Below are 130,943 nucleotides of genomic sequence, written 5' to 3'. Positions count from 1 at the left end.
ACTTACCTGAGGCTGAAGCGGCGAAGTTAATGAAGATTGATTATTGAACTGGTATTGATTGAATACCAGTAGGACACTTTCTCCCAGGAAGAAATAGTTCACGCAAGTGAAATATTTATTATATAAAACTGAAACAATACAATAACACCTCCACCGCCGCCATGACGAACAATGACCGAGTTGACAGCAGTCAGGAGTCTCGGCAAACAAGGGGTTAAAGTAATGACGTATATGCTTGGTTTAAGCATTCACGCAGAAAAATGGCGTCTGTTTAAAACAATAAAACGCATGGTTGATTTTCAAACTGAGAATTTACTTATTCCAAAGTTATATTTCTTTGTTTTCATTTAGAGTTTATCGATAAAAACAACCGATTACCATCATTTCATACAACGTCAATAATTTCATTTGTTTCAACAAAATAAAAACCATAAACATGGTCCGAAAGCACTCACACATCTTTAAAATGCTTACCCCGACATCGCCACAACGAAGAAGGTGTAGCAAATCCATCACGCCAACTTCCAAGTGCAGCTTTGGCCGTGATGAATAACGCGCAGGTACTCACGACAGCATCCACAAAAAGTTGCCCGGTTTCGCATTTTTTGTCTTTTTTTAGTCGATCTCCTCCCCATCCGCTTACCGACGGTCTAAAAATAGATATCCGAGCTGCCGCTGCAGCTGCCGTCACCAACACAATCACATTCCGGGTTTGTTAATTGCAAAAGTGCAGTCGTTTGAATCAATCCATTATTGCATGTTGAAAATACCATATCTCTGTTTGTTTCAACAAACTGTCAAAAATTTCGACAAATGAAAATATTTGTATAATCAAACCAATAGAACAGTTCAGTTTAAACTAGAAATCAGTTTGTCGCTATAGTAAACTGAAAAATTGGTTGATTTGAACTAGAACTTAATTGTGTTTACAATTTAGTTTTCTGCGTGTTCGATGGTTGATGTTCAATCATGTTTACTTAAACGAAATATATGCTTGATGCAGACTTAAAATCATTGTGAATCAACCTTTTGAAGCGATTATGCCAAGAATATCTCCGAAGCTTGAGAGAACTATGTAAAAGGTTATATGAATCAGACGACATTTCTGTCCGTGTATCCGGATTAAGATTGAAAGAAGTGACACGCAACACGCACTGTACACGATGGTGGGCCGAGAAAGACTAAAGACTTCTGCAAGTGAGTTGGCATGGTGAACCCCCTCAAGGTTCACGCACACCAACATAGACGAGCTGTACTTACATTATCACATCCCCTTTTCCTTCAAGTAGATATATTTTATTTTATTATCAGTAACTTTATGTTAGGTTAAATCATAAATACAGCAAATACTTAGATTTATGGACTGTAGATTTCCTTGGGCTTCGGCATTCGTTTCGATCGTCGTAGTTGTACCGAAGGCAGCGACAACTCCATGGATTCCGATCCTGGAGTTGGAGCGTCGATTGGTATATCAGAACTCTGCAGTGTTTCCGTACTGATACCTGGTTCACCAGATGCAGCCGGCGATGTATGGCTATCCAAATTCGCGTCCAGGTCCCTGATTTCCTCACTGACATCACTCGGTAAAGGATCAGAGACCGTTTTCAAATGGGATGTGTTACGATCGTATGTTTTCCCAGTTTCCTTAGATTGAACGGTTACGTTCGAGCCGTGTCTGTTCACTACCACGAATTTCTCCTTATGGAAATTGGTCGACAGCTTGTTGGTCGGGCAAAGATTCCTCATGAGGACTGTGTCGCCAACCGAGATGTTACTCGGTTTTGCTCTACGCTTCACATCCTCTCCCTGTTTTCCCAGCATCTTTTTCACGTGGTCCTGATCTCTGAAATCGGTACTGGGTGGGATTGTTTGAAGATCGTCAATGCAAGGAAGCTTCGTACCAGGGGGGACGACACTAGTTTTTAGGCCGACTTTTTGAATAATATCCGCAACAATGTTGAACCAACCCAATTAATTTGATGTTGGCCAATTTATCCCTGAACATCCCTATTTATCCGCGTCTATCCTCATCCAACCAGAAAAAAGCCGAAAAAGTCGCTCTGGTTGCCAAAATCTTTTTGCGACTTTTTCGATTTTTGTTTTGTTTTGTTTTTCGTTCTTCCAGCCTCTTCCAGCAAAATTTTCCAATTTTCGGAATGGCAGCGAGAATGATCGCTGCTTTGCTGCCGTCGTGCTTACGAAATACGAATTTTGGGCCTCTCTCCGGTAAGTAATGTTGGAGAAAAAAAAACGATTATCAATCAGATAGATTTGCTAAGACGAAAATTAGCATTAATCTCTCAATTTTCAGGTAACTCAAGATACGGCAGAGGCAGGATCTGATCGCCGGATTGCTAGAGGTGGTGAATGGAACACATCCGACGTTGCACAGAGATCCGTATTCTCTGTGAGCAGTTATCCGGGCGTTGAAGGCCTTCGGGTGGGATGTTCTTCCGGAAGAACACGACACACAAGAGCTGCTGCACGTTCCTTGAAGGAGGAAGCAACGAAACCGAAGAAGATCGGCTGTCTGTCGGATGCCCTGGGGGAAGTGGAAATGAGGTCTATGACATGACACGGTACGTCCGCTCTGAGGCACACTTCGGATTCATCGCATTCGACTTGCACGGAAACCAGGACGGAAACGGAGGATTCAATGGCGGTCCTGGAGGACTGCGCCGGATCACCGCCATCGACCATTTCCACGTTCTTCGGACGACCGAAGTTGATTCTGGCCACGGAAATAAGCCGAAATGGGGCACTCGACAAGCGATCGTCAGGGTCGTGCCGAATCTAATATGAATAGGATCTTTCCTGATTGACGTGTGAGGTGGTTTGAGCAGTCAGCTGTGCTGCTCCGGTTGCGGATACAAATCTATAAATCCGTGGTCCGATACGACAGTATGACGCTGCTGCTTCCGGAAGTTAATCATTACGGAATTGTTAAGTACTCTACTTCACTGAAATAAAGGCTACTGTGTCCAAAATATAAACTACTCAGGTCGTCAATATACTACGTGGAAGAATTCTGATTCCTCTCCACTCCTTGTCAAGTAAACAAGCGTGAGCTTTAGTTTTGCAGTAGCATGAAACATTTATTCCATGACTATTGTGCTCATTCTGCGAATGGAGTGACGTGAGAAAAGTCGGAGTCGTATATCGAGGTGAGAAATCTCGACTCGAATGAGGTGACTCTCCATTTGATTTACACGGCGAGTCACTTCATTCGAGAGTGGATTCCTCATCTCGATATACGACTCCGACTTTTCTCACGTCACTCCATTCGCAGAATGAGCACATATAATTGGTGATGGAAATTGCCCGTTAACACCTTGACCTGTGGCACGGGAGTGAATCTTCGTGAAAAAATAAGTGCTGCTCGTTTGATCACCGAACCTGGTACACAACCTGCGAATTTGGAACAATACTAGAAGTTTTTGAAGATCTGTCCAGAAGAATGATTTCTTGCATCACCATGCAAATTGGGAAGTTTGAGCGTCACGAAACAACTTCACAGGACTTAGTGAGCAATCTGTACGGCAATATGAGTTCAATAGAAAGTTTTTGTAGTTGTATATTTGTGCTCATTCTGCGAATGGAGTGACGTGAGAAAAGTCGGAGTCGTATATCGAGGTGAGAAATCTCGACTCGAATGAGGTGACTCTCCATTTGATTTACACGGCGAGTCACTTCATTCGAGAGTGGATTCCTCATCTCGATATACGACTCCGACTTTTCTCACGTCACTCCATTCGCAGAATGAGCACATATAATTGGTGATGGAAATTGCCCGTTAACACCTTGACCTGTGGCACGGGAGTGAATCTTCGTGAAAAAATAAGTGCTGCTCGTTTGATCACCGAACCTGGTACACAACCTGCGAATTTGGAACAATACTAGAAGTTTTTGAAGATCTGTCCAGAAGAATGATTTCTTGCATCACCATGCAAATTGGGAAGTTTGAGCGTCACGAAACAACTTCACAGGACTTAGTGAGCAATCTGTACGGCAATATGAGTTCAATAGAAAGTTTTTGTAGTTGTATATTTGTGCTCATTCTGCGAATGGAGTGACGTGAGAAAAGTCGGAGTCGTATATCGAGGTGAGAAATCTCGACTCGAATGAGGTGACTCTCCATTTGATTTACACGGCGAGTCACTTCATTCGAGAGTGGATTCCTCATCTCGATATACGACTCCGACTTTTCTCACGTCACTCCATTCGCAGAATGAGCACAATTGATTTATGTATGTATGTGGTGCGTCACCAAACGACTTCAGAGGACTTGGTGAACCTTCTAATCGGCAAGATCTGTTCAATAGGAACTATTTATAACTATTTAAAACCAGATGTATTGTGCGTCACCAAACGACTTAGAGGACTTGGTGAACCTTCTATTCGACAAGATTTGTTCAATAGGAACTATTTATAACTATTTAAAACCAGATGTATTGTGCGTCACCAAACGACTTCAGAGGATTTGGTGAACCTTCTATTCGGCAAGATCTGATCAATAGGAACTATTTAAAACTATTAAAATCCAGATGTATTGTGCGTCACCAAACGACTTCAGAGGACTTGGTGAACCTTCTATTCGACAATATCTGTTCAATAGGAACTATTTAAATCCAGATGAATTGTGCGTCGCCAAACGACTTCAGAGGACTTGGTGAACCTTCTATTCGGCAAGATCTGTTCAATAGGAACTATTTAAATTCAGATGTATTGTGCGTCACCAAACGACTTCAGAGGACTTGGTGAACCTTCTATTCGACAAGATCTGTTCAATAGGAACTATTTAAATCCAGATGAATTGTGCGTCACCAAACGACTTCAGAGGACTTGGTGAACCTTCTATTCGACAAGATTTGTTCAATAGGAACTATTTATAACTATCTAAAACCAGATGTATTGTGCGTCACCAAACGACTTAGAGGACTTGGTGAACCTTCTATTCGACAAGATCTGTTCAATAGGAACTATTTAAATTCAGATGTATTGTGCGTCACCAAACGACTTCAGAGGACTTGGTGAACCTTCTATTCGGCAAGATCTGTTCAATAGGAACTATTTAAATCCAGATGAATTGTGCGTCACCAAACGACTTCAGAGGACTTGGTGAACCTTCTATTCGGCAAGATCTGTTCAATAGGAACTATTTAAATCCAGATGAATTGTGCGTCACCAAACGACTTCAGAGGACTTGGTGAACCTTCTTGTAGTGTCTACCTAATAATTGTGTGCATAGGATATCTACCTACATGGAATACTATTCATTACAGTACCTAAATGTCTAGGTATGATTCATTATGTCTACCTAAGGTAGTATAAATACGTGTGGTCATTGGACCACACTGCAGAGACTGCACAAGCCTTGGACTTGTCAACATCTTTAATATTCTTCTTTTGAAGAATATAAAAGTGGCGACGAGGATCAAGGAACGTGTAATTTCATTTGAGTTATTCCGAAATTATTTCCTTTTGGTTTTCAGGTTGTTGTAATAACAAATTGTTATTTTTGCGGAGAACGGAATTGTTCTTTTATGGTTTGCCATTACGTTGTGAACAGAATGTTCTTTTTGGCCGATGTTGCATGGACGAAATTGTCTTTTTGTTTTGGTAATAACGAAATGTTATTTTTTTTGTGGTGAACGAAATTGTTCTTTTGTGGCGGAATTGTCATATGTTTGGTGAATGGATTTGTGTTATTTGTACTTTTTGGTAAAGTTGCCGATATTGGGATGACGAAATCGTCTTTTTGTTTTTGTAGTTTTGTTAGCGAACAGATATATTCTTTGAAAGTGACGGACTCGTCAGTTTATTTGTGCTATTATTATTTTGGTGATGACTTTCTGAGTTTTCTAAAGGGGAAAGGACTGTATTGTCTACCTAATAATTGTGTGCATAGGATATCTACCTACATGGAATACTATTCATTACAGTACCTAAATGTCTAGGTATGATTCATTATGTCTACCTAAGGTAGTATAAATACGTGTGGTCATTGGACCACACTGCAGAGACTGCACAAGCCTTGGACTTGTCAACATCTTTAATATTCTTCTTTTGAAGAATATAAAACTTCTATTCGGCAAGATCTGTTCAATAGGAACTATTTAAATCCAGATGAATTGTGCGTCACCAAACGACTTCAGAGGACTTGGTGAACCTTCTATTCGACAATATCTGTTCAATAGGAACTATTTATAACTATTTAAAACCAGATGTATTGTGCGTCACCAAACGACTTCAGAGGACTTGGTGAACCTTCTATTCGACAAGATCTGTTCAATAGGAACTATTTATAACTATTTAAAACCAGATGTATTGTGCGTCACCAAACGACTTCAGAGGACTTGGTGAACCTTCTATTCGGCAAGATCTGTTCAATAGGAACTATTTATAACTATTTAAAACCAGATGTATTGTGCGTCACCAAACGACTTCAGAGGACTTGGTGAACCTTCTATTCGACAAGATCTGTTCAATAGGAACTATTTATAACTATTTAAAACCAGATGTATTGTGCGTCACCAAACGACTTCAGAGGACTTGGTGAACCTTCTATTCGGCAAGATCTGTTCAATAGGAACTATTTATAACTATCTAAAACCAGATGTATTGTGCGTCACCAAACGACTTAGAGGACTTGGTGAACCTTCTATTCGACAAGATCTGTTCAATAGGAACTATTTAAATTCAGATGTATTGTGCGTCACCAAACGACTTCAGAGGACTTGGTGAACCTTCTATTCGGCAAGATCTGTTCAATAGGAACTATTTAAATCCAGATGAATTGTGCGTCACCAAACGACTTCAGAGGACTTGGTGAACCTTCTATTCGACAATATCTGTTCAATAGGAACTATTTATAACTATTTAAAACCAGATGTATTGTGCGTCACCAAACGACTTCAGAGGACTTGGTGAACCTTCTATTCGACAAGATCTGTTCAATAGGAACTATTTATAACTATTTAAAACCAGATGTATTGTGCGTCACCAAACGACTTCAGAGGACTTGGTGAACCTTCTATTCGGCAAGATCTGTTCAATAGGAACTATTTATAACTATTTAAAACCAGATGTATTGTGCGTCACCAAACGACTTCAGAGGACTTGGCGAACCTTCTATACGACAAAAGATTTGTTAAATAGGAAGTATATCTGCAAATAGAAATAAAGTACCTACATATTGTTACATAACGAAGTTTACCTATTAGATTGGGTACCTTTTTATATGTCTATATATATACTTACCCGCATGCACGAACTTTTTACAAATACTGATGTATGATGTCCTCTGTATGGATTAGGATCAAAGAATTTGGACTTTCGCTATGATAAGATACACCGGGCAACTTGAAACGGGTGGGGCAAGTTGAAACCCGAATGTTTGGAAAAAGATATCAATACAATTTGGAAATTTATCGTTTACCAAATGATTGTTTTATCCAAGTAGGATTATTATTATAATGATTAGATTACATCATGTTAATCCACTGTTTAATCTTAGCCTATCCGTTTCAACTTGTCTCGGTGTACCTACTTTAATTTGTTTTTTTTACCATTTCAAATGTCCAAATAACTGCCCATAACTGTATATTTGTAACATTCGCATTTTTTTACTAGTATTGAGTTATTGCCGGAGATTATAAACAAATACAAGTGCCTAATCAAATTTAAATGTCTGTTCAATGAGTTATGAAATAATTTCTGAGTCCTTTTTGGCTCAATGTTTAATGCAATCGCATAACAGTCACACTGGAAAAATAGCCTGGTTTTAAAGCTTGCAGTCAAATAATAATATTGAGTTTTAACATATTTCCTGTCTGTTTAGCATACAAGAAGTGCTATAGAAGATTTCATTGTTAAACGAATGATTTGAATTCATATTCTCATTCGTTGTTCCTTTTCTCATTTTTGAAATTTAGGTCTATTCTCATTCGTTGTTCCTTTACTCCAATACCTAGGTTTGTCGAATGTTACTGATATGCGATTATGAGCAGATGTAGTTATTCACACCAAGAGTTGCCCTACCCGATGCAATTTCGGATGACTTAAACCCCAACGAAACACCCCACCCACTGCAGTTTTTTTTATTAATATTTCACAAAAACAAATATTACAAAGCATATGATAAATGAGAAGGAGCTGCTCAATGGTAGACAGAAGTGCCTGAAATGGATTTTTAAAACTTAGAAAAGAACTTTTCGAAAATACCAATAGGGGTAGCCGGGGGAATTTGGCCAATTGAACAAATTTAAGCACCACCAGTGCTTGAAATTCAGTGAATATGAATGGTACGATCAGTCATCAGCGCCAACCACCCCTACGAACGAACACGCACAGGGAGCAAACCCAGCACGGAGGAAGTTAGGCGTTCGACACTGTTAGGCATTTGTTAGTTATGTTGCTCATCGAAAATTTCTGGAGAGCATAAATCATAACCCCGAATTTATGCTGAATGTTCGATTTTTTCGCGCATCATTGTCAGTTGAGCAAATGGCAGTGGAAAAAAACTTTGTTAGTTGCGGCAGCTTGAAAATCGCGTTCGTCGGTCGAGAAAATGAAATAAAAAATTCGCGTCTCAATTAGTTTAAACCCGTAGGAACCATTTCAGTCGTTCCGTCGTCCAACCCGTTAGTGCCTCGTCGCTGCTGCTGGCCAATAAGTCTGGTTCGTTCGTCGTATTGTCGCCGGAACCAGTGTCCGATTCCGTTAAGTTTGGCCTCATCGTGTCGGTGAGTCACTTTAATTTTAATTCAATTACAAAGCCAAGGGCTGAAAGTCTTTTACATAAAGACAAATCAATCAATCAATTTTAATTGAATTTAAATTTAATTTCAATTAAATTTAAATTAAATTTTAATTGAATTTTCATTAAATTTTTATCAAATATTATTTAAATTTTAATTATATTTTAATTAAATTTTAATGAAATTTTAATTTAATTTTAATTAAATTTTAATTAAATTTCAATTAAATTTTAATTAAATTTTAATTAAATTTTAATTAAATTTTATTTAAATTTTAATTAAATCTATATATATAAAAATGCAGTGGCATACGTGGGACCGCGCATAACTTGCGAACGAAAGGTCCGATTTTGGTTGTCTTAGTTTTGTTCTGTTAGTTTTTACCCAAGGAAGGTTTATGAAGCAAAAAACATGGGAAAATTGAGAGTTTTGAAAAACGATATTCCATCAATATTCCACACATTTTGTAACCGGGGGAGGGCTTGGTCTTGGATAGAAACTTGAAACGTCAAAAAACGCAGTAGGCAAGACAAAGTTTGCCGGGTACAGCTAGTTTTAATTAAATTTTAATTAAATTTTATTTAAATTTTAATTAAATTTTAATTAAATTTTAATTAAATTTTAATTTACTTTTAATTTAATTTTAATTCAATTTCAAAGCCAAGGGCTGAAAGTCTCTTACATAAAGACAAATCAATCAATTAATTTCAATCAATTTTAATTTGAATTTAATTTAATTTCAATTAAATTTAAATTAAATTTTAATTAAAAATTTAATTAAAATTAAATTGAAATCAAATTAAAATTAAATTGAAATTTAATTAAAATTAAAATTAAAATTAAAATTAAAATTAAAATTAAAATTAAAATTAAAATTAAAATTAAAATTAAAATTAAAATTAAAATTAAAATTAAAATTAAAATTAAAATTAAAATTAAAATTAAAATTAAAATTAAAATTAAAATTAAAATTAAAATTAAAATTAAAATTAAAATTAAAATTAAAATTAAAATTAAAATTAAAATTAAAATTAAAATTAAAATTAAAATTAAAATTAAAATTAAAATTAAAATTAAAATTAAAATTAAAATTAAAATTAAAATTAAAATTAAAATTAAAATCAAAATTAAAATTAAAATTAAAATTAAAATTAAAATTAAAATTAAAATTAAAATTAAAATTAAAATTAAAATTAAAATTAAAATTAAAATTAAAATTAAAATTAAAATTAAAATTAAAATTAAAATTAAAATTAAAATTAAAATTAAAATTAAAATTAAAATTAAAATTAAAATTAAAATTAAAATTAAAATTAAAATTAAAATTAAAATTAAAATTAAAATTAAAATTAAAATTAAAATTAAAATTAAAATTAAAATTAAAATTAAAATTAAAATTAAAATTAAAATTAAAATTAAAATTAAAATTAAAATTAAAATTAAAATTAAAATTAAAATTAAAATTAAAATTAAAATTAAAATTAAAATTAAAATTAAAATTAAAATTAAAATTAAAATTAAAATTAAAATTAAAATTAAAATTAAAATTAAAATTAAAATTAAAATTAAAATTAAAATTAAAATTAAAATTAAAATTAAAATTAAAATTAAAATTAAAATTAAAATTAAAATTAAAATTAAAATTAAAATTAAAATTAAAATTAAAATTAAAATTAAAATTAAAATTAAAATTAAAATTAAAATTAAAATTAAAATTAAAATTAAAATTAAAATTAAAATTAAAATTAAAATTAAAATTAAAATTAAAATTAAAATTAAAATTAAAATTAAAATTAAAATTAAAATTAAAATTAAAATTAAAATTAAAATTAAAATTAAAATTAAAATTAAAATTAAAATTAAAATTAAAATTAAAATTAAAATTAAAATTAAAATTAAAATTAAAATTAAAATTGAAATTAAAATTAAAATTAAAATTAAAATTAAAATTAAAATTAAAATGGAAAATAAATTTTAAATTAAAACGGGCTCCGAGTTTTTTATTAGATATGTTTCGTCCTGCTTTCATTCGAGGCAAGAGTGCGGTTGTAGTAGTGAACGTCGACAAAAGTTCATTACTACAATCACAGTTCTTGCTCGGATGACAGCTGGAATGAAAACAAGCAGCATAAAATCTATGCCTAACATTTGTCTAACAGCCCATAGTAAAACATGTCTAACGTTAGTCTAATGTTAGACTAACAACATGTTTCGAATTTGCAACATGTCTAACAAAAGTGTGTCATATCTGTCTAATTTTAGACTAACATTAGCCAAAAGTGAGACAAAAAGTTAGCCTAACATGCTGGCCAGTTAGTCTCACATTAGGCTAATGTTAGGCTAACCCTCCGTACTGGGAAGAGAAACCGAACCAATCGCGACCACTATTCCTCATCGGTCGGTTGGCTGGTGAAGCATATCGACTGGTAACGATTATTTCTCACTTGCTGTGGTGAGGCTGAAGATGCGTAAATGATTCAGTGGGTTTATGTTTTGCTCAAAATTTGTAAAAACAATCAATTTGTCCATAAGAGAATGATGGACGTGACTATTATAATCGATTTAATTCGAGTTTATGTCATTTGCACTGTAATAACGAGATAAAAATCAAGTATATTCATTGCCGTATACACCGGCGAAGAGAGAGATTCAGAGAGCCGCACGGCGCTGAATCGTCGTCTCTCACTCATATTTTTTATTGCTCCCGCTCCCACTTGCTTCTGAAGCATGTTAGCCAATGAAGGCATATTGCTACCGCTTTGGGTTGAAAAGCGCCAGTCAAAGAAGAGCAAATTTTGATTCGTCTGCGGTAAAACGCTTCAATTTTCAAGCGCTGAGCACCACTAGAAAATCACCTTAAATCTTGTAATTTTTGCTAATTAACTTTATAGCTTTGATACTGGCCTAAGACTGGAGCAATGGAAACATCAAAACCAAGAAAAATAATCTCATAGTAATTTAGAAAAAATAAAATTTGAAATTGTTGGCCAAATTACCTCGACGACAGCTAAATAAAAACACCACATATATGACTTCTCTTGTTTATATATCTTAGCAGTACCCAGAATAGAAGCTCTGCTGAGATGGTTCCACTTTCCTATATGATTAAATATCAATTGAGGCATACTTGTTGTTATTATTATCATTATTATAATATCATTATTAACATTACATTCACTCGACGGTTCAAAAGTGAAGTGAAGTCAACCGTGAAACGAGTCTAGTCTAGTCTAGTCTAGTGAAGTCAACCGTGAAACGAGTGTACCTATTCTGCAAAACCATGCTCAATGTTTCTGGGTTCGATTTAAGATTGATACATGAAGCTTTCGTACTCCTTGTACTCTTTGGGAAAGGAGACAGCGAAACCCGGATAAAAACTAACCATAGAGTGTATGGTGAAAACCATTCCTGCACCATACAGTGTACCAGCTACAATAAAGTGTATTGTAATGAAATGGTTCGCTATACTATACATTTACATTGGATTTTTATGTAACAATATATTATACCGTTTTTCTTACGTTTGAACCATTCACTTTTCTGAAACATTATTTTTCCGTGAATTTTTAATTATTTATTCAGTTTAAGATTTTTTCCGTACTTTGTTTTGTTGATGTTTGTGACTTTTTTGGTGCAAAGGAAAGGAAAGAGAAAAAAGTGAATAAGTTGAAACATCAATTTAAAGTCAATAACATGTTTAAATCAGTGGTAAACCAGATGTCCTAAGAACTGCAGGTCCAAGCAGGGGTCCGAGAGATATGGCTGGCTAGGTGTGTAGAGTGCGATGAGAGAAATACGAATGTAGGCCAACCCGGAAAGATGTAGGTCAGATTACCGTAAATCATCAGTGGATGAGTTCAAAACTATTCTTTCTGTATTTGCATTTAGGGGAGTTTTATCAACAGTTTTATCCTCTTCTCTCATGTGAACTTGCGTTCGACCACAATCGAATCAAATGCGATTGAACTTTATTTAACTTTATCTTTGACGTAGAGCCATCTTGAACATATGGACGGGACTGAACACTGAAATGACTTCTAATATAGGTTCGTCTGCGGTTTCGCTTTTTAACCTAACTTTATTTGAATCAAACTTGACAGTTTTCTAATGAGTTGTTATGTTTTTCAAACTTTAGTCAAACTGGTGCCTCAATATTGCAATAACGGTTAAGCACGCTGTAATGATACTTATGTACCTCGTCACCCACTTCATGTAACTACATTAGTGGTCTAATAACACTTAGCGCGCTCGGCATAGTTCCATCATGCCGCTCAAAGTGTTGCCACAAATAATGCTTAGTTTGCAAAACCCGGTTATCTGGCTGGTGGGGCATGGGAGCCTAAGCTTCAAATGTTAATGCAATCAGAGACTACTCAGACTTAGACGTGGGCGATCCTATTAATGAAGGGTTACGTTGTCGTCGAAAGCCCGACGGATTGCGTCAGATTGCAGAGTTTGCTAGACATATTTGCTAAATGGTGTGAGGAAAACCGCATGACACTTAGCATTAGCAAATGTCAAGTAATAACATTCCATCGCTCCGTGGCTCCTGTCCACATGGATTATAAAATCGGCGACACTAGTATTCAGCGCGTCAATCAAGTGAAAGACTTGGGTATACTGCTTGACACCAAACTAACATTCAACGACCACCGCGCAGAGATCATCGATCGCGCCAATCGACAGTTAGGCTTCATTATGAGGACGACCAAAGATTTCACCGATATCCACTGCCTCAAATCGCTGTACTGCTCGCTGGTTCGTTCAATCATAGAAACGTCTTCAGTTGTCTGGAGTCCATACCAAGCAAACTGGATCGATAGGTTCGAACGGATTCAGAAACGTTTTGTACGTTACGCCCTACGATTACTACCTTGGCGGGACCGCGCTAATCTCCCGCCCTACGTTGAGCGCTGCGGCTTGGTAGGCTTCGACACTCTGGAGCGTCGTCGGACTATCCAACAAGCCGTGACTGTTGCAAAAATCCTGAACTGCGATATAGATTGTCCAAACCTTCTGGCACAGTTGCCGTTAATCGCTCCTACACGTATTCAACGCTGGACACTTGACCGGATGCTTGCGACGCCGTTTCACCGTTCACAATTTGGCTTTTATGAACCGATTTCCGCCATGGTGAGAGCTTTCAACGACGTGGCTAACTTATTCGAATTTGGAGTTTCTTCAGCAGAGTTTCGGAGAAGAATTATTGCTTCAGCACGTCCGGCAGTCGCTAGTTAGATTAGTACACATTCATTAAGACGTAAGTCAGATGGATTAAAATAAAATAATAAATAATAATAATAATAATAATAAAAACGCTCTGGAGAATTCCCAAAACGCATTCTAATAAATCTAAAAAGCCCAAGATGCCACAACAGGAGGAAAATGACAAGATAATATACCGCATTTAGTTCACCACTGGACTGCGCACTGAGTCTTCATAAGTGCGAAAACGTAAATAAAACTGCGCAATTGCCTCAAATCAAATTGATGTCTTCGGCGCACTATTTCTTCGATGTATGCTGAATAAGTGCTCTGAAGACACCAAGTTGATCGGATGCAATCGCGCACTTTTGTTTGCGTTTTCGCACTTGTGGGAACTAGTGCGATAGTCCAGTGGGGAACTAAATGCGCTATATAACAATATAAGGTTTATGTAATGTAAAACAATACAACATAACAAAAGAGAACCATTCCAAAACCATTTGATTAAATGCATAACCAGTAGTAGAATTACAATTAAAAACAATTTATTTACGGTACGTTGTATTGTTTGAAACCATTCATGTACCATACAATATACGGTATATTTAAACCCACGTATCAGTATTTAGAACAATTCATTAACAATAAAATGTATGGTTTTGCAAAAAAATATATATGGAGAAAAATATTTTTTTATATTGTTACGATACTTAACAACCCGTATAGTATATTGTAAAAATTTTATTTACAATTCACGGTATGGTGTCTACATATACATCTTATTGTTTTTGTATTTTTATTTTGACAGTGGTGTCTATTGTAAAAATATGGTTCTAAATAGTACTGTTACAATATAACGTTCTGTTTTTCTACTGTATTTTTTATTCGGGAAGCTTTTACTTAACAATACATAACTGGGAAAGTGCTCATAAAACACTAAAGTTGAAAATGAGTGTAGAATTAGCATTTAAGTTAAAATACAGTGATATTATTCTTGTTTGACTGAATTCCCAAAACAATTTTGTTAGACTTACCTTTCTCGGTACAAACCACGGCTACTTGGTCTACATTTAACGACATTCCTTTGCACACAAAACACACACACACCCACGGATGAATTGGCAGGAAGATCCGGCTTTTTACAGATCCTCGTCTTCGTCGGGCAGTACGGTGGCTTGCGCTTCCTGCAAATCCTTCTCGACCTTGTGTCAGTACTTGTCCATCTTGACCTCGGGTCAGGGAGCAGGGCGGGCATGGCGACGAATTCCAGATTCGGGTCACCGATCAGCTTGCGGGCCAACCACAGGAACGGCTTCTCAAAGCTGTAGTTGGACTGTCGTGATGTCGTAGTACTGGAGGTTCTTCTCCCGGTGGAATACAATGGCCTTGGCTTTCATTTAGCGGTCCTTGATGTCGACTTTGTTGCCGCACAGCACGATCGGGATGTTTTCGCACACCCGCACCAAATCCCTGTGCCTGCTGTAGACGTTCTTCTTGGTGACTCGGGACGTGACGTCGAACATGTTGATGGCGCACTGGTCCTGAATGTAGTACCCGTCTCGCTGTCTGCCGAAATTTTCCTGGCCGTCCATGTCCCAGACGTTGAAGTGAATGGCACCTGGGCTCGTGTGGAAAGAAATCCATTGGAACACACACGAGCACTGCGACTGAGCAAACCGTCGAAATGCGAAAAGCGGACACCAACCTGGGGGCTGTCCATAAACCACGTGGTCATTTTTTTGGGACTTCTCCACCCCCCCCCCCCCCCGCGTGGTCATTAGTCCATACAAAAATTTTTATTCGTCCATACAAAATGCTCATTGACCGGAACCCCCCCCCCCCACCCTCATGACCACGTGGTTTATGGACAGACCCCTGTAGGTATAGAACAATAATTAAAAGGTTATTAAATAATTTTCACATTACCTTACTTCTGAATCGTCTCCGTCGGATCCACCGGGCGCAGAAAATTCTGCAGAAAATGCAACCCGAGCCTTTTTCACGAAACAACAACATTGTTGACGCCGCTGACAAACTATATCGCGAGCAGCTTTAGAAAAGTACCTATACATATAACAACGAACATAATCAAGAATTATTAATATTTTTATTTTTTTCTATTATTGCAATATTTAACGACATTTCAAGTGTTGCTTGTCATCGCACGTGTCAAATAAAATGTTTTTGTCACTTTGTTGTTCTATTTTATCATACAATCATCGTGAACTATATATCTTTGATTGAAACAATTAAAGTTGAAAGTTGAAAGTATGATTAAATAAATTGACCCCTTTAGAAATGCTATGGTGGACGTCAAAAGGAAAAAAGCTTTTTTCCACAAAATATCCGCTGAAAAGTTGCACCACCACGACGCAACCCTTCAAATTTTTCATAACGAGGGATAAGTCTCTGCAAGTTGAAAAAGCTAACGAAAGCTACACTACACTAAAATAACCGGATAAAACCAATGAGAAGAATCATGACTTAGCCAGTGTCGTCCCCTCTGCTTCGTACGCAACTTTCGGTTCTGTAGAAGTTCGCTAGGAGCTTTTCCGGTGACTGTATGCGGAGTATTATTGTACAGATCTAGATAGCTGTTGAGCTCTGCTTTCCAGTCGTCATATAATGCGTTCGCAATTTTCATCCTTTTCAAAAGTGACCTGTTCTGGCGCTCGACCTCCCCATTTGCCTGAGGCCAGTAGGGTGACGTATGGTTGAGGTGAATACCGTTTGTTTGGCAAAATTCTTCGAATTCACAAGATACAAATTGCTTAGCATTGTCCAGCGTGATCGTTCGTGGAGGTCCTCATGTACGAAAAATACGTTTTAGACGTTTAATCGTCTCCTGCGCAGTTATTTTGCTCATCACCTCCAACTCCATATATCGACTATAGTAGTCGATCACCACTAGTATATACTCCGCGGATGGCATGGGCCCCAGGAAGTCTATCGCGATATCGACCCACGGACGGTCGGGTAGTTTTCGTCGCATCATTGGCTCGGGTGGATCCGGAAGCTGAACCAAACGACATCCTTCGCAGGCCACACAGGTATCTACCGCAGATTCATCTAGGCCAGGCCACCAGCATCTCTCCCGTAAACGGCGTTTCATGACGGACTGTCCAGGATGTCCTTCATGTGCTATCTGAAGCATCCTTGGGCGCAGGCTTTTTGGAATGATGAGTTTGGATCCTCGCAAGATAAGCGAGTTCACGTATGTTAGCTCATTGCGAAACGGAGTATACTGCTTCAGACTCTCATCGTTCCAAGAATCGTTGATGATGCATACTTTCAACTTCTGCATCTCCTGATCCGAAGCGGTAGCCTGGATTACTTCTTCAATATCGATTGCAGCAGCTTCCTGGATGGTTCGGATGAGAATGTCTGCTTCGGGATCAAAGTCGCCTTGTTCTAAGCCACTTACCAAAGTAGACAACGACTCCGCTAAAACACGTCGAATGAAAACCTCACATTCATCCGTCCACTGAGCATCAGGGACGTGTGCCCCAAGTCTTGATAAGGTATCAGCTAAGTTAGCTGAACCTTTTCGATACACAACCTGTAAAAATCAAAAATTAAATTCATCCTTTCCATTCTGGACAAAAAAAAAACCTACCCGAATAAAAAATACAGTAGAAAAACCGAATGTTGTATTGTAACAGTACTATTTAGAACCATATTGTTACAATAAACACCACTGTAAAAATAAAAAATACAAAAACAATAAGATGTAATGTTAGACACCATACAGTGAATTGTAAATGAGATTTTTACAATATACTATACGGGTTGTTAAGTATCGTAACAATATAAAAAAATATTTTTCTCCATATATATTTTTTTACAAAACCATACATTTTATTGTTAATGAATTGTTCGAAATACTGATACGTGGGCTTTAATATACCGTACATTGTATGGTACACGTATGGTTTCAAACAATAAAATGTACCGTAAATATATTGTTTTCAATTGTAATTTCACTACTGGTTATAAATTTAATCATGGTTTTGGAATGGTTCTCTTTTGTTATGTTGTATTGTTTTACATTAGATAAACCATATAATGTTATTGCGCAGTTCCCACCCAACTGGACCCCTTTCGCAGTTAGTATAAGTGCGGGATCGTGAATAAAACTGCGATTTTGCATCGAATCGTTTCGGTGTCTTCTGCGCACTTATTCAACACTTTGTAATGCATAAGTGCGTAGAAGACACCGACACGATTCGATGCAAAATCGCAGTTTTATTCACGATCCCGCACTTATACTAACTGCGAAAGAGGTCCAGTGGGGTGGGAAATGCGCAATATATTATCTCGTCATGTTCCTTCGATAATGGCAGTTCTAGCCAAACTAACCTAAACTCGTCTAAGTCTGAGTAGCCTCTGATTGCATTAACAGTTGAAGCTTAAGCTCCCATGTCCCACCAGCCAGATAACCGGGTTTTGCAAACTAAGCATTATTTGTGGCAACACTTTGAGCGGCATGATGGAACTATGCCTAGCGCGCTAAGTGTTATTAGACCACTAATGTAGTTGCATGAAGTGGGTGACGAGGTACATAAGTATCATTACAGCGTGCTTAACCATTATTGCAATATTGAGGCTCCAATTTGACTGAACTATGAAATGTGTACATAACAACTCATGAGAAAACTGTCAAGTTCGATTCAACTATAAGTTAGGTTAAAAAGCGAAGACGAACTTATTTCAGAAGTCGTTTCAGTGTCCAGTCCAGTCCTTATGTTAAAAATGTCAAAGATAAATCGCATTTAATTCGGTTGTTGTACAAGGCAATTTCACATGAGAGAAGAAGGGAAAGAATAGTGTTGAACTCATCCACTGATTTACGGTAATCTGGCCTGCGTCTTTCCGGGTTGACCTACATTCGTATTCCTCTCATCGCACTCTACATACCTAGCCCACCATATCTCTTGGATATGCAGTCCTTAGGACACCTGGTTTACCACTTTATTTAAACATTTTATTGACTTTAAATAGATGTTTCAACTTATTCACTTTTTTCTCTTTCATTTCCTTTGCTACAAAAATGTCACGGACATCAACAAAACAAAGCACGGAAAAAATCATAAACTGAATAAAAAATTAAAAATGCACGGAAAAAGATTGTTTAGGAATAGTGAATGGTTCAAACGTAAGAAAAACAGTATAATATATTGTTACATAAAGATCGGATGTAAATCTGGAGCTCGATTTGAATAGGTCGTATGTGCTTTCGTCGATTAAAAATTCGATCAGTTGGATTCGCTTATTATAGCGAAAACCGTTGAAATTGAGCGAAGTTGATAAATACAGCAGAATCCTCACAAAACAGGCTTTCTGTTCCATCATTAAAAGTTTGCAAAATATCTGCCATATTGCTACAATGACTAAAATAAACTGATCGAATTTTATATCGACAAAAGCACATACGACCTATTCAAATCGAGCACCAGAAATGTATAATAGCTACCAATGTGCAAAGCTTTTAGCGAACCATTCCATTACAATACACTATATTGTAGCTGGTACACTGTATGGTACAGGAATGGTTTTCACCAAATACCCTATGGTTAGTTTTTATCCGGGTACTTTGAACTTGAAAGCTTGGATCCTCAGCATCCAACGCTCGATTCTTGCGGTAGGTCGCGATGTCGCAGTGAAAAGGGCTTCCAGCGGCCTGTGGTCCGTCTCCAACTCAAAATGTATTCCAAGAAGATAGATCTTGAAGCGCTCTACTCCCCATACGATTCCAAGAGCTTCCTTTTCGATCGGCGGGTACTTTTTCTCAGTTTCCGAAAGACTTTTTGAAGCGTATCCGATGACCCTTGGTTGATTGTTTTTGAACTGCAATAACACAGCGCCTAGGCCAACTCCCGATGCATCCGTGATAAGTAATGTCCGGTCTTTGGGGTCATAATACCCGAGGTGATGAAGAGATCCAATCATACGCTTCAGCTGATCAAATGATTCCTGATGTTCTCGCTTCCAATCGAACCCTGCCTCTCGTTTGAGTAACTCTCTCAGGGGATAGTTCACCGTTGCCAAATTCGGAATAAAACGTGACACGTAGGTCACTAAGCCAAGAAAGCTTCGTAGCTCTTCTTTCGATTGAGGTGGTCTGAACTGCAGTATTGACTGGACTTTTTCATCGGCTGGGGCGACACCTTCTGGAGAGAGTATGTGACCCAAAAACGAAATCTCCGTTTGTTTAAATTTGCATTTGTGAATGTTTAACATAATGCCGTAGCGGTTCAAAACACTTAAGGTGTGCTTCACCGCCAAGTCGTGTTCTTCTTCAGTGGATCCAAAAATCATAATGTCGTCAATGAAAACTACTGTGTTTTCACACTCCGCGAGAATACTTTCCATCAGATTTTGGAACAGCTCGGGGGCGCAATTCACCCCAAAGAGAAGCCGTTTATAGCGGAACAATCCCCAATTTGTTACAAACGTAGTCACATCGCGGCAGTCCTCCGAAAGTTCTACCTGATGGAATGCTTGTTTTATGTCCAGAGTCGTGAACAATTTAGCGTTTCTAAATTTAGGAAGCATATCGTCGAATATCGGCAGAGGGTGATTTAGTCTCTGAATGGCCTGGTTCGCTCTTCGCATGTCTACGCAGAGTCGTAGTTCGCCGTTGTCCTTCAGAATTGGAACCAATGGGGAGACCCATGACGTAGGTTGGGTTACTTTCTCTATTATGTCCAACTGCAACAGTTCATTCAATTTAACCTCGACTTGTTGTAGTAGAGGGATCGGGCAGCGACGAAGAGGTTGGATTACGGGCGAAACAGATCTATCAATGGGCAGACTGAGAGTTATACCTTTCATTTTGGGAAACGGCTCTTTTACTGAGTCGACTCTTCGCACCAACGCATTTTGTGAACTAGGCAAACCAATCTGTAGTACTCCAATTTTCTGCGCAGTTATCTTGCCAAGCAATGGCTGTTGCCCTTTCTCGATGACGTAGAAAGAGGCGCTTGTTTTCAACAACTTCCCAGCATCGTTGATTTCCAGATCTGCGTCGAAGACTGTAACTAGTTTCAACGGAACACGCCCATACGCCAAGAACCGTTTATCATGATCAAATCTCTCATTTCGAATATGTATGCCCTGCAGTTTCATCATTTCCCACGTCGTGTCATCGATCAGGTTATGCTTCGAGCCAGAATCGATTAGCATGGTAATGTCAACGCCCCCGATGCAACATGATATCAACTCATCGGACTCTCCCACATTGTACACCGGGTACTCTTCACATTTAGATGGTTCATTTCTTTGGTCATCAATGTTGTAAACTGGACGAGACGAGTGTCGAGAATATTTGGGCAGACGCGAAGGACCTGCGGTGTTCATGATAGGCGCTTTTCGTTTTCGATCAAATGTCCCCTAATCAATGGAAAATGCAAGAGAAAAAAAATACAATTTCGAACCAACCCCTCATATCGGAAATACCTACAGTATTGAATGGACTTTTCGTTTTGCAAACAGACTGAAAGTGGCCAATGTTTTTGCATCGAAGGCACGTCTTGTTCAAGGCTGGACAGTGAGCCGCCTCCCTGTGTCGAGTGAACCCGCAACGCAAGCACCGCGGGTTTGTTCCTGAAGTTTTGTTCGAGTTCTCGTAGAGCCGATTGACACTACTATCGATTTGCTCATAGGGACGATGGATGGAACTTACGGCAGATTTCGTGTTCATTTTTGAGGACTGATATCTCACTGACTGATACGCGTTGATTATCTTGAGAGCTTCGTCGAGGGTTAAATGCTCTTTTTCCAGTAACTTCTGGCGCAAGTCCTCCGATGCATACTGAATAATTTTATCAATTACCGCAATATGTCTGCTCTCTGTTTCCGTATTTCCAAAAGAGCACTTTTCGGACTTCTGTTGAACCCTGAGCGCAAACTTTTCAATGGATTCACTGTCGCTGGGTGCCATGGACCAAAAAAGAAACCTCTCGAAGCTATCATGGTGTTTCGGAGAGAAGTATTCGGTTAGTTTCCCTTTCATTGCAATGTACGGATCTTTTAACGGATCGTCCTGTTCTTCACACCCCGGGATTCCATAAAAAGCACTCTGCAATTCCAAGCCGCCCATAGCAAGTAATTGCATTTTGCGACTGGTGCCATCCATGATGTTCGACGCTGCCATGACGGTTTCGAACCACCGAATCCATGACCCCCAAGCATTCCGTATTTCTGACTGTGGCAAATGTTTAAATTTGAATTGCGGAAGATTGTACGATGCCGGGCTGAACAAGGATAAATGTTGCTGGATTATCGGTCCGCTAGTACCACTGGGAGTACCACCCTCAGCTTGGTTTGTATCATCCATGTTGATGGGAGCTAAAAAGTTTTCTTTTGATTATTATACAAATCATATTTTTCTTTTCCACGTCATGCCAGAATCTAAAAAATCTATTAAGTCACAAGCTTATTTTACTAGTCAATCATCAAACGCGACATTTAAGCGCACACATCATCATCATTAAATTTATTTTTCAATTCTACAACATACACGGTGTGTCTGGTAGAACAAATTTATTACAAAAAAAATAGGCATCGCTAATTTTTACGCTACGTGAAAGTTGACGCTACCAGCTTTCATTCAAGCCCAACATCGAAATATTCCATCGGGGGAACTTTTTCATACAAAAATTGGGTATGTTTGTTAAGTAGAAATAGGGATTAATTTGGAACCGTGCATTTTGTATGGGGAAAAACAGTATTCTGAAAAAGTTGTTCGGGATCCCTCGGTGGATTTTTTTGAGGGACCCTGCAAATGAAAGCTGAAAGCCTCTATTTTTGAATAGCGAATAATTTGACGATGCCTATTTTTTTGTTATAAACTTTTCCCATACACACGCCGTGCATACACTTAATTTTCGCATCATCCAAGAGCGCACGATTTATTTTTCTTTCGCAACATTCAAGAGCGATGTCATAACCATATCTTTTACTCATACCTTTAACATATCCAAAAGCACTCATCATTTCGCACATCATTCAAGAGTGACTTACAACTAGCATTCGCATCATCCAAGAGCGCCCTTTCTTTCGCATCATCCAAGAGCGCACTTTTTTATTCGCATCATCCAAGAGCATGGTAAACATTCCTGTTATGTACAATACAAACATTTTTTTTTCATCAATCAGTGCACACAATTTCTCACATCATTCAAGAGTGAAGAACATACATCCTTCGCATCATCCAAGAGCGCACGTTTTCTCACATCATCCAAGAGCGCACTTCTTTATTCGCATCATCCAAGAGCGACATGGTAAACATTCCTGTTATGTACAACACATACAATTTTTGTGTCATCAATGACTGCACACAATTTCTCACATCATTCAAGAGTGACGAACATACAACATTCGCATCTTCCGAAAGCATACTTGTTTTTCTTTCGCATCATCTAAGAGCGATATCGTGAACACTCTTGTATTATGTAATACCCACAATCTCAGTAGCATATGGAGTACATCGTATCATTACAGAGGGTACGCATCGTTCAAAAGTATTGCTGTAATATTTTTAAAGTCATATAATGTAGTTAGATCTTCTCAACCCTTAAGAAGAAAAATCCAACCCCGATTTGCGTAACATTCAATTCCTTCATTGGAATCGCTTATGTTCCACAATTTTGTAGCTGGTGCTAACCAGCTCAATATGGCTATTCACCTCTCAGCTTTGTCTGGGTGGTTTCAACACCATTTGACACAACTACCCACATTGCTGCAGCTGCAGTCAACCACGCTCTCACTTGTCTCAAAACGCACATATTAGAAAAGTAGTTCATCAAACTGTTGTGTCTCTCATATTTTCCCCAAGCGCTTCTATTAAAGTGGTACATACCTTTAACATGCTGCATGCTGGTCGCGTTTATTCCTGTTTGTGTTTCACTTACCCTGATCATCTCAATTAGCAAAAAAAAAACAATCGTAATTACCAGGGCAATCACCAGCTGCTGCATAAACACGTTTTAACCCCATCGCATGCTTCATCATCATTCACTCTGATTTTTTTTTCTCGTTACTCTCACTTTCTTTTTCTTCATACTCTCTCTCCATCAGCAAGCCGAGCTAACACACACATTCCCTCCGAAGCATACTCGGTAGCTTTTTTTCACGGTCACCTTGCATGCTGGGGCGGATGAACCAAATATATATACATATATAGCACCACTACGAATGTGGCACGCCGCCGGCACTACACAAAGCCGCAAAGCTGAAAGACAAATAACGCTCACTACAACACTGTCATATTTTCCCCTCTCATATAGATATTACACATGCACGCACACTGAAAGGAGAGGCAACCAATTTTTCGTCACTTTTCAAAATGGCGTTCTTCTTCGCAAGCTTGGGCGTCATCTCGGGCGTCACTTGGTTTTCGAACAAATTCAACTGGTTATCACCTTATCCATCATTTCCAGCCACCAATTTAGCTTCGTTTTATATTTTCAGCTCCCACATCAACATTTTTTTTCTTTGGCACATTGATTTTCAATATTGCTCCCCTTTTTCTTCAAACGCTATGTAGAAACTTTTCACACGCTCTCTCTCCATACGTTTTAGATTCTGGCATGATTACACTTAGCACTTATTATTTATTTTTTTTCTTTACCTTGATAACTTGGATTTTCTGGTAATAAAAATCGACGAAAGCAAAAATACGTTTTTAAATGATTAAACTTTCACTCTACAGAGGATTCATCCTCGCCGCCATCTTGTGGTATCCGGATTAAGATTGAAAGAAGCGACACGCAACACGCACTGTACACGATGGTGGGCCGAGAAAGACTAAAGACTTCTGCAAGTGAGTTGGCATGGTGAACCCCCTCAAGGTTCACGCACACCAACATAGACGAGCTGTACTTACATTATCACAAGAGTGATTGGCAACACAGAGCTGAATTGGGTTCTTTAGGGGTATCCGGATTATTTCATAATCGGATTCTCCGCCCAAAAATTAGTCGAAATCCAAAATCTCATATTTTTTGAAGTCCGGGAACTATTTTTAAAATGCATTTAAAGTTTGTATGTGGAAAATTTTTTGTTCGGGTCGAACTGTCACTTTATCGATTGAACTGTCATTCTATCCACGAAAATTAAAACTGTTTTGTTAATTTAACCATCGAAACAAACGTATTGGAATCCAATAAAATCACGTTATACTCAGAAAAATAAGCTCTTTCGATTAGGCTACAGAAAAAAGCAATGTTTTTTTCACTAAACAACCCAATTGACCTTCCGTGAATTACTCAGTCGAAAAAGTGCATGAGACTGGCCAGTCTAGGTTATGCTCGTCATGATAGTCGAAATTGTGCAGAAGCTCCAGATGAAGTTCACACAAAAATATTGAGAAAACCAATTATTTTCTGATGTCCTTGGTTCTGCCGGAACTGTAATGAGTCATATTGTTTGCCTATTGATTTCATTCTTTTCATAATCAAGCAATAGTCCCCATGCAAAAAAGGCAGCAGGACAATACAAATTGAAGTGCTCGAAGTTAGAGCGAATACACTAAAATTGTGTCGACCGCCTGGTCGACCGGGAGCTGTGGGAAAGCGGTTAAAGTACTGAAAAACCCAGTAAGACAAAATAAATAAACAAAAACATAACCGAAAAAGTCAGCAACCGTTGTAACTGTTGGAATACACAGAGGCCAACACTGTCCTCAAAGGACCACTGAGCTACCCAGGGGCACCGACAAATCAACGGGTGAACTTTCGGTACGCGTAACGGCGGAGAACACGGGAGCACAAAGCAAGATACGTTTGCTCGTCGCGGCGGTCGGTTTATTTATCTAACAATATATGTACAAACAATAACAATCAGCATACATACATTTACAGGGTGCGGCAGGAAAAAATGCGAAAAGTTCAAGGCACTATTACACGCTAAATATAAGATATATATGTGTATTTTTTCATGACAGTGTATCAGTCAATGTCCATATTCTAGCACTGAAAAATAAAAATGAACATATTTGATGTTTAACATGTGATAATGTAGGCCTAATAAGCGGATATTAATAAACTGCGCGCCCAATGGTCATTAAACAAAATGTCTATAACAGTAACAAAATTAGCTCAAATTCGATGAACAACCAGACCACACTGATCCAGAGCCATGTAGTTTCACATACCAGATGAAATAAGTACATATATTTGATGATATTGTAGAGAAAATCAAAAATTTTGTTTTATCAGATGCGAAATTTAGCGACCTGTGCGATTTTCTGCGGTTTGAAAATTCTGGTTGTCTTCATCTTCAGGCGCCGCCCTGTAAAGGTTAGTGACCAAAATGGGAATTTTTTTAATCAACTTTTCAGAAAACTAGCCTATTATAGATCATGGAACGTTGAAACATAGATTGGTTAATGTCAAATGGACGAAAATGAGGTTTGAAGTCGAAAAACACTTTCGCATTTTTTCCTGCCGCATACTGTAGAAGGGTCGGCGCAGGGCAATGATGATAAACATCGCAACATACATTAGGCTGGCCCAAATATTTCAATACTCCTCGATGTTGGTCATCACAATCACAAAGTTCCACAAAGTTAACAATTACACAAAGTCTTCAAAGTTCACATTGGACAACACAGCCTACACAAAGTTCCTCCTCCTGCACCGAACACTTCTGCTTCGTCAAGTATCACGCAAAGTCCTATCACAAAGCCACAAAGTTCCACTTAGTATCGGAGTCCCTCGTCAAAACAGTCATAAAAATCTTCTTCTTGGTCGAACTCCTCTTCAACGGGATGCCCAGCTGCATTTCTCCGGCGGTTGCCGCTCTCCACTCTCAGGGCATACAGCTCTCCACTAAGATCCGCGACGGCTTCCACTCTTCCGCTGCGACTGACGATCTGGCACCTGGATTTCACAAAGTTCACTTTTAGTCCTTCCCGTGCCAGCTTCCGGACCGACAGCAGTCCGCAGTCCAGCTCCGGGACGTAGAGCACATTCCTCACCGCGACTTCGCTTGTTCTTCCTTCTTCGTCAACGCACTTCAGAAGTCCTTCTCCAACACCGGCGGACCTGATCATGGAGCCGTCCGCTAACTTCACTTCCTGTTTCACGTTGTTGTCGATTTTCTTGAAAAAATGGCGGTCACTGGTCATGTGGCTCGAGCAGCCACTATCCACATACCAGCTGTTCCGTTTCCGGTCACCTCCGACTCCGAAACAAATTCCGGGATCCATCCTCACTGCAGCTTTCTTCACTTCCGGATCTTTTCTTCCCCTTTCACTTAGCATTGGGCACTCTCTCCGGAAGTGGCCCGGTTTCCGGCAGTTATAACACACTCCCCAACTAACAATCACTCATTTAACAGGCACCATTATGACGAATTAATTCAGCATAATGTTGAATAACATTTGAATTATTTTCACGAACAACCTATGTTCGGGTTTTGTTCACACAAATTTGGAGAAGTTATAAAGCATCATGTTGTGCACCAACTTAATTTTTTGTTGTTCAAAGCGTTTTACAAATGTACAAGAAAGTTGTTATTCAGCTTTGGCAAAAATGACTGCAAAATAAATAAAATCCAAAAATGTTGAACCACTCACGAGAGTAATTATTTGCACTCATGTTGAGAACACCTATTATGAAATAAGAATTACATATAAAATTACCTAAATCCGGATTAGAACTCGAGACCTGTCGATTGCCAGCCGCATGCCTTCCTATCTGCGCCATCCTAGAGATGGTGAGATGCAGCACCCAAAGCAAAACATAATTATCCCATGACTCAATAATGATCACTCCTGAACTTGTGTTCAGCAGTGGTGAATTAGCACAGCACGTGCTAATCAACTGAACAACGCCTTATACTTCAACAGCTGTTCAGCCCAAAACACGTGTTTTCCATTCTGGTTTCGCTGTCAGTATTTTTATCGCACGGTGAGAAAACTTGTATCGAATGTGGCCAAAACGTGTTGGTCCTTATTGAAAATATTATTTCCAGACGAAGTACTTGCAATATGAATATTTTTTTTTTTTATTATTATTATTAAATATCGATCTTTAAAAATGTATGACAATATGTAGTGCGATAAGGTCTTGGACGTGGTGCATTCACAGCATCTGTTCAGGTAATCTACTCATGCTCAGTCGAAGATCCGTCAAGCATTTTTTTTTTATTTATGCTTTTGTCATGGAATCTTGATATTATGTTCAATAAATAGTGCATAAGGATGTTTAGGGATACTTGAAATTTGTCGATTTCTGAATGATGTTTGATTATCTAGGTGACTGTGGGAACAATATTCAGCACTGAAATGTCAAATGCATCGATCCAAGCGTCTCATACAATCGAACTGCTGCGGAAGATAACAAAATATAATAATCAAGGTGAAGGGCCCATATAGCCGAGGCGGTAAACGCACGGGTATTCAGCATGACCATGCTGAGGGTGACGGGTTCGATTCCCGGTCGGCCCAGGATCTTTTCGTAAAGGAAATTTCCTTGACTTCCTTGGGCATAGAGTATCTTCGTGCCTGCCACACGATATACACATGCAAAATGGTCATTGGCAGAGGAAGCTCTCAATTAATAACTGTGGAAGTGCTCATAGAACACTAAGCTGAGAAGCAGGCTTTGTCCCAGTGAGGACGTTACGCCAAGAAGAAGAAGAAGAATAATCAAGGTACAAGATATCTTGTTACATACTAATATTAATAAACAAATGCCTCATTTTTACGTTCATTACGTCTCTTGGCACTCAATGTTAAACTACATAAGGGTCTGTCCATAAACTACGTAGACTCTAAGGGGGGGGGGACGGCGGGGTCTGGCCAAAGTCTACGCTCCATACAAATTTCGAAAATTTTGTATGGACAAAAGTCTACGAGGGGGGAGGGGGGGGTCTGAGATGGCAAAAAATGAGTCTACGTAGTTTATGGACAGCGCCTAATTCTATTCTGTTTTATTTTATGTGATTTGTTTAAAATTTTGGTTCTTTAACCCTTCGCGCGCTATTGTAAAAAGTACAACACTACCAAAAATCCTCGCTCGTCGTATACAGCGTGAGCGCGGTCCAGTTTCGGTTGCTTGATGGCGCGCGTCCTGAAAGGTTAATAACTTGGTTTTCTAAACAAATTTAGCCATGATTTATCCCATAATCCGAGCAAAGTTCCGAGTCAAACTATGTCTGCCTGAAGGCGTTTATTTGACAAGTGAAAAGCACATTGTTCAGGAGCATATGCTTATCGATACATCAGCTTAATAAGATGCAGACAAATGTTTTGTTAAACTCTTTTGTTAAAAAATCAATGCTTGTCGAATAAATTTCAGGTTAAACTTTTGAAAAGTGTTTTAATCTATCATTGTTGATACCGATGAGGAAAGTCGAACATTGACTAGTTTCTCAATAGAAAAATCATTTAAACAGTTACGTGTTGAGCATAATTTTAGTTCAGCTATCATTACCATTATTAAGCAACAATTCAGCAAGCTTGCTTGTTTGTGACTTGCAATTGTTAGTTGGGTCGCTGCCGCACTCGTCCGTTTCGTCTGCTTCCGTTGTTCACTTTCAGCGCCCGGTCGTGGCGCTCCTCGGATGTTCCTTGCCGCTTCTCCACCCGTCGGTGGTACTCGTCCATCAGCCGCTGCTTCACAAATTCTAGCGACTGGTCGGCGTCTGGACGGCTCTCCAAGGCCGTCACCAGTCCGTTGTAGGATTCCGGCAGACTCCGGTACACCATTGCCACTTGCAGCGAACTCTCGAGTTTCTGTCCCGCGCACGACAGCCGATCGAATAACTCTTCGATCTGGAACAGATGTTTCTCCATATCAGTTCCATCTTCGTAGTTGAAACTACACAGTCTTTTCAACAGGGACACTCGCGACGTTACCGTAGCCTTTTCGTGGTACTTCTTCAGCTTTTCCCACACTTCGACAGCTGATTTTCCGTCTTTCACCAAGGGCAACTGATTGTCTTCCACATTTAACACGATCAAGGCTTTTGCCTTCTGGTCATCTTTTGACCACGCCGCAGTCACCGGCACCGGTTTTGCTTCCGAAACCGCATGCCACAGATCGACACTGATTAATAGCATCTCCATTTTGATCTTCCACGTCTGGTAATTTTTATTATCCAGACGGGAAATAAAAACTTTTTCTGCCATTTCGAAAATGTCACTTTTCTGTTGGTGCACACTGTACGCACGAAGGTGCAACCAAAACAACACACGCGAACGTACCTGACGGCGGTACACACAGATCCCGTCACAAATGTTCGTTTCACTGAGGCTACGGCAACAATTTCCCCGATTCGCGGGTCAAAATGGCACTTTCACAAAGCAATCTTCTTTTCTTCTCGGCTGCGGGACACAAAATGGTGCACCACAGAGTCTATCCGGCACCTTGCAAATCGTTCTGGGCGCCGTCCCAGCAAAACGGGCAATAATCCAGCCAAGCACTTTTTCTCACAGTCCCGGTCACAGCTGTTCTTCACACACAGCAGCTAGCCGAATCGAGCCAAATTAATTAGCTCTCCCACCGACCGGCACCACACAGAAGCAACCATCTGCGGGATGATTTTTCTCATTTCGCGACTGTCCGAGCACTTTTACGATTCTACCGCACGAACTGGGCCCATAACCTGTTGGAATACACAGAGGCCAACACTGTCCTCAAAGGACCACTGAGCTACCCAGGGGCACCGACAAATCAACGGGTGAACTTTCGGTACGCGTAACGGCGGAGAACACGGGAGCACAAAGCAAGATACGTTTGCTCGTCGCGGCGGTCGGTTTATTTATCTAACAATATATGTACAAACAATAACAATCAGCATACATACATTTAGCAGGGTCGGCGCAGGGCAATGATGATAAACATCGTAACATACATTAGGCTGGCCCAAATATTTCAACAGTAACAAACTATACTGAATAAGTCGGTACACATTTGACAGTTTGACGTTTTCTTAATTACTGAGTTTCCAGTATATCCGATTCATTACTGAGTTAACTCTGCTGTTCAAAAACCCAGTAAAATTTTACCGAGTTCGGTAATCAAATCTGAGTGTGCAGTCTCCGTTGGTGGCGTTGAGGAACACTTAAATCCTTTACACACGATTTCGACGTATTTTTGTTCGAGCTTAAATGTCTGTTCTCTGTGCTAATACCACAAAAAATCTGTCAACAATAACCTAAATGTCAGCAAACTGCTCTATTTGCATGACAACAGTCGACTCATACAACTAACGAACGGCCGCCGTCAAATATCAGGATTGCCAACTGTCCGGCGACTGCTGTCATATTTCTTTGTTGCCGAATCTGGCGCTGGGTCGTCGGCGCGGAAACCCAAAGGTGGGAATAAAATTTTGGGGTTCGCGCGCAATATTACGTATGGATTTTGAGAAAATTTGATTGTCGGGTGTGGGAAAACTTCGGGTTTCAACCGCGACGACAATACATGGCCGTTCGCAATGCTGTTTTATTTGTATGGCGAGTTTTAAACAAATTAAATCTCGCCATACCAAATAAAACAGCATTGCGAACGGTCGAATGAGATTTTTTTATTAGAACCTATTGGAAAATCGCGCGAGAAATTTGTGCCACCCCTGCGAGCACTGCGCCAGCTGTCATCCGCTGATATGTCAAATCAGGAAAACGTCAAAAGTGTTCGCAGTTTTTGTCCATCGTTCAGTTCGTGTGTACGCGTTTTCTTCGCTGTGTGCGGAGTTTTCTCGCGAGCGGAGTGTTTCCTCGGTTTTTCCTCGATTATTTTTCGTCGGTATTTCGGTTTTCCACTGTGCTTTCCTTGTCCTGCTTGCCGGCTGTGTAATCGTTGTGGAATTTGGCAACCCGTGGCCACCGGGAATATGATATTCCTCGCCATCAGGGTGATAAGTTGTAGTGGCAGCAGCAGCAGCAGCTCTGGAAGACGGGGCGTTCCGTGTTGACGGCGATCTCTTTTTTTTTGTTTGCTGTGTTCGATTTATGTGTGTCCTTTTGTTATTGTCATAAGAGCAGTTTTTTCGAATTCGTTTTGCACACAACTTTCGGTGGACGATCAGCGCAGCCCCAGGAGGTGTGAGCGATAAAGAGCTGAGTGCTGCGGAGGAGGAAAACGTCTAAAGAGGATTGACCTTTCGGGTTGGACGGGGAATTTTTCTGTGCGCGGAGGATAGCGACTGTCCAGCCGGAGCGATGTGGAAGTGCCACAAGTGTGGAAAACCAGTGTTTTTCGGTAGGTCACCCGTCCGTCAAGAGCGATGAATGGCTATTTATGGAAATATTTTTGATTCCCATCTCGTTCCAGTTGTAGGAACTTTGATCTTTGGAATAATTTTCAGAATTATATTCTGCTGAGTCAATCAATTTGTTTTCGATACTTCCGGATCGATGATCAGCCGAAATTGGTTAATTCGTTTTTCTTTTTGTCTATTTTCAGCGGAGCGAAAACAATCATTGGGCTATGATTGGCATCCGGAGTGTCTGCGGTGCGAGGAATGCGGTAAGCGGCTCAATCCGGGACAACATGCCGAAGTAAGTATCATCCTCGGGAATCCAGGAGATTGTTTCCGAAGGGAGTGGAATATTTTCGAATCAGTGCTGAGTTGCGATCCATTATCATGCATAGCACGTAGGCCTTCGCGAGCCATCATCGCCAGTGTGTACCTATATTGAATAATATTTTGACATACATGTGCCAAAGAATAATTCTCGTCCACCATCTATCGGAGCCGTCGCGCTTAGGCCACAATGTACAGAAGAGAGCTAAGCGTATCCAAACAATCCGCGGGCCGTCACTAGATTTGTTTGCTCAGATAACAAACACTCGTTGCTTCTCCGCTTGTATGATGTGTCGTTTCTGGGGACGGAAAATATGATATACCTACACAAATACCACCAGCCACTGGTTTTGATTTTTTAGCCCACTGCGTTGGATTGTTTTGGTTCACCTCTTTAGCTGTGCGTAAGCTTCATTTGCGATGCGTACGAGAGTTTAAGCATGTATGCACATGTAGGTTTGAAATTATTCATTTCTTCGATGTGTCATGGTTTCATATCGATTGAAAAGCTTCTTTCGCAAATTATGAATTAGTTTTTCGATGTTGAAAAAAAAAACATTGCTGAATCAGTGTTTTAGCACCATGTTTGCGATTGAACTGCTCGTCTTGGCGATGATTGCGGACCAAGGGCTTCGGTTGATCGTGGTGTAGGAGATCCAGAACTGTCTTGTTGTTCCGATCAAGCATCTGCTGTGAAGGTGTCCTTCCGTTTAGGACACGACTGGGGGTAGTCCTATATACCTGGAGGAAAGTCTGGAGCGTTTCGGAGATGTTCTCCCCTCGTTGATTTTGCGTAACGACCTCTTCAAGGTGTCCACAAACCTTTCCGCCTGGCCATTGGACTGCGGGTGGTACGGCGAGATTCGGAAATGCTGAACGCCGTTCTTCCTGCAGAAAGTCGCAAATTGCTCCGACGTAAATTGGGGGCCGTTGTTGGAAACGATGACGTTTGGAATACCAAAACGTGCGAACAGTTCATTCAGGAACTCAGTGACTGCTGATGTCGTCGGATTCCTCACGATGCAGATTTCTGGCCACTTGGAGAAAGCGTCCACAACTACCAGGAAGTGTAGACCGTTGAGCGGTTCAGCGAAGTCAATGTGGATTCGCTCCCAGGGAAATTGTGCGAGTGGCCACGATTGTAGTGGAACCTTGGTTGGCGTCTTGGAGTGGATGGAGCAACTTTCACACCTCTTGACATAATCAGCAATATCGTCGTCTATCCTTGGCCAGTACACGTGACTACGTGCAACAGCCTCCATACGTTCCATTCCCGAATTACCTCTATGAAGTTGCTTCAGAATTCGTTGGTAGAAGCTTGCCGGAATCACCAGACGGTTGGACTTCATGATGCAGCCTTTCACCACCGACACGGCGTCTCGGTGGGCGAAAAATGGCAGAACTGCTGTGTTAGTGATGCTGTCCACGTTGGAGGGCCATCCACGCTGAATGTACTGGATCACTTGCTTGAGAAACAAGCACCGGGACGTAGCTTCTTGCACCGACTTGAATGGATAGTCACGGGGGTGGCTTGGCAGCACGAAATTGGCGTACTTGTCGTGGACAAGCACGCTGAGGCTCCGCAGCAACAATCGCACTTTCGCAGCATCGTCCAACTTCGCGCCGTCCTTCAGGAAGAGGTCTTCGTACTTCCGGTACCAACGGTCGAAAACAAGACCATTCTCCGGGTCGTACACGAACTCCCGGATGTTGAATGGGAACCGTTTTCTTGAATGCCGAAACGTTCCATCATCTGCATCATCCGAGCGTTTTGTTCCGCCATCTGCCGATTCTGGTCCAGGATTTGCTGGTAGAGGTCTTGAATGTGGGCTCCAGATTTTTCCATCCTGATTCTTGATTCAGCAGCTCTTCCTCCAGCATTGGATTAGTTACTTCTCGTCGCCAAATGTTGTATTTCTTTATTCAAGGAAACTTAAGAACTAGAGAAAATTCTGACAATGCTAGGTATTTATAACCCAAGTTTGTTTATCGGTTGCCAAGGGTTACTATGGGTTGCTAACTAACATCGATAGATTTCAAATTCAAGTATTGATTGCTTTGATACTCTCCAACAGAAAGGCAAGGCTGCGTTATATCTCAGTTTAACTCATAATTATCTTTTCCAAAACTTGATTTTATCCCTATCCAGCTTTTTACGCTAACCGGAGGGGTGATTCGAATATGACGTTTCTTGCCGACAACCGAATTTCAGTTCAATGCCATCCTAGTAGACTGTAAGAAAGTTTGTTTATGAAAGTGTCAAAAATTTTCACTAGATGTGTTTCGCACCAACAACAACCCTCAGCGTATTTTGAAGCTGTTATCCTATTTATTCTTCAATTAATTTAATGCTAAGTTCTTTTTTAGGTCAAATGCGAGCAGGTGTAATGCAATCTAATTGGAAGCCCAAGAGTTCAAATTGGCTAAATTGGCAAAAACTTTCACGCACTCACCCGTCTTCAGCGTGGTTGGCAACGCAGTGGAAAAGCTATTTCGCAAAAAAAACGAATCTACTTTTGGCATCGTACAATGTCTGGATTTGACCTGGACACATTATTTAGATCCAAAGAATATGTTTTTATTATAAAGAACTGAACGGCAAATATTTCTTATTATCAGACGAGTTTGTTTTATTCACTTGATCAAGATTAAATTATTGCTATTCAAATATTGACCCCAGGCTTGTGATCCCTACTTTCCCTAGCCATTCGCATTACTTTTGGTTTATTTACATAGATCGATATTTAGACGGCATTCTGCTGTATACGAAGTTTTCAAAAGAAAAAACATTTGTATGTATAGGCTCTTTTCCAACACGGAAAAATATTAAAACCCAAAGAATAAGTTTTAAAAACTCAAATTTGGCTAAACTGCTTTTAGTTTTAACTTAAAGTTGGGTTGTTTTCTCCCTCGCCCCACCGCAATGTTGTCGAAAACAAAGAGAGAAGCACCGACGCATCCACTGCTCTTCCGTGGAAGAAGCCAAATTTGGGTTTTCTTGAGTTAACCCAAATTTGCGTCAATTGAGGCCTCCGTTGGGTGAAAATAACTTACCACTGGGTTAATTTTTTTGCCGCTCTCAAACGAAAACTACTCACTCGCCACTATCGCTGTTTGACGCAAATTTGAGTTATTCCACGGAAGACCGGGATTGCGTCAAAACAACTTAAATTTGGGTTGATTTGTAGTTCCGTGAATGGACACCGCCAAAAGGGTACACTATGAGGGCAAGATTGAGTCGTCAAGAGTGTCATTAACAAATTTTCACACATAAATTCAGTGAATATGCGTTGTATCCCTTGCAGCTGACCTTAAAAGAATAAAAAAAACTCAAGTTAATTTGTCCTGCAGAATAAATAAAAAACACCTGAAATACGCTGAGGATTACTGTTGGTATGAACCGTGAAAATTTTTGACAATCAACAACTCTCAAACAGTCTACTAGGATAGCATTGAACTGAAATTCGGTTGTCGGCAAGAAACGTCATATTCGAATCACCCCTCACTTTAGCGTAAAAAGCTGGATTGTGGAAAATTTTGACCAAAATTGGCTTTATATAATGTAATACGCCTTTTTCATAGAAACAAGCACATATTGACTAAACTTGCAAATTTATCGCCATATGGAATAGCAGTGTAAAGCTTTTGTCTATTAATTTAGATATTTTAATTTAGTATAGTGAGATGTAAACTCAAAAGTCATCGTTTTAGACTTCTCTAGCATGAGCAACTTTTCGAAAATTATTCTAGCGTGCCGGAGCTAACAAACATTAGGCCATATGAATAAAGCTGAGTAAATACTCTTTACTCAGATCTCTGTGAAGTTTCACAGAGATTTGCTCCACAGCTTCACATAGATTTAGTAAAGAGTATTTACTCAACTTTATTCATACGGCCTATTAGATACATCAAAGGCTTATAAAAAAAAAGTAAAAAAAAATATTCTAAACCATATGCTGCATTTGATCAGTGTTTGACCTTTCAATAAAAACATTTACTTTGAAAATCTGAATTACAGATGTGAAATTAATTCAAGTTATATGGTGTATCTGAACTTATTGAACACCGTGTATGCATTTACTCAGGAACTTCTTCAGGGATTCTTTCAGAAATTCCACAAGGGGCTTCTCCAGGAGTTTCTCCTTCGTGAATTCTTCCATAGGCATCTTGCAGGAAATGCTTCAAGAATTCCTCCCATGATTCCTTCAGATTTTTTACAGATACTTCTGCAAGGATGCATCGACGACTTCCTTCTGGAATTTGTCCATAGCTTCCTTCAGTGATTTCATCATGGATTGCTTCAGAGATTTTTTTAAGAATTCCTCTATGGGATTCACCAGGCATTCCTCCAGGAATTTCTCCAAGGATTCCCAAAGGAATGTCAACAGAAGTTCTTTCAGGTATTTTTGCAAGTGTTCTTTCAGAGATTTCTTCAGGGATAACTCCATATATTCCTTCAAGAATTCCACTAGAGATTGCTCCAATAATTCAATCTGGAATAATTCGAAGTATTTCATTTTTCATTTTCATTTTGCAGCATTTGGTGGGGCAATGAGAGCGCAAGTCAGTTCAAAGCCGATAATAAGGAGGGGAAATGGCTGAATAGTCTTTGCTGACCACATAAACGCCATGGAATAGGAAAAGGGTATTTTGATGTGGGATTAGGATGTTGGTACAGACTTGGCGATATCAATGCTATTCAGCCACATACCCACAATCGAAGCTTCCTTTGAAGATATAATCCAAGCCCAGGGCAATCTGGAATAATTTGAAGTATTTGAGCAGAAATACCTTCCAGAAACCCATACAGGAAATTTTACCAGAGATTGACTAAAAATCAAGCTAAAAATTAATGCAGGAGTTTCTTAAAACATTCTTTTGGGAGTCCATCAAAAGATTCCAACAATTATTGCAAACATGGATTTCATATTGTTTTTCGTACAGACTCTTCCAGGAATTTGTTAAGAAAGGTTTCCTAGGATTTCCAAAGGAATTCTTTATGGGATTGCTTCCGGGGTTCCTCATGGGATTTTTTTTAGGAACTCCTCCAGGTTTTCCTTCAGGAATTCCTCCAAGGATTCACCCGGGAATTCTGTGTTTTCTGTGTTTCTATCAGGTACAACTCCAGGGTTTATTTTGAAAATTCCTCCAAGGATTTCCCCAGGAACACTTTTTTTATTCTTCTTAATCACTTAACCTAATTTACAGCTCTATTGTCCACTGGGGCACTACGTGAGCAATTTCAATTGACATCTGCACTTACATTTTGTACAGCGCCTAGATTCTATTCTACTTTATCGAACTGGTTGCCTTTCTACTGCTTTCACTTTTTCTATTTTATACCTAGTAGAATGATGAGCACAAGGATGATGATTGATGGCCGTTGTTTCTTTCCAGTCCGATTGGGGGTCCATTATGAGTAGCAGTTCTCCGATGTCCAGGTATCCGGGTCCGTTTGAGCCATGGGGCTCAGAAGAGGGTCAGTGTCAGTTGCTCTCGGGGGAAAAGCAACTGACGAAAAATTGCAAATGCCGGGGCTGGGAATCAAACCCATGACCATCCGCAACCCAGGAACACTTTATAGAATTCCTTTAGAACTCTCCTAGAAAATAATCCAGTACTTCCTCTAGGAACTGCTACCGGGATTCCTCCTGAGGTTTCTTCAAGAACTCCTGCAGGTATTCCTTCGTGAACTACTACAGGGATTCCTCAAAAAGTTTCTCAACGAACTCTTATTGGAATTCCTTATGGATTTCTGCAATTTCCTCAGGAATTAATCCTGGGATTCCTGCAGGAATTTCTCAAGGGATTCCTCCACGAATTTCTTCAGAGATGGCTCCAGGAATTAATTGTTTGCCAGCAATTCCCAAAGGAACTTCTCCAGGAAATTCTCCAAGAATTTCTCCAGGAATTTCTCCAGCAATTTCTCTAGGAATTGACTCAGAAAATTTTCCAGAAAACTCTCCAGGGATACTTTCAAGCATTTATCAGGGATGCCTCCAGGCATTTCTCCAGGAATTTCTCCTGAGATTCCATCATGAATTGCTTCAGGGATCCTTCCAGGGATTTCTCCGCGAATTTCTCCAGGGATTCCTCTAACGATTCTTCCAGCAAATCCTCTAGGGATTTTTTTTTAGAAATTCATTCAGGGCATTCTCCAGGAAAACATTCAGCATTTTTTCAGGGATTCATCCTGGTATTCCTCTAGAGATTCCTCCAGGGATTTCTTCACAAATGTCTTCAAGGATTCCCTTAGGGATTCCTTCAGAATTTTTTTCGAGTATTTCTCCAGGAATTCCTTCAAGATTTTCTCAAGGGATTATTTCAGAAATAGAAAAATAATAGAAATCTCCCAGAATTCTCTAGAGATTTCTCTGTAAATGTATCCAGTAATTATTTCAAGAATTCCTCTAGAAATTCCTCCAGGAATTCCATCATGGCTTCCTCCTGCAATTCCCAAGGGGGAAGACAGCTTTTGCTCTCGAGACTGATCATGAGTAGCTTTTGAGTAACTCTGAGCAACTCGCTTTGCTCGGATTTACACACAGCGTTAGCTGCACATGGCAACCATAGGATTTGTTTTTTTTACGCTGTGAAAAATAACCGTATCGCTAGCAAGACATCGAGATGCCTCATCGATGTTACTTTGTGATTAATTCTTGTTTAAATGTTGTAGAATATAATGAATTCAGCAATCCTGTGGGGCAAATCTGGCACAAAGAATAGAAGATGTTCTATCTGGTGGTTTATTTTTCTAAGAAATTGTACACCGGAATTTACCTACAAGTGTGAGAAAAGAGTGTCTATAATATGAAGTCCCAAATTATAACTAGCTAGGAGTTAAAAAGAAAGATACTACACCGACTTCAACCAGAAGTTGCCACAGACTAAAAGATCATGACATGGAACAACGAACAACACACGAAACGCCCAGTGATTCTGTAAAGAATTTTTCAATTGAATAAAAGTTTTCACCGACTGGATCGGGGAATCCAAACCCACACTCCGAGACTTACGAAACGGTTCGACGACGATCGACCGCTAAGCCACAAGCTAAACAACGAGTTTTCACAAGAGTGTCGTGCATGTTTCTGTGAGCTGGGAAAAGCTGGGCGTCGTTAGGGCATCGCAAAAACTGACTTTGTACGTAGGAGGAGAGCACGCCTCTGGAGCAGCTCTTGGTCATTATGAGTTTGAAGAATGTCGTGTCCTAGCAGAGCTCACGTTTCTTACTTATAAATCCCATCATCTTAAAATTTATGGCTCAGAATGCAGGCCTAAGACTTCCGATTCAACGAACTTTGACGGGTCGAATGTTTGGCAAGTTTAGTAGTCTACGACTACTTGGATCAGCGGAAAATATTTGATCAAATAGGAGCAACAGGGAGCAACTCCCAGTTGCTCCATCAACAAAAGCTTGCTCTGAGCAAAGCTGCCCACCCCCTTGGCAATTCCAACAGGAATACCTCTATGAATTGCTCCAGCATTCCTTTAGGATTTTATCCAGGAATTTCTCCACAGGTTTCTTCAAGGATTCCTTCAGGAAATCCTTCGAGGGTTTCTCCAGGTATTCCTCCGGAACCTCCGCTAAAAATTCCTCCACAAATTTCTCAAGGGATTTTTCCAGAAATAGAAAAATAACAAACATAGAGATAGAAATCTCTCAGAATTCCTCTGGTGATTCCTCTAGAAAATTATTTAGTATTCTTTCAAAAATTCCTCTAGAGGTCCCTTGATATCTAAGAAAAGACCCAAACAAGATTGCTTTTGAGTGAATGCTTTCTCGATATCGTAAGCAACCTTGTGTAGAAGAGTCACCGTGGACTTACCAATCTGGTAGATATATTCGTGATGTACATTTGGCTAACATGCCTCTTCACGTGAACCAACGTGAAGAGGCATGTTAGCCAAATGTGCATCACGAATGTGATGAACGACAATGCGTTCTAAGAAATGTAAGGACTTATTGATTTATTGAATTGAACATGCAAAACTTAATTTAAAACTTTATAGCTTTTAGCTCGTCAATATCAATGCGGCGTGCTTCATCAAAATCATAACCGCCACAACAGATATAAAAATAAGATCTAAAACACAAGGGTGCGGTTCAACGTGATTTCAAGAAAGGTGACGAGGTCTACGCCAAGGTTTACACGAGCAACACGAAGTGGCAGTGGGCTTCCGGCGTAATTATCGAAGTCATCGGACGTGTCAACCACAATGTGCTCTTGGACGACTGGCACGGACGGAAGTAGCTCATCCGAAGTCACTCCAACCAACTCAAATTCCGTTCCAGTGAAGAGGCATCCATTGAAGAAGATACGACACCGCTAGGAATTCTTGTGGACATGTTTGGCCTGCAATCCTCAAGACCAGCGCCTGGAACACCAATTCGTCAAGTTCGACCACAATCCGAAGCAGCTGCCAACCCGGCAGCCGATGAGGAATCTGGAGAAGATGAAGTAGTTTCGGCTCATTCCAAGCAAACTGATTCCGAAGTAGAAGCAAGTCAATCCGACTCGCAGCAGGATGAAGATGACCAGCAACCACCCGGTTTCATTCCAGAGCCTCCTTCGGTTCGGCCTCAGAGGATGATCCGTATGCCTTCAAGATTCGAGCCGTACCTGTTCTGGAAATAAAAAGGGAGGAATGTTGGGAATTTGAAATCTATCGATGTTAGCAACCCATAGTAACCATTGGCAACCGATAAACAAACTCGGGTTATAAATACCTAGCATTGTCAGTATTTTCTCTAGTTCTTAAGTTTCCTTGAATAAAGAAATACAACACTTAATATAACTTAATTTAATATAACTTAACACCATTACTTTTAATTTAACTTAACACCATTACTCAATGGCAGACGTGCGTGCCGGCCAAAAGGAACTTGGGACACATTTGCAATTAATACAAAAGGCAAAACATATACTGTATTTGATCAGTATTATGTGAGCTTTCAATTAGTACATTCATTTTGCAAATCTGAATCACAGATGGGAAATGAACACCGTGTACAGGAATTGCTGAAGGTGTCCTTGAATGAATTCGTAAAGAAATATCAGGTATTTTGCTCTTAGAATGACGTTTGTTTGAATTGAATACTAGTGAAAATTCGTGTAGCAGTATCATATATCTGCACTCTATAGAAGCATATGGTTCTACAAAGTCCTTCTTTTTCCCTACAGCAACCGGTTTCGGCATATTTGGAAAATTTGGCACGCTAGTTTTGTATTCCATAAATAAACATTACAAAATTTAGCCATTCCACAAAGCTTGTTATTTGGTGCAATTCTATGGTAATATTGAAATGATTCTCTTGAAGAAATATTTGGCGAAATTTTCTGTGATTCTCGAGGAAGGGTTGATAATTGTGGATAAAAACCCTAATTATCAGAATAGTTTATCTTTTTAGATATCTTTCTGGAACTCTGAGTTATTGATAATCTTTGAGTTGACTCGATTTAAAAAAATAAATTTGGTGGCTAGGGGAGGGGATTCAACCAACCGCCGGATAAATTGTTGAAGGATTCTTAGGAATATTTGCGTGAATAATGCCTCACATCTGCACTGTTTTGGATAGTTTCCTAGACAAATTCTTGCGTATCTCTAAAACTGTTTCTTGTTCCGACTCTGTTCTATTACTTAGTAATGTTCAATGACTTAGTACGATAGTTCGATAGTACGGTAGCACGATAGTAGTATTTATACTATTCTATAAATTCCTTATTTCTAATTCTTCCCCTCCATTCTTCTCTCACCCACAGCACAAAGGCGTCCCCTACTGTCACGTGCCTTGTTACGGTGCCCTATTCGGACCGCAGCTATTCGGCCACGGCACCCGCGTCGAGTCACACAAAAGCTTCGGCCAGCCGGAGCTCAAAAAGCAAGCCACCGCACGATCCCCAGCGGGTCCTGCTCTGCCACGAGGTCACCTCGAGTCGAAACTGAAGTCATTCAATCAGTTTTATAACAATAAAAGTCAGGAAATCCGCAGCAGGGAAGTGAACGGCCGTTTGGTGCTGGAAGGGGCGCTGAGAATCTACTGGGGAGTGCAGGGGATCATTCATCTGAAGGAAGATGACGATCAGCGGACGGTGGTCACGGTGCGGAAGCGAAATTCCTACCGTTTGAGCAATCCGAGCTCGATGGTATCAGCCATGCGGGACATGGTGGAGGACAAAGAGAACCTCAACCCGGACCAGAGCGATCCGATGAGCTCTAGCTTGACGGAAGGTCCGGACAACAACGACACGACCACAATCTCGGAAAGCCTTTCGTACGATACTCTGAGTATATCGTCGGACTTGAACTCCATCAGCTCGTCCAAGCCAAATTCCGGAGAAAATTCCAAAGAAGTGTCCCCAAGCCATCCGAACGGGACAAACGGAACCGCCGGAAAGTATGTCACACTGCCTCCGAAGTTGGACGTCAAACAGCTGGAATGGGATGAAATCGACGAATTGTTGCAAGTCGAACGGAAAGTGGACGAATCGGAACGAATCTACAGAACGATGCCATCACCGCTACCCTCCCAGCTAGAGGAGGATCGGAGCGAAATTTCCGAAAGCATTACGGACACGGATTACAAAACCCTGACCCCGCAGATGGTTACCACCACCAACTCGGCATCGTCTTCGACGGATAGCAACAAAACCACAACGACGGCCACGAGCACCCTCAATGGAGAGGAGGATTTCCGGACGCCGGAAGGGACGCTTAAATCGCACGACTTCGAAGCGTTCAAAATGCAAATCAGTCAGGAGTTTATCAACGGAGCGGCGGATCTGGGCAATACCGAGGGAACGCTCAAGCTGAACCAGCCGATTGATCCGGCCCGGATCAATGATTCGCTCAAGCTGTACAACGAATCGGTGATGAACCGGAGTTTGTCCGACGAGCAGTGCCGGAACGTGTTTTCGTTGCCGCAGGGGAATATTACAGGTAGGTTTGAAGTTTTTCGATACGTATAATTCATATCACTAATTTGGAGGGAAACGTGTCGCTTGAGCCAATATGAAGGCCCGCCGAAAATTGCCACTCCGTTATTGCAAGAACAGGACTGCCGTAATTCTGCAGAGTGACGTAAGCGACACTGACAATGTTGCCCCATTTTTTGGTTATTATGCATAAAACCACATATGTGATAAAACTCTTGGTCATCCTCAAAGTTTGTTTTGCAATTTCTTATCGTAATAGGCTGTTTTACCTCACGTAAATTTGACAGGAAAAGGCCTACTTTCCCACACCAAATTAGCAGTGCGGTAATGGTTCATTACAGCACTGATTTGCGTTGCGTAATGAACTATTACAGCACAGTTTTCAGTTTTGATTAACTTCTTGATGCTTTCTGGACGCAGTTTTGAAAAAAATGTGACAGCTGCACAGTATAACCTTCTATGATCAGACTTTCTTATACATGGCTATAAACATCAGTGTGCAGTTTGATGAAAGTTTTGTTAAAAAACTATCCTCAAGCGGTAATTTATGAAATTACAAAAAACGTTGTACGCAACTCGGTGCAGAACTCGATTTTTACAGCACTCGTCGTAATTATCCAACTCGGCAAGCCTCGTTGAATAAATGTACCGTGACCGGCCCTAATTCTGCGCAGTCCCTAATTCGGCGCACTTTCTCGAATATACCACAAAATCGCGGACGCTAGTTCAATATTAGCTTCAAATATATTTTTTTAATATTGCTTCAATAGTAATGAAAAAGTTTGTCCCTGCCCTTCGATTCAGAAAGGGGTATGGGCGCGTTCTGCCAACTTGGTCGAGGCAGATTTCTTGTGTGAACAAGTTCCATACGGACATTCAAAAGTGCCTGAACGAAATATGTCGCTTGTTAGGATCACTTGAAGATCGGATGGAAGATCATTCTCTCTTTTAGAATATTCGCGTTCGTTCATTTGTTGTTTTTCTTTCGCGTTCGTGTATTTCAAGTTTATCTACCACTGAGTTTGATGATCGCTGTTAAGACAGCAGGAATGATCTTCTCATCTGCATCCGTTGAACCATTCTGAATGGCCGTAGTGAAAGTATCACCAAAACACTAATAATATTTTTTCTATCTTTTCATGTACATCAAATCCCACGTCCGAGTATTGACTCGGACACCAGGACATCGAATTAATTAAAGCTAAGTACATTTGATTTCCTTTTTCATCATATATGGAAGGGTTATGAAAGCTATATATATGTTTTTAGACTTGGGATTATTTATTTTTCTAAACTATTCGGTTGATATAGACAAACACTATTAGTTTCATTTGAAAAATATGCAATAATTGATACTGTTAGTTTTTCACACACACACACACACACACACACACACACACACAAACACACACACACACACACACACACACACACACACACACACACACACACACACACACACACACACACACACACACACACACACACACACACACACACACACACACACACACACACACACACACACACACACACACACACACACACACACACACACACACAGTTCTTGAAACTTGGTAACATTTCCATTCTTAGTATTTGTAGGAGATCGTTTTGTGGGTGGCTCCTAGTATGTTTGAGTGCCTACAACAGTGATACTTAGTTGCAAATTTCATAATGTTTACATTTATCTGAATTGTCGGGGTCAACTGAGATTGGGAAGGAGGGTGTAGCATACAATGGTGCTGGGTTGCAAAGCTGACGTGTGATCGATACTTGGACGCATTTTACCAACGCAGCTTGACATGACGAAAACTGATTAATTTTACTAGCTGGACAACGTAATTTATGATTACAAAGTAGAAGACATCTTTACAAAGCCAACATGTGATCAATACTCAATATGTACTTAAATTGCATTATTGGCGTTAATGCCTTGTATATGACATTTTGGACAAATATTTATTATTTGTCACTAGCTAAACAACGTTTCCTTGTATAATAACTAGGTAGACATTTCTAGGGCACGTGGAAGAGAATGACATGGTGATGTAGAACCGATAGGACAGCTGAATGATTTGACTGTACATTAGATTAGATAGCTAGGTTTTGTATGTCATATCATGGGAAGCCCATGACATATTAAAAATCATTGTCCATAGTCTATCATTGGGGATAGCGCCAGTGCTGTAGGTGGCTACCAACATAGGTGTTATCGCAGCAAGGGTTGTTGTCTTCATTTGGTATTTGACCGTCATAGATTCGATTAAACATTTAACAAAATGTTTCTTGGTGGTAACATTAGTATAGTTGTCGACAAAGACAGCATGTTGTACTTTATGTTATTCCCAAGAATTAATTTGCTTTTGGATATGACCGTTCATGGTGCTTCAGATTCCGTAGGTAAACATTTTTTTTTAAATAACTTCAAAGACTTGACATAACTGAGGGCTGACATGATAGGAGAGAAAATGCAAAAATTTGATTAAAACTACAATGTACACAATGTAAAAAACTAGTGTTAAATTGGGCAACATAGCCTATTCCGTCTAAGCATTGGTCTTTGTAGAGATGAAATGTGAATAACGGGTTCAGCCTTGACAAATAAGCTGTCACGCAGCTCCAACTGAAAACCCATAAAAAAAAAAAAAAAAAAAAAAAAAAAAAAAAAAAAAAAAAAAAAAAAAAAAAAAAAAATAGTAATGAAAAAGTTTGTGAAGAAAAATTTTTCAAATCAACGATCATTATTTTGTAAAAAACATAAAATGATGTGGCAAGTACTGTAAATTGCCTGAAATCTGTGTCCGTTAGCGAAACTGCTAAAAAGTTGCTTCATGAGCTGAAGCATTTTGCGACATAAATAATGAAGAGAATGTCTGCTTTTCCATGCGCATCCTGTACTGCTGTCTTCGAGGAATCAGAATCGGCAAAAAACAATTGAGTTTTCTTCTTCCTTTTTTAATATTCTTGTTCTTCTTAGGTGCGCAGAATTAGGAGCCGGTATTAAATGGTGGTCCTAATTCTGCGCAGACATTGCAACACTAAGTTTTAAACATATAATTAATAAACAAACATCATATAAATGCCACCAAAGTTATAACTAGGATATTCTATGTTTCTAGCAATCCGGTGTATGTAATTACGTCTCAATAAGTTAGTTTATAAACTTCGAAGGCTAATTTACGATTCTTTCATTTTTGATCTGATAGTTCGACTAACCACTTGTTTTAAAGGGGCCCATATAGCCGAGGCGGTAAACGCACGGGTATTCAGCACGACCATGCTGAGGGTGACGGGTTCGATTCCCGGTCGGTCCAGGATCTTTTCGTAAAGGAAATTTCCTTGACTTCCTTGGGCATAGAGTATCTTCGTGCCTGCCACACGATATACACATGCAAAATGGTCATTGGCAGAGGAAGCTCTCAGTTAATAACTGTGGAAGTGCTCATAGAACACTAAGCTGAGAAGCAGGCTTTGTCCCAGTGAGGACGTTACGCCAAGAAGAAGAAGAACTTGTTTTAAACATTTGCTATCAACCTCGGGGGAAATTTTATGTATTCATGCAAGCATTCGTCAAATGCGATATATGATGTGAGTTTACATGGAATTTTCTTAAACAGGGGAAACCCTGGAGTTGGACAAGAAAGAAGTCTCAGTTTGCAAACAAAGATTGTGCCACCTTGTCATGGCGAAAAAGTTTATATTGCCTTTAGAAATTAAAGTAAATTTTACTAAAATGTGCATATGAGAATAACTAAAAAGCTTTACGTAGTAGTATTCGATAATGCTACAATAGTAGTTTACGCAACAAGGTGCAGCATGACGATTTTTACAGCACGAGTCGTACATTTATCCAACGAGGCTTGCCGAGTTGGATAATTACGACGAGTGCTGTAAAAATTGAGTTCTGCACCGAGTTGCGTACAACGTTTTTTGCAAGTTCATAAATTACTGCTTGAAAAAAATTGTTCATCAAACTGCATACTGATGCTCATAGCCATGTTTAAAAAAATCTGATCATAGCAGGTTATATGTACTGTGCAGTTGTCACAATTTTTCAAAACTGCATCCAGAAAGCATCAAGAAGTTGATCAAAACTGAAAACAGTGCTGTAATGGTTCATTACGCAACGCAAATCAGTGCTGTAATGAACCATTACAGCACTGTTAATTTGGTGTAGGAAAGTAGGCCTTTTCCTGTCAGATTTGCATGAGGTAAAACAGCCTATTACGATGAGAAATTGCAAAAAATCCTTTTTACAAAGCTAATAACTATGTGCAGTCAAAAATTCAGCCAAATCGGTTCGATTTGCAATTTGTTACAGCTGATTGAAATTGAAAAAGTCTTAGATGCGCAGAATATGGGCCCTCCACGGTACGACTCGTGCTGTAAAAATCTTCATTCTGCATCTTGTTGCGTAAACTAATATTTCCATAGATGATAGATTACGAGTAGATCTTGCATTCTAATACAGCAGGCATACGGGCATACCACAGTGTTATTTCTACACCAGATATTATTTATAATATACCAAAAATGTCGGACTTTTGAATGGCGCTTACGTCACTTTGCAGAATTACGGCAGAGGAGCCATCAGATACTATTTGGGACTAGCAACTCTACTCATAAATGCGCGACTTAGCCCGAGCTTGCTTACTAAAATTTTTAACGCAAACTCGATGATTTTTAGGGAAAGTTTCCTTAAAATAGTAAACAAAAAAAATCAAATTAATCTGGTCGAAAAATACCTTAAAGATTTATTTCATTATAAACGCATGACGGCACGTAGAGGGCATCTTGCAGTTCTGGTGATCGTGTATTTGTTCCCGTTCTATAACACTTCCCACGTGTCCCACCTTCGCTCTATACTCCGTCATCATTCCCTCGTCTTGGTAGGGTCTCTCCGGCCAGTGGCTGAAACTGATGTAACCTTTGGGAATCTTCGATGGTTTCTGAATGCTGTGGTCCGGATACTGGCCTTTGCAACCGTTCACGCCTCCTGAAGGACACAGCTGGCAACTACAGAGTCCGCCGGCGCAACAGCTTTGTCCGTTGCAGGCCGTGCCGTTGCACTCCCGTATGTAGTATTTGGTGTCCTCCGGATAAGGTCCTAACTGGTATTCCGACAGGTGGTCGTAATCGATATTATAGGTGGTCTTCAGCGGAGATTGGCCTGACTGCTGACACCACGGTCGGTTAGCTTGGAGATCTGCGTACACTTCTGGATGGGAGTGGCATAGGTTCGGTACGAAACGGTTTGTGCCACATTCCGTTGGTGGCTCCGGGGCTGGCGTAGGCTCCGGAGCGGATACAGGTGTGGTACAGCTGAACGGTGGTGAAAAGCAACTTTCTGGACCGTTTGAGTCACTTTCGTTCTGGAGGCAAAGTTTACGGTTTGTGACCGGATCGGAGTAATCTGCGGCATAGGTGGTTTCGAAAAACATTGGATGTTTGTTCATTGTTCCAGAGAAGAAAATGTAAGGGAAGTTTTAAGACACCTAATTTTGATCAAATTTTGTTGACGACTGGGTTAGCTCTTTAAATGCCTACTCCGTTTGCTACATTATAAAAAAATAAACATCGCTCGTTGGAGTATGGATCGATGCACGTGATCACATTTGATCGGTGCCCTGTTACACAGCTGGTGGACAAACTCTGTCGAAGACGTCTGTTATGCTTGGTTTTATCGCCGGGGTCATATATGACCTCTTCAGGGTCGACACCACGCCTGCTTCCAACTGCACAGCAAGTATCAAGACCTATTACCGCGTGCACAGCGATTCAACCTTCCCGCAAGTAAGGCCCTGTCACCCAACACACAGACTCCTGCAGCCTTGTGCCTTATGGCCTTCGGCCAACCTTCGGCACGGACCTTCGGCATAACATGACCTGCACAGTTTGCTCCTGTCAGGGCCTTTGCAGTCCCATGACTTGTGTCCTGATTCGACACACCTAAAGCAAACCTCCAGTGGCTCCTGAAGGGTCAGATGGCATACCGACCAGTCCACCTTTAGTTTCCTTACTTTAACGGACTTATTTACGTCCGCCACAGGTGGCTGTACCAAGGCCACCTGTGCCCTGCCGGTCACTTCCGTTGCCGAATGGCTGCGGTGGCCACCTGCACCTCGCACTGTTGCCGCAGTGCCATGACAAGCTCTTCCGCTGCAGTGATCTCGTCTAGGTCCCTCACCTTCAGAGTCGCCTCTGCTATAAGAGCCCTCACTTCGACCACTTCGTCAAGGATCTCTTCCGCCAGACTTTAGTAGGCTGACGTGCTCTGCCTTTTCACTTCGACACTTAGGGTCTGTTTCAATTGGAGAATTGAAATTATATTTCACTTAAACTTGACAGTTCGATCATCATTTCCTTAGGAGAACTGTCAAGTTTAAGTGTCGAACTGTCAAATTTAAGAAAAAAAAAATAAAAAAAAAGAAAATTAATTATTACAAAGTATCAACACATCATTAAATGTAGAGCCTTAAAAATGCACAAATAACAGATTACCCAAGTAACCATTAAGCCGTAAAAATAGCATTAAGTCGCATATAGAACTTGGCTAACAGAGCTAATTGGTTCTATATTCTCTGATAGAGCTGCTCAAAAGCCACTTTTGGCGCAATATTCGGCTGATATATGCCCTGGGCTTGGATTATATCTTCCAGGAAGCTTTGATTTCAGGCATGTGGTCGATGGCCTTTGCAGTAATGATTAGAATAGCTGAATGTATAATCAATGGCAAACAATTCTGTAAGAATCAGATCTCCAAGTCATCTGATATAGTTATACTGATCATGACGCTGCATAGTATATCGAACATTTGTCGAAGTCATTTATGTGCCGGGAAAATATAATTCCAAGTTGGAGAGAATATTACAAACTGAGGGAGGGTAATAGGCCCAGTCAGACCCCTGAATGGGCAATGTGGGTTAGTTTATGGGAATGCCATTGAAGGTTTGTAATATTCTCCGAGGCTTTCGAAATCCAATAGGGCGCGTCCCCGGGTTGCGGATAGGGGGAAAAGGGAGATTTTTCACATTTGTACTGTAATCAGCCAATGTGGTATTATCTCCTATGGTGTTGTATTGCAAATGAATGATCTCATTCTATGGGAATTCGAACCTTGTAATGTATTGTTTATCAACTTCAATTTTCTAAGCTTGATAAGGTTTTGAAGACAAACATGAGATGAGAGAATTGCCTAATAGGAAAGTCACATCAGCAAAGCTTTTACATATGCAAATGCTATCCATGGGGTCATGTCTAGCATTTAATATGTATGGCAATGACTGATTCTTACCTAGCAGGGGTACTACAAGACCACGCGGACAATTCGATCAAAGGCTTAATTGGGGATAATATATTTTCCAGAACTGAAGGGACATTTTTTCCGGGGTGACTGGCGAGTCGGAGAGGGTAGAAGTTTCCGTTTGTTATAATTAGGGACAATGGAAATTCGCGGCAAAATTTCTCAAATTTCGCGGGCGAACATTGCGAATTTCGCGGTGATTTCGCGGCATCATATTTTTGACCGTATCATTAAAGAAAACACCAATGTTGCATGCGATATGAATAATTCGCATGGATTTTGTAAGGCGTAATCATAAGTTTGCAGAAAGAATAACAAATTTGATGAAAAATCTGAAAAGAAGCAGATGTGAAATGCATTAAATTATTATTTTGTCAGATTTGGAATCGTTAATTACTTTACACTGTAAAAAGTTATCGACTAATTTATGTTTAAAATTTAAAATTGGCGGAATTTTGAGGTTATTTTCCAAATTTTCTCAATTTTCGCGTCATTTCGCGGGATTTCTTAAATTTCGCGACCATTGCCCAATTTCGCGGATTTCGCGGCTTCCGCAAAATCGCGAATTTCCATTGTCCCTAGTTATAACTATTTTCACAAGCATCGGATCGCTTTGCGGTCTTCAACAAAGTTTTTCAGGACATCCTAGGCTATCATTCTACAGTATCGGTTAAAAAGTTTCAGACAAACTTTTTCAACTTATGACAAAAATGCAAAAAAGTACGTTTTCCCATACAAAATCCCATACAAATTTCAATTGCAATGCGCAAAGTGTAGACGCAACCGATCGTGCTCAAATTTTGCACAGATACTCAGGACCCGAAACGAAACCAAAAAAGCTTTGATCTGGGAAAACAGTTCCGATGACCCACACTAATATTTATATATACTTTCTCTCTGCTCTCTACATATACAACTCATGTATATTCACATGTTCATAGCCATCGCTAGAACAGAAACGGGTTGAAAAGGAAAGATCCTTCCAAAAAAAAACTTTCACAGTACAGTGTCTCAATCCTATTAGATAACGCCTACGAGTTATGCAATCAAGAGAACTGCGCCGCACATCTTCAGAATAATAAACCCGATTTAATCCACCTATGGTGAACAGAACCCTTCTTACACTTATTAAAACTATTGTTGTATTATTTGTATTGAACATATTTATTTTGTGTGATGGACTAAAAGTTCTAGAAAACATTGTGGATTTGGTCTAGTGGATTGGTTTCCAAAATCGCATCATGGACCATGGACTAAACTACCAGAAATGCCAGACACCTTCTGGAATCTTGTGTGAAATTTTTAAAAATAGCTTTCATATTCTAGAATATTGTATCTTTTGTTAACTGCCAAAAGATCTTGAATCGATTAACAAATGGATAAGAAAATCATCTCTTAATCAGTCAAATAAATTAGCTCCGAAGTACTTGGTATTCATGGTTATGGTGTAAAAAGAACAAAAATAATATATCTACTATGCTAATCAGTTTTGGAATTAGCTAGTTATTTTGGCTGTCCAGTTCTTGCATTTTTCCCACAATATATAAATTCAAAGCTTAAATTTTATTGAAAACAATAACCTGCTAGTATACACTTTATATGAGGTTAGCATTATTGATTGAACAATAATTTCCCATAGACTGGTCAAAAGCTTATGCAAGATAACAAACGAATATAATAATAAAAAAAGAAATTTATTGAAATACTCCTCGAAAGATTTCTCAGTAACCAAATGTCCAATCGAAATAAAATTTCAGGGCCTTCTACAAGGATACTGGAGCTTTCGTTTGGTGCTAAGAGAAGCCAAATCGGTTGACAGACGGCTGAGATATTTATTATGATACACTTGGTCAAAAATCTCTCAAAAGTTTAACCTGTATTACTCCCAAGTACTCTTTGAAAGATATTTCGATAACCAAATGTCCAATCCTAATAAAATTGTATAGGGTTCTACTAGAATGTTATAGCTTTCATTTGGTGCCAGGAGAACCGAAATCGGTTGACAGACGGTTGAGATATTTATTATGATACACTTGGTCAAAAATCTCAAAAAGTTTAGTTGTATAAATCCTAAGTACTCTTCGAAAGATATCTCTGTAACCAAATGTCCAATCGAAATAAAATTTCAGAGCGTTCTACTAGGATGTTGTAGCTTTCATTTGCTGCCAAGAGAACTCAAATCGGCTGACAGACGGCTGAGATATTCATCAATATGCTAAATGTCAAAAATCTCTCAAAAAGCTAACCTATATGACTTCAAAGTACTCATCGAAAGATATCTCGGTAACCAAATGTCCGATCGTAATAAAATTCAATAGGGTTCTACTAGGATGTTATAGCTTTCATTTGCAACTAAGAGAATCCAAATCGGATATCAGACGGCTGAGAAACGTGCGTGACTTTTTTTTGTAACATACGCACACACACACATACACACACACATACACACACATACACACACACATACACACACACACACACACATACATACACACACACAGACATTTGCTCAGTTGGTCGAGCTGAGTTGATTGGTATATGCGACTCGGCCCTGCATGCCTCGGATCGAAAGTCGGTTTTTCGAGCGGTATTTATACCCTTCTTATGGGTGTAAGAAAGGTAAAAAAGGAATTTATTGAAATACTCCTCGAAAGATTTCTCAGTAACCAAATGTCCAATCGAAATAAAATTTCAGGGCCTTCTACAAGGATACTGGAGCTTTCGTTTGGTGCTAAGAGAACCCAAATCGGTTGACAGACGGCTGAGATATTTATTATGATACACTTGGTCAAAAATCTCTCAAAAGTTTAACCTGTATTACTCCCAAGTACTCTTTGAAAGATATTTCGATAACCAAATGTCCAATCCTAATAAAATTGTATAGGGTTCTACTAGGATGTTATAGCTTTCATTTGGTGCCAGGAGAACCGAAATCGGTTGACAGACGGTTGAGATATTTATTATGATACACTTGGTCAAAAATCTCAAAAAGTTTAGTTGTATAAATCCTAAGTACTCTTCGAAAGATATCTCTGTAACCAAATGTCCAATCCTAAGAAAATTTCTGAGCAATTTACTAGGATGTTGTAGCTTTCATTTGGTGTCAAGAGAACCCAAATCGATTGACACACGGCTGAGATATTTAGTTTGATACACTTTGTTAAAAATCTCAAAAAGTTTAGTTGTGTAACTCCTAAGTACTCTTCGAAAGATATCTCAGTAACCAAATGTCCAATCGAAATAAAATTTCAGAGCGTTCTACTAGGATGTTGTAGCTTTCATTTGCTGCCAAGAGAACTCAAATCGGTTGACAGACGGCTGAGATATTCATCAATATGCTAAATGTCAAAAATCTCTCAAAAAGCTAACCTATATGACTTCAAAGTACTCATCGAAAGAAATCTCGGTAACCAAATGTCCGATCGTAATAAAATTCAATAGGGTTCTACTAGGATGTTATAGCTTTCATTTGCAACTAAGAGAATCCAAATCGGATATCAGACGGCTGAGAAACGTGCGTGACTTTTTTTTGTAACATACGCACACACACACATACACACACACACATACACACACACACACATACACACACACACACATACACACACACACACACACACACACACACACACACACACACACACACACACACACACACACACACACACACACACACACACACACACACACACACACACACACACACACACACACACACACACACACACACACACACACACACACATACACACACACACACATACATACATACACACACAGACATTTGCTCAGTTGGTCGAGCTGAGTTGATTGGTATATGCGACTCGGCCCTGCGGGCCTCGGATCGAAAGTCGGTTTTTCGAGCGGTATTTATACCCTTCTTATGGGTGTAAGAAGGGTAAAAAAGGAATTTATTGAAATACTCATCGAAAGATTTCTCAGTAACCAAATGTCCAATCGAAATAAAATTTCAGGGCCTTCTACAAGGATACTGGAGCTTTCGTTTGGTGCTAAGAGAACCCAAATCGGTTGACAGACGGCTGAGATATTTATTATGATACACTTGGTCAAAAATCTCTCAAAAGTTTAACCTGTATTACCCCCAAGTACTCTTTGAAAGATATTTCGATAACCAAATGTCCAATCCTAATAAAATTGTATAGGGTTCTACTAGGATGTTATAGCCTTCATTAGGTGCCAGGAGAACCGAAATCGGTTGACAGACGGTTGAGATATTTATTATGATACACTTGGTCAAAAATCTCAAAAAGTTTAGTTGTATAAATCCTAAGTACTCTTCGAAAGATTTCTCTGTAACCAAATGTCCAATCCTAAGAAAATTTCTGAGCAATCTACTAGGATGTTGTAGCTTTCATTTGGTGCCAAGAGAACCCAAATCGATTGACACACGGCTGAGGTATTTAGTTTGATACACTTTGTTAAAAACCTCAAAAAGTTTAGTTGTATAACTCCTAAGTACTCTTCGAAAGATATCTCAGTAACCAAATGTCTAGGGACAATGGAAATTCGCGGCAAAATTTCTCAAATTTCGCGGGCGAACATTGCGAATTTCGCGGTGATTTCGCGGCATCATATTTTTGACCGTATCATTAAAGAAAACACCAATGTTGCATGCGATATGAATAATTCGCATGGATTTTGTAAGGCGTAATCATAAGTTTGCAGAAAGAATAACAAATTTGATGAAAAATCTGAAAAGAAGCAGATGTGAAATGCATTAAATTATTATTTTGTCAGATTTGGAATCGTTAATTACTTTACACTGTAAAAAGTTATCGACTAATTTATGTTTAAAATTTAAAATTGGTGGAATTTTGAGGTTATTTTCCAAATTTTCTCAATTTTCGCGTCATTTCGCGGGATTTCTTAAATTTCGCGACCATTGCCCAATTTCGCGGATTTCGCGGCTTCCGCGAAATCGCGAATTTCCATTGTCCCTAGTTATAATTGACAAAATAAACAATCGGGCGCTTTTTCTTTCTATGACTTGCTTGGTATTTTGTGGATTATTGTTTTTTGGTTTTGGAAGGTATGCGATTCACTATTGAGCCTTAAAATTATTTTGCATCTGAATAGCATTGATATCGCCAAGTCTGCACCAACACCCTAATCCCACACCAAAATACCCTTTTCCTATCCCATGGCGTTTATGTGGTCAGCAAAGACTATTCAGCCATTACCCCTCCTTATCATCGGCTTTGGACTGACTTGCGCTCTCATTGCCCCACAAATGCTGCAAAATGAAAATGAAAATGAAATATTCGGCTGATATATGGCCAACTTCAAAATTCCGTACCAGGTCTCTGGAGCGGGAATTGTCAAAAGTGAGACAAAAAAAAAAGAAAAAAATACTTTATTTATCTCCTGTTCTTTTCTCATTTCTTTTGCTTCCACTGAAGTTACTTTTTTGCTGTATGACCCAGATTCCAGCTGTTGTCTTCCGAGTTCCTGATCGAAAGTCCAAGTCCATTTGCGTTTTCCATCTGCTCCACCGATGCACCATGGAATCAGCGTGATCAAACTAGTACTCAAACCATGCAAAATAATAGTTTGGGTATCTCGGCGATTCAAAGTGATATGGGAGGGTGATGATTTAGTGGTCAATTTGGATGCGACGAATGCAGGAAGAGAAGAGATGCAGGAGAAGCAATATGTATACAAATGGTCAGAAAACGTTGCAGCTCTTCTTCCACAACGTTTTCCGATCGGATCTGGAATTTGTAGAAATAATAAACTATGAGAATCATGTCTGGAATCACCACATTTGCTTGAAAGATTCCATTATCTTTTAATCAATAGCATTCCGAGCAGCAAAAATGATCCTGTTCCCCCGATCCCGATCCGTTAACATTAATGTTAAAATGTATGAGTCATGACCGATATCAGTCTGTTTTGGCCGAAATTAATTTTTATTGATATAAACGTCATGTACTTCAAGCCCTGTGACAGCACTGACAAACTTCTTTAGAGCTTGTAGGCTTTATATAAGCATACAGGGCTTATTTTAGTTCTTACTGTTCATAGTGCCTATAAGCATTAGGTATGCTTATATAGAGCTTTTTAGCACTGAAAAGCTGTTCAATGACCGTTATTATGCTTAGAACAGAGCTTAGTAGTTACCTGGGTACCAATTGACGCAGCACAACACAACACACAAATGTGCCCTGTTATCCTGATGGATAACACCTTCCGGTCACAGGATGACGAAGTTTTATATTTGTTCTAGGTCCATCAGTCATCCTAGAATTTCCTATATTTGTTCTAGGTCCATCAGTCATCCTACACTGAACCAAGTTTTCATATAAAATTTATCTGAAAACACATATAATTTTTTTCCATCTAGTTTTCCATATGACATTCATATGAAAAACACATAATTTTTTGATAGGTAATTTTGCTTAGATTCATTGGATTTTTTCTTACACTTCATGTGAAATGTAGTATGTTAATTATTGGCTTCTGCCGATGAATTTTATGTGAAATTTTAATGAGACTTATTAAAATTGTTTATATATTTTAAACTGCATTACAATATTTTTTATATGAAAATATAATACATTTTATGTGAAATTGGGATAAAATTTGGATAAAATTCATATGATACTATGATACATGTTAGGTGAATTTAGAAAATAATTTCTATACAACAAATGAAAAAGGCGCAGCAACATTTGCAAGCTCACGTCTATCACGGCTCTTTCGGGCAACGGAAAAGCTTAGCAAATGCTGCTTCGTCCTTCTCACATGTTGATTCAGATTTCAGGAAAATTCGTAGGAAAAGGGTATAATCATTTATTATGTAAGATTTGTTAACGTTTATAGCAGCAGGTCTGATGTAAGAAAAATGACGTTGTCCGAAGTGTCTTCCTCTTCGGAATGTGATAGTTGTTGTTTATGGAACGATGCTGAGTCTGGCTGCTGAGTTTCCATCTGGTTTCGCTGGCTTCTCGGTCTCGACTGGAAGTTGTCCGTATTGGCGATATCAATCGGTGCGGCTCCGACCTTCGGTTCGAACTCAGCTTGTACCGGTCCCGGAACAGTCAGTTCAATCGTCACGGCCTCGACTTGCTTTTCTGGACTCTAATTTCAACTCGCATTCTACCATCAGGGTACCAGATTCCGCTCATCTAAGGCCAGTTTTGCAGAAAAACATCATCTGTTAAATAACTGTTAAGCCAATTTGTAATGTTTTTGCATTTTAAGTTAGTTTAATCTAAGTACAATCAGATACAAAACAAGAATTATGTAGAACTTTTCATAAAGGTATGATTTTATTACAATTTGTGTGAGACCAAAGTGGTCCTAATCAGGGTTGACAATCGTCCTTCTCGTCACCACTGTGTGAAGATAACAATAAAACAATCTTCGTCCGAAAGAAAACGGTGACGATTAGCCTTTTCGTCGCCGACTGCGGGCTTCACGACGAAGTTCAATCATAAATAGTCACCCACCAACTTTTTCGTCGTCCTCTTTGTTCCCTGGAAACGAACGACGACGGGCCAAGCGAACGCCAACTGGGAATAGCTTTTATTGGCGTTTCGGCACTTCCGTTGATGTGAAACCTCACTAGCTCAGTTGGTAAGAGTGCTGGATTGGCAATCTAGAGGTTCGTTGTTTGATTCCAGGTGTAATTATTTTGTTATCAAAATATTTTTTTTTGTGTGTTGCTGGTGGCAACATTGACTCCGTCGGCTAGATGCACTTAGACGAAGAGCGAAACAAAACGAATGAAGATTTTGTTTTCGTCACGACGCAAGCCCTTCACGACGATTCGCTGGCTTGAATGAGTCATCCGATTTGGAACGAGCAACGATGACGATCTAGTTTTCGTTCTCGTCGTCGACTTTTTTGGTCGTACGGCGACGATTTTCAGCCCTGGTCCTAATTCCGCTCACGGACAAATGTATGCCATCTTTTAAATAGATGTTTGCGGAAAAGTGAATTATTTTTGCAACTCTATGTTTTTACAATTATTTTTTCCTATTCAGCGGGAGTGTATAATAGTGATCAAATACACTGTGTACTAATATCGACAGTTTTTACGATTTTTACGTATTTTTTTGCGTGAGCGGTTATTGGAACACATAAAATTTCCTACAGCTTTTTTGGGTCCAATAGCCGCTCAAAAAGTTCTATTGTTTTGTTTTTTAAATTTATGTTATTTGGTAAATATTGCATAAAATGGCTTTGCTTTCATATAATTTATATTGTCCAAGAATATCAGCGACGAAAAGGGGGTATTTATGCGTGAAAACTTGATTTTTGCAACAGTGAGCGGCTATTGGGTCATGAGCGGCTACTGGTACACTGACGGTACCCGGCTGCTCCAAATAGTCGGTTTCCTCCTGCCTTATTCCGTCGTCTTCAAGTTGCTGGCTGTCCGTCGTTACTTGATGATTTGGATGTCGGTTTTCTTTATCCGCGAGTAAATCAGACGTCGAAGCTTGAAGAATGGTTGACTTCTGCGAATAGAAAAATAACAGATTTACAGTTGTCGATTCCATTTATTATCCTTTAAATATCAACTTACGTTACATTTTCGCCATGCATTCGCGTGCTCAAAAATCTTCGGATAGTTCCAATTTACGTCGCACTGACCCAAACTGGACTCAAAATCGTCCGCCGAATACATCACCAATTCGTAAAACTGGATTCCACACTCTCAAAACGAAAAGAAATTACTTTAAAAAGGTTTCGTATACTATTTAGCCAAACATACCTAGAAAACCATCAATGATTCCTACGAGAATTCCAAATTTGTCAAAAGCAAATGAGTGAGAGTCGCCATCTTGATTGTACGCTACAAAGCCACCAAATTTTCACATGTGAAAATCACATAATTTTTGTCTGGCAACACATATGACTTTACTCCATATATAATGCATGGTAGTGGTACACGAATGTCATAGGGTATTATAATGAGTTTTATGTACTTTGCATATGAGTTTCAATGGATACACATAAAATGAATGTGAATTCAATTACAGTGAAGCTATGTGATGTTTTTGATAAATTCAATGATATTTCTTGGTTCAGTGTAGAATTTGTGTTTTGAATGGCATTTCGCCTTTTAGTGGACAGTCATTACTGCCGCTTTCATAGCTTGATTTTGTCTAGGAAAACTTATCATAATCGGGCATCTCGTTTCGGGTTTCGATACTTGCAACTTACAACTCTAGTACTTGACCTCTGCCTGCTGAAATGGCCTGAAAGATGGCAATCCAAATAGGATTGCATTTCATGATCCTTTATTCTACCATAACCCTATAATTGTACATTTAAATTAGGGGACTATTTACAACATGGAACACAAACAACGCACGAATATGAAACATGTAACACATCAAACAATTAATCTGTCTTATTAATATAACAAATATTCCGTAACAATCTGAGGAGCAATAGAACTTGAAGAACCGCTTATAAAATAAAGAAGGGTGTAATTCGGGGAAATGGATCAATTAGGTGAAAGTAGCATTCGGGGAAACGGCATTCGGGGAATTGGCCCTCGGGGAACCGACATTCGAGGAAAAGTAGCACAACCGTCCGATAGAAGGGCGATGTCTGTACTTGACTCCGAGACTGACTGCCACCAAAGATGTCCGGTCAGATATACACTTAAAAATAATCAATTATTGCATTTAAAGTTATTAACAAAAAGTGACTACATTGAAGTTTGAAGTGTATTTTCATTGTTGGTTCGATCTCCTCTCGTGCCTGGACATTTAGACCCTCCCGTCGTGTGACCCTTGTTCGCTGGCACGAATAACTGTGAAAGTGCTCAAAGAACACTGAGTTAAAGAGGCAGGCCAAGTTCCAATGCGAACGTAGAGCCAGAAGGAAGAATAAGAAGATATTCAGTACCTAGGACCCAGAAGTAGGTAGGTGCCTCCTGGGAATTCCGTTTAGTTTTCTTCCTGAAACTTCCCTCACAGATTTCTACGGTCTTTTTCCCAAAGCTTATTTAATGATTGCTTAAGGAGTGTCTAAAATTTCCCGTGGGGATCCTTCCAGAACTGCTTTTTCGGAAAATGGACTATTCCGGCGAAATGAAAAAAAAAATGCAAATTTTTATTGCTCGTCATGATTTTTTATTTGTTCTGCAGAAATTCTGAATTTTCATTTTCCTCTGCATGCTTGCGTACCGCCGTTCTTTCCTCCGGGCCGCATCCCCTCAGTCGTAGTACCCGGCATTCCGCAGTCTCATGTCGTGGTTAAACTTGGCGTTCCGAAAAATAAACCTACAGGTCACAGCGGGAATAGGCTTACTCAATGGTTCACATCTCACCTTCCGGGGTCCACCGCAGGGGCTGCAACAAGGTCCACACGGCGCCAGACAGCAGTTTCCTCCCCCACAAGGTCCGCAGGGGCTACTACAGCAGGGGCCACCGCCGCAAGGTCCACAAGGTCCATCACAGAAGAAACTGCTTGGCAAGCAGCAGGATGTAAATGGAAAGCTAATGCAATACATTTTCAAACTTTTCTTTTCAAAATTTTCACTTGAATTTGGACGTCCGCTTCGTGCCGAAATTGAGAGATTTGTGATTTCTGTCGCCAACTAGTTGCGCATCGCTCACTTCGATGTCCTCTTTCCATTTTTTTCAGACTCTTTCCACGTGGTGAACGATGAAACTCTGAAACATCCAAGCAATACCAAACTCTCCTCCCCGGCGAAATCTCAACTGCAAAACGGCGGCAGCAACGGGCGGACCAAAATCGCCTACCAGCGACATCAATCCGAATCCCCCTCGGTCACGTCACCCGGAACCGATACCGACACCTGGACCGGCGATCGGGGTCTGCTACGGTCCAAAAGCCAGGGCAACAACTACTCCGGCAACAGTTTCATGGACAGCGACGACGAAGGAACGGATACCCTGAAGGCCTCGGATCGACCACAGACGTCGATCCACATCAAAATGGACTGTTACGATGAGTTGGATCCGAACCAGAACGGCAACATCGAAGTGGTTAGCCCAACGGACGAAAGCATAACGACGGCCAGTTTGTCGACGACTACGACCGTGACGACGACGGCGACGACCACTACGGAGGACGGTGTGGTGCTAAGGAAGCCACCTAAGACGGGTTCAACGGCCATCAAAAGGCGCTCCGGCAATCGGCGATCCCGAACGAAGCTGAAGCGAAGATGTTCCATCAACGGGCATTTCTACAACCGCGAGACGTCCTTCTTCACGCCCCCGCATGGTTCGCTGATGAACGTGTGGGTGACGTCGTTGGTCAATACTCAAGAGGTAAGCTGAAATAGTTCGTAACTTGAATTTGTAATATTCAGTGCTTATCTTCTATATTTCCAGGTGATCAATCTTCTGCTGGAGAAGTACAAGGTGGAAAGTCGAGCGGAAAATTTTGCCCTATTCGTTATCAAGGATAACGGGGAGCAGAAGAAGCTGAAGGATGATGATTATCCACTGGTGTCGCGGATCATTCTGGGACCGCACGAGGACATTGCGAAACTGTTTCTGATGGATGGCCAGCAAACGCCGGAGATCAGGTATGTTATGATCAAGATTTTTTTTTTCAGGAAATTGTCGTTTATAGTAAGTTTTTATAGAAAAATAGCTGTTCTGAGCAGTTGTTCCACTTGAATGTCCATTTTTCTTCTAAACACTGTTTAGTTTTGGCTCATATCATACATATGCAACAGCATTATTCGTGTTCAATGAAGTTGCTTGTATTTCATATGCGTGTGAAAACGGAATACAGCAAATTCGAACAACTTCATCTTGAACATGGCCATTTTGCATCAGCGGTTCCCCCTTATGAGATCATATCCATTTAAGGACAAACTTCTTAACATCTGTTAAAGCGTGCATCAAAACTTCAAACGCACAAATCTCAAGAAGCAAGCTTCACATAACAAAGTATTCTATTATTCTGTTCTTGCTCACTTGTAATAAGTCTAAAATAAGAAGATCAGGTGCGCTGGTTTTGTTTACGAAGAGATTTGTGCCCTCGAAATCGTGAGTAGGTGCCAAAGTCGGCCATTGTGGCGGCCATGTTGGGATTCTAAGAAGTCTGTCCTTAAATGTTACTAAAGAGATCCTTTTGTTTTATGCATGGTGTGATGCGGCTAGAAGTGGATTCCGAAGGTTTCAGGATGCTCTCAAGAAATTTCTAGAGATGTTTAAAGGCGTTTCAGGCGGTTCAAGTGGATTTTAGGAAGTTTTCAAGGGAGTTCTAAGCGTTTTCACTGCATTTGAAGTCGTTTTAGAGGATTTTAAGTACATTCGGGGCGTTTCAAGGGCGTTTGGAACTAGTTTCCCGAGGATTCGGGTATGCTTTCAAGGAGATTTCGGAGATGTTTCAGAAGGGTTTAAAAGTTTTCTAAACGTCGCAAGTGGCCTTTGTTGGGGGCTTCAGTAAGCTTCTAATAGTATTTAAAGGGGTTTTAATATCGATATCAAAGCGTATGAGGTGGTTTCTAAGGATGTCAGGAAGATTTGAAAGTGTTTTCCGGACATTTCAAGAAGCCTTCAAGGAGATTTTATGGAAGTTTGAGAGGAGCTTCGAAGCATATCAAGGCGTTTCAGGTATTCAGGTAGATTTTAGGGGATATTCCAAGGGATGTTCAAGGTAGTTATAGAGTTTCAAGTGAAATTTTCTAGACGTTTAAAAACTTTCCAGGAGATGTCGACCCTCTTGAAAGCTTTTAAAACCTCGTGAAACATCCCTGGAACGACCCTGAAGCGCCCCGAAAAACCCCTTGGAGCGTTTCTGGAACCCCTTATAGCCTCATAGTGATGGATATCGAAGCAACTCGGTGGTTGAAACATCAATCATAGTAGTCTTAGCCTAAGATTCTTAGGGCCCCTATAGCAACAGCTGTAAATGCGTGGGTTCAGTAAGACCATGCTGAGAGTAACTGGTTTGATTTCCGGGCAGTCCAGGATCCCTTCGTAAAGCAAATTTCCGTGACTTTCTTGAGCATAAGAGTATCTTCGTGCCTGCCGCACGGTATACACTTGCAAAAAAAATGATCATTGACAGAGGCAGCTTCTGTTAATAACTGTGGAAGTGCTATTATATTACATGAAGCTGTGTAGCAGGCTTTGTCCCAGTAGGGACGTTACGCCAAGAAGAAGAAGAAAAAGAAGTCGTTAGAATTCGACAAGCAAAAAAACGTGGAACTATTTTTTTGCACATCCATATCTCACAAGGGAAGGTTACGGCCACGGTAAGAACTAGTTGACGTTATTTGAATAAAAAACTATGTATATCACCCATGTTATCCTGGCAACGCCTATAGTAAATTAAATTTATTACGAAATCATGTATTCATGCATGTTCTGGCTGTTTCTACTACAATATATTTTCAAATTTGCATATTGATGACGTTTGAGCTTTTTCAAAAATCGTATATTTGGTCAAATTTGCCCCTTTGAGGGCCCTGTCCGATCACGGACACTGGACGGAGGTTGGCCGGCTCTTCCCACTGAAGAGGGCCGCAGGAACAAAGCTGCAGACGATAGCTCGACGACTTCTGAAAAACTCTTAAGTGTTAGCCTTGTAAAAGGCTGATGGTTTCGGCTGTCCAAGGAAAACGCTTGGGATTTAATTTCCAATGATGTTTATTCCTTCACTGCTTGACAAAAACTGATGCTCTTCAAGCGAATTCCATTACATTTATACCCTACCCCAGCATTCCCAAAATACATCACCCACCAATCAGCGCGAGCCTCGCTCGCATTGGTCGGTGCCCTGCTCGACGCTGCGATGCGAACATGTCGCAGCGTGTTCTTCTCGTCCCTGCCTCGCTCGCTCGCTCGCATGATGATTCTGGCCGCCGCCACCGCTCGCATGTGGTGGCCGTTATCACCGTTCGAATGTGCAGCCGCTCGTCGGCCGCCAGCCAGGCAAACAGAAGCATTGCCGTTCGGGTGGGTAGTGCGCGTTCATTCATTAGATACAAACACAGGTGTTAGTAAGGGGGGGACCGAAATAACCCGCGGTCGACTCGGGATTAGTAGGTTAGGATTTTGGGATGTAAATGTTACGGGTGAGGATTATTTAGGATATTATTAACACAAACACATATTTACACATTATGTACGCTCCGTGCGCGGACAGGCCCCTCCTGACTACACCACTGGCCCATCACCCGAAATGTTTTGGATTTAATCAGGTTTCCACCTGCATAATGCAACAAAAGTAGTCCGGTTGAAATCCCCGGGGGACACCATCGTAACCTTCCCTTGTCAAAAGTTAGTGAACCAAATTTCAATCTTTTTGCGTTATCGGAATCCTATACTATCCTAGAAAGGTGTAGTAAAAGCCGATTGGAATTTCATGCAGCTTCCGGTGAAAACCAGGCGAATACACTAGTTCCATATTTTTAACTTCTTCCGGTTCTGTCCTCGGCAAAGTTGTTCAAAACAACAACCACTTCCGAGTGGTGGATTTCATAGTTCCGAATTTCACCACCACGTGGCGCTAATGTACATAGTGACTTCCGGTACGACTTTCGTGAGATATATCATAAGATTGACGCCAGATAGGAAGATACAATCCAAGGCAAAGTTGTTCAGGACTACGAGTGCTTTCAGGTCATGAAGAGCATAGTTTCGAATTTGACCACCACGTGGCGCTAGTGTACATAGTTACTTCCGGTATGACTTTGGTGGGATATAGAACGAGATTGAAGTCAGGTAGGAAGGTACGATTTTCGGCAAAGCTGTTGAACTTCAAGACTAAAGGCAAAATTGTTCAGGACTACGTGCACTACCAGGTTTCGAATTTCACTTCCACGTTGTAATAGTGTGCAAAGTTTCTTCAGGCACGATTTTGGTTAAATATGCAAGTGAAATTCAGGTCAAATAGGGACTTCTCTGAATCACCCGAATGATTCCTCTGACAGCTAGCTATTTCTATGGAAATTCCTCACGAAAATTTCCAGGGTTTGTCCTGGGAATCTTTTTCAAGGATTTATTCGAGAATTTTATTAGGGATTTTTATTCCAGAGATTTCTTCTGGAATTTTCCTACGTATTAATTATGTCTTCAGGAATTCCTTCGGATTTTTTTCAAGGGATTCCTCCAGGAATATCTCAAAATATTGCTTTGGAAGTTCCTCCTCCAAGTATTCATGTGAATATTCACCAAGAATTCCTATAGTGTTCCCTCTGGGAATTCCACTAGAGACTCTTCGGAAATCCTCCCATTGGTTCCATTGTGAATTTCTACAGTCGTTTTCCAGAGGTTCCAACTGAAATTCTTCCAGGGAGGGAATTGCTTCTGGAATTCCTACAGGGTATCCTTCGTTTACTCCAGGTATTTTTTTGGAATTTTCTCGAGTTTCTCGGGAGTTTCTGTAGAGATGCCACCAAGAATTCTTTGAGATTATTTTTAAAGATATTGCTTCGTAAATGTCTCCAAAGATTCCCTCGAAGATCCATTCTTCGGCGATTTCTTTGCCAAATTCTTCCAGGGATTCTGTGGGAAATTACTCTAGTGATTTTTTTTGGGAATTCCTTTAGCGGTCCCTTCTTGATTATTTCCAAGATTTTCTTCCAAAATTCCTCTGGTGATTCCATTTAGGATCCTTGAATATTTTTTGGCAAATCTTTCCAGGAATTACTTCAAATCTCGCGCTCAGTATCATACGGGCGTATCTACAATGATCGATTTCTCTTCATCGATTTTCTCTTTGGCTTATAACTTGGCCATCAAATCATGTTTGGTTGTTTTTGTTGTTTTAGATGCTAGTCCTAGTCGTCCTTCACCGAAATCCACCGAGAGATCATCCGAATAATGGTCGTATTTTTCGGAATACTTCGGAGAGAAAATCGACGAAGAGAAATCGATCATTGTAGATACGCCTGTATGATACTAAACGCGAGATAATATTCATCCAGGCATACCTTTTGGATTTTCTAACAGAAATTTTCAACAGGGATTCTGGAATTCCTCTAGATGCACCTTTGTATTTTCCTTCATGGAACCATCCTCTAGCGCTTTCTTTCTCCTATGATTTCTTCAGGAATTCCTTCGAAGCTTGAAGAATTCAGCGATTTTATTTCAAATCACTTCAGAGCTTTATTCCACTATTTTTTTTTCAATGATTGATTCAGAGATTCATTATGGAACTCCTCCATTATTTCGCAAAGTTCTAAAGGGATGCTTTCGGAATATATTTTGCACGGATTGCTGCGGGAATTCTTCCTGGAGTTCATTCGCGAAGTCCTCAAAGATTCCTTCAGAAATTTATACAATGATTCATTCGGAAATTCTCTCCAGAGTGCCAGAGTTCGTGGTGCAGTTGATCGCACGTTCGCTTAATTAACGGATAATCATGGGTTTGATTCCCTGTCCCTTGTTTTTTATTCTGGATAATAAATATGAAATATGGAGCCAGAAATTTCTTTAAATATTTTTGCTAAAACTTGTGTGAATCATCATTATGGGAATATCTTTCTGACGATTACATTTTTACGAATACAAAAATCTGCCATGATCCACGAAGCTTTTACAATAATTACGCAGAAACATTCATTCTACTAGAATTGAATCTTTAACAGAAACCCATTGGACATTCGCGGAAAGTATTTCTGCAGACATTCTTGGGGAATACTTACAAAGTGTTCCTGAAATGATCCTTGATTCTTGAACTTGAAAGCTAGGCTCGCACCTTTCTATCTGGCTTCAATCTTGTGATATATCTCACCAAAGCCATACCACAAGTCAGTCCGTACCAGTGCTGCAATTTTTCGACAGGCCCTTATGATAGCGATATTTTGCTTTTTTCATTTTCTCTGTTTTGGTTTTCCTGTCAAAGTTGCTTTCCGATCAGCAACACGGGAGCGAAATGAAATAGGTACTCACACTCGCACGCAGCGTGCTGAAAGCGAGAGCTGACAGGGCTAAATTTCCATTCAATTTTCTGTAGTTGAGTGTTTTCACCCGTGCTAACGTATAGGGCACTCACTCTCACAAGCCACCGCTTGAGACGAATAGCCTTTCAGCATGAGTAGTGTGTGGATGATTGGGAATTGATCTTGTTGGGTCGCTCACGAATGGAGCTCTCGGACTCTGTCAGTTCTCACATCAAGGAACTGAAAACGACCGCCGCAGTCATTCATTTTCGGCTGAAAAACAGGCACTGAGACTGATATTTTGCAGGACTGGTCCGTACACTAGCGCCACGTGGTGGTGATCTCGAAGTACTTGTAGTCCTGAACAACTTTGCCGAAAATCGTATCTTCCTGTCAGACTTCAATCTCGTGCTATATCCCACCAAAGTTGCACCGCGCCACTAGCGCCACGGGGTGGTTGAATTTTAAGCTATGCTATTTATGACCTGGAAAAACTCGTGGACCTGAAGAACTTTGCCGAAGATCGCACCTTCCTATTTTGCTTCAATCTCGTGCTATATCCCATCAAACTCGTACCGGAAGTCACTATGTACATTAGTGCCACGTGGTGGTGAGTACTCGTAGTCCTGAACAACTTTGCTGAACATCGTACCCTATTATCTGGCACTTAACACAATCAAACTAGTTGTGTTTCATTCCCCTATAACACATAGAACGCCCCTGATACCTATAGAACGCTTCTAGAACGCCTTTTAAACCTCCTGAAACCCTTTGAAACTCCCTTGAAACCCCCTGAAGCATCTTAGAACTCTCCTGCAATTCGCAGAAATCATCTGGATCATCTCTGAAACTCCCTGCGACTCTCCTGGAAGCCCCGGACAACACATGGAACCCCTTTAAAACTCTCTGGAGTGTGTCTTACACTCTTTGACAACCCTGGAACGCCGCTGAGCCTCCAATGGAATGTCCAAGAAACCCCCTGGAACACCCTTTAAATTCTTTGAATTCCGTTGAGACCCCATGGAGACCCCGCTATGTGTTCCAGGCTTTACATTCCCAATCTCAGCGTCTTGACAACAACCACCACTGTTGAATACACAGTACTGTAAACACCTTTGGAAGCGTGATCCAGTATTTACATCAGTTTTTTCGAATAAATTGGCCATCCGCTATGACGTTGACGGAAGATCAGTCACAAGCGAATTTCGACATATAGCGTATGACTCGTAAATTGCATGCCCGGAATGTGGTCTACTACTTTCGAGCGGATAAAGGAAATACAGTGAATATAATCAACAAACCATTCTACGGCGGAAATGCGCTCCCTAGTATGATGCGACTAGGTGACACTAGCCGCACGGCCACGAAGCCACAGTTGAATTGGTGGAGCACCTTAAAGATATCGAACTACGGCGAGGAGAAGGACCGGTATCGTTTGATGTATCGTGATTTCGGGTGAAATTGATCACTTTTCGCAGTTTTTAGTGCCAAATTTTTGAATATTATTCGATATGGTTAAACTCGATGCTTTAAAACAAGTACTACCATGATTTTTATCAGTCAACGAGATTTGCTTGGCACATAAGGTCATGCTCGATCACGTTGTCGCTTGGTCGGTTGGACAGCCAAACAAACGACGTGATGTGTGTAAGGATGATAGGGTGGTTGTTAGTGGATTGGAGCAGTGTTGCCACATTTTTTTTCGGTTTTCATCTGTGATTTTGGCCCAAAAAATCTTAATTATCTGTAGTTAATTTTAAAAATCTTACATGAAATCTGTGATGTGGAAATGCTTATTAAAATTGTGGAAAACTGTAACAACATTGTTATTACATTCAGAAATTAATTACATAACTTCGAAAAATGATATATCTGGGTCAAATTAATCTCTTTGAGGACGTTGAGATGGTCTTAATGCAACTGTTCAAAATCAAAGCAGCAAAGATCTTTAAAGTGATCTTTATACTTAGAATGGCAGCCTTATGCTTCGTTCTCACTGCGCTTTATGTTGGCTAAAATCAATTATATTGCGGAGAAACTGATTAAAAAACGTTTATTTTTGTGGTTATTTAGTCTTTATAACAATAATCTGAATTTGATAATTATTCTAGAAACTCTCCAGAAATACCCCGGCAATTCCTTCAGGAGATCTCAGAGTATTTTCTCCGAAGTTCCCAAGGAGTTTCTCTACATTCCAATTTAGAAACTGCTCTCCAAGTTCTCCGATAATCCCACCAAGAGTTCCTCAACAATTGCAAGACCATGAATTACTTCAGGAGTTCTCCGCGAATTTTCTCTAGGAATTATCTGGGAATTCCTCCATGGTTTAACCAGGAGTACTTCTAGCGATTTCAGGAGAAATTCCCCACGAATTCGTTCTCGGAATCAACTTCAGGAATTCATCGGGAAATCATCCAGTATTTCCACAAGAAGTCTTCCAGAAATTGTGCATGCACGATGCATCCTTCCAGGATTTCCCTGAGATTTTTTCCAGACTTTTTTCAGAAATTTCTCTAGCAGTTCCCCGGGAATATTTTACCAAGCCACGAACATTACTTCAGGTTCCCAGGGAATTCCTGTAGAAGTTTCCCGGAAACTCCTCCAGGAGCTCTCCAAGAATTCCTGCAGGAGATTCTCGGTGATTTCCCCAGCAGTGTATTAGGAAATATTGTAGGAGTTCCACGGAAATTCCGTAAGGAGTTCCTCGAAAATCCCCCAGGTATTTCTCAGGATTTCGTCAAAAACTTCTTCGGGAACTCCTCCAAGAGTTTCTTGGGAAATATTGTAGCAGTTCCTCGAGAAATCCTGTAGGAATACCTCAAGAATTGCTCAGGAGTTCTTCAGGAATTCCTCTAAAAGTTGCACGGGAAATTCACCAGTATTTGCTTGGCAATTCCTCCAGAAGTTCCTCAGGAATACTGAAAGAAGTACCTGGCAAATTTTTCCAGGAAATAAAAGAAATGTTATCCACGAGTTCTTCGGAAAATCAACCAGAAGTACCTAAGTAACGAGCTTGGTGGTCTAGTGGCTACCGCTTCTGATTCATTGTCCTGGGTTCAATCCCTGGCTCGTCCCTTTCCTCCTACTTTGTATCTTTCTCTCTCACTCTCTCTCTCCTACATATACATCTTATACATCATTGCAATCATCACTTCCCTCCCCTTTCCCATTGACCTGCAACCTGACGCAGCAGGTGCCATTTGTGCTGATTCTGCGAATGGAGTGACGTGAGAAAAGTCGGAGGCGTATATCGAGGTGAGGAATCCCGTCTCGAATGAAGTGGCTCGCCGTGTAAATCAAATGGAGAGCCACCCCATTCGAGTCGAGATTTCTCACCTCGATAAACGACTCCGACTTTCCTCACGGCACTCCATTCGCAGAATGAGCACGATTGTCGCCTAAAAATACAAGACCACCAACGCTCAACACACTGAAGATGCCTGTCAGTCCCAAGCAGCTATCTCATTGGTTCCTTGTGTGAGTGTAGCTGATCTGGCGATACTGGAGTAGCAACTGCGGGTGGTCAATCAAGCTCAAGCTCAAGCTCAAATCAACCAGAAGTTCCTAAGCAATTCCTCCTGGAATTTCTCGGGAATACTTCTAAGAGTTCCTTAAGGATACGCCCAAAAGTTCTAAGGGAATTTCTCCAGGAAATATCTACAGCAGTTTTAGGAAATTCCCCCAGGAGTTTTCTGGTAAATTTTCCCAGGAGTTCCCAGGAAATTCATTTATTCTCCGGAAATTTCCACAGAAGTTCCCCAGGAATTTCTCTGAAATTTCTCCAGAGGTTGCTCGAGAATTCCTCCAGGAGTTCTTCCAGGGGTTTCGCGGGATTTCGTCCAGGAAACTCTTGGGAATTCCTCCAGGAGTTCCTTGGGGATTGTCTTAAAAAATTTCAAATATTCAGCAAAAGTTTGCCTGTACAAAATATGTTGACGATTGCCCTTGCCCTTCGCAGTTTTGTCGGAGATATTTTCATTTGGTAAAATATAAGATGGGCCTGAATCAAATAGGTATAAGTATGAAAATGAAGATTATTATTCGATATCGATTCCAAAATCTGTGTAAAAATCTGTGTAATTCTAGATAAATCTGTGTATGTGGCATCACTAGATTGGAGCCGTAAATTTCTCGCGGCGACTCGAGGTTAGTTTGGTTGGGGAGATGAGGACAGATTCCAAATGGGTCTTCGCGTTGGGAGCGAACATATGTTTTTCCCAAACAGCTTGCAAAGACATTCAGAACGATGTCGAGTGCCCCAAAACCAAATTGAAGTGGTGGCAGAAGTTTTGTATGAATCAGAACTATTTCTCATTTAGATGGAAGTTCTACCAGCAGATTTGTTGGGGCTTAGCATGGGGAGAAAACTCTCTCCACTTCTAGTAAATCTCTTCGTGAGTGACTTCGAAGTTGGATTAGAGTAAGAAAGGCGCGTTCCAGGGGTGCTTCAGGGGGTTTTAGAACCGTTCCATCGGGCTTCAGAGAAGTCTCAGGAGTCTCGTTTCAGGGAATCTCAGGGGGTTTCTTGGGCGTTCTATGGGGTTTCAGGTTGTTTCAGAGGCGTTCCAGTGTTTCAACAATTGGCGAAATAACCTACTCTCTTACGGAAGCATACTCGAGACCCTAGGGTCAGTCATTCTTGTAAACATTCCCTAGTGACCCGTCGCAGTCAATTGTCTCTCTCTTAATAAAATGAATGAACTCATGGGTTTTCATAATTTTTATAACTAATTCGCTTTTTTTCTAATTTTATTTGTTCTGTGCCGAGTGCAGCAGCGAAGTGGCCCAGTTTCTGAACCTGTCGATTCCGGAATGCCGAGCCATCCTGGAGCGTTACCACGAGGAGGAACAGCGGGAACTGTTTCGGATAAGGACGAAGTATGTTACGATAATGGGTTTTTGAATGAGTTTCTTTTCTTAACTTCTATTTTAACTCCAGATACGCAGAACTCCGCCGGAGGATAGTTCAACGGATGGAATCGCTAAAAGTCAGGCTGTAGATCAGAAAGTTTTGGAACTGCAGGAGGGGAGGAAGTCTTGTCGAATATACTAACATCAGATAAGAAAACAAAAACTCAACGTGTAATGAGATAGTTTGGTGGAGATGGAGAGGGTACTACTATTTCGTTTTAACTTTAGGCCAAAATGTGTTGGACGACTCGAATCGTGGTCAGTTAAGTCAATGTAATATTACGTTCGTTCGTAGGTAGATCGTAGCGAAAGAAGGTGAGGCGTCTCACCCACATCTTCGAATTCTAATCAAATAATTTATTAGAGGAGAGCTTAAGAAGAGTAGGATGAGAGTATACATCTGTGTATAAGAATCAATAATCAATTATTTAACCATTCGCAATCAGCTGTGTAACACTAATCATATTATATTTTCTAGGGTATCTGTTTCAATCTCAATAACCTCCTTATAGGACAATGTTTCTAGATTTGGTCGGAATCAATTGTGTAGCGATCGGCGATTTTTGCCATTTATTTTTTATTATGTCTGAAGACGTAAACAACCAAGCATATGCCATTTTATTTGATGCATTTTCTGTCTAGTGACATAACCCAGGAAAGCTGCCTTATCACGGCCAATAGTTTTGTCGGATGAGCCCACTGGTTTTCGAATAATTTATTGTAAAAAATACGTAAAGTTGGTTGTTCTTCGAGGTGTTCATGTAATTGATCATATCATTTCTTCTAATTTGAGGAAGATTATTACTGCTTTGCCGACAGGTGTTTTTGTTACGTAAAGTCCTAATAGAACAAAAAGTTTTCTTTTGCGATGCCATATCTCAGGAATTTATAAACTAAAATCCAATATTTTTTCACCATCATAAAATCTTAGAATTGAGTAGTGAAGACCGATTGGAATTTCGTGCAGTTTCCGCGTAAAACCAAATTAAGCAGTTCCACATAAATGTATGTTGTACCTTTTCCGGTTCTAATTCCTCCAGTGATTCCTTCGGAAATGTCCTACTTCAGCAAGTCCACCAGATATTCCTTTGGAACTTCCTTCAGAAGTTTTTTTGAAAATTGCTCCAGGGATTCTTCGGGAATTATTTTGTGCAATCCTCTAGAAACTTCATCGGAAATTTCCCCACAGATTACTTCTGGAATTCTTCAGAGAACTCCATTGGTTGTTAGGAATCATTCGGGAATTCTTGGGATTCTTTCGGAAATTCTTACAGGTATTCTTTTGGGAATTTCTCATAGGAATTCTCCGTGCAATTCGCCCAGATATTACTTGAGAAAATTCTCCAAAGATTCGTTCCGCAATTTCTCCAAGGATTTTTTCGGGTATTCTATCAAAAATTACTTCGGGAATTCATCCAAGGATTCTTTTAGATAATTACTTTGGACGTTCTTTCAGGGGTTTCTCCTGGTCATTCAAGTGCTATTCAGAAAATCCTTCGGGAATCCCTTCTGAGATTCCATTTAGAACTTCGTCAGGGATTAATTCGGGCATTCCCCTTCAGGAATTCCTTAGTGATTTCCTCCAAAGGTTCTATTAGGGGTTCCGCTAGTGATTCCTTCGGAAATTCACCCAGTGATTATTTAAAGAAGTTCTCCAGGAATTTCTTCTGCAATTTCTCCAGGCGATCATTCTTCAATTCATCCAAAACTTCTTCTAGAAATTCACTAGGATTTTTCTGGGCATTCCTTTAGCAATTATGTCAGGCATTCCTCCAGAAATTCTATTTGGAATTTCTTCAAAAATACACTTAGGAATTTCTTTAGGAATTCACTTAACAATTTCTCGGAAATATGCTTAGTAGTTCCTCTAAGAATTCCTATAGGAGTTACCCTAGGAATTATCTCAGGAATTCTACCAGGAATTACCATAGAAACTCCCCAGTGATTCTATTAGAAAGTCTCCCTAGAATAGGACAGATCGGTGACGTACTAGATTTGTAGTAATGAGCTGAATTTTAGTATGGTGAGAAGGTCAATTCTCCGTTTCTGCAATGAAATGGTGCAAAACGCGTGGGTATTATGATTGCTTACCTGATTTGATGCTGTTTGAGCAAAACTTTGGGCAACAGTGTTCTTGTTTTCTCCATTTCTTGCAACATAAACAACATAGTTATCCAAAGTTTTGCTCAAACAGCATCAAATTAGGCAAGAAATCATAATACCCACGCTTTTCGCACCATTTCATTGCAGAAACGGAGAATTGACCTTCTCACCATACAAAAATTCAGCTCATTACTACAAATCTAGTACTACACCGAACGTGCCCCATTACATCAGAAATTTCTTCAGATTCCATTTGGAGTTACGCCTGTGATTTCCTCGGGCATTCATTCAGAGGTTTCATCGAAAATTCTCCCAGGAATTACTGCAGGAAACTCTTCAGGCATTCCTTTGGCATTTTTTCCAGCAATTCATTACGGAACTCCTCCAGCTGTTCTTTGGGGTACTGCTTCGAGAATTCCTCCAGGGATGTCTTCGTAAATTCGTACAGAAATTGCATTGGGGATTCCCTCTAGGAAATTACTTCGGGAATTATTCCATGGATTCCTTCGGAAATTGATTCGAAAATTCCTTTGGGAATTCCTTCAGAGATTGCTTTGGTAATTCCTTCAGAGATTAAATCGGAAATTCCTTCAGAGTTTCCTTTGCTAATTCCTTTAGAGATTTCTTTAGGACTTCATTCGGGGATTCAAATGGGAATTCATCCAAAAATTGCTGAATTCCTCCTCGGATTCCTTCGGGATATACTCCAGGGATTGCGTTGGAAATTCCTCCAGAGATTCCTCCGAAAATTCCTCAAAAAAAATCATTAGGAATTTCTCTTGGGATTCACATGGGATTATTTTCCGGAAATTCCTTTGGGAGTTTCCCCAAAGATTCCTTCGGAAATTTACTTTGGGAACTCCTCCAGGGATTCCTTTTGGAATTCTTCCGGGAATCCCTTTGTGAATTCTTCCACATTACTTTGCGAATTCCTTAAGGGATTTCTCCGAAAATTCATTTAGGAACTCCCCCAGAGATTCCTTTGGGAATTCTTCCAGGGATTTCTTTGGTAATTCCTCCAGATATTCTTTTGGGATTTTCGCCGGAGATTCGTTTGGGATTTTCTCCGGATTCTTTGGGAATTCATTCGGGGATTCCAATGGGAGTTCCTTTGGGAATTCATCCAAGGATTCCTTCGGGATATACTCCAGGAATTGCTTCGGAAATTCCTCCAAAAATTTCTTTAGGAATTTCTCTAGGGATTCGTTTGGAACTTTTTCCCGGAAATTTCTTTGAGAATTTCTCCAGAAATTCCTTCGGAAATTTCTTTGGCAACTCCTCCAGGGATTTCTTTTGGAAATCTTCCGGGGATTCCTTTGTGAACTCTTCCACAGATTCAGAAATTGATTCTGGAATTCCTTCAGGGATTTCTCCGAAAATTCATTTAGGAAATCCTGCAGAGATTCCTTTGGAAATTCCTCCAGGGATTTCTTTGGTAATTCCTACAGATATTCCTTTGGGATTTTCTCCAGAGATTCCTATGGAAATTCATCAGGGGATTCGTATGGAAATTCCTTCGGGGATTCTTTAGGAAATTCCTCCAAGTATTTCTTCGGGAATTACTCCAGAGATTCCTTGGGAAATTCCTCCAGGAATTCATTTGCAAATTTTCTGGTGATTCCTTAGGGAGTTTCTTCAGAAATTGCTTTGGGAATTCCTTCAGGGATTTCTCCGAAAAATCATGTAGGAATTCCTCCAGAAATTCCTTGGGAAATTCCTTTAGAAATTCCTCCAGGAATTCATTTACAACTTTTTCTAGTGATTCCATAGGAAGTTTTTCCAGAAACTGCTTTGGGATTTCTACGAAAATTCATTTAGGAATTCTTCAGAGATTTCTTTGGAAATTCATGCAGGGAATCCTTTGGTAATTCCTCCAGATATACCCATGGGATTTTCTCCGGAGATTCCTATGGGAATTCCTCCGGGGATTCTTATGGAAATTCATCGGGATTCCTTGGGAAATCCTCCAGGTATTGCTTCGAGAATTACTCCAGTGATTACTTGGGAAATTCCTCTAGAAATTCCTTCAGGAATTCATTTGCAACGTTTTCTGGTGATTCCATAGGAACTTATCTAGAAACTGCTTTGGAAATTCCTTCGGGAATTTCTCCGGAGATTATTTTGAGAATTCCTCCGGGGATTCCTTTGGGTATCCCTTCAGGGATTTCTATGATAGTTTTTCTGCGGATTCCTCCGGGAATTCCTTTGATTTCATCGGGAATTCAACCAGGGATTTCATCGGAAATTCCCACAGGGGTTACTTCAAGGAATGCTTCGGGAATTCCTACAGGGATTTTTTTGGTAATTTCTCCAGATATTCCTTTGGGATTTTCTCCGGAGATTCCTATGGGAATTCCTCCGGGGATTCTTATGGAAATTCTTCGGGATTCCTTGGGAAATCCTCCAGGTATTGCTTCGAGAATTACTCCAGTGATTACTTGGGAAATTCCTCTAGAAATTCCTTCAGGAATTCATTTGCAACGTTTTCTGGTGATTCCATAGGAACTTATCTAGAAACTGCTTTGGAAATTCCTTCGGGAATTTCTCCGGAGATTATTTTGAGAATTCCTCCGGGGATTCCTTTGGGAATCCCTTCAGGGATTTCTATGGTAATTTTTCTGCGGATTCGTCCGGGAATTCCTTTGATTTCATCGGGAATTCAACCAGGGATTTCATCGGAAATTCCCACAGGGGTTACTTCAAGGAATGCTTCGGGAATTCCTACAGGGATTTTTTTGGTAATTTCTCCAGATATTCCTTTGGGATTTTCTCCGGAGATTCCTATGGGAATTCCTCCGGGGATTCTTATGGAAATTCTTCGGGATTCCTTGGGAAATCCTCCAGGTATTGCTTCGAGAATTACTCCAGTGATTACTTGGGAAATTCCTCTAGAAATTCCTTCAGGAATTCATTTGCAACGTTTTCTGGTGATTCCATAGGAACTTATCTAGAAACTGCTTTGGAAATTCCTTCGGGAATTTCTCCGGAGATTATTTTGAGAATTCCTCCGGGGATTCCTTTGGGAATCCCTTCAGGGATTTCTATGGTAATTTTTCTGCGGATTCCTCCGGGAATTCCTTTGATTTCATCGGAAATCCAACCAGGGATTTCATCGGAAATTTCCACAGGGGTTACTTCAACAAATGCTTCGGGAATTCCTACAGGTATTTCTTTGGTAATTCCTCCAGATATTCCTTTGGGATTTTCTCCGGAGATTCCTATGGGAATTCCTTCGGGGATTCTTATGGAAAATCTTCCAGGTATTCTTTCGGGAATCACTCCAGAGATTACTTGGAAAATTCCTCTAGAAATTCTTCCAGGTAATCATTTGCAACTTTTTCTAGTCATTCCATAGGGAGTTTCTCCCGAAACTGCTTTGAAAATTCCTTCAAGAACTCCTTTTGGGAATTCCTGCTGGGATTTCTTTGGGAATCCCTCCAGGGATTTCTAAGGTAATTTTTCCGCGAATTCCAACCAAGGATTTCATCTGAAATTACCACAGGGGTTACTTCAATAAATGCTTCGGGAATTCCTACAGAGATTCCATGGGAAATGCCATTGGGAATACCTACGGAGTCCATCGTTAATTATCCCAGGGATTACTGAAGAATATTCTCCACGGAGTTCTTCTGCAATTGCTCCAGGATTTCTTTCGGGAGTTCCTTTAGGGATTACTTCTGAACATTCACCAAGGATTGTTTCCTGATTTTTTTCTAGGAATTCGTTCGGAAATATCTTCAGAAATTCCTTAGGAAATCTTTCCTGGAGTTTCCTTTGTAATTCCTCCAGGGATTCCTCTGAGATTCCCACCAGAGATTCCTTCTAAAATCTCAAAAGTTTTCTTTCATGAATTCCCTTAGAGATTCCCATAGGATTTGTATTAGAAAGAATTTATAAGAGTTTCTGAATTTTGGTATTTTGGAGAAATCCCTTCGTATTGGTAGTTATCTTTGCAGGAATCTCTCGGTATTTCTGAATAAATCTTAAGCCTAGAAATATTTCTGTCGTAATCTTTGAACAATTGTTCGTGATAGAATCCTGGAGAAGAAAATGCTTCATCCGTAAAAGAACCAATCAATCAATTGGTCTTCACTGCACATTTCGATGGTGCAAAAAGGTTGAAATTTGGCTAATTAATTCCTGAGATAAGGCCTCGCATCGACGTGTTTCACCCTGCTGGTATGTAGCGCATTAATCAATTTACCATAATTAGTAAACTAATTTCTAGTAATATTTCAATTTGAACTATTGTCGTTGGCCAGCCTGAAAGAATCAATCCTAGGAAGCAACACCACAAAAAAAAGTGTTAAAATCAACAATAATGGAACATACCCATATATATTTGTACGTAGTCCCGCACAAACTCGGAACAAATGAACAATAAACCGCAATGCTCAGCACGCCCTGGTATCTTCCGAAAGGGTGGCAGTAATTTATACACACAAAAACAAAAACTATAGCGAAACAGATCAGATCAGTACGTAGCCTAGGCATCGCCCATTTTTTGCTGCATCGCTAATCTCATCTCACCGTCGTCGCCGCCGCCAGTCGATCCCAGCGCAAAAACTAATTAAATCATAATGAAAACGTTTAGCTTCCACTGACTGTGCCGAAGACATACAACCCTCGAACAATTGACTGAGGATTGAGGAAGAGAGAGAGTGCGGAGGGTGGCGAAACGACGACGCTAGGTTCATATTTAAATCAATTCAATAACAGAACAAACGAAATGAAACAAAAAAAAACAACTCGAACTCATGTTGAATTTAATCAAGGGAAAGAAAAAAGAAATGATAGATTGCCTTTTTCTGCGCAGGTGCTGGTTGCTATAACCGCAGCAGTAGCAGAAATAGCAGCCGCACACCCCAGGAAGAGGGAAGTGAGAGCAAACCTCGAAAATTAGTGCACTGATATATTATATTGCTACGGCGCGAGGGCCCGAGAGAGCGTACCTAGGGCGGTTACGGGCCCATACGAGGGGAACTGAAAGAAATACAGCAACAATCTATACAGCAACTATGTAACATTTTTGGTCGCAAAAATAAAAGCACTTTATCAATTGCCGCGCGAAGACAGTGCAGTGTGTGAGTTTTCCTTGTTTCCGAAAGGTCCATTAGGTGTGTCTCCGTAGAAGCGGTTCGTCGCTTGCGGAAGCGTTCATGTCGTTTGTCGAAACGTGGGAGATTTGCTGCATGGCGAGACTTCAACGAGCTAAAAGCGGTGAACCGTTTGGATGCAGAATTTTCACTTTCTGTTCGTCTTTTCGATAGACAATGTGTTTTATCGAATTTCTACGTGGTTGTCCCTTGATTTCTTTAAAGTTATGTGATGTGCTTGCAGGACGACGCTTGTCTCCGTTAGCTATTTTAGCGCAAGGGCTGCCCCTTCTACCAGAGGTCTTTCACACTTTTCATGACACCCTGCTTAAATTTGAAGACCACCGAATCAGATTCTCTGCAGTGTAGCAAAGGAGGCCGCAGATACTGGATGAGTATGGTTTATGCCTATCGGAGTGGTGATGAACCCCAAAAAGCCGAGAAAAGTCAGAGTCTTCTGCGAAGGTGTTCCGCTGAACGGCGCACTCTTGAAACGGCCGGACCATCTCTCTTCTCTTCCGGCAATTCTTTTTCGATTCTGCTTATACGGAGTGACTACGAGTGCGTGGAATGGAATCGACGGAACGAATGGTGCAACGAAGAGTTCTGAACGGACGAAGAGTTTTGTAGGAGAAGAACGCAGCGCGGGCGGTAATACTGCAGCAAGCAACCCGGCAGTACGCGGAACGTTACAAACAGAATCGAAAATAGACAGGAGAAAAAGCGCCGCCTGGACAAAATACGAAAAAATAGAACTGCTGTGCCGTTCCTAAGAAACACGGAAGCTCTACCAGAAGTTCAACACATCCCGCAACGCATTCGTGCCGCGAGCCGAAATATGCAGAGATAAGGACGGGGGCCTCTTGACGGACGGACGTGAGATGATCGAAAGGTGGCAGCAGCGCTTCGATCAGCAGCTGAATGGCGTGGAGAACATAGGCACGGGAGGCCACGACAACGGAGGAATCGACGACGCCAGTGCAGCGGAGTACGGAAATGAACCAACTCCCACGCTGAGGGAAGTTAAGGGCGCCATTCATCAGCTTGAAACCAACAAAGCAGCTGGTAAGGATGGTATCGCAGCGGAACTGATCCAGATTGGCCCAGAAAAGTTGGCCACCAGTTATTGTGCGGGTATTCCCAAATCGAACACGGCGGTTCGGAACGTTCGTGCTTTGAACAGTCACAATAATCGTCCGTTTTTGCGTTTACACCTGGTTTCACAGTCGAATGTGTCAAAAGTGAAGGAGTGGCACGTGCGGTTTTTGTTGCGTCACTCACGTTTCATCTTCGCTCCATGCTTCGCTCTCTTTCTTTTTTCAACGAAGACAGCAGATGTTCGCATCAAAAAAATGCCTACAAAGTGCAATCCCAGAAGTTATCAAGCTGGCTTTATCGACGGCCGATTGACAACGGACCTGATCTTCACCATACGGCAAATCTCACAGAAATGTCGTGAGTACCAGGTCCTAACGCATCAACTGTTCATCGACTTCAAAGCGGCATACGACAGTATCGACCGCACAAAGCTATGGAAAATCATGGACGAAATAGGCTTTTCTGGTAAGCTGACTAGACTGATTAAAGCAGCGATGAATGGTGTGCAAAACTGCGTAAACGTTTCGGGTGAACTATCCAGTTCATTCGAATTCGAATCTCGCAGGGGACTGCGACAAGGTGACGGACTCTCATGCCTACTATTCAACATCGCTCTGGAAGGTGTGATGCGACGAGCCGGGCTCAACAACCGGGGAACGATTTCCACAAAATCCGGTCAATTTGTGTGCTTTGCGGACGACATGGACATTATTGCCAGAACATTTGTAATGGTGGCAGAGCTGTACACCTGCCTGAAACGCGAAGTAGCAAAGGTCGGACTGGTGATGAATGCTTAAAAAATAAAGTACATGCTGGTAGGCGGAACCGAACACGATCGGATCCGTCTGGGTAGTAATGTTACGATAGACGGGGATACTTTCGAGGTGGTGGAGGAATTCGTCTACCTCGGATCTTTACTGACGGCTGACAACAACGTGAGTCGTGAAATTCGGAGACGCATTATCAGCGGAAGTCGGGCCTACTGTGGGCTGCTGAAGAAGCTGCGGTCTAAAATGATTCACCCACGCACCAAATCCACCATGTACAAAACGCAGATATAAAGACCGGCGGTCTTCTACGGGCACGAGACTTGAACCACGCTCGAGGAGGACCCGAAAGCACTCGGAGTTTTCGAGCGACGCGTACTAAATAAGGACGATCTTTGGCGGTGTACAGGAGAACGGTGTGGCGGAGAAGGATGAACCACGAGCTCGCTGCACTTTACGGCGAACCCAGCATCCCGAAGATGGCCAAAGCCGGAAGGATACGGTGGACAGGGCATGTTGCAAGAATGTCGGTGGACACTGGTGGACGGTGCGAAAATATAGAAGAGTTTTGGGGATGCTATGGACACCTCAAAGCGATGAGCTAAGCTTTTCAACCCATATGAACGAAGAAGTAAAATCGTTTATGCAAACGTCTACACTACCGTTCTATGCCCAATTGTCCCATGTTATATGGCAGTGGTGCTCATCCTGCGGCCCGCGGGCCGCATGCGGCCCTCCAAGCCTTAAGATGCGGCCCGCGGAGTACTTGAGGACGAATCGAAATTTTTGTACTTTTATTTGAAATAACCCGTTAAATGTATTAAAAAATCAAACAAACAAAAAATTGCTGATAAATTTTCACAGTGTTGAACACAAATTAAATGATAAATAAACAAAAACAACAATCCGTTCTGGTAAGATTCGAATTCGCAACTCCGAAATATTTCGGCATTTCAACTAAGTCACGAAGCCAGCTTATAGTTATTTATAAGTGGTACAATCAAATAAAAGTTTGTTAAAAATGTAATATTGAATCATTTAAAAATAAGTTGTAGTTTTTAAGCGCAGTCAATGCAACGCTGAGCAAATATTTCACATTTCGCCTTTCCGAAGAACATAAAAACACAAAACACGAAATTTTTGACAAAATTCTCAACAAATATCAACTTGATTGCCAATGTTGTATAATTTTCACAGTTTGTTTAAATTTCTATTATAAGACTCACACATTTTTCGAAACAAAACTTACGAATCCAATTTGAATTGTCCAAGCGAAACTCCTGAACGAACTTAAACAAAAAATCTCAGGCGAGATTCATAAAGCCTCTCCTGTGCCCTTTTGGAGAAACTTCTGGATACATTTTTGGAGAAACCCCAGGAAAAATTATTGGAGAAAAATTTTAAGCAACTCTAAGCGAAATATATGAAGAAACTCAAATCATCCTGGAGAAAATAAACCTGAAGAAACTCAATGAGAAAATTGTGGCGATACTGCATGGAAATTATAGGAGCATCTCCTAGAAAAATGTTCTGGTGTCACTCTAACAGAAATTTCTTCAACAACTTTAGAATAAATTCCTCGAGCAACAAAAAGAGAATTTTAAGGAGTACCTACAAACAAGATTCCAGGACCAACTGCATCAAGACACAAAAGATGCTTAGAACGTCTGAGGAAAATTTGAACAATAAATTTGAAGCAACTTATACAGCAACTTGAGAAGATAATGTTGAAGAAACTTCCGGAAAAAAATGTAAAAAATCTAATTTTTGAAGAAATTTAACGATGAAGTATTTCACCAACTTTAGAAGAGACTTGTGGAAAGAATTTACTAAAATTTTCAGAAAACTCCTGGAAAATTTTCGGAAAAATCCGGAAGCTATTCTAGGAGAAATTCTTGGAAACGATTAATGAGGAATTCCTGAAGTAACTTCAGGGCAGTTCCTAAGGCAAATCTAAGAAGAGTTCTTGGAGGTGTTCCAAGAGAATTCTAGAAAAACTAAAAGAAACTTCAAGAAATTTCCCGAAAACCTTGTGGAGCAACTCCACAAGAAATTTCAGGAGAAGATCCAGCAAACCTTTTTGGAGCGATTCAAAAGAAATTCTTGTAAAAGCTGCTTGACAAGCTCTTGGAGTGGCTTCAAGGCAATTCTAGGGGCAACTTCTAAATTATTTGTTTGAATTTCAATTTGAAGCTCAAACGTTTTTCTCAACCAAACTTATGAATCTAAATTGAACTCCACGAAGTTTGAACCTTACACAAATTCTGAACAGTTCAGATTTTTAATAAATATGCTTTAGAATTGTTCTTTTTGTTGTTTTTGTGCATCGATGTTTTATGCGGCCCGCAGGTCGATCCCGAATTGCAAATTTGGCCCGCGGTATCATCCAGCCTGAGCACCACTGTTATATGGGAATCCCATATAATATGGGACAATTATACGTAGGACGGCAGTACAGGGCCGATGAAGAGGCAAGTACTGCGATGTGTGATGATATTGATCGATTCGTTGGGACCGCTAGCGCCATTTCTCGTCCACGGCAAAGTTTCCAGAAGTTTCCACGAAGTGGCAGCAATGGATACAGATGATCGAGTACATCGCTGAGATACAAATTCCCAGATGTTACTTCCGCCACGCAAATTAGACGACATACCGCGACTCTGAACTCCACGTATTCGTCGATAAGTCCGAAGTAGCCTATTCTTGTGCGATCTACATGCGTGCACTGAACCATGGAAGCGACCCACGATGCAGCCTGATTACGGCTAAATCTTAAGTCGCTCCGCTAAAGCCATGTTCGATTTCAAAACTAGAGTTGCAAGGGTGCGTCTTAGGTGTTCTCTGGTCTAAGTTCGTTCGCGAAAACCACGGCATTCCTGTATACGGTTTCTGGAAGGATTCCAGGACAGCCCTGGCCTGGATCAAGGCTGATTACAGAGATTATCGATAATTCGTATCCTTTAGAGTCGGCAAAATTCTAGAACACCACCGCAAGCGATTGGAGATGGGTACCGTCGAAATCTAATCCAGTAGATGAAGCGATTAAATGGGGCAGCGATTTTCCTGCGTTTACCGGAACATTTCTGGACGATAGCGGTCAGTTGCGTGAAAATGTGGTAGAATCGCTGTAGTTAGGGACGTCTGCTACAGCGTGCGCCATCCTAATATTCCTATTCTATTATTAGAAACCATCACGTTACGGAGCTACTTGTTCGCAGGTATCATCAGCAGTATCGCCATGACAATTCGAAATCCGTGGTCGACGAGATTCGTCAGCTGTACAACATTCGGCTTCGTGCCACAAGCCGACATGTGCCGAGATTATCCCGGGAATATTCTCACGAGCGAGCGTGAGGTGGTCGAGAGGTGGCGGCAGCATTACGATGAGCACCTCAATGGCGACGTTGCAAGTACCGAAGTTGGCGTGGTAATAGATCTAGGAGTATGTGCACAGGACGAAAGACTTCCGGCTCCTGACCACCAAGAGATTGAGGAGGAGGTTGACCGGTTGAAAAACAACAAAGCCGCTGGAGCAGATCAACTACCAAGCGAGCTTCTAAAATACGGTGGAGAAGCATTGGTGAGAGCGCTACACTATCTCATTACCAAGATTTGGGAGGAGGAAGTATTACCGGAGGAGTGGATGGAAGGTATCGTGTGTCCCATCTACTAAAAGGGCGACAAGTTGGATTGCGGGAACTACCGCGCGGTCACACTACTGAGCGCTGCCTACAAGATACTCTCTCAAATTATATGCCGCCATCTATCACCGATTGCAAGAGAGTTCGTGGAGCAATATCAGGCTGGATTTATGGGTGAACGCGCTACAATGAATGGACCAGATGTTCGCCATCCGCCAGGTGTTGCAGAAATGCCGCGAATACAACGTGCCCACACATCACTTGTTCATCGATTTCAAATCGGCGTATGATACAATCGATCGAGAACAGCTATGGCAGATTATGCACGAATACGGATTCCCGGATAAACTGTTACGGTTGATCAAGGCGACGATGGATCGAGTGATCTGCGTAGTTCGAGTATCAGGGACACTCTTGAGTCCTTTCGAATCTCGCAGACGGTTACGGCAAGGTGATGGACTTCCGTGCTTGCTATTTAACAATGGTGTAATAAAGAGAGCGGGGATAAACACGAGTGGACGGATTTTCACGAAGTCCGCTCAGCTGCTTAGTTTCGGTGTTGATATCAATAATTATAGCTCGCAAATTCGAGACGATGGCGGAAACGTACATCCGATTAAAGAATGAAGTCATGCAAATCGGGTTAGTCATTAATTACCGCGCCCGCCACCCCGAATTTACATCGACGGTGATGTAATCGAGGCGGTTGAAGAATTCGTGTACTTGGGCTCACTGGTGACGGCCGACAACGACACCAGCAGAGAAATTCAGAGACGCATTGTGGCAGGAAATCGAGCTTACTTTGGACTCTACAGATCTCTACGATCGAACAAAGTTCGCCGTCACACGAAGATAACTATCTACAAAACGCGGATTAGACCGGTAGTCCTCTATGAGCACGAAAACATGGACTCTACGTGCATAGGATCAACGCGCCCTTGGAGTTTTCGAACGGAAGGTGTTGCGCACCATCGGAGTGCTTATGAAAGACGGGACTTGGAGTATGGGATGAAGGCGAATGAACCACGAACTGCATCAGCTGCTGAGAGAACTAACCATCGTCCACACCGCGAAAATCTGGAGGCTACGGTAGGCGACCGCGTCATCAGGGTGTCGGATAGCAACCCGATTTGCTGGTTCTCGAAAGCCATCCGATCGGTACAAGAAGGCGTGGTGCGCAGCGAGCTAGGTGGGTCGATCATGTGGAGGACAATTTGCGGACCTTTCGCAGAGTGCGCAACTGGAGACGCACAGCTATGGACCGGGTAGAATGGAGACGACTCCTGTGTACAGGAGAGGACACTCAGGCCTTAGTCTGACTAGTAAGATAAGGTCCTTAACTCCGGTAGCCGACGAAAAAAAAACAACTAACTAACCAGGTGAGAAACAAACCGGGAGTCCAGATCATTCCACTAATTTTATGAACATAAACCACAGAGAACAGACATTTAAGCTCGAACAAAAATACGTCGAAATCGTGTGTAAAGGATTTATGCATACCTCAACGCCACCAACGGAGACTGCCCCACTTATAAAGTCGATTTGACCCCACGATGGCAGTGTTCATCGTTAAAATACACTAGCCCACAAAGCGACACGAGCGCCAGAAGGCCAAAAACGGCGAGCACTGGAAACAAAAATGACAACACAACAATGTAAATGATGGGACGCTAGCGCCATACAACAGGAGCATAACCACATACTCCGAAATGACCGTTACAAAGTTTTACACAAGGCAGAAAGCGAAGATAGACGTCTGTTCTCTGTGCATAAACTACATATTTGTGCACACGTAGGTATACATAATTTGCTAGCAAATCAAACCCCACACGGAGCAAACGAACGTCTTGGCTCCCCCGACGACGATCGATAAGCGCCGCGAGTCCGAAGAAGAATCAAAAAATTGTCCACTAATTAGCAGAAACATGTTGCCACCGGGTACATATTTCTCACTCCAGGGCAACACTACTGTTCTGTGTCTGGTTCGAAAGCCATCAACAGGGTTGTTGGTGGTTGCTTCGTGATCAAAACAGAGTGTAAGAACAGAAATCAACTTGGAATGAACGACACTTGGTAGTACCAAGTACTGTCCTCACCTGAGGGAGCGCGAGATGTAACAACGAACGAAGAAGGGAAAGAATGTCAAGAATCATTTCAAGTGCGCGCAAATTGGCCCAAACAATCAAAATTCTCCACCCAAAACGATCGCGATCGAATGTGTATCACCGGAGTTAAGTGGGTGAAAAGTTGTTTTTCAAGTTTTGCTCTTTTTTCTGCTGTTGCCGCTGTGATCTGGTTTACGAGTGACGGAAATTCATTCACTTTCGATTTGTTTTGGCTTCGGTTCGGGTGGCAATGTCAGCGGTCGGTGTAAAATGGGATGTTTAACGGCATCTGATATGGTCGCGAAAAAGCAGTCCATGTTTCGGCAAGCATCAGCTGTGCGCCGCCGAAAGGTCGTTCAAGGCTGATTGAAATGGTTGAAATGGGGACAAGTTCCCCTTTTAAGATAATGTGGTTAGATAGGGGCTGATGTCATATTTTTACGTGGTGGCGAAGAGAAGCTTTAAATGAGGCCTGCGATAACGTATAATGCAGAACGTTCGCAGTGAACTCCATTAGTGTCTCATCCCAGCTAATCCTATTTCTACTTCCTCGTGGCTTCGGACGGGCAACCTTAAGAACCTTTGGCTGACACTGTCAGGGCCTGACATGGAAGGAAGGGAGTGCTGCTCCGGCAAGCCTCAGCGTCTGTCCTACTGGTTATGAGCGGCGGATGTTCAACTGTACACTACCATGGTCCTCCAGAAGGTTTGGAGGTTGGTGTCCGACCCTGCGAGCCAGCCGTGATTGCGACGACTTGACTTGCGATTGGAAGCTCGTTACGTGCAACTGTACTTACCTTACCGGTCATGCTAAGGCCGGCGTGACCTCTGCTGTACATAGTAGCCGCCTCCATTCCACTCGGTCCATGGCTGTTTGCCTCCAGTTCCGCACTCTGCGTAGGGTCCGCAGATCGTCCTCCACTTGGTCGACCCACCTAGCTCGCTGCGCTCCACGTCTTCTTGTACCGGTCGGATGACTCTCGAGAACCATTTTAGTCGGGTTGCTATCCGACATCCTGATGACGTGACCCGCCCACCGTAGCCTCTTGATTTTCGCGGTATGGACGATGGTTGGTTCTCTTAGCAGCTGATGCAGCTCGTGGTTCATTCGCCTTCTCCAAGTCCCGTCTTCCATCTGCACTCCGCCGTAGATGGTACGCAACACCTTCCGTTCGAAAACTCCAAGGGTGCGTTGGTCCTCTGCACGTAGGGTCCAGGTTTCGTGCCCATAGAGGACGACCGGTCTTATCAGTGTTTTGTAGATGGTTAACTTCGTGTTACGGCGAACTTTGTTCGATCGTAGAGTTCTGCGGAGTCCAAAGTAAGCACGATTTCCTGCCAGAATGCGCCTCTGAATTTCTCTGCTGGTGTCGTTGTCGGCGGTCATCAGTGAGCCCAAGTACACGAATTCTTCAACCGCCTCGATTTCATCACCGTCGATATGAATTCGGGGTGGCGGGCGCGGTGATTCCTCCCTGGAGCCCTTTGCCATCATGTACTTTGTCTTCGACACATTAATGACTAATCCGATTCGCCTGGCTTCACTCTCTGGTCGGATGTACGCTTCCGCCATCGTCTCAAATTTACGAGCAATAATATCATCAGCGAAACCAAGCAGCTGAACGGACTTCGTGAAAATCGTTCCACTCGTGTTTATCCCCGCTCTTCTTATTACACCCTCCAAAGCAATGTTGAACAGCAAGCACGAAAGACCATCACCTTGCCGTAACCCTCTGCGAGATTCGAAGGGACTCGAGAGTGGCCCTGATACTCGAACTACGCACATCACTCGATCCATCGTCGCCTTGATCAACCGTATCAGTTTATCCGGGAATCCGTATTCGTGCATAATCTGCCATAGCTGTTCTCGATCGATTGTATCATACGCCGATTTGAAATCGATGAACAAGTGATGTGTGGGCACGTTGTATTCGCGGCATTTCTGCAACACCTGGCGGATGGCGAACATCTGGTCCGTTGTAGCGCGTTCACCCATAAATCCAGCCTAGTATTGCCCCACGAACTCTCTTGCAATCGGTGATAGACGGCGGCATAAAATTTGAGAGAGTGTCTTGTAGGCAGCGCTCAGTAGTGTGATCGCGCGGTAGTTCCCGCAATCCAACTTGTCGCCTTTTTTGTAGATGGGACACACGATACCTTCCATCCACTCCTCCGGTAATACTTCCTCCTCCCAAATCTTGGTAATGACCCAGTGTAGTGCTCTCACCAGTGCTTCTCCACCGTATTTTAGAAGCTCGCTTGGTAGTTGATCTGCTCCAGCGGCTTTGTTGTTTTTCAACCGGCCAACCTCCTCCTCAATCTCTTGAAGGTCAGGGGCCGGAAGTCTTTCGTCCTGTGCACATACTCCTAGATCTGTTACCACGCCACCTTCGGTACTTGCAACGTCGCCATTGAGGTGCTCATCGTAATGCTGCCACCACCTCTCGACCACCTCACGCTCGCTCGTGAGAATATTCCCGTGATTATCTCGGCACATGTCGGCTTGTGGCACAAAGCCTCTGCGCGAGCGGTTCAGCTTCTCGTAGAACTTTCGTGTGTCCTTAGCGCGGTACAGCTCTTCCATCGCTTCGCGATCTCGTTCTTCCTGCTGGCGCTTCTTCATCCGGAAGACTGAGTTCTGCCTGTAACGTGCCTCATTCGCTCTCGTACGGTGTTGCAGCATTCTCGCCCATGCTGCATTCTTCTCGTTTTTCAACTGTTCACATTCGCCGTCGTACCAGTCGTATCTGTGATTCAGAGTCGCGAAGCCTAGTGCTGTAGTCGAGGTACTACCTATGGCGGATCGGATGTCCCACCAGCCATCTTCAAGTGTAGCTGCGCCAAGCTGCTCTTCCGTTGGTAGGGCCACTGCTAACTGCTGCGCGTAGTCTTGAGCCACTTCTACGTTACGAAGTTGCTCGATGTTGAGCCGCGGCGTTCGACTTCGACGCGTGGTGATAACTGTCGAAAGTTTTGAGCGCATGCATACAGCGACTAAGTAGTGATCCGAATCTATATTCGCACTGCGGTATGTGCGGACGTTGGTTATATCTGAGAAGAATTTACCGTCGATTTGAACGTGGTCGATTTGGTTTTCTGTTTGTTGGTCGGGTGATCTCCAGGTGGCTTTGTGGATATCTTTGCGGGGGAAGAAGGTGCTTCGGACTACCATACCACGGGAGGCTGCAAAGTTTACGCATCGCTGGCCGTTATCATTCGATACGGCGTGCAGGCTGTTGCGCCCGATTACCGGTCTGTACATTTCCTCCCTTCCTACCTGCGCGTTCATGTCGCCGACAACGATTTTCACGTCACGCGGCGAGCAACCATCGTATGTTTGCTCTAACTGCGCGTAGAACGCTTCTTTCTCGTCATCGGGTCTCCCTTCGTGTGGGCAGTGGACGTTAATGATGCAGTAGTTAAAGAAACGGCCCTTAACTCTCAACATGCACATCCTTGCGTTGATCGGCTGCCACCCGATCACACGTTGTCGCATCTTGCCCAACACTATAAATCCTGTTCCCAGTTCATTGGTGGTGCCACAGCTTTGGTAGAAGGTAGCCGCTCGATGCCCGCTTTTCCATACTTTCTGTCCAGTCCAACAAAGTTCCTGCAACGCCACGATGTCGAAGTTGCGGGGATGTAGTTCGTCATAGATAATCCTGTCACATCCTGCGAAACCTAGTGACTTGCAATTCTATGTTCCAAGTTTCCAATCGTAGTCCTTATTTCGTCGCGTGGGTCTTTGCCGATTGTATCGAGTCGTATTTTCTCCTATGTTATTCGCAATGGGGATTTTTACGGGTGGCTTATTGGGCCTACGCCAACACTCCTGTCTCGCCGGAGGTCCATCGTGCCAGTTTTGTTTAACGTTTCAACCAACACTGGGACGACCACGCTGATGGGGCTACCACCTTGGATCTAGCTGGGCGTGGTGCAGCGTTTCTTACTCAGCCGCTGGATGCCAGAACAGACGCTGTTTGAGCCGCACCTCCTTGGTGAACAGACACTCGGATCGTACCTCCTCAATCTAGCTGAAGTCAGAAGGACAACAGTGCCCAGGCTGCACTACCAGCTAAGCACACAACTCTTGGCTGGCGGTTTTTGTCATCGCTTGACCCGTGGAAGCATGAGGTAGGAACTTGTGAGGACCAGAGCTATATTGGACGCTCTCCTTATCGACTCACCGTTTTGCAGCCCGTGCAACTGTGGACCTCATAACTTCATCAGTAACACCCGCATACTCATTGATATACTGAAGAACCGCGGGTCGGAACAGTAGCGCAGATAGCACAGACATAGATCGCTATTTCGGCCATTTTGGTTACAGCCCTAATGGCGTCCACCGTCGATCTACCCTTCCGGAAGGTGTACTGGTTATCTGACAACAAAGCCATCTGGTCTCTCAGCAAAGTCCATTTGCCTCGACAGAATGATCCGCTCCAACAGTTTTTCAGTGGTGTCCAGAAGGCAGATAGGTCTGTATGCCGACGGGTCGCCAGGTGGCTTCCCGTGTTTGGGCAGTAGATTTATGGACACCACCAGTATACAGGTTTCCGTCCATTTCTGGGTATGAATCGCCTTGGCATTGCGGTGTCGCATGCACGGCTTAGGGTTCCAAGTTGATCATCGCTGGATATATCGTCGATATTATCCTCCACAAGCAATCGCTCCACGAATGCCGGCTTATCGAAGCGCGAGGTCAACCATCACTGATGACTGTCGATGACCTTCTGCTGTGGCCGGCTTCCACACTGTATCAAATCACCAGATTGTCTCTGTGCGTGTATCGATCGTCGAATTTCCAGTCCGAACTAGGGCTTAGACCCGGGCTCCAGGTCACATCAATGATGAACTCTGCACCGTTCCTACTGTAGGTTTTTCTGTCGCCTACGTTCGCGACATCCGCGTTCAGTCTAGCCAAAGCTTCGAGTAGAGCCCAGCCTCTGGCGTTAGTCGAGCGCCCACCACTCAATCGCCCAGGCGTTGAAGTCTCCACCGATGACCACGGGACTCAATCCCACTAGTGCGTTTGGTAGCATAGACATATAGGAGAACTGGTATATCGACCACTTGCGAGCATAACAACTGCCGTTGTATACCCCGTTGATCTTTGGTATTGTGAAGCCCTCGTGCGACGTAGATATTATTTTCTGGACTGTAAAACGTCCGGTTGTATAGACCGCCGCTAGCTTGGCCTTATCCGCTACCCAGTCCCCGTTATCAGGAGGGATTCAGTGAGTGGGGCGATGTCTGTATTTGACAACGATACTGACTGCCACAGCAATTGCTAAGCGGCCTCATAGTAGTGGCGGCTGCGAGCTCCTCTGCATCGGTGAATGCCCTTCTTGGCCGCCTCCTTCTTCAGCACCCTTCGGTCCTGGTGCGCCGGATGCTTTTTACATCCACGCCCAGCGGTGAGAGACGAGTTTCGCCTCGCATGGCCCTCAAGAACCGTAATCCAAAGGTCCTCTTTCCCTTGGTCCGGTTTGCCCTCGTGCACCGCGTTGACCAGAGTGGTCAAGGGTTTTCACTGCTTCTACACGGAATTTGTCATCGAAGGTAAAATCCAACTCGCTTTTCTTCTGTTATAACTAACTCCGACCGACGGACATCTTTATTCAAAAATGTATCTTATATATAATTACAATTTTTTGGTTATTATTTTTTTTCTCCCCCCACTTAACTTAACTTAAGCGCCTAGCGTCACATTCTCCGCTCTCGCTCTCTTTACTCAAGTACCAACATTCTAGTACTTCAAAAAGCGCGAGAGAGAAAGCTCGCGTCTCTTACTTAGTATCTAATTGGAAGCGGCTAGAATGCTTCCTTATATGAGTCACATGTTTTATTATGTTATACTCCGGTAGTTATGCATTCTTTTTGGCTTACCGTATGCCAACTAGAACAGGTAGAGACCTGCTGAAGCAAACTAGGTCACCCGCTGACCAACTACCGCGTGTGATTTGTTTATTTCGCTTTCGCGCATGTCACATATGATGATGCAATAATTTAATTAATGAAAGCTAATGTCTAATGTAGAATAAATGATTAATTGATCATTTAGGCTATGGTTGGTTCACTCGTATCTTTTAGGGTTGGCCTCCTAGGGCTTCGCTGCCTCTTACGCGTTTCGAAGCCGACTTGGGAGCCTGGTTGCTAACGCTGGTCGCCCCTTTCTTCCTCTTCGATTTTCCGCTTGTCTCTGCTGGGCGCTCCTTTCCCCCCGGTGGCCGCATTTCCTCGGCATGTTTCGGCCATGCAATTGTAGGGCGGTTTCGAGCTGCATTGTTTCGAGCTGAATCGTCGCACTGCCAGCAAAGAAAAAGTTGCTCGTTAGGGAGGACCGCTCACGTCAGTCGCCCTCCGCTCTTCGACCAGGATCGTACTCCTTCTTGGCCAGAGCCAGTGATTTGCGGAGCCTCAGCAGACTCTGTTTTAGGTCCTTGCTGATGTTCGCTAACTACCAACATGTTTGGTAAACCCTGGGTAAACCGTTCCTGTTGTGGTTCAGCGCCCACGTGAGGTCCGCGACGGTCATCTGCGCTTTCTCGGCCAGCGCTGTGCTGCCTCGAGCTCTACCTGTTGAACCTCCTTCTGCTTGCTCACTAGTGTGTACACCAGCCCCTCGTATTGGCGATATCGCCAATCGTCCTCGCGCGGAAGGGTTCAACGCCTTTCCCTCTGTTGCTCCATTTTCGATTACTTGTTAAGTTTGGGTTTTTACTCATGGCTGTAGGGACCCCCTTAGACTTATCCCTTACTGCCGATGAAGTAAGCGCCAATAATCCTGGTGGTTATCTACGCAAGTAGGGAGGGCACCTGAGGGTTGGCACAGGCCCTTATGCGGACTGAGCTCAGAGCCGGATCAGGAGTGTTCATCTTCCACCCAGTTTGTTTCCTAAGCTGCGTACAGGACAGGGCCGTACTTTAAGGCCCCGCAACTGTTTTATGGGGCGGAAGACAGTGCTGACATTAGCCCATCCGCCGTTTCAAGTTAGTATCATCCGACCCTACCAAGAGGATAGAATGCCGTGGCTACCAGGTCACTTTTTTTTATTCTTCAATCAATTAACCTAATTTACAGCTCTATTGTCCACTAGGGCACTACGTGAGCGATTCCAGTTGGAAGCTGTACATACACTTTGTACAGCGCCTAAATGTATTCTATTCTAATTGTACTACATCGAACTGGTTGCCATTGCGCTGCTTTAACTTTCTACCCTATCAGAGTAGAATGGTGAGCACGAGGATGTTGATGTGTGGCTGTTGGTTGTTCCTGTTTCCAGTCCGATTGGGGGTCCGTTATGGGTTGTCGTTCGCCGATGAGCCATGGGCTCAGAAGAGGGTCAGTGTCAGCTGCTCTCAGGGGGAAAGAGCAACTGACGAAAAAGCCGGGGCTGGGATCGAACCTATGACCATCTGCTTATGAAGCAAACAAGTAGCCACTACGCCACGGGCCCCGGCATCAGGTCACTTGTGCGTAGTTATCTAAGCATGTACCACCTCAGTTACCAATTACAAACCAAAACCAGTATACCGTAATTAGGAACTTACTGGAGTTTTTCCTGATGTGCCCGAGGCACTCCTAGCTGGGCTATGACACTTTGGAAGCGGTGTCATATCGCTTGTACAGAGTTGTTTCCGGATGTGTGGAATTTCTGAAGAGGCTCAACAGAGCCAACTACTGGACCCCCGCCAAGCCTAGGCTTACTTCGCTTGAGCAATATGTAGGCCCTGGTGCTTGGCCACCTCTCGGTACCAAATGTGGTCAGTCCATACTAATGTGTGGATATGGTTCACTTCGGAAAGAATCCTAGGTTTCCACACAGATAAAAATAATGATATTTACACGTAATGTAAACTTAATTTTAGTCATGTAAACCTAGTGTTATGATGGTTTACATGATATAACATGTAAATTTGTGTTATATGTCATGTAAATACTCAGAGTCATGTTGAATTACATGACATATAATGGAAGTTTACATGATATTTTATGACATTTACTTGATATGCCGTGTAAACTTCTGTGATATCCCACGCTCCAATCATGTGTATCATATGTCACAGAATTTTACACTCTTTTTTCGATCTGTGCACCTGAAGTATTGTAGTCTCCATGTAGCCTTCAGACTGTCTGCCAGCCAAGGTTGATACGAACTTCCGCCTCACAAAAGACAATATCGAACAGTGACAAAATCTAGAAGCACCATCGACGATTTATAGCATCGATATGTACACTCCCGTTCAAAAGTTTGGGGTCACCCCCTCAAAAACATGTAATTTTTTTAGGCCCATATCTCCGCCAATTTGCGTCCGATTTCAAAACCCTAGGTTTCATTCGAAAGATAATAAGTCAAAGAAACTTTGAACATGATTTAAAAGAAACTTTTTCAAAAAAATTTGTATGTAAACCTAACCCAAAGTTGCCAAATTTTCTAAAAAATGAATATAAACTTACGGCAGTGTCGCTGGAAGTTGGGTCGACCAAATTTTAAGATGAGAGCGGTAATATGACCCATTTTCTATTAGCTTTCAACTGCTTTTTACAGAACTTAGCTAAAAAATCTAGAAAAAAAGTTATTAAATAAATTAATCCTTGATGTCATCGACCAAAAGTTTGGGGTCACCCCTCAATATGATGTATCGTCCAAAAGTTTGGGGTCACTATCGTAAAACATGGAAAAGTGATTTGTTCATATCTTTGTCATCTTTCATTCAATTTTAATTCTTCTTGGCTTATTTGAAACAAAATGAATGATACTTACTGCATAGACATTGAACCACACATATTTGTTGAAATTTACATACTAAAACTTAACGTAAAGTTGCCACATTTTTTGAAGCGTGGTAAAATGTGCTAACTTTACATAACATTTTTATATACAAAAATCGTTAAATACGTTAAGTTGAAGACGTCAAACGTAAATATAGTTAATTCTCTTTGAAATGAGCCAAAAATAATTAAAATTGAACTATAGATGACGAAGATATCACCAAATCACTTTTCCATGTTTTACGATAGTGACCCCAAACTTTTGGCCGATACATCATATTGAGGGGTGACCCCAAACTTTTGGTCGATGACATCAAGGATTAATTTATTTAATAACTTTTTTTCTAGATTTTTTAGCTAAGTTCTGTAAAAAGCAGTTGAAAGCTAATAGAAAATGGGTCATATTACCGCTCTCATCTTAAAATTTGGTCGACCCAACTTCCAGCGACACTGCCGTAAGTTTATATTCATTTTTTAGAAAATTTGGCAACTTTGGGTTAAGTTTACATACAAATTTTTTTGAAAAAGTTTCTTTTAAATCATGTTCAAAGTTTCTTTGACTAATTATCTTTTGAATGAAACCTAGGGTTTTGAAATCGGACGCAAATTGGCGGAGATATGGGCCTAAAAAAATGACATGTTTTTGAGGGGGTGACCCCAAACTTTTGAACGGGAGTGTAGATCATAATCGGCTTCCGACGGACTCCTTCCGTCCCACCCATCGGAGAATCACCAGAAAAGCCATTAAGATTATTTTTATCACTTTTACATATGTACCCATTTAGGGGAGAACGTGTTTGTAAGCGCGCCAACACGTCCGAAGAATGATAAATTAGCGCCAGAAAACCCGCGCAACTCATGTGGTCGCAGTAACATGGGACAACTCCGCTGAGTCGTGGTTGGTTGGAGGTACCAACCATCAACGCAAATGATGGCGCCTCGCCTCGGGCCAATTCCCATATCGTCGCGAATTTATGGTCAACTCAACGACGAGCAGATTGTCTCACACCACACCAAATGAATGAGCGAGCGTGGACGCAGTCCGGTGGAGTGTTATAAAGAGGAGGCTGCAACATTGTTGGTATTTAATATAGAACCAATCGAGTTCCCCCCAACCCGCGTATAGCTAACCGTTCGTCATCATGGCCCATGGGTCTGTTACGTGACTGATAGTCGTAATTAAATCGACATTGCGAAATGGTCCATTTTGTGGTTTATGGTTTTTTCTCCCTGCCTGCCTGGCTTATCTCGCGCTCTGAACCCATTCGTCTGCGTGAAAGGACACCCCATGCAGTGCGGTCCGCGATCAGTACGTACAGTAATGCATCCATGTAGACTATACAAGTAGGACGTTGAGCGGTGCTGCGAAAACTATAATATCGGATTTACGTTAATTGATTCTCTTCGTCAAGGAGTGTTTTCTAAGACTTGTTGAGCTCAAAGTTGGCCTTTAAACTTTTCTTACCAATCTTTATTTTACGGCCAATTTTCAGGCAATTTTGCAGAGAAAACCCCTTTATGACCAAGAAAACGAAACGCCTACACAGAACGAAAAACTGAAACTTGACGTAATTAGAATGTTTAAATTTTCATTTAATTTCATTCGACTTGAAATTTATAAAATAATTTCTTGTACGCTGTTTTAGCATGCCTTGTCTACCTATCTTTCCGTATTTGGCTACCTTGAAAATGCTGCGTTCGCCCGGGTCCGTCATAATCCCTGAAATCTTCGTAAAACGCCCTGAATCGTCTCTGAACGCCTTCGAACTACTCCTTGGAAATTCCTTGAGATCCCGTGGAATTTCCTAAAAGATCTCTGAAATCCCGTAACGCCTTTGGCAGAAGACAGTGGAAATTATCTTTTCTAAAAAACGATATTTTCAGGTATCAGTAGGTCGGTTGCAGAGGCACGTTCTCCTCCATCTCAGAACTCTTCGTTCTTAGAACCTTTAAGGCCTCGAAAACTTTTCTAAAAAACCATGGAAGTCTTGAGGACCCGAGGTATGAAACCCGCATAGAAATCCTCTGAGACCTTAAGTAATGTCCCTGTAACCCTCTTAAGCGACATGCAACTCTTTCCAACACCTTGAGATTCCTTGAAATGTTCAAGGAACTATCTTAGAATCTACCACAACGATCCTGAAATCCTCTCAAAACTGTTGGAAGTTTGGTAGCGTTGAGCGCTCGTGTAGTGTCGAACCTTTAGGTACGTGAGGATTGCGGTATTGTTGATGGGTAGAATTGCTGGAGAGATGTCGTAAGTATGTTATTATAAAAGAAGAATGTTGAATTGTATATACCTGAATGGAATAAAGAGTGTGTCGGTTACTGATTGAGGAATCAGTCGGCAGCCGTCTAGTTTGATGGATGGTGTCTTGCGATCTTTTTTCATTGTAATTAAGAAACAGACATCGATGGGGATACCCTAGCTATGGCCATCACGGCCATGGTGGACTAGCATCCAACAGGTTATGGGTCCAGGAGCGTGTTCCACAGCACGTATCGACCGGGAGAAGGATCGGCTGCATAAGTCGCGGAGTTGCAGCAGGGGATCCTTGGGCGGATAGGGGGGAATGTTGACGATACGGGTCATTTGGATGACTGCTGGCTGGTCAACGGACGGAGCTCCAGGAGCTTGAGTTGGATCGGATGCAGCTCGGTGGTCGCACCTGGACGAAGAGGTTAGCGACAGGAGGAGTGATCCGGAAGACAACATGAAGGGGGCAAGCACCCTTAGCAAATTTGTACCTACTCGCTTTTATAACTATACGCATTACGATGAAATTGAATATACTAACATTATAACCTAAAAGCATTACTTAACCCTTCAGCAGTCACGCTGTTGTATTTTGTACAATATGTTGAAAAAGCCCACCTGATCTACATTAATTAACGTGGTGTTGGTGGCAAGTTCTCCAGAAATTCTTGAAATATTAAAAAAAATAGGTATTTCTGGAGAAGTTCTTGGGTACATCCCTGAAAAGATGATTGAAGGATTTCTGAAATTTGTGAAGGATCTCCTGAATAAATTTTTGAACAGAACCTGAGAGGAATTTCTGAAGAAACCATTTGAGAAAATCCTGGAGCAATCCCTGGAAGACTTCCTGGATAAATCCCTGAAGAAACACTTGAATGAGTCCCTGGAGTAATTCCTACAGGAATGCCAGTAGGAAACCCTGCAGAATCCCTGGAGGAATTCCCGGAGTAGTCCTTGGAAGAATTTCGTGGAGGAATTTCGGTATAAGTTATGGGAGAAAAACCTAGAGAAATATCTCATGAGGAAATACTAGAAGAAATCCTAGATGAATTTCTTGAGAAATTCACGGAGAAATTCTGGGAGGAAGGCCTACAAAAATTTCAGAAGGAATTCCTAGAGGAAATCTTAGAGTAATTTCAAAAGGCATTCTTGGAGGAATTCTTAGAGAAATCCCTGGTGAAATTCTTGGAGGAATCCCTGAAGCAATTCCTGGGAAAATCACTAGAGAGAATCCTGGTGGAATGCCTGGAGAAACTCTGGAAAAAATCCTGGCGTAAATTCTGAAAGAATTCTTGAATGAGACTCAACAGGATTCCCTGGTGAAATTCTGGGAAACTCCTGGAGGAAACCCTGAAGCAATTACTGGACGTATTTCTGGAGGAATCCCTGAAAAATTCCTGAAAGTATTCCTGGAGAATTTTCTAAAGAAATTCCTGGAGGAATTGCTAACGTTATTTCTGAGAGATGTCCTGGAGAAATTCCTGGAGAAATTCTTTGGGTAAATCAATTGAGAAATTCCTGGAGGAATTTCTTGCGGAATTTCTGGAGGAATTCCTGGAGGAAGCCTCGTAGGAATTTATGAAGAAAACCCCGTGGGAATCGTTGAAGAAATTTGTGGAGAAATCGGCCTCCCTCTGGCTACGCCCATGTATAGACCATTGGAAGATAGCGTCAATCTTGTCTAAGAGTCAGTAATTAGCCCCAAATGTCTGTGCTTTGGTAACGAACGGGAAGCTGGCAATCCCCATAACAGAGGTCTAGGAATGTGCCATCTCCGAATTTGTGCGACTTGCTTAACCCTAGTCGTGCATTAGGGTCATTATGACCCAGACAGGCACTCTGAGGGTGCACTGCGTCAGAGGGGTGAAGTTTAGCTAATGCACGAAGAAGGTTAATGCTAATGCTAGTTTCAATTTATGCACCCCAGCAAAGTGCTTTGTCGTAGTTCGTGGCGCGATTTGCAAGAAATGAGAACAGTTCGCCAGTTCCATGGACCGGAGAACAATATGTTTACTCTTCATTCTCTTCACTCATGGCCACCCATGAACATATGTCGCACGGCCGATACTCCTACTCGACTTAATCAGTTGTGAGACCGAACATTGCTTCGAACATTTGCTGCTTGATGCGTCCCAGGGGTTTGGTCAGGTTATTGATGACTATAGATTCAGATGGGCAATAATAACGAACGCTCACCAAACCTTTTCCCGACAAGTTGAGTTTCCGGGTGTCGATACGTTTGGAGCGCTTTGATGTTCGATATACGGTGACACAACTCCTAAACCCGAAGCCCTTCAGAAGTTTTTGGAACAACAGTAGCTCAAAGCAGACTTCGAACATTGTTACACCAACGCTAGACAACGTTACACCCGTTTGTTTGCGGTTCGCCCAGCAGATAGTCGCCCCTCTTGTTTGGAACACGAAACCAGTATTGGATTTCCGGTCCGTTGTATCGCTGCTCCAAGCGACCTAACTGTAATCAATAAGTTTGAAAGGGGTTTCACTACAACAGGAGAGCTTGAGTTTGTAGCCCACGGTCTACACGAAGTAGCGCACTACCCGCTGCCGACCAATCTGCTTCATTCGTTCCGCTGACGGTTCGGCTGAGGATTGATACGCTTGCAAAAATGTCAGGCCGCATGTTGACGCGCACTCCGGCTAGGCAATAATGGTACTGCGTATTGTTAGGTATCGGTTTGTTTTCTTCTCTCCTTCGGTAGTACCCGATATCCAGTGAAATGCTTGATCTTTTCGCGCGTTCCAAACCAAATGTCGTGCGTGGACCAGCAGGGACAGACGTCCTGGGGCTTGACAAATATCCCTTTCTACGAGCCAGCTGAGTAGGTGCGGCTAAGAATAAAACTACGGCAGACCTCTTCCAGTGGTATGAGCTCACGATACGGGGTACCTAACATCAATTCAAGGTGTCAAGCGGGCCGTGCCGAGAAATGAGTAATCGAGGGGGTTGAAAAGATGTTTACAGAGTCTACCCAGACGGAGGCCTTCACTTTCGCGGGTAGCCCAAAAAGTGTTGCGGTTGCGATTGCTTATGACCAGCAATCGCAGAAGCGTATGAGACAGTAGACATATGAGGAGCTACCAGGCGGCGCCCTCAAGGCTAAGCGGCTGTTGACCCCGAAGATCGGCAGTAAAGCCGGCAAGTCGAACCACAGTCAGGCGTTCTGTAAAAACGTCGAAAGAGCTCGTCACGCGGGGGCTGCAAAACGGTGAGTCGATAAGGAGAGCGTCCAACATAGCTCTGGTCCTCACAAGTTCCTACCTCATGCTTCCACGGGTCGAGCGATGACAAAGACCGCCAGCTAAGAGTTGTGTGCTTAGCTGGTAGTGCAGCCTGGGCACTATTGTCTTTCTGACTTCAGCTAGATTGAGGAGGTACGACTTGAGTGTCTGTTCACCAAGGAGGTGCGGCTCAAACAGCGTCTGTTCTGGCATCCAGCGGCTGAGTAAGAAACGCTGCACCACGCCCAGCTAGATCCAAGGTGGTAGCCCCATTAGCGTGGTCGTTTCAGTGTTGGTTGGGACGTTAAACAGACCTGGCAGGATGGCCTTCCGGCGAGACAGGAGTGTTGCCGTAGGCCCAATAAGCCACCCGTAAAAATCCCCATTGCGAATAACATAGGAGAAAATACGACTGGATACAATCGGCAAAGACCCACGCGACGAAATAAGGACTACGATTGGAAACTTGGAATATGGAATTGCAAGTCACTAGGTTTTGCAGGATGTGACAGGATAATTTACGACGAACTAGACGACTTAGACATCGTGTCGTTGCAGGAACTTTGTTGGACTGGACAGAAGGTGTGGAAAAGTGGGCATCGAGCGGCTACCTTCTACCAAAGCTGTGGCACCACCAATGAACTGTGAACAGGATTTATAGTGTGCATTTTAAGAGTTAAGGGCCGTTTCTTCAACAACAGCATTATCAACGTCCACTGCCCACACGAAGGGAGACCCGATGATGAAAAAGAAGCGTTCTACGCGCAGTTAGAGTAAACATGCGATGGTTGCTCGCCGCGTGATATGAAAATCGTTGTCGGCGACATGAACGCGCAGGTAGGAAGGGAGGAAATGGACAGACCGGTAACCGGACGAAACAGCCTGCACGCCGTATCGAATGATAACGGCCAGCGATGCGTAAACTTTGCAGCCTCCCGTGGTATGGTAGTCCGAAGCACCTTCTTCCCTCGCAAAGATATCCACAAAGCCACCTGGAGATCACCCGACCAACAAACAGAAAATCAAATCGACCACGTTCTAATCGACGGTAAATTCTTCTCGGATATAACCAATGTCCGCATATACCGCAGTGCGAATATAGATTCGGATCACTACTTAGTCGCTATATGCATGCGCTCAAAACTTTCGACAGTTATCACCACGCGTCGAAGTCGAACGCCGCGGCTCAACATCGAGCAACTTCGTAACGTAGAAGTGGCTCAAGACTACGCGCAGCAGTTAGCAGTGGCCCTACCTACGGAAGAGCAGCTTGGCGCAGCTACACTTGAAGATGGCTGGAGGGACATCCGATCCGCCATAGGTAGAACCTCGGCTACAGCACTAGGCTTCGCGACTCCGAATTACAGAAATGACTGGTACGACGGCGAATGTGAACAGTTGAAAAACGAGAAGAATGCAGCATGGGCGAGAATGCTGCAACACCGTACGAGAGCGAATGAGGCACGTTACAGGCTGAGAGAACCAACCATCGTCCATACCGCGAAAATCGGGTGGCTACGATGGGCGGGTCACGTCATCAGGATGTCGGATAGCAACCCGACTAAAATGGTTCTCGAGAGTCATCCGACCGGTACAAGAAGACGTGGAGCGCAGCGAGATAGGTGGGTCGACCAAGTGGAGGACGATCTGCGGACCCTACGCAGAGTGCGGAACTGGAGACAAACTGCCATGGACCGAGTGGAATGGAGGAGGCTACTATGTACAGCAGAGGCCACCCTGGCCTTAGCCTGATTGGTAAGTAAGCCCGTTCCAAAAGTTACCGTGGTAAGCTAGAAAGTATCTTAGTTAAAGTAGTAAGCTGATGTACCTGAGGTGGTCTATGGGCTTGTCCATGTGTTTAGAGCCGGCTAAGCAGGTCATATCGGTGTCCTGCGATCGAACTTGACCTTTATAAATCGAACAAGTGTGAACAGCAAGTGGAAGCCCCATGTCAGAAATTCTTCTGTATACTAACTGATAGGCCCTCACTTTCAAGAGGTCACATAGCGGTGCACGTGGTATCAGTTCTTGATACTTGCTGTGCAGTAGTGGGAAGAACTGGTGTCGATATTGTCCCGTCTTCCGAGGACAAAGGGAGTGTTAAGGCCGTTCGGGGAGCCGATTATGCGCAGACTCCTTCTCTTGGTGTTCTCTAAAAGAGTGTGTCATGATGTTCATTGCTACACCCTTAAAAGAAACAACACAGCGCACTTCATGAAAACATTCAAAAATTACGTCCATCTGTTTTCGGGCATTTCCGACCTCTTTTCCCTCCTCTGTCCCGCTTTTTTGGTATACTCGATAAATGGAGTGTTACCCCCTCCCCGCAAAACGATAATCGTAATATTTGAATGACCCCTAAAATGGAAAGCGTAGACATCAACAACCATGCGTCTCCATGTGTGCCTCAATCTCGTTGGAAACACTTGGCTGGTAATAAAATCATCAGAAAACCTTGATTGCAAGCACGAAAAACCGGAAGTTGCCAATTTTCATTGGGAAATCCAAAGATTGTTCGTGGGTTTGGTGGCCTAGCTTCTAGAAGAATGTTCGATGCAAACATATGTTGACACCATTCACCTATAGTAATGATCAAGTCCCATTCGGAAATGATTTTATGAGTTGGGTCTTGGATCATTTTACCCCATCTTGGCATTTTGGGCTTTGTTCCCCTACGTAGATACGAACCATGTAGTTGAATTACGGTCAGCATGCAGAGATTACTGTACATTTCAGTCAAATATAGTCGTGTTGCCGTAGCTGAATACAAATCTACACTGTGAATGATTCGTCGATCGAGAATGCTGCGGCGGCGGTGTTCTAAGCGATCACGTCACTTTGAGTTGTCGTCGTTTCTAGCCCAGCCAGGGTTCTTCTGATATGTTACCAATTGTCACGCAAATTGATCGATTTCAATTGCAGCTTAATTGGGGTATGATCCGATAGCCATGATTGCGAGCTACAATGAATAACCAGCCAAAGCTGCGGTCCTTCGTGTGCACGTGTCAACGACTTTTTCATGAAGAGAACAGTTCTCTCCAAGCCTCCAAAATAAACTGCATTCCTCTCTGTCCTCGGGGAGCGATTAAATTACAATTAGCATGATAAATTAAGCCGTGAAATTGCCTCCATCCGTGGTTGTTTCTCCAAAAAGAACCTGTTCTCGAGAGCAGACCTCTACTTACGCAGCGCACCGCCGCCACATGGCAACATTCTTGTCGGTCTGTTGTTGGGACCTCCAGAACGGCAACCACCAAGAACAACGCATCACAGGGATGCTCAATGCTCACACATTCACCCGCCCGGACGATTGTTTCTTGGTAGATTCGAGTGAACTGGCTGGTTCCCATCCGATGATGGTCCGGAGTCGGACTCCAAGTGGGATTTTATAGAGTTGACCCCCACGCGAATCGATTCGTCCCATTCATCGAAGACGTGTTATAAGTTTGCGGTTTTTATGGCATCCGAAAAAAAGCCACAACTCTGCGCGAGGATGACGAGATGGGCAATGACGATGACAAGACAATGATCCGTGCTCGCTCAGCCTTCTGACAGGAACATATTTTAGGTAAAATTAATACGAGCATCAGGATTTGCAGTAAAAATTGATTCTTACGATTGGTGTATTGATAGCAAGAAATGGCTTTTTTCCAGTGGATGCGAAAACCAGAAGCGATTCGATGCCACCGAGCTGCTTGAATTTGCATGCTAATTTTGAGCATGCGGTGAACAAAACGGCTCAGCGTTTAAAATATGGCGATGTTTTGCTACTGAATTGGACTTTTGGCTCTTGTGATTTACGATTTATGCTAATGGCAGATTGATCTAGAAAATTCGATATTGCTTCCACTGGAGGCTATTGAATGCGGAAGACCTTTGGATAAGGTAATACGGTACCGACGCCTGTTGCGGTATGCTCTGGAGATTGTTTTTTTTTTAATTTTATTGGTAAAGGGTTTTCAGACATAAATTCCTGAAAACCAGGTCCTACATTGTTTTCTCACGATATATATCCTTGAAGATTTATTTGTGTATTCGATACTCACTTATTCTCGCCATGAGTTACTAATACAGTAATACTCCGATTTTATCATGCCCTCCGTGTATCGTTCCATCATTTTCATTAATTTGTTGTTATATTTGAGAGCAGTGCAGGCTGTTTCGCCCGATTTCCGGTCTGTACATTTCCTCCCTTCCTACCTGCGCGTTCATGTCGCCGATAACGATTTTCACGTCACGCGGCGAGCAACCATCGTATGTTTGCTCTAACTGCGCGTAGAACGCTTCTTTCTCGTCATCAGGTCTCCCTTCGTGTGGGCAGTGGACGTTGATGATACGCACCTTGCCCAACACTATAAATCCTGTTCCCAGTTCATTGGTGGTGCCACAGCTTTGGTACAAGGTAGCCGCTCGATGCCCGCTTTTCCACACTTTCTGTCCAGTCCAACAAAGTTCCTGCAACGCCACGATGTCGAAGTTGCGGGGATGTAGTTCGTCGTAAATTATCCTGTCACATCCTGCGAAACCTAGTAACTTGCGATTCCATGTTCCAAGTTTCCAATCGTAGTCCTTATTTCGTCGCGTGGGTCTTTGCCGATTGCATCGAGTCGTATTTTCTCCTATGTTATTTGCAATGGGGATTTTTACAGGTGGCTTATTGGGCCTACGCCAACACTCCTGTCTCGCCGGAGGGCCATCGTGCCAGTTCTGTTTAACGTCCCAACCAACACTGGGACGACCACACTGATGGGGCTACCAACTTGGATCTAGCTGGGCGTGGTGCAGCGTTTCTTACTCAGCCGCGGGATGCCAGAACAGACGCTGTTTGAGCCGCACCTCCTTGGTGAACAGACGCTCGGGTCGTACCTCCTCAATCTAGCTGAAGTCACAAGGACAACAGTGCCCAGGCTGCACTACCAGCTAAGCACACAACTCTTAGCTGGCGGTCTTTGTCATCGCTTGACCCGTGGAAGCATGAGGTAGGAACTTGTGAGGACCAGAGCTATGTTGGACGCTCTCCTTATCGACTCACCGTTTTGCAGCCCATTTTAACTGGCAGGCGCTAAACATATTTTAAACACGTTCGTAAATTAAGGAAAAACTTCAAAAAATACCAATATGGCTGCCACAATGGCCGACTTGGACCCCTACTCACGTTTTCAAGAGCACAAATCTTAAAAATTCGTAAACAAATGCGCTCGATTCGGAAAAGCTGCCTCCTTTCACAAGTGAGCAAAGCCAGGATAATCAAGTGCGGCATGATTCGATGCTTCGTTCGACAGATTTGTGCCTCTAAAGTTTGTATGCAAAATTGCATTGTGGTTTCTGGATGTTTCACCTCAAATACATCCGATGAGTTAGTCGATGTTGACAAAATATCTGATGTTTCCACTACTGCTACTGCCACTCGATGAATAGTTACGAAAGTGAGGAAAAACTTGAACAAACAGAAGATAGACGGGTTTCAGACACTTTGAGGATTCCATTCCATTTAATAACATAAAAAAGGTTATAGTTTGGAGACTCTATTAGGAGAAGTACTTCAGCTCATAATATAATCACGATACTTGCCCGAGATAATGCGCTCCCTCGCATTGCGCCTTACCAACAATTGTGGGTTCTCTGATTGTGGAGAGAGCACGGAAGGTTGTGATTCTTCATCCATTATCGAATCAGCGTCGCTGTATATCGATTCATCTAGCTGGTTCTCGTTTCCTTCGTCCAGCTGACTCTCACTTCCCGCAACATCCTCGGAGTCCTCTTCTGTTTCGGTTTGAATTACCAGTTCGCTTTCTTCCGCATTCGAATCTTGTTCACTTGTCTTGCGCTTCACTTCGCCTTCATCGAGAAAAATTACATCTCGGCTAACGAAAATTTTCTTGTCCGCTTGTTGTACACTCTGTACGCCTTAGAGCCGCGTAGTTGCCGGCTAAGAATAGGACTACTAACCCCAATTCAAGGTGTCAAGCGACCCGTGCCGAGGAATGAGTGATCGAGGGGGTGAAAAAGATGCTCGATCTTTAACGGAGCCTGTGGGGCACCTGGGCACCCCCCACAGTAAGCTGTCCCTTACCGCGTTAATGCAGAGCTCTGGCGTGGTGGACATTATTTCTCGTGCGACTCGTGGGAATCAAATATGAGTAAACAAAATTCTAAAACAAGTGCAACAGGTAGTAGTGGTGCGATCAACCCCTTCGCAAGAAGCGGGTTGATGCGGTCTCCAACAAGGAGAAGCGAGGAGTCAGGTGCTGGAAGCTGCTTACGCAGCTCAAGCGTGGGAGCTCCTGTCCACTCCACGGCAAGCCAGCCGGCGGAGGTTATGGACGGAGCGTGGTTGCTGAGGGCCATCAGCCAAGTAGCAGGAAAAGGACGGCCCGCATTGGAGGTAGCTGAGCAGCAGCTTGGCAAAATTATTGACTTCGCGACAACTAAGTCGAATATAAGTAAGGACCTGAAAACGGCCTTGCTTCGGCTTAGAGCGTCAGTCGATGAGGCCAAGCAGGAGCACGCGGTCGCGGTGCTGGCTGTGGCAGCGGCGGAACCCGCAAAGGAGAAAGCGTCTAAGTTTACGCAAACGGAGGCCTTCTCTTTCGCGGGTAGTCCGAAGAGTGTGGAAGCGAATGCTCGTGACAAACGTGACAAGCATTCGCAGAAGCGGGCGAGGCAGCCGTCAGGTGAGGAGCTGTCTGGCGGTGCCCGCAAGGCCAGGCGCATAATAACCCCGAAAGCCGGTGGTTATGCCGGAAAGTCGGACCCCAGCCAGGGTTCCCGGAAAACTGGGAAGGGTGGGCCTGAAAAGGCCGGCCCGTCCCGGATTGATGGGAACAAGGGGTTGCGACCAATGGTGGGCCCTCAGCAGCCACAGAGCAGGGCGGTCCAAGGAGAAGACCCTCCTTGGACAAAGGTAGAGCGGAAGAAGAAGAAGAAGGTGAATCCGCAGGTAGAAGTGAAGGACGCCAAGCCAAGGCGTAGGAAGGCAGGTGCCAGGCGCGAAAAAGGTGACGCTATCGTCATCAAGACCGAACAGTCGAAATACTCGGACGTCTTGAAGGCGATGAGGTGCGACGCCAAGCTCGAGGGTCTTGGAGCCGACGTACGCAGTATCAGACGTACTCGTACGGGCGAAATGATCCTGGAGCTTAAGCGCCAGAAGGATCACAAGGGCGCCGCCTACAAGAGGCTGGCAGAAGAGGTCCTTGGAGATGGAGTGGAGGTGAGGGCTCTTACGCATGAGGCGACTCTGAAGGTCAAAGACCTAGACGAGATCACCGAAGCGGAAGAGCTCGTCACGGCACTGCGGCAACAGTGCGATGTTCAGGTGGCCGCCACAGCCGTCAGGCTGCGGAAGGGGCCAGCAGGGACACAGATAGCTCTGGTTCAGCTACCTGTGGCGGATGTTAAAAAGTCCGTTAAAGTAGGGAGTATTAAGGTGGGCTGGTGTGTTTGTCACCTGACATTCCACGAGCCACCTGAGGTTTGCTTCAGGTGTCTGGAACCAGGACACAAGTCGTGGGACTGCAAAGGCCCCGACAGGCGCAAACTGTGTAGGCGATGCGGCGCTGAAGGTCATAAGGCCCAAAGCTGCACGAGTCCGCCCATCTGCATGATCTGTACCGGGAAAACCTCGAAAAACAGACATGCGATGGGTGGTCCAGGGTGCCCGGCCTTTAAGAAAGCCGCAGTGAGCAACAAATCACAGTGCAGGTAACGCAGCTGAACCTGAACCACTGTGATGCGGCTCAGCAACTGCTTTGTCAGGCGGTTTCTGAGTGGGAGACGGATATCGCCATCATTTCGGACCCATACCGAGTACCCGCCGGCAACGGCAACTGGGCCTCGGATGGGACCAGGAAAATGGCGGCGATATGGACGACGGGTAAATACCCCGTGCAGGAGTTGGTGTCTACTACCTATGAGGGCTTCGTGGTCGCCAAAGTAAACGGGGTCTTCTTCTGTAGCTGTTATGCGCCTCCGCGGTGGCCGATCGAGCGGTTCACGCAAATGCTGGACCGCTTAACGACCGTGCTAACAGGGCGAAGGCCGGTGGTAATAGCGGGTGACTTTAATGCCTGGGCTGTGGAATGGGGAAGCCGTTTCACGAACCAGCGGGGTCAGATCCTGCTAGAAACACTGGCCATCTTAGATGTCGACTTGGCTAACGTCGGTACCAAGAGTACCTATAGTCGAAATGGAGCGGAGTCAATTATTGACGTGACCTTTTGTAGTCCTGGCCTAACAAGTAGTTCGAACTGGAGAGTAGATGATGGCTACACTCACAGCGACCACCTGGCGGTTCGCTACAGTATCGACTACAACAACAGCAGACAGCGGATAGAAGAAGAGGCGGCTAGGCCAAGGCCAAGCCCTCGTAGGTGGAAGACATCATACTTCGACGAAGAGGTATTTAGGGAAGCGCTCCGCCGTGAGCGAAACTTACTCGGTTTAGACGGCGACGAGCTGGTAGCGGTGCTCTCACGTGCGTGTGATGCGACCATGCCTAGGAGAGTCCACCCTAGAAATGGGAGGCCACCGGCTTACTGGTGGACCGACGCGATTGCGGACCTGCGCCGCGCCTGTCTACGGGCTAGGCGGCGGATGCAGCGAGCACGATCAGAGGAAGAGCGAAACGAACGGCGGGTGGTGTTCGCCGCTGCAAAAGCCGCGCTCAAGACCGAGATAAGAGCAAGCAAGAAGGCCTGCTTTGAGGGTCTCTGTCAGAGTGCCAATACGACCCCGTGGGGTGATGCCTACAGGATCGTTATGGCCAAGACGAGAGGTGTGATGGCTCCTACAGAGCAATCTCCAGAGATGTTGGAGGGGATCATTGGAGGACTTTTTCCGCGTCATGATCCTAGTCCTTGGCCTCCTTTCGTAGGACAGCCGGGGACTGGGGCTGGCGATGAGGAAAGGGTCACCGATGTGGAACTTGCGGGGATAGCTAAGTCCCTTAGCGTAGGTAAGGCCCCAGGTCCGGACGGAGTTCCGAACCTGGCCTTAAAAGTAGCTATTGCAGGAGCTCCCGAGATGTTCAGGTCTGCTATGCAGAAATGCCTGGACGAGGGAGTTTTCCCAGAAGCTTGGAAGAGGCAGAGCCTGGTACTATTGCCAAAGGCGGGGAAACCACCCGGAGACCCGTCGGCATATAGACCAATATGCTTGATTGACACGGCGGGGAAGGTGCTCGAAAAGATCATCCTCAATAGAATGTTGAAGTTCACTGAGGGCGTAAATGGTCTCTCGAGCAACCAGTATGGCTTCCGGAAGGGGAGGTCCACCGTAGACGCTATCTTGTCGGTTACAAAAACCGCCGAGAAAGCACTCGAGCCTAAGAGGAGGGGAATTCGCTTTTGCGGGGTAGTGACTCTGGATGTAAGGAATGCATTTAATAGCGCCAGTTGGGCTGTTATTGCTGATGCGCTCTTGCGTCTGGGGATACCGGAGTACTTGTACAAGATTCTCGGAAGCTACTTCCAGAATCGCGTACTAGTATACGACACGGAGGTGGGTCGGAAGTGCTTTCACATAACCTCAGGAGTCCCGCAAGGTTCCATCCTGGGTCCGGTGTTATGGAATGTCATGTACGACGAGGTGTTGAGGTTAGAGTACCCAGTGGGAGTGGTGATTGTCGGATTTGCCGACGATATTACGCTCGAAGTCTACGGTGAAACGATCGAGGAGGTGAAGTTGACTACCGACCACTCGATCAAGGTTGTGGAGGCGTGGATGCGGTCCAGAAAACTGGAGCTGGCTCACCACAAGACAGAGGTGACGGTTGTGAACAACATGCAGTCGGCGCAGCAGACGGAGATCAGTGTAGGAGAGTGCACTATCTTGTCGAAGCGCTCTGTCAAGCACTTGGGCGTGATGATCGACGATAAGCTTACCTTCGGTAGCCACGTCGATTATGCCTGTAAAAGAGCCTCCACAGCTATTGCGGCACTGTCCCGGATGATGTCCAATAGCTCAGCGGTGTACGCCAGTAAGCGCAAGCTTCTGGCTAGTGTTGCTACGTCCATACTTAGGTATGGCGGCCCGGCGTGGGGTACCGCGCTAAGTACTGAATGCTACCGACGGAAGCTGGAAAGTACTTACAGGCTTATGTGTCTGAGGGTTGCAAGCGCGTACCGTACCGTGTCACACGACGCTCTCTGTGTCATTACTGGTATGGTGCCCATCAGCATTCTTATCAGTGAGGATATGGAGTGCTTCGAAATGCGCGGCACAAGAGGCATACGCAAGACTGTCAGGATGGCCTCTATGGTCAAATGGCAGCGCGCGTGGGACAGTTCCACCAAAGGAAGGTGGACCCATAGGTTGATACCGAGGGTAGATAGTTGGATTAATAGGCGCCATGGGGAAGTTTCATTCCACCTGACACAGGTCCTTACAGGTCATGGTTGCTTCCGACAGTATCTACACCGTTTCGGGCATGCGGATTCTCCCGAATGCCCAGTGTGCAATGGTTTAGAGGAAACGGCGGAACACGTTTTGTTCGTGTGCCCGCGTTTTCGCACAATGCGTGACCGCATGCTTGACACATGCGGGGAGGACACAACTCCGGACAACTTGGTCCAGAGAATGTGTAGGGATGAGATTAGCTGGAATGCCGTTTCAACGGCTATCACCCATATCGTCTGGGAGCTACAAAGGAGGTGGCGCGTGGACTCGGAGAATGGCTAGTCCAGATGCAGTACAAGAGGTGGTCCAGGGGTTCGAAGTCGGCTTCGTAGGTCATACCGGTGCCCTGCGGTCGAGATCGACCCTTACAGCGATTAAGTGGCCGCGGAGAGGAAGTCCCGGTAGCGGTGCTGTCGTGGCGTCGGTCTACTGGGTTGGATCTGAGCCCGCGGTTGGAAAGGGGTCCCCGGCAAGGGTCGGGGTAGGTGAGACCCTGCTGTCTGCAACCTACGGATGCAGCTGATAAGGCCTGAAGGGTAGTGATACCCTTGCCTTCAGCAGGTCAGATCGGGTTGCATGTGGGCATCAGTTCTTGATGTCCGCTCAGCAGTAGGGCGCGGGCGGGGTTGACCCTGCCCGCCTTCCGAGGACAAAGGGAGTGGCGAGGACCACTCGGGAAACTGGCTAAGCGCCAGCATGCTATCGTGATGGACTCTCCAGTGCGAGTCATCGATGTTCGTTGCTGCTAGGCTACGGCAGCTAACCTTGAGGGTGCGATATGCACTAGCCCCTCTCTGAAGCAATACCTTCTTGGTGGTTCCGGAGAGACGTAGGGTTTGGCGACCATAGGAATGTGTTTTAGTGGGTCGAGGAGAGAGTAGTCCTGGCTTCTACCGGCATTGTAGAAGACGGCCTCATCCCCACACTACCCTAACCTTCCTGTTAGGGTGTCTGATGAGCAGATTTATCCCCCTATGGTTTAGAAGGAAAAAAAAAAAAAAAAAAAAAGAGCCTTCGCTGTAGCCAACAAAGATACACGCTTCCGACTTCTTGTCCCATTTTTCCGCTTCTCTTTAGGCACATGTACCATTATCCTGGCGCCGAATATACGAAGATGGGATACATCCGGCCGCTTGCCAGAAAACTTTTCTTCGGGGGTCACCGACAGTCCCTTTGTCGGCGAACGATTGACCACATGCGACGAAACCGCTACCGCTTCTACCCAAAACTTGTAGTCCAGATCCGCATCCGACAGCATACTTCTCGCTCTTTCGACCAGTGCCCTGTTCATCCTTTCGGCCAATCCGTTTTGCTCCGGGTTGTAGGGAGCAGATGTTTCATGCTGGATTCCTTCCGTCCGCAAATATGTAGTTTCGAAAATTTTGGCATAGAGAAACAGACGTAACACTTAGAACAAATTTCTTTAAAAACATCGTCGCGAAAACGTAATCGCCCTAAACCCTGCTAAACGTACTGTGTTTGGCCGGGCCGCCACTAGATGGCGGTAGTAAGCAAACGTTTAACAGGAGCAAATACGATTCCAGTGCCGCAAGTGATCGATTGACCTACTACTGAATATTTGAATCAACCGTTAAAAAGGTGATCGATGGGATGCAATGAGAGTGTGACGTCTGTTTCTCTGTGATTTTGGTTTACGTACTCCTTGCCGTTGCCCGTCCGTATTCGCTTGATCTGCTCTCCCGTTTGGTTTTCCTCAAAAGCCTTGTAATCGCTTCGAGCACCTCTGTCTTCGACTTCAGGAAGTACACCACGGATTTCCGACTAGCATTATCATTTATCAATGAAGGTCAGAAAATATCGACTGCCTCCAATCGACTCGGCTTCCATTGGACCACACAAGTCCGAGTGAATCAGTTCTAGTATGCGATCCTCCCGGTGTCCTTTTGCATGGAATGGTTGACGACAATGCTTACCTTCAATGCAGGATATGCATTTCATCGGATCCTGCACCTCGAATTCCAGTCCGGTTACCATCTGCTTGAAACGATTCATACGCCGATGCCACAGCTGGTACCTATCGCAACCAACCAGCTTGTAGAGACCGTTTGCTTCACGACCAATCACAACTACCTCATTGTCGGGGTTGACAACTTTTCACTCCTCCTTCGTGAACACTACCTTGAATCCTTTCTGGCATTCTTTGCATACGGAAAGTAAATTAATCGCCAGATCCGGGACGCAAAGCACGTCGCTCATCGTGAGGTCCCAAGTCGCTTCGCCGCATTCCGCCTCAAACTTCACCGATCATTTCGCTACAACGGCCACCTCCGCATTGTTGGCTACCTTGATCCTCGTCGACACGTCCAGCGGATTTTCCAGCATCTTCTTGTTCCGGCACAAGTGGGTGGTAGCACCAGAATCGAAGAACCAGTCGCTATCGTTTCGCTCCGTTGAATGCACAGCGTGGGCAGCGAAGAAAGCTGCATGTCCTTTCTGGGTTCCGCGCTTCTCTTTCTTCTTCTCGCTTGCTTCCTTCGTGCATAGGCTGACCATCCGTCCCGTATTTAACGGGACAACAAAATTTTCAAACACTCGTCACTGGAGCATAGGTAATGTTTTAGACTCAATTATTCGTTCTTTATAGCTGAAATAGCATTATTAACAACATGCAGTTCTGTTTTTGGACATTGATTTGCTTTTTGTTGAGTTTCCGAAATGTGTCCCGTATTTAAACGGAACAAATCTGGTCAGCCTATTCGTGCATCCCGACGCAAAGTGTCCAAGCTTCTTACACTGGAAACATTTCAAGCCTGACTTGTCGACTTTCTTCTTTGATGCGTTTTGTTTGCCTGAAAACGCACCATCGTTTTCGGACGATTTTGAGCCGCTTGTGACCTTGTCCTCCTGCATGATTTAGCTTTCACCATATCTGCTGTCAGAGCCACACCGGACGCCTCCAGATCCAAAATCATTGGGTCATACCTCTTCGAAAGCCCCTTGAGTAGCAAACTGCATATCCACGTGTCGTCCACCTTGAAACCGACTTCCGCCAGCTGGTCGCACGTCAGCATGATTTTGTTGACATACTCCTGGGGGGACTGGCAAATGACGTCGTCGTCCTTCTCGGCGCCTACCAGTCCACTATGGGCCAGAAATCAAAATTTCGCGACAAAATTCATAAAAGTTATTTTTTTTTGAAGATCAATCAAATTTCATATATGTATGATTGTTTGGGCTATGTTTGATTGTATACCGACTGATTTTTTTTATTTGTAACAAAATTGTATCGTTTTTTGTATGGAGAAACTTCTTATGAGCGAAAGTTCTCTTTAAGTTTAAATTACAATTACAAACAAGATTAAATTAAATTACAAACAATTACATTGTTTACTCAAATTGTACAGTTTATTTGCCAATTTGTTCAAAAAGTAGAAGTATTCGACCGTATTCGACATGCAACCGATCTAGGAAGCTAGTTGAGACTCTTCTTTTTCGGATGCTACCGGACTTTTTTGCGGGAATTTGCGGTAAACCAAGATAGAATGATTTAAGCGCATGCGTTAATTTTATAATGTTTTACGCTGTGCTTTAATAACCATCCACTCTTAGATAGACTTTTGCCATTACGACGCAATCTCTTTATAGCTTGCGAAACAATACACATAGCAACATACTACTTTTATTCTGGAAGGTTTCGTTTCAGGTAAGAATGTGATTGTAGACGTTTTAATCAATATCACACACTTACTCAAAGTTTCGGTACATCAATTCGTGTGGTCAATTATGATTTTTTATAATCTCAATTTATGTATTGATGTCATGTATGTATAGGTTTTGGTGAAAAAAATCGCTGCTCAGGTGTTTCAGATGTCCGGCATTTGGCAGAATGCCACTTGGCCGAATTATGTTCAAATTAATTCAGAGACCTCTTTTCACATTCTAGCTGCCAATTTGATCATCATTATTTTTTCCTTCTTCCTTCCTTCAATCATAGACTATTCTTTCTAATTTTACAATTCAGGGATTAGTTGGCGTTAAAACTGACAATATTTTATCAGAGATTTTTCCTCCTTTTAATCAAAGGGGATTATTTTGAGTTATTCTGACGTGGTTAACAGTGGCACGATCGTTTCTTCTTCAGCAAAACGGCATTCAGCCAAATTGGGTTCGACCAAGCGGCAATCAGCCAAATGACACTCTGCCAAATGACTTGGAGTCGGTATGTGAACAATTAATTGTGTTCGCTCTTCGATCACATGTACAAGTGTGATGGATATATTTGCGATTAGGGAAATGATTTGATTTTCCTTATAATATTTAAAATGCCGTGTCATTGATAGGCTCGGTAGTTAAGTCGGCGAAGCACTTGTGTAGCATCTAAGGGTCGTGAGTTAAAATTTCACTTGAGCTGTGGATTTGTTTTTAATTTCACTAATAATGTATCCATCTGTACATATGTATGTACGTTGAGTTTATTTAAAATTCTAATTTTGATTGATACACCGAAACTTTGCACATTGAGTAAGTCTGTGGTCTTGATTTAAAAGCTTATAATCACATTAATATTTGAAACCAAACCTTCCACAATGAAAGTTGTTTGTTGCTTTGTATATTGTTTCGCAAGCCATAAAGTCATTGCGTCGTAATGGCAAGAGTGAATGATTATTGAAGCACAGCGTGAAACATTGTAAAATTTAAGCAAGCACTAAAATCACTCTAACTTGGCTTCCCGCAAATTCCCGCAAAAAAGTCCGATAGCATTCAAAAAAGAAGAGTCTAAACTAGCATCCTAGACCGGTTGCATGTCGAATACGGTCGAATACGGTATTGTATTGATTCGTGTCGCTTGTGGTTTGGTTTATCTATCGCTCTACGTTTTTGCTCTCTTGGTACATTTACTATCATCGAATTTTCGCGAGAATATGTGCTGTCGAAAAAGTAGATTATTCTGCATTGAATAACTTCTGATTAAAGCCAATCTGCTATGCTGAATAGCTTATCAAAGTGAAGAAAACATTGTGATTTTCTACCCTTATAAATCACAAAGTACGCCATCATTTGCCGCTGCCGCGAGTTACTGCTGTGAGTGACTGCTGACTGTGTGTAAATTCTTCGTATCAACTGAACTACATACAAGAATGAGCTTCATGTATGGTTGTGGTTATTGTCGTCTACCAATTGGCGGATTGGATGAACGAATACGCTGCGACGGTAGCTGCAAGAAGGAGTTCCATATGACCTGCACTACACTAAATACGTTTGATGTACGGCGCTGCAACGAACAACGAAACGTTCTCTGGATGTGTGATGACTGCTTGAGATCATATCGCAAACAACGAACGGATTCACGTATCGAAAAGGAAACAAAAGCAGACGACGATCATCACAATATTGAAGTCACGGTGGGTCAACTGCAATCGGAAGTTGCGAAAATAAAGGAAAGCGTCGAAAGTTTGCAGACATCGTTAAATTGTAGCCGAGATAATCGACCGATTAATACCTTGCCGTCCTTGTCAACGCCGCTAAGGAATGCTTTTTCTGATAGAAATGCGAAAGCCTGCGATAGCGATAGGTTGTTAATGATGGGCTCACGATTGGATAATTCATCAATGGGTTCACCCCGAAAATACTGGATTTTTTTCACCAGAGTAGCCAAGCATGTTTCCACCGATGCTTTTCGAGGAATGGTTTGTCGATCGCTGCAGCTGAAGCAAGAACCGGATGTTATCAAGCTGTTACCACGCTGGGGAAATATTGAAAATCTACGATATGTCTCTTTCAAAGTTGGAGTTGATTGGTGTTATAAAGAGAAGGCAACAGAAGAATCTACGTGGCCAGCCGGACTACTATTCCGAGAATTCGTTAGTTATGAATCGTCCTACTGGGAGCCATAATTAAAATGTTGCTTTTTGATTTTTTGTATGTTAAGTCTCCTTTTTAATTCTATTCTTTGAAGTTTGTTAGCGTGATAATTGTGAACTTTATGCTGTAATTGTAACTTTATGCTGTAGTTAATCATCATTGGGGCCTTACTGAGCCTGTTGATGAGTATCCAATAAATAAATAAAATACTCCTACTTTTTGAACACATTGGCAAATAAACCGTAAAATTTGAGTAAATATTGTGAAATTTTTTTTTAAACTTAAACGCATCGCAGTTTGTGCATCAAATATGCAAAATATACTTAATTTACTTTTAGGAAATGTATGCGTTATATTTTTTAATCACATTTTTCACCACAAATCACATTTTTCTTAAAATTCGTTGAAATCGAGAATATTCGCTCATAGAAAGTCTCTCCATACAAAAAACGATACAATTTTGTTACAAATCAAAAAAAATCAGTCGGTATATAATCAAACATAGCCCAAATAATCATACAAATATGAAAATTTATTGATCTTAGAAAAACAACTTTTTTGACTTTTGTCGCGAAATTTTGATTTCTGGCCCATAGTGCAGTCGAATGCCCGTCAACTTACGCAGAAGTCCAATCCTACGGGTGGAACCGCTGTCCTCGAACGTGTTCCGCAGGGTGTCCCACGCTTCTTTTGCGGTCTTCGCATTTTGCACCAGCCCGTAACGGCTCCGGTCGATGTCCAGGCAGATGGTTGCCAGAGCTTGTTCCGACAATTCTTAGCTTGGTTCCGGATCTCCTGCATTACGCTCCTTCACGGAACACCAGGTCCGTTCCTTGATGAGGACCATCTTGGTGGAAAACGCCCAAGAATTGTAATTATCCGATCCACGAAGTATTTTCCTTGTTTGCAACGAAACCATACCTAGTCTCGCGCCGCCAGCTCGCACACCAGCAGGACGACCATCTTCAACGTCTTGAGCACCTTCACAGCAAAAAATTCTTGTGATACCTATCACATTATTTTCGCTGCACATCAGTCGCGTCGTAAAAGTGATGTAGAGATTTCATTCTTTCCACGCAGCAAATTAGCCGCCGCAGCTTGAATGTCCATCTAGCTGGCAGGACACTTTTCATAAAATCAAAAATAAAGACCGTTAAGTGAGTGTACCAAGTGCGTACCATAGCGTACCTAACGGGATTTTGAACGTACCTGACGAATTCTTAGAAAACAGGTGTCCTGCTGGATAGATGGTGGTTTTTTCGAAAATCTTCATGAATCTTTCCGACGCTAAGGTTTTCTGCATGTACCAACAGCGTACCTTCCGAATCTGACCTCCTTTTTTAACTTGAGGAACGTTCCCATACTTTCCCATACTTTCTTACATAAAACTTTTCAAATTACATTATATGTTTAATAAAACAGCTTCATTGCATTCTTTGTAAAATTCTAGGTATGTTTGACCTAAAAAAGTTTATGCTTAAGTTCAAATTTGACTAATTTATGGCAAAAAACGTATTTTTAAGAGATTTAACCAATATACTTGATAAACTCCTGAAAGTATGCTAACCATGTATCATTGCAAATAAAAGCTTAAATGTATGCAACAGAAAAAACACAAAAACAGCTCTAAGAGATAACTGACTGAATATAACATAACATATTGATTGAACATAATATAAAATGAAAATAATACGAAAATAAATAATTTCGCTGACAATTTCTCGTAAGTGATATACATCTCACTTAACTGATATTATTTCATCCCGGCATCATTGCTAGATGTATAAAATATGTTTTGCAAGTATTCACATTCAACGTACCTCGATAATATTTGACTTAGTTGAACTAATTCGTGTTATATAAGAGAATAAGTGAAAATTATGCTTCTTCAGAGAAATATGTTAGGTACGTTGCATAAATCTCACTGAATTGTTAATAACTCGACTTAGTATTATTGTTGGATGTATAAAATATGTTTTACAAGTATTCACATTCAACGTACCTCGAAAATATTTGACTTAGTTGAACTAATTCGTGTTATATAAGCGAATAAGTGAAAATTATGCTTCTTCAAAGAAATCTGTTAGGTACGTTGCATAAATCTTATTGAATTGTTAATAACTCGACTTGGTATTATTGTTGGATGTATAAAATATGTTTTGCAAGTATTCACATTCAACGTACCGCGAAAATATTTGACTTAGTTGAACTAATTCGTGTTATATAAGAGAATAAGAGAAAATTATGCTTCTTCAAAGTTCAACTAAGTCAAATATTTTCGAGATACATCCAACAATAATACCAAGTCAAGTAGTGTGCGGTAGTTCGGCAGCAGCAAAGTTTCGCGCGCTCGCTTTGCTAGGTTTTTGCGATTTTTTTCCTCTTCCCTCTGCGGGGCTCCGACGACGGGACGCCAAGCAGTCAGTAGTGTGCGGTAGTTCGGCAGCAGCAAAGTTTCGCGCGCTCGCTTTGCTAGATTTTTGCGATTTTTTTTCCTCTTCCCTCTGCGGGGCTCCGACGACGGGACGCCAAGCAGTCAGTAGTGTGCGGTAGTTCGGCAGCAGCAAAGTTTCGCGCGCTCGCTTTGCTAGGTTTTTGCGATTTTTTTTTCCTCTTCCCTCTGCGGGGCTCCGACGACGGGACGCCACGCAGTCAGTAGTGTGCGGTAGTTCGGCAGCAGCAAAGTTTCGCGCGCTCGCTTTGCTAGATTTTTGCGATTTTCTTTCCCCTTCTCTCTGCGGGGCTCCGACGGCGGGACGCCAAGCAGTCAGTAGTGTGCGGTAGTTCGGCAGCAGCAAAGTTTCGCGCGCTCGCTTTGCTAGGTTTTTGCGATTTTTTTTCCTCTTCCCTCTGCGGGGCTCCGACGACGGGACGCCAAGCAGTCAGTAGTGTGCGGTAGTTCGGCAGCAGCAAAGTTTCGCGCGCTCGCTTTGCTAGATTTTTGCGATTTTCTTTCCTCTTACCTCTGCGGGGCTCCGACGACGGGACGCCAAGCAGTCAGTAGTGTGCGGCTAGGATAGGATACGACAACTAGTCAGCCCAAAAGAGACCAATTTGGGGACCAATAATCTTAGCAACGCGGGAAAACAAGACAGCAAGCTGTGAAATTAGACAGAGAAGTTGCAGGTGTCACATCCTGCTTTGCTAGATTTTTGCGATTTTCTTTCCTCTTCCCTCTGCGGGGCTCCGACGACGGGACGCCAAGCAGTCAGTAGTGTGCGGCTGTGTGCGGTAGTTCGGCAGCAGCAAAGTTTCGCGCGCTCGCTTTGCTAGATTTTTGCGATTTTCTTTCCTCTTCCCTCTGCGGGGCTCCGACGACGGGACGCCAAGCAGTCAGTAGTGTGCGGTAGTTCGGCAGCAGCAAAGTTTCGCGCGCTCGCTTTGCTAGATTTTTGCGATTTTTTTTTCCTCTTCCCTCTGCGGGGCTCCGACGACGGGACGCCAAGCAGTCAGTAGTGTGCGGTAGTTCGGCAGCAGCAAAGTTTCGCGCGCTCGCTTTGCTAGGTTTTTGCGATTTTTTTCCTCTTCCCTCTGCGAGACTCCGACGACGGGACGCCAAGCAGTCAGTAGTGTGCGGTAGTTCGGCAGCAGCAAAGTTTCGCGCGCTCGCTTTGCTAGGTTTTTGCGATTTTTTTTCCTCTTCCCTCTGCGGGGCTCCGACGACGGGACGCCAAGCAGTCAGTAGTGTGCGGTAGTTCGGCAGCAGCAAAGTTTCGCGCGCTCGCTTTGCTAGATTTTTGCGATTTTCTTTCCTCTTCCCTCTGCGGGGCTCCGACGACGGGACGCCAAGCAGTCAGTAGTGTGCGGTAGTTCGGCAGCAGCAAAGTTTCGCGCGCTCGCTTTGCTAGGTTTTTGCGATTTTTTTTCCTCTTCCCTCTGCGGGGCTCCGACGACGGGACGCCAAGCAGTCAGTAGTGTGCGGTAGTTCGGCAGCAGCAAAGTTTCGCGCGCTCGCTTTGCTAGATTTTTGCGATTTTCTTTCCTCTTCCCTCTGCGGGGCTCCGACGACGAGACGCCAAGCAGTCAGTAGTGTGCGGTAGTTCGGCAGCAGCAAAGTTTCGCGCGCTCGCTTTGCTAGATTTTTGCGATTTTCTTTACCCTTCTCTCTGCGGGGCTCCGACGGCGGGACGCCAAGCAGTCAGTAGTGTGCGGTAGTTCGGCAGCAGCAAAGTTTCGCGCCTCGCTTTGCTAGATTTTTGCGATTTTCTTTACCCTTCTCTCTGCGGGGCTCCGACGGCGGGACGCCAAGCAGTCAGTAGTGTGCGGTAGTTCGGCAGCAGCAAAGTTTCGCGCGCTCGCTTTGCTAGATTTTTGCGAGAGTGAGTTTTTGGAGGCAAAGTGTACAGGCCGCGTTTTCATTCGGATCGTCCGCGTGCACGTCGTCGTCGTCGTCGTCGTCTATTTGACTGCTCATCTTCGTACGGGGCGATTTATGATACGATAAATGCAACATCAACATTTTTTGCGATTTTAGTCAACAGACATTGAAATGTTCGTCACGTCAAGTGTCGGCCCAAGTTCCAAAGCCACGTTGGTTCAAATCACTTTATTTTCTCTTTCGTTAATTTTCGCACTTCGAAAACTATCTGAATGGTTCGTCATCTTCGATGTCGGCATGTGTTTTGTTTTAGTCCAAATGAAAATAAGTGGTTTGATATTAATAGGGTTGCATGAATCACTCCACTTACCAAATTGAACTCATATCATGCGCCCTTACCCCTCCCCACTAACAAAAAGTCCTTCCCATGACAGACGTGGAGACGCAGAGGTGATCTCGGTCTTTAGTAAGCAACGCACGTCATAATAACATTCCTTTCCTTCCTCGATGACCGTAAGGACGTGGCCGGCGCCGTTATTGACCTAATAAAGTTTGGAATTCTCGAAGATGCACATTGAGGACGGTAAGCTACTCCCAAGCTCCGTCTGTTGGTTCCTTGTGCAACTTCGATTGTTCTGGTCAATCACGGAGTAGCAACTACGAATAGTACGGTCATCTATGCTCATGCTCATGCTCATGCTCATATATTGGTTAAACCTATTAAAAATACGTTTTTTGCTATAAATTAGTCAAATTTGAACTTAAGTATATTTTTTTTAGGTCAAGCATATCTAGAATTTTACAAGGAATGCAATGAAGCTGTTTTATTAAACATATAATGTAATTAGAAAAGCTTTATGTAAGAAAGTATGGGAAATTTTGAGGCACGTTAAAAAATGAGGTCAGATTCGGAAGGTACGCTGTTGGTACATGCAGAAAACCTTAGCGTCGGAAAGATTCATGGAGATTTTTGAAAAAAACACCATCTATCCAGCAGGCCACCTGTTTACTAAGAATTCGTCAGGTACGTTCAAAATCCCGTTAGGTACGCTATGGTACGCACTTGGTACACTCACTTAACGGTCTTTATTTTTGATTTTATGAAAAGTGTCCTGCCAGCTAGATGGACATGCAGCTTGACAGTGGGTCTAGCAATCGCTATAGAGCCAATTGGTAGTTGAGAAGTCCCAAAAAAATGACCACGTGGTTTATGGACAGCCCCTAAGTGTGATAATTGTTGGAAAACGATGTAATCGGGTGAAATTACATTCAAAAATGGATACATCGTCAGAAATTACGCGCATGGAAATTAAAAAAATATTTGGAACTTGTTGAAGAAGTTGGGGATTTTTAGGGAACGTTGGGGATTTTTGAGAGATATTGAGGATGTTAAAGGAAACTTAGGAATTATGAGAGTATTCATGGGAAATGATGCCTTAGGGAAATCTAAGCAACAAGTTGGACATTTTAGAAGTTGTAGATTTTTAGGGAACGTTGGGGGTTTTCGTAGATATTGGGGATTTTTAGCGAACGTTGGGGATTTTTAGGAGATATTGAGGATGTTGAAGGAAACATAGGAATCAAGTTGGACATTTTTGGAGAAGTTAGGGATTTTTAGGAAATATTGGAGATATTTAGGGAACATTTGGGATTTTTGGAGAAATTTGGAGATTTGAAGAAGATATTGAGGGTGTTAAAGAAAACTTTAGAATTATGAGGGTTTTCATGGGAAATGATGCCTTTGTGAAATCCAACCGACAAGTTGGACATTTTTGGAGAAGTTTGGGATTTTATATTGAAAGTGTTAAATAAAACTTAGGAATCATGATGGTCTTCATGGGAAATAATGCCTTAGGGAAATCTAAACACCAAGCTTGACATTTTAGGAGAAGTTGGGGATTTTTAGGGAACGTTGGGGATTTCTAGGAGATATTGTGGATGTTAAAGGAAACTTAGGAATCATAGGAGTCTTCATGGGAAATGATGCATTAGGGAAATCTAAGCAATAAGTTGGAAATTTTAGGAGAAGTTGGGGATTTTTGGAGAACTTTGGTGATTTGAAGAAGATATTGAGGGTGTTAAAGAAAACTTAGGAATCATGAGAGTCTTAATGGGAAATTATGCCTTTGGGAAATCTAAGCAACAAGATGGACATTTTAGGAACGTTGGGGGTTTTCGGAGATATTGGGGATTTTTAGGGAACTTTGGGGATTTTTAGGAGATATTGTGGATGTTAAAGGAAACATAGGAATCAAGTCGGACATTTTAGGAGAAGTTGGGATTTTTAGTGAACATTGGGGATTTTTGGAGAATTTTGGAGATTTGAAGAAGATGTTGAGGATGTTAAAGGAAACTTTAGAATTATGAGGGTTTTCATGGGAAATTATGCCTTTGTGAAATCCAAGCGACAAGTTGGACATTTTTAAAGATGTTGTGGATTTTTAAGGAACGTTGGGGATTTTTGATAGATATTGAGGGTTTTGAAGGAAACTTAGGAATCATGAGGTATCAGGTATCAGAAGGCCGGCTCCAGAGGCACGTTATCCTCCATTTGGGACATTTGTGCCATCGCCATACATATGAGCCTATTTCATCATTTACCTGAGGAATCATGAGGGTCTTCAGGGCAAATGATGCCTTAAGTTGAGGAATTTAGGAGATGTTGAAGGTATTTGAGGATTACTAGTTGAGAGATTAGAGAGTATAAACGAAACTTAGAAGTCTTAAGGTTCTTCAAGCTAAATGATGCTTTTGAGAAATCTGGTAAATAAGTTGAAATTTTTTAGAAAAGTAGGGGATTTTAATGAAAGTTTGGAGATGTTTAGGAGAAAGTGGGGACTTTTAAGGAATGTTGGGAATTTTAATAGGCCTTGGGAATTTTTGGGAGATATAGGGAAGGAAAAAAACTAAGGAATCATGGGAGTCTCCATGGAAAATTGGGCTTTTGAAAATAAGTTGGTCATTTTTGTTTGAAATCGGGAAATTTTAATGAATTTTGGGGATTTTTAGGAGATATTGGGGAAAATAAAGCACACTTAGGGATCATAGGTCTCTTCAAGAAAAATTATGGAAAATCTGGGAATATGTTGACATTTTAGGAGAAGTTGGGATTTTTTAAAGAATGTCGAGGATATTTCACAGGCATCACTTACCTTGAAGACCCTCAAGACTTTTAAGTTTCATTTTTTTATTCTCAACCTCTCCTAGTAAAACCGACGATTTTAAAATTCCCTCAACATTTCCGAAAATGCCTAACTTGCTGCTAAGATTTTTCAAATGAATGATTTTCCATGAAGATCCCTTGATTTCTTTGTTATCTTCCCCAATATCTCCAAAAATCCCTAATGTTTGATTAAAATCCATAAACGTTTCTGAAAAATCCACAACTTCTACTAGAATGTCCAACTTGTTGCTTAGAATCCCCAATAGAAAAATTTTGCATGAAGACTCCCATGATTCATAGGTTTTTTTAAGCCCTTCATATCTCCTAATAATCACTAATATCACATAAAACCCCAAAGTTCCTTGAAAATCCCCAATATAACCTTAAATATGCTTCTTAATTCTCAGATTTCCAAAAGGCATCATTTTCCTTGAAAACCCCTATGATTCCTAAAAATCCGTTATCCTCCCACATATCTCTTAAAAGTCCCCAACGTTCCTTCAAAATCCCTAACTTTTCCGAAAATGTCCAACTTATTCTCAGATTTCTTTTAGGAACAATTTTCCTTCAAAGATCACCATCATCTTTCCCAATATTTCCCAAAAAATCAAAACATTTCAGCACTATCTCCTAAAAATCCCTCAACATTCTCCAAAAACCCTCAACGTAACCTAAAAATCCCCAACTTCCCCAAAAATGTCCAAATTATTTCTTAGATTTCCCTAAGGCATCATTTCCCATGAAGACTGTCATGATTCCTAAGTTTCTTTAACATCCTCAATATCTCTTAAAAATCCCCAACGTTCCCTAAAAATCCCCAACTTCTCCTAAAATGTCCAACTCGTTGCTTAGATTTCCCTAACTTATTATTTCCCATGAAGACTCTCATAATTCCTAAGCTTAATTTACCACCCTCAACATCCTCTTCGAACCCTCAACGTTCCCTAAAAATCCCCAACTTCTCCTAAAATGCCTAAGTTATTTCCCAGATTTCTTATGAGCATTTTTAACCTTGAAAACCTGCATGATTGAATCCATACTCTGGGAAATTTTTGCTGTATGTTTAACAGCTGAGCTGAGAAACAGACTCTGTCCCAGTGGGGATGTTATGCCAGTAATAAGAAGAATAACGCTCCACATCAATCAATTAGTGCATTTGAAAATGCATTAAATAAGTGCATGCTCTAAACTGCCGCACGCATAGACCCCCCATCTGAACGGCACCGCAGCAGAGCACGCAAAAACGGCTACGCTCAAAAATGTGTTCGGCCTGCACATTTTTAGTAAACATCCATGCCGCACATGACTGTGTTCGAAACACACATTTTTTTAAAATTGCTCGTACGCTCATATGAGCATGTATTTTGCAATAATTTCGACATGGCATCCTCACTGGGTTTATAAACCACCTTCAAATACCGAAAAATATTGATATTTTGCAAAAATGTGAGCGTGCGAGCAATTTAAAAAAATGTGTGTTTCCAACACAGTCCCTACAGGGCGCTACTCAAAAATGAGAGCTTTTATTTTAGAGAGAGCTACGAGTGCGAAGGATTTAAATGGTTGCTCTTGTAAATACACTTTCGTCGACGCTTTCGCTCCGTCGCAAAATAAGTTAACTGCACGTCGCACTTGGTATGCGCAAATCCAAACCCCGCCTCGAATTATTCCACAGGCGGAGATGTGACGCGACGACGAGCGAGCTCGTTTTCTGTACGCGATAACAACACCAGCAGCTGTAGTCGTCCTCATGCCATGGAGCAACACCACATGAACGCACGAACGGATAGGGTGATGATCATTATTTTGGCATGGTGTTGATGCAATTCGGAGCGATATTTTCAAATTCATTTCCTTGCTAATCTACAAAAGATAGAGTTTTGCTGTCAAAGAAACATTTTTAGAGAACAAGTTCGTGCGTCTTTTGTAGAAGAACTTTTTTAACAGAAGTTTTGTTTTCATATTAAAATAATCAGAAATGTCTGAAAATGAGCTGTTTTTTTTTCGACCATTTTTGCAATGTTTTGAAAATTTAGGCTATTTAGGCTATTTTTACAAAGTTTACGTCCAAGAGATTAAGAAAGTAGAAGTCATTAGCTTTCAATTCGAGCATTGACATTGATTGTACGATTTATGGTTTAGAAGATAGAGGGTATCAAAGATGAGCAAAATTTAAAAACTTAAAATGTGATTAACTTACTTAGCAGTGATTTCCGACCCCATGTTCTTTGGGCACTTTTTCATAACTCATGGAGACCTATCTACCCTAAAAATATCTGCACTCCGGAATCAAACACCCTGTATGTATTATGCCTAAGCATGCCTAATTATGCAATCTCAAACCATTTGTGTGCTTAAGATTTGCCCAAAAACCTATTTTTAAAAAAATATTTTCCTTTATATGTTTGCTGCTGTGTTCCTATTGTTGCGGTATTCCATATGATTTCAATGGGATACCACAACATAGGAACAAATACCGCAACATTAGGAACACAATGTTCTTTCCGATAAAAACGAATAAAATGCTCATAACAACCTCAAAGTGGCGATATTTCGTTATTTTCCCGTAGATAAAGGATAGATTTTATTATTTTCAAGTCAATCCATGTTAAAAGTTTGCTTGGAGCGATACAATTGTGGTTTAACCATGAACCCAGTGCTTAACTCCTCCATGATCGGATCAATTACCCTAGTACTCCAATAGGGCACTGCATTGTTTTGATTTTGTATGGGATTTTGACGTTTCGTGGCCTTGTTGTTTACAAAATATCTGTAAGAGTGAAAGAGAAGGAGAGAATTTCGTGCAGTGCCCTATTGAAAAAGCAGTCAAGCGTAAGTGTTGCCCGTGTAGCTGCCGGCTTAGAATAGCACTACGGATCACCTGTTCCGGGTAAAAGTCCACCAAACAGGTAACCCCAAACCAAGGTGTCAGGCAACCCGTACTGAGGGATGAATGGTTGAGTGGGTTAAAAAAGGCTCGATCTTTAACGGAGCCCGTAACGTGGCGTGGGTAGATCATCTTTTTGGGTTGCGTTACTGTGAAAGATCTACCAAACTGAACCCTAGTCCTAACTGCTTCCAACTATGAAACAGCATTTTAATAATAAAAGGAAACACTTAGGTCATTATTAAATATCATACCTTGTTGAAAGTGGTAGGTCTCGGTTTGGTTCTGGCCGAGATGGATCTTGAAACAAGAAAAAAAAATGGTTTAGAATTCCTAATTTTGTATTCGGTGTTCACTGGCTCGAGACAGTACGGACTAGGAAAAAGGAGCGCCTTAAAAGCGTAACCTATTAATCACAATCCTTCCTTGCGATTACATCGAAAATGACTACTGTAAGAAATCCGAATACATTATAACTTCTCAATAGTGATAAAGTAATACAACATGCACTACACAAAGGACACGGGATACACACCACAACAGTCACAAATATTGGTCGCAGTGGCTTATGTTCCAAACAGACAGAAAAAAGCGTAAGAGTCAAAACTTTCGATCATATATGAATGTCATGTAAAAATACTGGTACTTCAGTGTGGGACGTTTAGTTAGTGATTTTCTTACTGATTTAGAACAGCAGCGAGCCACGCGCCCACTAGGTATTCTTGAATTCCACACACAGCATTAGCTTTAATAGCGAATTTAACAATGTGAGTAGGCTGCTTGGGCCATCAACAGGGTCCAATTCGCTAAGGTTTCATATTCCCTAAGGAAAGCCCCTGTTATGTGTGACGCGTAGGTATACTCAAAAGTGACTACAAACATCCATGACTCAATTTCGCACCCTAGCATGCAGTACCCTGTGGACATTTTTATGACAGACAGACGTGCTTTTCATTCTGCTCCAACACAGCCAATTGTGGTTCGGTGGCAACCGAGACAAACAACACGGCGGCAGAGGAAACCTCCAGATTGACGATGAGTGGGATCAGGAGTGGTGTGTTGTGTGTAATTCCTGCGGTATTTTTTGACGTGACCCCACCAGTTTGATATCTTTATTTGCTACGACCCCCAGAGGGGTACACAACACACATTCCTGACAAAGTACGCCCATTTGTTCTCGCTTCGTGTGGCTAATTCTGTGTACGTACTAATATTACGTACCGGGAATAGGGAATCACTCAGGCGTCGCAATTCAACTCTCTCCCTCTCTGGGAACTTTAGCTAGGTAGGTACGTGCGAAACTATTCTGAGAACAATCATAGGTTGCACCATGAGGGGCGAAGTTCATGTGCAGAATAATAGTTGGTTGGGTTGGTGGTTTGGGTGGAGGTGCATAGAAAAGGATTCTCAGCTTATCATCATAATCATTATTAGGGGAAATAATGATTGTGTATGGGAAATTGCGATCGATAATTGGTGGCCATCCATTGCAATGAAGTGAATATTTTAGTCATGCTTAAACTATAGTCTTATGCTATAGATTATGTATGCGATGGAATGATCCGCACAGGTTAGAAGGTTTTTCTAATTGCCATTACATCGATGAAAACCTTGGACGATGAAACTTATCATTACGAACATCCAAAATATTCTTCACTGCACTTTGATACTTTTTCTCAAACCCATTGTACCATTAGAAAAGTTTCATCCTAAGTGTTGTAGATTGTAAAACAGCTTAAAGCGGTAAACAATATTGCCTCTTGGAGGTTTTGGGCGATTTATCTTGCTTATCTTTTGGAGTCCTAGGGCTGGCACGGGTAATGACTCTCTGCAGGAATCTTTAAGGAAATATCTGGAAGACTTCCAGAGAGAATCTTTGAAGAAATTCACCTTAAACATGGAGAATCTTCTGCGGGAATGCCTTGAAGGATTCCAATCCTTAGAGAAATTTCTGAAGAAATCTCTGGATTTTTTTCTGGAAGAATCTCCAAAGAAATGTGGACGAATTCCCGCAGAGAACCGGGGCCCGTGGTACACACGTTTGCTTCATAATCAGATGGCCATGGGTTCGATCCCTGCCCCGGCACTTTCGTCAGTTGCTCTTTCCCCCTGAGAGCAGCTGACACTGACCCTGTTCTGAGCCCATGGCTCAAATGGACCCGGATACATGGACATCGGCGATAGGCACCTCATCATGAACCCTCAATCGGACTGGAAAAAGGAACAACACATCAACATCCTCGTGCTCATTATTCTACCATGATAGGGTAGAAAGTGAAAGTAGCGCAACGGAAACCAGTCCGATATAGTAGAATAAGAATATAATACATTTAGGCGCCGTACAAAGTGTGTAAGAACAGCGTCCAATTGGAATCGCAGTGCCCTGGTGAACAAAAGGGCTGTAAATTAGGTTAAGTGATTGAAGAAAAAAAAAAATTAAATCCCCGTAGAAACTCCTGCAGCAATTCTTGGACAAAGCCGAGAGCAAACTGATGTCAACTGCGAACTATTTCTAAAATTGATTACTTCCTGTATGGAAGCTAGTTTTTTTTTTCTTCCGAGAAAGGTTTTTCCACCAACGTTCCGGTTGGAACTTCGGTTCCACCAAACCGAAATGGACGGGATAGTTAGCAGAGTGATAAACACAGCAAACATTCCACCACGCCACACCAGGAAGTATGTCATAGTTTTGAAGATGTGCCATATATACACACTCATCCGCTGACACTAAGTAGCGCTACATTGAGCATCTCCTACTGTATTT

At 42.2% G+C, this 130,943-nt stretch overlaps 1 protein-coding gene and 1 pseudogene across 1 annotated transcript; one reads left to right on the top strand and one right to left on the bottom strand.

Annotated features, from left to right (window-relative positions):
• Window positions 1-12,119: 12,119 nt before the first annotated feature.
• On the bottom strand, window positions 12,120-16,403 carry LOC134285114 (GTP-binding nuclear protein Ran-like; annotated as a pseudogene).
• A 15,205-nt stretch (window positions 16,404-31,608) lies between these two features.
• On the top strand, window positions 31,609-79,681 carry LOC109397708 (uncharacterized). Its single transcript, XM_019670020.3, has 7 exons — window positions 31,609-32,176; window positions 32,381-32,475; window positions 42,266-43,442; window positions 61,371-62,020; window positions 62,084-62,280; window positions 72,370-72,474; window positions 72,536-79,681. Exons 1-7 carry the CDS (start codon window positions 32,137-32,139, stop codon window positions 72,594-72,596), a joined length of 2,325 nt encoding a protein of 774 aa, XP_019525565.2. The 5' UTR covers window positions 31,609-32,136; the 3' UTR covers window positions 72,597-79,681.
• Window positions 79,682-130,943: the final 51,262 nt, after the last annotated feature.

This window comes from Aedes albopictus, chromosome 1 (assembly GCF_035046485.1).
Source record: "Aedes albopictus strain Foshan chromosome 1, AalbF5, whole genome shotgun sequence".
In the NCBI taxonomy this organism is placed as follows: Eukaryota; Metazoa; Arthropoda; class Insecta; order Diptera; family Culicidae; genus Aedes; species Aedes albopictus.
Note: the sequence above shows the minus strand (reverse complement) of the source record. Positions and strands in the feature narration are given on the sequence as shown.

Excerpts from the sequence above, each read along its gene's own strand:
- LOC109397708 (XM_019670020.3), top strand. The coding sequence starts at position 32,137 with ATGTGGAAGTGCCACAAGTGTGGAAAACCAGTGTTTTTCG. Across the intron at positions 32,177-32,380 it reads TGGAAAACCAGTGTTTTTCG|CGGAGCGAAAACAATCATTG; the intron begins GTAGGTCACCCG and ends GTCTATTTTCAG. Across the intron at positions 72,475-72,535 it reads CTGTTTCGGATAAGGACGAA|ATACGCAGAACTCCGCCGGA; the intron begins GTATGTTACGAT and ends TTTTAACTCCAG.